General features: G+C 38.2%; 1 protein-coding gene across 1 annotated transcript; it reads right to left on the reverse strand.

Moving 5' to 3' along the window:
• Positions 1-54,348: 54,348 nt before the first annotated feature.
• LOC131417958 (ABC-type organic anion transporter ABCA8-like) lies at positions 54,349-121,467 on the reverse strand. Its single transcript, XM_058562056.1, is given in 39 exon segments — positions 54,349-54,447; positions 54,575-54,630; positions 55,949-56,028; positions 57,730-57,870; positions 58,084-58,203; positions 59,151-59,245; positions 59,319-59,394; positions 59,834-59,988; positions 61,918-62,011; positions 62,681-62,797; positions 63,449-63,568; positions 64,712-64,803; positions 66,527-66,598; positions 68,245-68,415; positions 68,617-68,790; positions 72,772-72,881; positions 75,003-75,138; positions 75,681-75,814; positions 79,696-79,862; positions 81,245-81,395; positions 81,398-81,442; positions 92,428-92,547; positions 95,915-96,054; positions 99,111-99,201; positions 101,715-101,853; positions 102,091-102,210; positions 102,670-102,845; positions 103,664-103,774; positions 104,536-104,570; positions 104,979-105,021; positions 108,186-108,333; positions 109,308-109,493; positions 109,805-109,946; positions 111,572-111,798; positions 112,455-112,561; positions 116,709-116,832; positions 116,835-116,871; positions 120,053-120,261; positions 121,372-121,467. Coding segments are annotated over 39 exon segments (4,656 nt in total).
• Positions 121,468-136,737: the final 15,270 nt, after the last annotated feature.

Raw genomic sequence — 136,737 nt, forward strand, 5'->3', positions numbered from 1 at the left:
CTGGAGTTGAGGGTTGTACATCAAGAAAGAATGAGACAGAATGAAAGCAGGGGGAGGGTGAGAAAAGACATAAAACTGTGAGAAGTGGAGGGTTTTCACAGTGAGAGTTGGGAATTCAAATCTCATAAGACCAAGCTACTACCACCATCTCCGTTTCAGGCAAAGTATGGTGCCATTCCATTCCTGGAGGAGCATTCTGTTGCCCTCTATTGGATGCCTGCCCCATACTCAATGCCAACAAAGGGTTAGATTTTAAGTCTGAAGGAGAATACCTTGCTGAAAGGGAACTCTGGTGGTCTCAGGGCCTAGAGCCCAGGAACTGAGATAGAGCCTTCTGGAACTCTTGGATAGTCAAAACTCTAGAGGAATGAAATGGCAAATTTACTTGGGGGAATCCTGTCCCAGAGCATCCTTTCAGCTTTCTCATGCTGGGGTTTTTTCAGGATCCTAAAGAGAAAAGCAAACAGTGCCTCCAAGTGCTGCAAACGACTCAGGTCTAACTCCTCTGAGACTTTTCTCTTCACTTTAATCATAGCTGGATGAAGAAAAGTGACAGTAAGACAGCAAGAGTGTCTTCAGTTAAATGAGCACATTCACCCCTTAGATATTTGTAGTTGCACAAGTCCCTGAACAGGTGGGACTGGATCAGATTGGCAGGAACTTCTTTGGAAAAGTCCAAAAGTATCTTAAAAATATGCAACAGTATAAGACTTACTGAGTTACAGACTCTTCTTTATAGAGTCCAAGATAAGGTCTTTAAATTTTTCATCTTGGCCTTTTTACTGTTCCCCCTCAAATTTCTTACTTTGTCATGCTTCATGGTAGTGGTATTTTGTGATAAAAAATTGCCCGATCCTTTGGTTAGCACGGGCAGAAGTGACCATGAACACCACCTTGATTGCATAAAGATTTTTCCATAGCAGAGTGGAAAAGGATTGGGAAAATCAGGTCCAACATCCTTGGATGAAAATAAAGACCCCGTTTATGAAATAAAAAATGCAACTCCTCTCCAACCTTTATTGAAATGAACACTTCCCATCAGGTAACTCTCCCTCTTGTAGATGACAGTTCAGATTGAGCTTCTTGATAGAAATGGGATGGGGTCTCTGCTCCCAACAGCCTATGACAAGACTCCACAGGGGTCATCAATGCTTTTAGTGCAATTGTGAGTGTGTAAGAAACTCAGAATGAGGAGAGTAGGTTTTCAGGGCACTGTGCTTAATCCGTTTTTGTTTAAAGTAGCAAAATAAAGGGAACCCAATCCTTGCAGAGGAATTCTTTGTGGTGATGAAGGTCAAGTGGAAGGGGAAGTGTGGCCAGTTTATGATTTACTGCTCTTGAGAGGCAAAGCAAATTGCATTTCTCCAGGGAGATTTGCTTAACCCTCAACAAGTTTCAGCCAGAGAAACCCATCCGCAAATCACCAGACAATGATTATGGTACACACTTCTCCGTCCCCCTCCCCCAAACCAGAAAACATGGTTTTCTGGTTTCATGACAGTTACAAAGAAATAAAAAGCAGTATATTTAGCATTGAAAACATACAAAGAGGTTCCTTATAAATTTAAAATTCTAGGAAAGGCAGCAAAAAGGAGAACATGATGAATTTGAGTGTTATGAACTCTTAAGGCTGGAAAAGCCTTGAGAAGCCACCCCAGTCCGTGCATTCTCATTTTACAGAGAAGAAATAGAGATCCACTCCTTTTTGGAGGAGTGATATATAGAGCAAGAATTCTACAAGGTTTATTGGAGACAGAATTTTACAATAGAAACCAGTTCTTCGGACACCACCTGGTTGATTCACGTCCTAAATGGTTTATGCAGAAGCTGATTGTTGTTGTTGTTGTTGTCGTCATAACTACAAGCCGTGCTGTCATTTCCTGGAACTCAGATAGTTATTATGGGCAGAGCTTAAGTGGAATGATATAGATGGGTCCTCAGCAACTCAAGGACTATTGGTTCAGTCTCTCCTCTCTGCTCTCAAGTCACTGAGTTGTTTTCACTGTCACCTAGCAACTGTGCACTGGTCCCTATTTTGAGACCCTCCTCTCCTGGTTCTGGAAAATCATCATCATCAACAACATAAACCTCACATACCTGCTTTTTTTATGAGCAAAGTGTCCTATGATGTGTTTCCTAGGGCACTGCTTTTGAGATCTTGTTAGATATTCCTCTACATAAGTATTCCTTGGCCGATGAAGTTTGAATATTTTGATATTAAGTGAATTTAAATCTGTTAAAAATTTTCCTTTATTTCCAAATTTCTCAGATCCTTCGTAAGTTCAGGTACATTGTGAATCTCCTGGAAGGCAGATAAAACACAGAGTATTTCACCAACTTTTTGAGTACAGACGTCCTTTTTGTCAAGCATCTTGAGGGACTGGTGTCCCAGGAACGTACTTTGAGAAATGCTGTATTACTTCAACCTGTAACTTAAGACCAAGTTCTTCTGGTAGCTGTCTATTCCAGAAGAAAACTACAAACTGAAGTTTTCATATAAAATTTTGTTAAACAGTAAATAGACATAGTCCAAGGATTCACCTTATGACAAATCAGGTACATATTTAAGCCTATGTATGAATATCTCTTCATATCGTGCTCCTTTTAAAAACATCTCTATTGATGTGTTTCACCGAGAATAATTCATTCATACTGCTATTTTCCTGCTATTTTTGGAAATATTTATGCTTTTCTAAAAAAATCTTAGTCATGTTTGGAAGTGTGTGTTTGTATCAGCGCTCTGTGCTTAGAGCACACCGCCAGACGTGATGTTTCAGCTCTCTGGGAGACACCACTTTTCAGCATCAGCTGTAAGTGTGAATTACAAGTCCAACCTATTCCAGAGTCCAAAAGGGCTGGTGATTTTGTTCTGGTGAAAGCTGCCGGTCCCACGAGAGAATGGAGAACGTTCAAACATCCTTCTCTCCTTCATTCACCCTTCTGTCAAGAGGGGCGCTGAGCAGAGGCATGCCAGGGTTCCAGAGCTGGACTCAAGCTGCTAATAAGACGAGTCCAGGGACTGGAGCCCTTCACTGGTGCCTTGGGACTCAGAGTCTGGGGCTTGCCTTCTTCAGACTTGGGGCATCCCTGAAGCTTAAGTACTCAGTGGACGTGGGGATGTCTTTCTCCTGGATAAACCTGCCTTCTTTTTTCTCTGTTCCATCCTGGGAAGGCTGGAATGGATGATTCAATCTAGGGTTTTGAAGCTCCAGGAAGAAACTCTGTTATTTTGGGGGCTCTTTAACCTGGGTTCATTTTTCCTTGCCTCCTTCCACCCAGATATTGGCTTAGATTAAGATGTGGGTCCAAGGAGGTCACTCAGCTTTCTGTCATATGGGCTCAGGGCAAGGCACAAATGGAGTCCTGGTAGCTTATAGGTAGAAAGGGTTCCAAATTGGGGTTGGGCCTGTGTCTCCCAAAGTGCATATGGATGGCCCCTTAGAGATCCTCGTGGTGGTAAATGAAGGGGTTTCTCTAGAACAGCTCCTTTGCAGGTGTCCTCTGTCAACCTTCGGTCATATAAATAGATTGGGGATTTCAGATCCTCGTTCTTCCCCCACCCCCAATCTCTCTTTATCAGAGTCACAAAAGTAGCTTTGAGTGTGTTCAGACAACTGAAAAATAAATGGCTTACACATCCCATGATGTTGGCAGCTCAGAGCATTTTAGAAGGGTCCAGATTTGATTTCCCTTTCCAGAGTGAACCTGCATCAGAGCATAATGAGTAACTGCTCTTTGGTAAGAACACGTGCTTCCAAATCAGTAAGCACTGAAATTGAAACTGTCCCATGGTTTAACTGGAATGCAGTTCAAGCTGTCACCTCCCAAGAGGCCGGGATTAAATTCTGGGGAGACAGACATTTCCTGTCTGGCTTCTCTGATGGCACAGACTCGGTGCCACGCTAAAAGCAAGCAAGGACTCTGCCATGTTGGTTTTCACATTTGGCCAGAAGATGGCACAATCTGAAAACCTATTTCTGCATCTCGGTAGAAACAAGGAGTTCCTGTTTTCCACACTGAGGTCAAAGATCCAAAACAGAACTGGAAGAAGACCAAATATTGTAAAAGACCATAATTCATATCCTAAAAAGTCTTGCAGTCCTTGGGTGTATTTGTTTGGGAGGGCTTGGGGAAATAAAAAGCAAAAGAAATCTCCTATGTGTCGTCTGGGAATTTTAGACACAATTTTCCATGTTCTTTTAGAGAAAGGTGCAAAAACAAAGCACTTTTATGTCGTTGTAAATAACAAATTGGGGTCCAGATTGGGAGAAGTACTTTTCATTCTTTTTCTAGAAAGAAACAGCTTCATGATTCCAGTTCCATGACCTTTCTCGCTGTCCTGAGGGAATAGAAACTTCCTGGTTTCTATAACTGGACCATTTGACAATTCTTATTCTCGTAGAATTTTAGAATTGGAAAGGATTTTTGAGAACATTTGGTCCATGCTTTAGCCAGCACAGGAATCGTTCTTATTAGTGGCTAGTAGAAATACCATCCATTTGCAAACCTCAGGAGGGTCAATAGTATATTCACACATCTTTCAGTTCATCCTCAGACCCCTAAGTGAGGTGGTTGTTTTAGTTGTGTTACTGCCATGACTGCTACTCCTAACACTGCTAATCTAGTACTTTATTCATTCACAAGCCACTCATTTAATGAATATTCATTTATTTAACAGGTATTTACCCTTGGCTTCACATGCCAGACACTGAGCAAAACAGGTTACATGCCTTACCTTACTGAACCCTACAACCAGCACCCGAGACAGGTACTGTTATCATCTCCCATTGCGTGAGGAAACTGACACTCAGAAAGATTCAGTAACTTGTCCGAAGAAACACAGCTAACAAGTGGTGGTGGTTGGGGCGGGGGGTTGCTTTGAATCAAGTGTGCCTAATCCAGCGTGCATACCCTGAACTACAGTGTTCTTGTGTCTCCCAAAGGGCTTATGGTGGCCCCTTAGGGATCCTGTCTTCTCACTCTGCCACCTGAGCATTTTCATTTGACCTTGATAGACACCTGTGCCTTACAGGGCACCTGGATCCCTCTTATGCTCTTCGGCTCCTCAGTCTAAGGTCTACTCCTTCTACATGATAACCCTTCAAATACTTGAATGCAATGAGCATCTCCTGGCAGTCATTCTGTTATTTTTTTTTAGGTTAAACAGACCCAGTTTTCTAACTGTTCCTTAAAAGACATGGCTGGTGACCTCTCATTATGCTCTGTGCTCTCTCTGTAAGCTACACATTTGTCATTGTTCCTCTTTAAAAATGGTGCCCAAAATGGTGTGACCAGGCTAGAAACAGTGGATGTGATTGTTTTGCTTGATCTGTAGGGTGTTCTGTCCAGAGTGAGAGGATATGGGGTCTGATTGTATTTCTACAACCAAACCAGCTCTCACTTGACCCTGTATAAACCACTTAACCCCGTTGAGATTCCGTTTCCTGATTTGTAGGCCTCTCCCTGTTGTAACCTTCTGAGACTGCTATACCTCATTCGTTGGACATCTGCCTTCCCCACTGGGCTATGTTCTGTGAGGACAGAGGCCAGGGCTGTTCTGTTCATCACTGAACCCTGAGAGCCTTGTGCAGTTCCTGGCAAATTGGTAAAATAATGAATCTACCACATGGGAATAATTATACCTCCTCTTCCTCCTTCACAAGATTGCCGTGCGAGGCAAATGAGGAAATCCGTGTGAAAGTACTCTGACATGCTAAAATAATGTTGCTACCGTTGCCAACAGACTTTGTTGCATATGTTTTTTTTCAAAGTCATACTGTTGATTTGCATGGAATACGAAACTCTCTAGGTATTTATTCATTAACTTATTCAGTTCTTCATTCGTTCTTTATTTTTTAAGAGTCTACTAGGTGCTCAGATAGCGTGCTTTAAAGTACTGTTTATAAGCTCAGCAAATTCTTCTTATCTACTCAAGTTGCACTATTTTCCTTGTTCCTAATCCTGGCACTTTTTCTATTGTTCCGTCTACTTATATCACTTACATGTGTACAGTCTAAACCTATTACTTTTACTACAGCATGCAGTGAATTAGTTGGGTTTCTACTTGCGTTGGTTAGACACATAAAATCCATGTGTTTGTTTTTTGTTTGTTTGCTGGAAAAATCATATGGGTAGAATAGGCTATAGGGCCTGTTTCAAATACAGAAAAATGCTGACATGTTTTAATCTGTTTCTACTGATGGAAGAAGAAAAAGAAAGTACAGCTTAAAGTGATTTAATTACACCAGGGAAAGTTTTATTGTGAGTGAAAATAATCAGTCCCTGGAGTAGTTTGCCCATTTAAGGCTGAAAGGAGCCTAAAAAGCAAGGGCCTTAAGAAAAATTGATACTGGTGATGATGGTGTATTTTTCTTTTCCATTAGAAGTCTTTTAAAGTAGCTGAAATTCCTTTTTACTTTCTAATGTTTCCTACAAATCTGTTCCATGGAACTTTATCTAATTAGATTCTTCACAAAAGACTTGTCTATTATATGCCTTTCTGGGAGATTTATAATGTTGACTCAAGGAGCCAATACAACTTTGTTTAACCCATTGTTTTCCAATCTTGACTTTAAAATTCTTTGATTATAGGACACCTGTTTATCATTTTGGGAAATGCAGGTGTGGAATGATTTTGGATAGTTCCAGCTCTAGAAGCCACTCAAACTCTACTGGGTCTCTTCTTTCCAGATGTTCTTCTTCATTCTTAGACACATGCCATTTGCAAAACTCTCCAGCAAATATGAAAGAAGCTAAAAAAAAGTCTTTATACTTCCTGTAATTTGAGATGCAAATATTAGATGAGGGCTCAGAATTCTCTATTACAACAATAATTCATAAAGGTCAGTGTAAGCCCTGACCACACTCCAAAGTTTTTTAGTGCCTCAGACATCCAAAGCACATTTCATGGAGTTGTCTCCCAGCCATGGGGGTTCTGCCTTTTAAGTTTGGCCAGCATAGTCAAGGAAGTTACCTCTTTGGGGAAAGCCAGCTGAGCTGAGGGAAGCGTTCCTTCCATCCCAGACATTCTGTTTCAGCCCCTCTGCAGAAAGTGGGGCTAGGTGCTGTGACCACCTAAGCCCAAACCCTGGAGATCCCATCCTACCCAACCCTCGTGACATTTTTAACTAATGCACAGAGTCATCCCAAAGGAAAAGTGGTTTCCGTTCCAGTCTGCACCATCTTTGCTATGGAGAACTCTATTGTCCTACCTGCTTCCCCCTTGAAAGATCCCACCAGGCAAGATCTTGTGTTCCTTTGATCTGTCTTACAGGAAGAAGAGACTGCGGGAACAGTATGCCTTTGAAGCCTAAGTCCATTTTGGGGAATCTCTTAGTTTCCCTGGTCTTAACATCTGCCCATGGTGTCATAGTCTCAGGGCCACAGACTCACTCCCTGACCCCTCCAAGACCAGAGCCCTGTTCTACCCATCAGCTGTTAGGAAAGGTTTCCTTCTTCTTGAGCATTCACACATTGTTGGACCCAGGTCTCCCTGCTCCTAAGCCGTGGTCGAGGGCTCTATGCCAGCACCCCTCCTGGGCTAAGTATGACCTCACACTTCATGTTCTGCCTAAAAGAGAGGTATTTACTGTTGCTCTTTAATACTGAGTCCTTCAATAGCGAGCAGCCTGGTCCCTGAGTCCTCCCTAATCAACATCAGTTGTTTGATCGTGGTCTTGCCTTATCTTTTACTGTGGAGGATAGGGACATGCAATTGGAACCATGGAATAGGCTCGGGATTTGATGAGATGGTAAAACATGGAGGGTGTTTTTTTCTTTTTGTTTTTGTTTTGTGAGGAAGATCAGCCCTGAGCTAACATCCGTGCTAATCCTCCTCTTTCTGCTGAGGAAGACCGGCTCTGAGCTAACATCTATTGCCAATCCTCCTCCTTTTTTTTCCCCCACATCATTCTAGTTGCTGTGTGTGGGACGTGGCCTCAGCATGGCCGGAGAAGCGGTGCGTCAGTGCGCGCCCGGGATCCGAACCCGGGCCGCCAGCAGCGGAGCGCGCGCACTTAACCGCTAAGCCACGGGGCCAGCCCAAACATGGAGGTTTTTACACAGACTCTGACATCAGACTGTTTGGTCCTGGTCCCACCTCTGAAGCTCAATGCTTAGTGACCTGTGGTAAGTTACCTAGGCTTTCCAAACTTTGGTGTCCTCATTATGAATAAAAAACAGCATTATGAGTAAAAAACCTATGCAATAGCGTGATATATAGAAAAGGGTAATTGTGAAGAATAAATTAAATTCTACACTTAAAGGGTTTCGCACAATGCCTGGCACAAAATATGTTCTCGATAAATAATAATAACAGAAAGGATGCATTGAAGAAAGATCATTTAGCACCTTAAACTCCAATGCCTTGGGTCTGAGCTCATGGCTCCCTGGAAACAAGTTTGTTATCAAGAGCATCAAGTGCCATCCTTCCATTAGGCCCGAGTTTCTCAACAGCGGCATATTGATATTTTGAGCTGGAGGATTCTTTGGCATGGGAGGCCAGTCTGTTTGTGGTGTCACTGGCCTCTGTACACTAGATGCTAGCAGCCCAGCTCTTACTCAAGTTGTGATAATCAAAAGTCTTTCCAGACATTACCAAATGTCCCCCAGGGGACAAAAATTCTTTCCAGTTGGGAACTACTTCGTTAGACCAGGAACAGATTGTTGCAACACAGGCAGCTTGAACACATTATGGCATATTCTGCCGGTCATTTGCTTCTAGAGCAACACTGGTTTTTCATCCACTTTTTGTTTGTCCCTTAACTTCCACAATACTGAAAAACACTCCATCACATATCCACACAGGAACTGCATTATTAAGAAAACTAAATGTTTATTTAATAATAACAATAAAAGTAAATATGGAACGAGAAGTTTAAAAATATATGATATTGTGCGTTGATCCTAGAATTATAAAATATATGCAGTCATTTATAGAATACTATATTTTTTAGAATTTTTGTTGTTTTGTTATTTATGTTGAAATCTTTTATATAATTTATTTTGGTGTAAGGTATAAGGTGTGAACTAGCCTTACTTTTTTTCCAGATGGCTAAACTTTGCCCCAACACCATTTATTGAATAATCTATATTTTCTTCACTGATCTGAAATGGGCTCATATCCCGTAAAAATTCGCCTGTTTTCCTGGTCTAGTTCTGGACTTTTTGGTCCATTCTGCTGATATCTATTTATAGACCATTTCAGTGGTAACCCCTGATTTGGAGATTTATTGAGCACTTACTGTTCTGTGTTTATTTTTTTGCAGTTAAAAAAATTAAGATATAATTCATATAACATAAAATTCACCATTTTAAAGTAAACAGTTCAGTGGCTTTTGGTAAATTCACAATGTTGTGTAATCATCATCACTATCTAATTCTGGAACATTTCCATCACCCCCAAAGGAAACCCAGTACCTGTTAGCAGTCACTCTCATTTCTCCCCTCACCTCTTCTCCTACCAGCCCTGGCAATTACTGATCTACTTTCTGCCTCTATGGATTTGTCTGTTCTGAACATTTCATGTAAATGGAATCATACAATATGTAGCTTATGTGTTTGGAGTCTTTCACTTAACGTAATGTGTTCAAGAATCATCCATGTTATAGCATTTATCATAACTTCATTCCTTTTTATGACTGAATAATATTCCATTGTAGGGATATGCTACACTTGTTTATCCATTCATGGTTGATGGACATTTGGTTTGTTTGTACTTTTGGGCTATTATGAATAATGTTGTTATGAACATTCGTATACAGTTTTTGTTTGAAAATACGTTTCCAATTTTCTAATCCTAGAAGTGGAATTGCTGGGTCATTTGGTAGCTCTATGCCTAACATTTTGAGGAAAGACCAAATTGTTTTCCACAGCACTGAACCATTTTACGTTCTGACTGGGAATGTATGAGGGTTCCAATGTCTCCACGTTGTCACCAACACTTGTTATTTTCTGTTTGTTTGTTTTTTCTGTTTTCTTTTTGATTGTAGACATTCTAGTAGGTGTAAGGTGATATCTCCTGTGGTTTTGATTTGCATTTCCCTAATGCCTAATAATGTTGAGCATCTGTTTATGTGCTTATTGGCCATTTGTATGTCTTGTTTAGAGAAATGTCTATTCAAATCTTTGCCTATTTTTAAATTGGGTTATTTATCTTTTTATTATTGAGTTGCAAGATTTTTTTAAATATATATTTTGGGTACTAGACCCTTGCCATGTTTGATTTGCAAAGATTTTCTCCCATTCTGTGAGTTATCCTTTTACTTTCTTGGTAGTGTCCTTGACACACAAAATTTTTGAATTTCGGAGTCCAACTTATTAATTTTTCCTTGTTTGCTGTGCTTTTGGTGTAATATCTAGGAAACCATTGCCTAATCCAAGGTCACTAAGATTTACACCTATGTTCCTTTTAAAGAGTTTATAGCTTTAGCTCTTACATTCAGGTTTTTGATCCATTTTGAGTTAATTTTTGTATATGGTGTGAAGAAGGGGTCCAATTTCATTCTTTTGCATGTGAATATCCTGGAATGTACACTTGCCTTGTACTTTTGTGTTGGGAAAAGGCCTAGTAAAATCTCTGCAATTACGCAATTTCCAAATCAGGAAACTGACTACTTAATTCCAGCTGCGAGTATGTGTAGCTAGAGCCATGATTTTGATGCCAACTGTGAGGGAACAGAGTCTCATTCTAATAAGCCCCGTGGGACTCTGAAATTATCATAATGGCTTTTCTATATAGAATTCTGAGGCTTCAGGTTATGTTCCAGTGAGGGGGCCATTGACCAAGATGGCGACATCTTTTAGACAGACAGAGATTTGGCTGTCATGGCATTTGGTTAATGGAATTTGGCGTGCAGGGATCTTGCAACATTGAGTCCTGGGACTGAAGATGGACAATGTGATGACGGGATCAGTTCATGGCCCAATTTCGGGGAGGACAGCAGGCCTTCTTCTAGACAGTGTCTCTCTCTTTTCCTGTTCTCCATAGGCTCTTAAAAGTATGAGACATACCAGACTCAGAAAAATGCTAAAAATTCCACCCTTTCCACAAAGGGGATTCAGAGATTAAAATGAGTGGCATTGAAAGTTTTTATTCCTACTTTGCAATGGATAAGCTGTTTTTTTCCACCCTTAATGAAAAGTCAGGCTTCGTAGAGCTTTCATGGGAATCCTTCATTTTTTGAACTATCTCGCCAATCTTAGATTCAATTAATATTAAGTATCCAAAGATTTAATTAGGATCAATATTTGTGACAACCTCCTCCCACTCTCCTGATAAAAAAATTGTGACTGGAGAACGGTTAAAATGGGAGGCTCTCTTGTCCCTGGGGTTCAGGCCAAAAGGTCCCACACAGATAGATCCTTTGAATAGGTTAGGGGGTTATTCTTGCTCTGAGTTGCTGCGTTTTGTATAAAATAAGCGTGAATTGTCCTGGCCCATGTGAGAGCCTGGAACAGAATTTTGGGTGACCCCTCAGGGTGATAGGAGTTGGGTTTCCATGTAATGAAGACTGTGCATCTGTGACCAAATGCCAGTCCTAAGGATGTAGCCTTCCTAGAGAAGGGACTGGTTGTTCCCTTGGCATGAATAAAGCACACGCTATGTCTGTGTGGCCTCATGTGCCAGTTTCCAGAGCACTGAGGGGACTTGAGCATACCACCGGAGGACAGTCTCCAAGACGCCAATGGCCAGCGTTGTGTGACCATTCTGTGAGCACAATGGCTTTAAACACTGGGTGGAAAGGGTACAGCAGAATAAGGAGCCAGGGATTTTTTTCACGTAAAGCAAAGGAAGCTTTGCTAAGACTTGTCCCTTTGGCACAGAAACTTTTTTGCACTCTATGTACCCTGATCACTTATTTGCTCATTGCAAGTAGCTTAAGGACAATAAACATCTGAGTGGAATTTATTCTGGTTACAGTTTTGAATTCGTGGTAGAAAACACAGAATTATAGCTTCAATAAACTCCTGCTGTGGAATAAGTATTCATTATCTTTATTCAAGGTACCATAAGACACCAGGTCCTGGTGTGCACACACAAATGCAGGAGGTCGCCCCTGCCATTTGACACCGAAAGCAGCAGGAATAACAGTTCTGTTCTTCTCCAACTGAGTATAAACATAATAGCAATTTGCGCTAAAATGTACATTTACATTTGTACATTTGTACCCCCCACCCCTCCCACAGCAGATGAAGTTAGTAAAGAAACAAACGTGCTCTGAACGTGTAGCACGTTATTTTAGAAATAGGACATTCATAGATGAAAATGCAAACACAGACCGATACTGTAGCTGAGATGAAGCGAATCTTCATTGTACCCATCAGCATCTTTCCCTTGGGGATACATGCAGTACCAAATCTCCTTTCCAACCTCTGTGAAAAACACAGCCCAAGATCTGTTCTTTGCTGATCAAATTAAATCTTGAATCCTGACTACCATTAATTTTTAATGCACAACTCAGAGGTAGTCGGGTTATCCTCATATAAGTTTTTTTTCTATGCTTTAGAATTTTATATTCTATGCTAGAATTCACTGCTCTAAAGCCACATGGAGCTAGGTTTACAATCTGTCTGCCTTATTACATACAGCTTGAAATGCTTTCCCCCTTGTTTTGTTCTATTTTTCTCCATCTAACTCAAATAGGTGTATTAAATTAAAGCAAAGCAAATTAAAAGCACCTGACAATTAAAAAAATGTATTTGAGGAAGTTGGCAAGCAGTAATGTCTGTGATGGTATGAACAATGATGTTTCCATAGTAAAAACTTTGTGTCCACGGATTGCCATGAATTGTTCTTCAAATTTTGGGCGATAATGATTATGGTGATGTTTTCGCTGACATTTATTGAGCACCAGCCAGGAGGCAAATACATGCTAATAGTAAGCTTTCTGGTTGTTGTCTCACTTAACCATTGTGACTCAATTATATGGGAAGTACTCTTATAGCCATATATTACACATGAGGAGACCAAGGCTGGACAGCTACAGGAACTTGACCCAAATTGTCCAGGGAGTAAATGACTGGGTTGGGTAGCCTGACATCAGGGCCTGACCTCTTAACCACTAATTCCTTAGGTGTTTCTCTTACTCTGTAGTTTATAAAATGCTCTCTTCTCTTATTATGCACTTCACGAAGGATGATGTTTGGCATTTTGTAAGCAAATATTGCTTACAGATATTCTAAGATTTATTGCAGAAACCACTTAAGTATTTACCATTCAAACAATTACAGAAAAGGAATCATTCCAATAAGCATTAACTGCCTTCTAGATGAGCTTCTGAAGGACTGTGGATAATGACACAAGCCCATGCCAGCGTCCTCTGCGGCACATGGGTAAAGTATGTAGGTCCATGCCAACATTCAGTAGCTGCCTTTGCCCAGATGGCGGGATATCAAAGCTGGAGAATGTGAAAGCAGCGTTGGCTTGTTAATGTTTTCTGGAACTTAAAAGTCATCCAGTGGTGATCACCTTTGAGGGCATGTGTGGGCAGATGACACTAGAATAAGCTTCGGCTCCATGTTCGGAAGTCTGTCTAGTATGTCTTCCTTCCTTCCCTCTATTTTTTTTTAAAGCCATAGTGGAAAGATCCTAGACTTTGGAACCAGACAGCCCTCTATTCATCTCAAACTCAGACACTTGTGAGCTATCAACTTTCCTTCTTTGAGCCTTAGTTTTCTTATTTGCAAAACTTGGAATTACTCAACCACTTTACTAAGCCATCAAAGAATAGAACGGGACAGTTCCTGGTGCATTAATTGTATTTCTTACTTCTGCTTTTCCTAAAAAAGACTTTACTGATGAGAAATCTAAATATCAAACCCATTTAGTTCAAAAGAGGACCATTTAGTTAAACATTTACTGAATGTCCACTGAGTGTCAGACAGTGGAGTTACAGAGAACCCAAGAGTCAATGAGAGGGACACAGAGACACAGAGTAGCTCAGACCATGTCCTCAGCATGTGAAGTGCAGTGGGAGCCCAGAGGACGGGGCAGAACCTGCCTGAGGGGTCAGGGATGCCTCTTCCAGTGTGAATCACGGAGAATGAGCTGGTGTTGGCAGGAGAATGGGAAGAGGATGAGGATAAGAGAGAAGAGGCAGCCAGGTGAAGGGGAACAGCATGAACAAACCCCAGAGGTGTGAAGCAGCATGTTGTATGTGGAAACTGTGGTGGCTGGAGATGAACATCATCTTCACACTCCTACAGCACCGTGACAATGCTACCCCCCTAGCAAATACGCCAGAAGATGATCATACAATACAGACAAATGTGTAGGCAGCACCCAAAGGTGGATCTTCAGCCAGAAGGGAGGGTGTGGAGAATGAAGACAGGCTTCATCAGAGAGAAATAAGCAGAATATATATGAAGTTGAATATTAGGTTTGACACATACAAGTTGCCGGCAGTGGGAACTGACACCAGGCCAAAGAGCACCCTATTATGGTAGCCATGATGGTGCCCAGTAAATCAAGTTTCATCATCTCAAGTTGCATGTCTAGTCTTTAACGTAACGTTCCAACATGAGGATTAGCTCTTCTTGGAGCTAAAGTGTCAGCTGTTGAGGCCCGGAACTTGGCACAAGCAAATAGGTTTAAAGTGGACCCATAAAGATCCTAACTCCTGCCCCAAGGAGTCCAAAGACCTAGCAGAGCCAGCCCTACTACCTAGCCTCGTACTCCTAACGAGAGGGGGAAGGATCCTGTCATTGACTTCTCCTTTTTCCCTCCCCTCATTAAAGCCAAGAATGGGAGAGGGTCGCCAAGAGAATCTTTAGTAAAGATGAGGGGTGGAGGGATGTCTGCGAGAAGGGAGTACTCGCATTCCATTCCCTAATTGGATTTCTGCTTAGACACTGTATTTGCTAATGTGTTCCTAGGGGAGACAAGAAATGGAGAGAGCTGGCAGGGTGAGGACATGGTTGAGAGAGGAGCAGCTGCACTCCCATCCGTTTTGTGTCAAATATGCACAGAGTTTCTGTGGGTCATGTGGTAGGCCACCAAGGAATTAAGTGGATTTGCACCATCTTGACTCCTCAATGGGTTGTCCTCACGGTGAAGGGTCACCAGCAGCATGAGGCTGTGGGATGCACTGCTCAAGGCAGAAATTGGGTTAGAAGTTATATCTCCTATGTTAGGGAACTGGCAATGGGGAAAGTCCTTCATGGAACTCACATAGATTTCGAAAGAGATTCAGCTTTTGAAAACTTGCCTCTCAGACAGCAGTGAGGGCCAGTGTGGGCAAGAGATGGGTCCACAGTCAACCGAATGAGGTCTACAGCAGCAGTTGGTTAAGTAGAAACACTTAACCCCATCTATCTCAGTCCTTCCCTTCCCAAGGAGTTAGGCTTGTAGGGGAGGATAAAGGAAGCATTTTAGAGCAGACCCCCACTTTGAGTAGTCAAAATCCTAGTTCAGTTCTGCTTTTGGGTTTAAGGATTTTCAAAACTTATGAAAAAAAGGATATATGACTGAAGGAGTTCATATTCAAAGATGGGAATAAGTTTCACAAGGATGACAGGCTGGAAATGGGACTGTCGTGTCAGACCCGGTGCAGCACCATGTGGTACAGACTGGGACACGCACTGTGGAGTGAGTCAGGACAGGTTCGTCCTGGTGTGCCTGGAACTTTCCCATTTTTAAATCTTAAAGTCCTGTGTCCTGGGAGCACCCCCAGTCTTGGGCAATCCTGGACGTTTGATCACCCAATCTGTCAGCAATCCCAGAGTGACCCCTGGGAAAGATAGCTTTACCACTCCGAGTCTGACATCTTCTACGGCTCGAAATGGGCCAGAGACATCAGTTTACATAAGAATAGCATGTGGGCCACTGGACTCTACACTGCAAAATGGGTAATTAAGAAATAAGAGGAAGCACCTTTTGGCTATTTATCTCTAAAGTTTAAAAATGTATCAACAGCTGCAGGAAATCAGTAACTAATACCAAACACCCACATCTACGTAAAATGTCCAGGCTAGAAGAAGTGTCTAAAGTACTAAATTCTAAGCTCATCATAGAGATCCTAGTGACCAGATACAAAGAAAATGGGCTCATTTGTAGTTGCTGGGCAGTTTTTTGAACTAGTCCTCACATGATAAGTAAGGCATTTCATTTGTTATCTGTGATTAATATTTTGAGACTCTAATGAGGCATTGAACAATACTAGATGTTCTATGAAGCAAGAGGAAGTCCAACAGCTTCTGACTTTTTTCCCTCTCCTTTCTCTCTCATTTCAAAACAAGTATGTTAATTTCTCTCCAAGATTCATAGCAGATGACAGAGTAATGTGAGAGTGGAGAAAAATAAAATGACATGAGGAAAAAAGGAATGAGCAATTGTCACGCAATGAGGGGCAAAGGAGGTGAGAGAACAAACAATGAAGACTAGCTCTGCAGGGTGTTTGGTAATTTACAAACGTTGTTTGTATTTTTCGCACACCGAGTTAGAAGGAGAAAGGGTGGGAAAGTGGGTGAAGAAAAGGTAAAAGCAGAGAGAAAGAGGCTCAATAAAATATCTAGTGCCTCATCTCTCTGGAATTTAAATATATGACAATTGCAACAATCAGAATCCAGATAAGAATAAGAAGCAAGCAAAAATGCTTTTCCCACATGCCCCCGTATTGTTATCAATAATAGTAAGTGGCTAATTTTGTATTGTTATTTCCATAAACACTGTAAACAGAAGGCTTTCGTTTGTAAATAGAAGATTTTAAGAATTGTGTATTTCCCTCTTGTTTTGTGGTTGAAAGGTCACTGGACAAATTTATCGGCCTGATAAATCTTGAAGGAAAACAAAAATTTTAGCTATACTCTTTGCCATCTTCTTTCCTCTCATAAACCAGACTTGAAAAAAAAATGACAATATACATGTTGTTATTTTTTTGCAGACTGATTCTTGGGCTGGGAGCATATTCTGTAGTGACACCTTGGGTTGTCCATTCTATTTCACCTTTCTGCCTCCCCAGACTTTACTTAAGCCAGTCACACCAAGAAAAACATAATAAAGCCAAGTTACAAAGGGCAGCTGTTCCATAGATCTAGTCCCATTGCTGGTCAGATCATGCTTGCTGGGAAAACCGTGTGTCGGCATCTTTACCACTATTCCCCAAAACCATAAACATCAGGTAACACCCTTAGGTCCCAAGGGCTGTGACCTTGTTATGGGTTCTATTGCAGGTAGTGTTAGCCACATTCTGCCTTCCTACAACTGAGTATTCTATTGTTCTATGCTACATTAACTGATTAATGCTAGATTCCAAGATGAATTCAAAGTCAACCTTCAAATTCCGTGCCAAAGGAAGAAATACTTAATTCTGGTTGTTTCTGGAAATAAAGCTTCCTTTTGGTAATCTTCATGTATCTCCGGGTTTCTGACAGTGATGATTGGAGTAAAAAGGACATCAAAATAGTATTACTAAATTTAAGAATAAGTGATTGGATTAAAAGTTTATTTTTTATCTAAAATTTTTTTAAAAAGGAAGGTAAATGAGTAATTTCCACAACGGCCTTTCCACAGTAAGATATGTTATAATATTGAGTGCTTTTAAAAAAATAAAACCTCTTTGCCCCTTTGAACGTAAAATTTAAGCACATGCACTATTGATTTATTTTTAGAAGACAGCATATGTCCATGCCCCAGAGCTTCTTTCTTCCTCGGATGGAAATTCCTTCTTCTGAGTAGTTCTTGAGTGCAGTGTGGGTCATTATGGATTCTGGCTGCAAAATAGAACGAGCATCCCAGTAAGAATATGTTAAAAAATGTACCAACCAGGGGCCGGCCTGATGGGGTAGCAGTTAAGTTCTTGTGCTTGGCTATGGCAGCCTGGGGTTCACCGGTTTGGATCCTGGGCACAGACCTACACACTGCTCTTCAAGCCATGCTGAGGCGGCATCCCACATACAGCAACTAGAAGGATGTACAACTATGACATACAACTATCTACTGGGGCTTTGGGGAGAAAAAAGAAAAAAGCAGGAAGATGGGCAACAGATGTTAGCTCAGGGCCAATCTTCCTCAAAAAAAGAAAACTTGCTTGCAAAAAAAAAAAGTACCAACCAACATAATGGTTCTCTGTCCTTTGTTTCCAAGTCACTTAGATTGACCAGAAGGCTGGAGCCTGGTCCTCCACCTGACAAGTTATCTGATTCATAGATGAGATCCTAATGTTCAAAGTTCGCAGTGCTTAGCTCAAAAATGCAGACTCCAATGACGTGCTTGGAAAAATCTTAGAAGTAAAAACCCTCCTTGGCATTTTATAAAAAAGATTCAGGTGAAAAATGCAACAAAACGCAGAAATGTGAATAATCCCATTCTAAGCCATGTGTCTTTGGGTGGATTTGGGTCAGGGTCAGGAGCCTGTGAGCTGGCCCTGGGTTGTTTGAATGAGAAGTTTCAGGGCATTGTGAACAAGTCAGCATTGAGCTATGACTCAATGCACAGTGAATTATTTGAAATTTTTAGAATCAGAGACTAACTACCAGGAAACTGGCCCATATTTGCACCAAAGTGGCCAGACCATCCAAACGGCACAGAACCACGGCTTCCACCACCAATGTGGGACATTCCATTTAATATAGGGGGATCACTACCCTGAGAATGTCCCTGTATCTTTTCCTAGGGCTTGCATAATTCAAACTTCCATGGGGGAAGAACTTTATTCTGCATCATTATTTTATGTAAGTCAAGGACTTTTTTCTTGGATGTGCAGAGTGGCCAAAGAGAGCACAAATGCTTAAGGTTGACAGAAGAGGGAGCACTTGAAACTTTGTCATAACAAAAACCATGGTTTTCCCTTTATATAATAAGGCTTTGTCTGCTTTTAAAAACCAGCTCTTTCTACAGCTGCATGTAGCACCAGATGTTCTTGTTGTGAGGTTTGGGCATAGAAAGCCCTTTGAGGCCCCAAGTTCACGTTGTTTCCAGAATGCCCACCTACTCTCTCCCTTTCCATATTATTTACACAGAACAATCCATCATTCTTACCACCATGCAACGTGGAAGTCTGTGTAGTTCCTTCAGGGTAGAAAAATAAACATGAGCAAGCTAGAAAGAAGATGATGGAAGTAGGTAAAGAGCTGGTAAACCCAAAAGCAAGAAAAGAAGTAACCTGGGGAGAAGCTGGAAAACAAGGTGGAGGAAGTATTTATGCTTTGTGAAGATAATTGGCTGAAAAGTTAAAAAACAATATACAACCCCCAAACCCTAACTATTATGTATTTTATTTCCATTATGCACAACATTAGATGTGGTGGGCTTTATTTGTCCATCAAGGCAACTTATTTTCATCTTATAGCTGCAAACAGAAAGGGAAAATAAGACAATGAGGGATTCAGGTCTCAGGTTGTGTGTCTTTACTATTAAGTTGAGCCACACAAAATTGCCAATGTTCAAGTAATTTTGATCTAAAGAAACGGCAATTTCATATGGATCAACTAAATATACTCGTGAGGGAGACAAGATTGGGTATAGTGTGCACGGAGTGGTCACATATGTCACAAACTGATGTTAACCAGTTTGGCTATTACAATGATTAACTTCTTTCTGGTAAATATCATAATGAAGGTGGTGTTTTGGCCTCTGGGCCAAATCTGGCCTATTTTGTATGGCCCATGAGCTGAGTGATTTTTATATTTTTAAAGGGTTGCAGAAAAAAAAGAGCATGCAACTGGGGCCACATGTGGCTTGAAAAGCCTAAAATATTTATGATCTGACCCTTTACAGAAAGTTTGTGACCAGTAGAGTCCCCAGGAGCACCCAGCACCCACACAACTTTATCTTGTTTTGTCATGTCTTATTTTTTGCTCTTATTATGGTAATCACAACCTGGTATCTATTGAGAACTAACCATGTTTCAGGCACCATTATAAAAACTTAGATACTAATCTATTCAATCCTAATAAAACACTGTAAGTAGGGGTCTGACTGCTAGCCCAGCTGTGCGAGCTGCAATGGGAAGGTGCCGGAGAGACCGAAGAAAAGACCTGGAGATGATGTGCGAGACATAAGCATTTATTGGGAACTTACATACAGGGAGTCCAGGAGTGGCCAGCTGGATGGAGTTGTGTACCGTTACCAAGAACTGGGAGGGAGTTGCTTAAGAAGGCCCAGGAACAAAGGCTATGTGCTTGCCAAAGGGTCCCTGCATGACCAGCATTCCAAAGACCAGTAGCTCACATGGAAGGGCTCCGTGTTCCTTCAAATCGTGATGTTCTTTGAGATAAGCAGATCTGGGTTGGCCAGGTCCTGGATCGTTACAATCCCAGATGGTTGGTCTTCTGCCTTGAAGAGGGGCCTGAAGGACACCTGGTTCTTATAGGGCATGTAGACCAGTGCTGGGAAAGCGAGGCCCTACAGCCCTACAGTAGGTACTATTATTATCCCCATTTTACACAACTGGGAAGAGCTGGAATGGGGATTTGAACCCAAGGACCCAACTCTGCCAATGTAAAATGTAATACAATTTCCTCCTCCTGGTGTAATTTCAGACTTTCGTCACCTATCATTCTGGCAAACTACATACTGGTGGTTTGTAATGTGGGAGCTACAGAAGGGAGAGAAATTAGTTTTCTTAGCAAATTCAGTATTTTTATTCATTTGAATTTCAGTTGCTATGCCAAAATATTTTATTTAATGTTTAATTCACCAGTTGAACAAATATTTATTAGGTGATTATTTTGTCTCAGGTATTTGGGAGCTTTAAGTTGTTCCAATCCTTAAAAAAAAAAATTAAAAACAAAAAATGAAAAATCAAGAGCCCTGCAAAGCAGTTATCTTAGATAAGTCCTTACTCCCAGAGTATGGTTAGGTGTCCTCTCATAAGGTATTCTGGTAATTAATGGTCCATTTAATGCATTTAGGTAGCATTAACCTACATCTAGTCTACTTCTGTGCACGGTTTCCAAAAAGGATGAAAGAGTAGGCACATGACCCATCCAAAGAGCTACTGGATGAAATCAGAATGAATTGAGCAATTGATAATTAGGAGGCCTCTTACACACCTTTTGCTGGAGCCATAGTCAACCTGGACTTGGCCAGTGGGAGATTTTGGGTGGAAGGAGTGGCTGAACTATGTTTGGAACATGATCAAAATGTTATATTTTCCTCTAATATTTTTATAATTTGTGTTTTTTTGTGTGTATAGCTTTGTAAGAAATCTTGGGTTTTTACTTCTGAAAAAATGGGAGGTAGAGGTCTATATTTACTTTCCCAACAATTTTTGAAGTGCAACTCTTCCAGACAATTTTTCCAGCACCATTTATTAACCATTCTGTCTTTTCCCCACAAACAAAATACTCATATTTGTGTAGAAATATGTAAGAGAATGTTCATAACAGTTGCATTTATAATAATAAAATATAGAACTTAATTTAAATGTCTATCACTACTTAGATGTGTTTTCATTGTATTTATGCTGCTTTGGCTTCACTGAGGGTCTTGAATCTGTAGCTTGATACTTAAATCAGTCTGGGAGAATTCTCTGCTTTTCTTTCTTCAAATACTGCTACTGCCCCATTCTGTCACTCTTTGCCTCCTGGGATGCCAGTTATATGTACGTTAGACTATCTGACTACATCACATGTATTTCTTGTGCTCTGTTCCATCTTTCCTTTCTTTTTTCTTTCTGTGCTTAGTTTGGATATTTTCTGATGAATTGTCTGTGAGTTCACTAATTCTGTGTTCTGCTGTTTCTAATCTGTTGTTAAGTTCATGCAATAAGTTATTAATTTCAGATATTATATTTTTTACTTATAAAATACTTATTTGATTTTAAAAACAAATCCCAATTCTTTGTATAATTGTCTATTTTGCTTATCTATTCTTTATTTTCTTTTTCAATTCAGGATGGATATTAAGGTGCTTGTCTGCTAACTTCAGTATCTGAATCTCCTGAAGTTCCAGTGTTTCTTGTCTGCTATTTCTCTTAGTTTATAGTCGACTGATTCTCTTTTTATCATTGACTCGATGATAAATTATAGGGGTTCTGGAAGATGTTTTCCTTCCAAGAGGGTTAGATTTTCTTTAGTCAGTAGATAGAGAACCAGCAGTTCGCCTTGATCATGAGCTTTGTAAGGGCTTATCTACTTAAGTTTTGCCTTTCTGGGTTTCAACAGAAAGTCCAAGGTGTTTACAAACCCCTCTAACGTGGCAGACCTTGCAAGTATAGGGTAGCTGCTGAAACCTCTGTCAGCAATTTAGTCCCCCTCTCTTAGGGGGACTTTCCATTAGATTTATTGGAGTTTCAGTCTACACATAGGCAGTGAGGTATACATCAACTATTTCAGGGGTATTTGTGTGCAGCATTTGGGGCTCCCACTTGGTGGTTCCCTCCTCTCCAGGATTAATTTCCAGCCACTATTGAAGCCACGAACTCTAGCTCTGTCTTCTAAATTCAGTACAACAGCTACTTTCTGCTTAGGCTCTATTCCCAGAATTGGAAAGTATTGGAAATTTCCCTTAGGAGAGAAGCTGCATAAATATTGAGCTTGCCTAGTGTGTGTCCCTTCTTTCAAGGGTCATATCCTATTCCATTTTTATATACTTTGGTTGTTCTCCACTGTCTTTGAATATTTTCCCCCAAGTTTTGTAATTGTTATCATCAGGAGGGTTACTCTAACACAAAGCTATTTTGTTATGATTGGAACTGGCACATGCTTACATGGATTTAAGTTGTACATTGCACTCAGAAGAGTAAGACAGGATTTTAAAATTTGACATGATAAATTATGAAATGATTAAAATAAATAAGGAAAATTACAGTATTTTGTGTTGGAATAAGCTCTGGATTCCAGGGTTGATGCCATTCTGCATATGTATGAAAGGCTGAAAAGCACATGGCATGTGGACCTTCACTTCCTTTGGCAGGAAAGAGCATTACGTGGTAGCAACCTGTCCCTAGTGCAGAGACTATGTGTATTTGTAAGACATAATGTTGATACTTAAAAGCTGCCTTCAAAACTGCAGGCATAACACATTTGCAATCCTCATCCTGTTGGAATGCATTTCCAGCCAGCGCTTGCCAAGAAGCTTGAGTCAGATTCTCAGAAGACTGAGACATTTGATGCCACCCAGGTGGCTGGCAGTAGAAAGCAAGTATTTCTCTGTTAGTGCAGGGCCACTGAACAGTAAACTTCCAGAAGGATTCTGGAATTGGAAGTCCACGGATATTTTTAAAATCAGACCAAAAGATGGCACACTTTGAAAATTTAGCTTGGCAAATGAAAGGAAAATATATACAAAGATGTTCTTTATGTCAATTCCAGAAATGTAATGCAGAGCTGGGAAAAGAACAGCATTTTATTAATGACCTTAAATGACATCTTCATGGTTTGAGGGATTTTTGTTGTTGTTGTTGAATTGTTTTCAGATTTGAAAACAAAGAAATCTTGAAAACAAAGAAGTTGGCAAAGAAATCTTAGGTACTTTCTGGGAAAGTTGGAGACATTTTACAATGTTCTAAAGAAAGTTGCAAACAAAGCTTTTTGTGTTCATGTAAATAACAGGACGGAGTCAGAGGCTCTTTTTTTCATTCTTTCTTTACTAGGTAAGAATAGCTACTTGCTAAAGAGGCAGGAAGTAAAATAAGGCTCTCAGCCCTGAGACTTCCTGCACGGATGTTATATGTAGGTGTAACTGACCTTCTAATGCCAGCTTTAAGGCTAATTAGTTCTTCCCATCATGAACCAAGAGTGCTTAGTATAAGAATTTAATTAAAATCCTGCTATGTTTAGAAGTTGTAACGTGGGAATATCTTTTACTCTAACCCAGATGGTATTCATATTCTGGATCCATATCTTGAAAGTATGATAGGTCTAAAACACAGGAACACAAAGTTTAACATTTACTTGGGTTGCTGTTATAGAAAATTGGAAAATTCCTTTCTGTCTTCCACATTTCGATATTCCTAGCCTTAAGGATGCTCTTAGTTGACTTGAGATGATTTCTGATGAAGGAGTCTCATCTATTAGGGCACTCCTGCCTCACCAATCATTTTTCTGGGGCCCAAGATAAAGTAAAAAATTTAACATGCTGCTCCCAAATTTTGGGAACCCACCATCTCAGCTTATAGTCTTCAGAACTCCTTCTCTGCTCTAGGAATCCCTCTGACTTTGCTTAGAATATTATCAGCATATTAGGAAAGAGAATCTTAGTTTCACTATTATTCCTTCTCCAAATTAATTCCTGTCCCTTCCACACAGGCAGGAAGTTCTCAAGGGCTCCTGTCTGGCTCCAGATGGGAAGGTTAGAGTGTGGTGACAAGGTCAGTTCATGACCATATTTTACCTCAGGATTATTATAAAGACAGGATTTGCTGGGTAGTGGAGTGAGGAATACATTTTTTTCTTTCCCATGAGTATCAGGCGATTTTCTGAGTCTCTGGTTACTGCCTAACCATTTCAAACTATTTTTGCTCAGATATCAAAAGAATTCAGTTGTCCATCCTTGAGACTTACAGTTTCTCGTTCACTCCCCAGTGAGAATACCCCTTTCAAGATATATGCCAGCATGACCCTTCAGAGACTCTCCTCCCCACTCCGAGTACAAGTCAAAGTGCTTACAAGGGCATGCTCCTTCTGTGATTTCCCTGACCTTATCTCCTACGTCTTTCTCCATGGCTTCCTCCATTTCAATCCCACTGGCTGTCTTTTTGTTCCTTGCACATGCCAGGCATGCGCCCATGACAGCAGCCTTGCCTTGCCCTTGTTTCTTCTGCCTGGAAGATTTTTCCATATGGTTAATTTCCGCACCTTCTTCAAGTCTCAGCCCAGAGGCACTTGATGAGGTCTACTCTAAGCACTCGATTTAAAGGAGCCATTTACCCTCTCTTTGCCCTTCATTCTCAATCCCCCTTACTCTGCTTCACGTTTTCCCTTCATACATTATCACCATGAAAGATGACATGAGTGGAGCCATAATAAAGTAGAGCTGGAGCAGCCATTTCAGAGGAATTGCCTTGCATGTCCTGTTTTCTTTAGCTTCCAAATTGGACCAAACCACCAAAATTCCAAGAAATCAGTAAGGAGAAGAATATCCTGTTTGTAAGGACTGATAAAACTGGACTTTACTGATGACTGAATCTCAAGCCCATCAATGAAGTACAAACCTAGCCTTACTTCATCTAGCACCAATGAACTCTTCGTTAATACTGCTCACATCATCCTCCTTTTTATCCCAAAAAACTCTGAACCCCTCTCTTGTAATCAGAACATATTTTGGGTTTCTACACAAATATGTCTCCCAAATTGCAATTATAATTGCCCAAATAAATATCTGCTGTTTAAGTTGTAGTGATTGTTTCCTCAGTCAACATCACCATCTAAGTTATCCTTTACCTATTATACTTATTATTAATTGACTGAAATAATTCAAAAATGGTAGCAATGATTATTGTTTGTTCCATTGGAAGGAATCGTTTTAGGTGATGAGATAACTTACTCTGAAGTTTGTCTTTTTGACTATTTACAATAGGGTACGGGGTCTGAATTGTTTTATGCAACAGGTAAACAGGAAAGACGGTTTCTGAATGGCCACAGTCTGCTTATAGTGAAAAACAGAACATTACTGTGGGAGCTGGAGAGAACAGTGGCTCTCAAACTTAAGCAAGTGAGTGTATTTTGGCCCAAGATACAAAATCATCATCTAGTTTTGAACTGAAATTGAGCTTAGAGATAATACTGTGATATCTTAATTTTAAAAATCAAGAGATCAGCATGTTCTGTCCTCTGCAGTCACATGAAGCAATATGTGTGTTTGTTCAAACAGCAGGTGCCTCTGGGACCAATCTCCTGGGCTGGAATCCTGGCTCTGCTTTTACAAACTGTGTGTAATGGATGCTGTTGGTACCCACCTTAATCTCTCCTTCTCTGAGCTAGTCCACTCATCACCCAGCGACTGTGAGTTTTGTTTGCTTCTGGCTCACAGCCTCACAGCCACTCTATTCTCCCAAGAATTGTCTTTGGCCAAGTGGGAGCCACTTTTCCACCCCTCGTGACAGCCAGCAACCACTGACTGCCTGACATGGGGTATAAAAGACCAGCACACTTGTCTTGAATGGCACCAAGTCCGTGTGCAATTCGTCCTCTCTGAAGAAGATAAATCTATTCTCCAGCCTAGACCACTCTCTGCTTAGTTTTCTCCCTTTCTGTATCCTTGCTCCCTGTAGAGAGTTTAGCTAAGCTGCTCCATGCTGTGACTGCCTTGGCATCCATTTTGTTTTGTTTGGCCAAGAAGCTGACAGTAGCCCCCACATGCAAATGTATGCCCTAGACAGAGTCAACAACCCACAGAGTCACAAGCAAATGTGACTTTCTGAAATTACTTCCTCACCTGCTCTTTTTTTTGCTTTTTGTTTTTGCTGGGAAAGATTCACCCTGAGCTGACATCTGTTGCCAATCTTCCTCTTTTTTTTCCCCTCCTCGAAGCCCCAGTACATAGTTGTATATTCTAGTTGTAAGTCCTTCTAGTTCTTTTATGTGAGCAGCTGCCACAGCATGGCTACTGACAGATGAGTGGTGTGGTTCTGCACTGGGGATCGCTGGAGCAGAGTGTGCTGAACTTTGACCGCTAACTTTAACCCACCAGCTCTTATGGTCAACAGTCTCCCCTGCCTCCCAGGGCCTTCCCCATGTGGCCCCTTAGATAAGACCCTTGTGGAACTTAGTGAAACCTCTCTTACTTTGTTTGAATTCACCAATCTGGCCTTAGCCTGGGAACCCCAAAGACTCTACCCATGGACCCTAATAAAAGCATGTGCCCCAGGTCCTGTCACTCTCTGTCTGCTCTCTGCCTTGACTTCCCTGTGTGGCCCCTCCAGGCATGCAGTATACTTCTTCTAGGACCTGTGAGTCATAAACTTCTCTATTTCAGTTTCTCTTGTAGCCTGTTATTTAATTGCAGTTCACTATCTGGCATCCTGAGCTCCACTTAACAAATGTTAATTTAACAAAGTCATAAGAATCGGTGTCACAAACAGGATCGTAGAGTTGTGCTTGCAACTGACGGTGGAGAATGCCTTTTAGCTGTGAATGGCTGACTAGCTGGCTCTCCCAGGTGGGTAGTTCTATCTGTGAGGGATCCACTACTTGCTGGCGTGGATTTACACTGCTGTGCACTGCAGGGTACTGCCTATTATGCAGAATGCTGCTGCAGCTTCCCATCCCAAAGTGCAAGCTCTGAATGCAACAACCTGAATCCTCCCAAACCTCGGAGCATTGCTCATCAGAGCTGGTTTGAGGTGCCGCGTGTATGTGTCTTCCGCCTGTTAACGCTGCACGGAGGGTGAACCCCCGCAGCGGCTTAGACTTCACGTGTATTTCCAGACTCTAAGCACTGACCCTGCTGCTAAGATTTTCTCCAGGTCCCATTGCATTAGTTAATGGCAGGGACATGTGAGTGACAACCCCTGCCCAAGCGTGGGCTACTGGATAAAGGTGCCGTGGCAATGCCCTTGTAAGAAAGAGAGGGAGACTTCCCTTTCCTGACCGCTGTGTTTGCGGGGACACCGGGACTCCAAGTCCTAACCAGCATGCTAGGGGCACCCTCGCTCCCTGTGCTAGCGGAGCCCTGTACGCCCTCTGTTGCTGCATAGCTTGCTGCTGTCGCCCGTCCTCCCTTGACCCTATGAGAGATTGTAGGTCCCATCCCTGGCGCATGGTGGCCCGATGTATACAGCCTGAGTACCTGGTGCCAGTGCCACCTAAAACACCCGAGGAAGTTAGCAAGCTCCTCACTAAATGAAAAATGCCCCTGGAAGCGGCCTGGGCGCTGCTCAGAGCTGCGGAGTACCAGCAGGCCAGAGTGCTGTTTGCACACTCTGGGGTCCGGCGGCCAGCCTCAACCCTCCTGCCGCCGTTGCGCTGGGGGAGGCCGGCCCCAGTGCTAGTGAGGTCCACTGGGACACCTGCAGAGGGAAGTGACTACTTAGGATCCGGCCACCGGGGACACCCACAGCAGATCTTTCTGGTAACAATTCCTAAGGTCAGATCAGTGGGAAAAAGAGAATTAGGAACCGACCCTCGAAACTTTATGCTTTCGAGATTCAACATATTTTAAAAGACTTTTTATGGCAGGAAGGAGACAAAGAGGCCAACTGGCTGTTGAGAGTGTTTAATATTGGCTCCGAGCTACCACTCACCACCACAGAAATGAGGCAACTACCGGCTGTATTTCCAAAAACCCCCAAATGCATAACCTTTTAAAAGACCCCCCAGAACCTGAAGGCCAAATTCTTGAGAAACACAGGTGACCCAACCCTCCACCCACGAGGAGCCGCCCCAGGACCCAGACCACCAAATCAACCAGAATCAAAGCAAAAGCGGCTGCTGAGGATGTTCCCAACGCCATAGTGCAGGCGTCCAATGACGAGGGACAGTCCAAACCCAAAGGTGCGCCTGCACACAAACACACACACACATACACACATGCACACATCACCCATGGAGGGCAGGGTGTCTTAGTTATACATTCAGACCAAGACCATCTGGGTCTTCTAAACTTTCTACTCTATCTTTGAGGCAGACATTTTGTATCACATCAAAAAGGCTCCCTTTTCACCAAACCACTGGCTCTGGTCCATTCTTCAAGCTGTTTATCCTCCTCTCCTCCAGTCTTCCAGCTTCTGACTTTTCTGCTCTTTCTTCTATTTGCTTCTTTGGACTCTGAAGCCCATCTCTCTTTTCCTAGCGACAAACCATAATTTAGACATATATATATGTATATATAAAATTATACTTATATAATTATATTATTTATAATATATTGTATATATAATTGTATATAAATATATAATATAATTATATATAATTGCAGTTATATTATATTATTATATTATATATAATTGCAGTTATATATAATATAATAAATATATAAATATAATATAAAATATTTATATAGTTATATATTTGTAATTTATTATATAACGTTGTGTATAATTATATATAATATATAAAATATATAAATTATAAATATATAATTATTAATAAATATATAATTATATCTAACTTATCAATTATATAGAATATATGTTACCTTTATGTATTATTATATATTATATTATACATATAATTCTAAATTATAGTTTGTCACTAGGAAAAGAGAGATAGGTATCTCAGTCCAAAGAATGAAATATCACTTATATATATTATATATAAATATATATTTATAAAATCTTAACACGATGTGGATAAAACAAGGATAACCTTTACCTACTTCTCATAAATTTGATAGAATTTATCCCTAAAACTATGTGAACCTGGGGCTTTTTGGATATAAAGGATTCAGTTATTATTTGAACAGCATTAATATTACTGTTCTATCCAATTGTATTATTTGTTGTGTGTGTAAAGTTTGGTATTTTAGAAATTTTAAAAAACATTTATTTATTTAATTTAGGGTTTCATTCTGTTGTTTGTTTTGTTGATTAGGGTTAACTCAATATGACTCATACATATATTATTTTTTTACTTGATTAAGCTTATCATTTGTATGTTGTCTCCTAAAAGAGATAAGCATCTTGATCTACTCCTACCTGTATCTGGTCTCTCCTCCTCCCCCTTGTGGGCACCCTGAATTTAGTTCTGCAATATTATGAATAAACTTGTTGGGGTGAAGAGTCTTAACTGCTTATTTAAACCAAAATAGATTGCACTAATTACTGGCTTATTCTTACTTCTGGTGTCTTTTTGCTTCCTCCAGCATTATTTTTCTCTTCTAATCTAATACTTCCTCCAAGAATGTTTCAAGAAAGTGTTTATTTGGTAGACTTGGAAAGGTCTTGGATGCCTGAGAATATCTTTATTTCAGTGTCACATTTAAATGACAGGTTAGCTGGTATAAAATTCTAGCTTCAGAGTTCTTTTTGTTTAACACAACGAAAATATCACCCATTCTTATTTCATGTCCAGTATTCCTATTGCAAAGATCCTTAATAATGTGATCTTTATACTCTTGTGATCTGCTTTTCCTCTTTCCATGCTTTAAAATTTTCTTTTTGTATTTGATGTTCTGAAATTTCATGACACTTTTGTGTTTAACTATGTGTTCATTTTTCATATCTGTCCCATTTACTGCTTTATGCACTTTAATTTTGAATCTTACATCTTTCCTTAATTCTAGAAAATGTCAGTTAATATTTCTTCAAATATTTTCTTCCCTTCATTTATTTTTTCCTTCTTATGAGGACCCAATTACATTATTTTGACACTTTTCATCTTACAAGTGTCTGAAGTTTCATTTTATTTATTTTTATCTGTTATTCTTTTCTGGGGCTTTGGGAGAGAGTTCACTGACTTGACTCACCATTTTTCAGCTGAATCCACTCTGGAGTTCTGGAAGCTGGAAGTCTGAGGTCAGGGTACCAGCATTGTTGGACTCTGGTGAGGGCCCTCTTCCTGGCTTTCAGAAAGCTGCCTTCTCTCTGTGTGGTCACATCGCCTCTCCTTGGTGCCTGTTTGGGGGGGGCGGGGACGAGAAAGAAAGAAAGATCTTTTTCTCTTCTTATCAGGCCACCAGTTCTATCTCATTAGGACACCACCCTTATGACTTCATTTAACCTTAATTACCTCCTAAAAGCCCCATCTCCAAACACAGTCACATTAGGGGTTAGAGCTTCCTCATATGAATTTGGGGGGACACAATTCAGCCTATAGCACTGTCTTTTATAACACATGCAACTGGAGATAATATAGACAGTAAATATCTTTAAAAATCACACTATATTAACTCTAACTACTTTTAACAGTGCTATAAATCTGCCAAGGGTCATTATTTTGAAATTCGACGTATTTTGTATTGGGCTGGTTTTTTTTCTTAAAAGATTACAATTTCAGTTGTTTTGCAGTTACTTCTGATTTGTAACAGTAAAACTAGGTCATTGGCAGAGAGAATAATGCTTATCTTTGTATTTGCTAGGGCAGAGTTCATGCTTTGCAAATTGCAACATCCGTGCAACATCTGTGAATCTCAGGAAACGTGAAGGGATTTGAATTTCAACTATATACAAGTGTGGCTCTGTCACTTAGCGTTTGATCAGAGGAAAAACTTTAGTAAAACTTATTGAGCTGAGCCTTAGTTTACTCATCTTTAAAGGAGAAATACTACTCTTGCTTATTGGGTGATGTTGGTAATCAAGTAATATATGGACACTCTTAATAAAACAAAAAATATTTTACATATCAATTGATAAAAATCATATTCCCTGTATCAAGAAAAACTAAAGAAAGTGTTCTAATTCTGTTTGATTCCTTCACCCTTTATAAGATTTTTGTCCCTCTCCAAATTCAAACACAGAGACTACACTACTTTTTGCTAAAGTTTTGCCATTTAGAAGGTTTAATGAGCTAGATTCTGGGAATCAAGCTAATAGCCTGTTACAGCCTGTTGCATTGTTTTAGCTTTTTCAGTGTTCTCTCAAAGTTTTAAAAGTGAAGAAAAATATCTTTTTAGGTAGAGAATTTAAGTCTGATTTTTAATAAAATGAACTGATGCTTCACTCAAGTTGGGTCTCACAGAATCTCAGCTCTACAGTAACTTCAGAAGAATGAGTATCAAAATGAGGGAAAACGGGTAGCAAATAGCTATCATAGATTGAGCACATACTATGTGTATTCCGTGCACATTTAAAAATTTTTTAAATTGTGGTAAAATACACATAACGTAAAATTTGCCATCTCAACCATTTTTAAGTGTACAGTTCAGTGATATTAGGTTCATTCATGTTATTGTGCAACCATCACCACCATGCATCTCCAAAACTCTTTTCATCTTGAGAAACTGAAACTCTATACCTGTTAAATGCTAACTCCCCATTCCCTGTCCGCCATTTTGAAGTCGAAGAGATTTGGGATCTCAGGCAGTCTGAGACTAGCTGCTTTCTAGCTTTGTGATCCTGAGTAAATCCCATAACCTTGCCAAATCTTGGTTTCCTCTTAAATCCTGTTCACCTACTGGGTTACTGTGGGTCTCAAATAAAAAGCTGCAGCAGGAGCTCTTGTGAATCCTAATATTCTTTTTTTTAAAATTTTTTGTTTATTGCAGTAACATTGGTTTATAACATTGTATAAATTTCAGGTGTACATCATTATACTTCTATTTCTGCATAGATTACATCATGTTCACCACCCAAATACTAATTACAACCCATCACCACACACCTGTGCTGAATTGTCCCTTTCGCCCTCCTCCCTCCCCCCTTCCCCTCTGGTAACCACCAATCCAATCTCTGTCTCCATGTGTTTGTTTATTGTTGTTATTATCTACTACTTAATTTGACTTTCTCCTTCTGACTTATTTCACTTTGCATAATACCCTCAATGTCCATCCATGTTGTCACAAATGGCTGGATTTCATCGTTTCTTATGGCTGAGTAGTATTCCATTGTGTATATATACCACATCTTCTTTATCCATTCGTCCCTTGATGGGCACTTAGGTTGCTTCCAAGTCTTGGCTATTGTGAATAACGCTACAATGAACACAGGGGTGCATGTACCTTTACGCACTGGTGTTTTCAAGTTCTTTGGATAAATACCCAGCAGTGGAATAGCTGGATCATATGGTAGTTCTATCCTTGATTTTTTGAGGAATCTCCATACTGTTTTCCATAGTGGCTGCACCAGTTTGCACTCCCACCAGCAGTGTATGCGAGTTCCCTTCTCTCCACATCCTCTCCAACACATGTTGTTTCCTGTCTTGTTAATTATAGCCATTCTGACAGGCATGAGGTGATATCTCATTGTAGTTTTGATTTGCATTTCCCTGATAGTTAATGGTTAATCCTAATATTCTTTACACACAGTGTCTGTAGAAGCAGACAGCCACATGTAGCTGTGTGCAATGCTTGCAATGGACTAAACACGGGGCTTGTCAAGTAGAATCTAAACTTCACTGTCCAACAGGTCACAGCTCTCTAAGTGTCTGTTCTATTCCTACTGGTGCAGAGATTTAAGATACTGAGTGATTGGTCGATTGATTAATTTTTCCAGAATAGTAAATGAGCGTTCAGAGAAGATGAGTAACTTAATCAATATCAAACCTGTCAACAAATAAGAGACATAAACTGCAAGAGAAGCCAAAATTTTATTTGGGGGGTCTCAGGAATTGCAATTCAGGGAGCACAGATTCAAGTAGAAACCCAAATAGTGTTCTGCTAGGGAATAAAAGTTACAGGTTTTTAAAGGCAAAAAAGGGAGGTTGTGTTACAAAGAATTGTAATTGGAGTTGGAGGCAGAGAGCTGGCTTTGGCTAAATATTGATTGACTATTGATTCTATCTTCAGAAAGTTCACAATCCTTGGTCTTTGTGATCAGGATGTCCATTCTCTTGCTGACTTCTCAAACAAGTGCTTGTTAAACAGTTGCCATTTTGGCTCAGTCCAAAGGTTTGGCCCGGTCGAAGGTTCAAGACAGCAAAGCAGTTTCTCTAGAAAGGCAGCTCTGACTTCATTTAAAATGACTCCATTATTGTCAGTTTTGACATACAACTAGTAGTTAGCCCAGCTGGGATCAAAACCCAGGTTGGCCTAACATCAAGCCCATGGCAAACCCACTATCCCCAGCTGTGTGAGCACTCACCAAACACTGGTAAGGGGACAGTGGACCTAGAAAACCCAGTCCTTCTCTTTAATTTCCTCACGATTTTATCAAGAAGAAAACTTATAGATATTTAGTGCAAACCATGGAAGAGAATAGAACAACATACTCTCAAATGTTTCACTGCCTAGTAACAACAAGTGTGCTGTCGATGAGAACTTAAGGAAGAAAAATCCATCGTGAGCCAGGCAGAGCTGACAAAAGGGTTTTATAGGTAGTTAGATATTTGAAGAAAATGTACAACTTGGGTGGGCAAAAGAAAAAGATAATCTAGTTAAGGAGAAGCCAAAGAGTGTAAGAGCTGATAACAACTCTGCAGTAATATTAAGGAGTGCTTTCTTTTTTTTTTTTTTTGTGAGGAAGATCAGCCCTGAGCTAACATCCATGCTAATCCTCCTCTTTTTGCTGAGGAAGACCGGCTCTGAGCTAACATCTATCGCCAATCCTCCTCCTTTTTTCCCCCAAAGCCCCAGGAGATAGTTGTGTGTCATAGCTGCACATCCTTCTAGTTGCTGTATGTGGGACGCAGCCTCAGCATGGCCGGAGAAGCAGTGGGTCGGTGCGCGCCCGGGATCCGAACCCAGGCCGCCAGTAGCAGAGCGCGCACGCTTAACCGCTAAGCCACGGGGCCGGCGCCTAAGGAGTGCTTTCTTTGAGTCTACCACAAAGCTAAAGCAGAAAATATGATTCTTATGCTAATGAGGTTTTAATCCAGGTAAGGAAAGAAAAAACGGTCTTTAAGAAACAATTCAGGATCCCATTACATCACTGAATATATTTCTTGGATGAGTGAAGTCCATTTCTTTGTTGCATCTCTATGAAAAAAGATGGTTCTGGTCCTAGAACAACCTTCTAAAAATAGCTACTATAATAACTACAGTGACAATATGGTCTCAAAATCCTCCTTCAGATAGGTGCCACATAGCCCCTTCTTTCCTACCTCCATTCTTCAACCACAGCCACTTGGGAGACACTTTTTGAGCCTTTAATAAAGAAGGACTTTGAAAATGTCTGTTTGGTTTGCTGAACTAAGTAGCCCAAGGAGGCTTGTTCTGGATAAGAAAAGGGCAGTCAGAGCTTAAGTGTGATTTGGGGTGAGAACTTGAGGGCTGAGAGTGGGAGCGAGAGAGCTGGGATGGCCGTGGCAACAATATGGTTGAATGAGAATTGTTCCTGTGTAAGACCATTTTCAGTGCCCCTATTAATCAGTTTTTTGCATTTCTTCTTTTACTTGCATGTTTTTTCAGTGTCCATCCTTCAAGAGAGTTATGACTCTGTTGTCTGCTCAATCAAGTGTCTTCTCCACCAGTATTTAATATTCGTGAATATTTGCTTGAGACACAAAGACAAGCCACATCCGGGACCTCAGTTGGGTTAAATTTGAGTTGCACAAGTTAAAAGGAGTCAGTGAATGAGGATTATTGCTGGAACAATTCATGAGTGCCACATTTAGGAAAACATTCAACTGTCAGGGATAGGTAGGTGGCAGTAAATGCAGAGGATGCTGATACCAGAAATGTTGCTTATGTAGGAGAGGAAGAAATTTTCCTCTACCCTTCTAGGTTCTTCTGGCTGCTCTAAAAGTTAAATTGACATGAGACAGAATAACAGGAGAAAATCAAAGTTTAATAACATTTATACATGGGAGAAACCCAGGAAAACTGAGTAACTTGCCAAAATGGCTGAAACCAACACGTTAAATACCATCTTCAGCTAAGACAAAGGAGGATGTTGGGGATAGTGGTTTGGGACTTCAAAGGGGAGGAAGGCAATTCACATATGGAAAAGCAAATGTTTAGTAAACAAATGTTTGCCATGCCTTACAGAGGCAATGAGACATGGAGAGGACTATGATCAAATGGGCCTTGCTAGGTTCCTCCCTGTCTACCACACCTAATTCATATTCTACTATAGTTCTCTATGGTGATAGCTCCTTCCTGGAACAGGCCTTCTATCTTAAATTCTTTTAGGCAGTTAGGGGGAAGGTCAAAGTTTCTTCCTGAGTCATTTGTTCTTAAAAATAATCAAGCCAAAGAGACACATTTTGGGGTATCAAATTCTGCTCCCCTACAGTCCCCTACAGAGTAACAGCAAATGATAAACGCTTTTCCTTATGGGATGCTCCAACAAAATGGGACAATCGTTTTGTTCAACTGCTCTGTTTAATCAGAGTGACATAAATTTGGATTTGGAAACTTAGGAATGACCAAAGCTGCTGTAGATGTAGGTTTGCTTCTCACTTCTGTAGAGCGCTGAGAAGCAAAATAGTAACAGGAGGACCAGACCTCTGATGTTTCTAGCAAACGTTATTTAGAGATTTTCAACAGCTGCAGGAAGTCAACAACTTGAGAAGAAACATCATAAATATTTAATCTGTCCAGTGTGACCACAACTAAGTTCTCACATCAACAGAGAGATGAACAAAATGTTTTCTGATTTAAGTAACAGGAATCAAAGCAGATGCTAGCCTTTTCCTTTCAAAGCGATTCAGAAATGTAGGGCTCAGTGCCAAGATGAGGCTACTCTTGGTTGCATATCAGTTTAGTCAGATGTCAGAGGCCAAGTAGTTCATTTATTTCTTGCAAGATGGAGGAAATTTTAACCATAATTGATTTCCAAATCCAATAAGACAGTCACAGAATCTTATGCTCTCCATGTTCCTCCTTCTCCTAAGCAAGTACTTAATCATATTTCAAATCTCAAATGTAACTGGATTTAAATCTTAACAGAGAATATTAATTGTGGACAGAGTGAGTGGTAAGTGTTTTCTGTGCAACAAAGTATCAGGTGGTATTAGCTTAGAGACGCAAAGGAAAAAGAATAAGTTAATGAAAAAAATTAATAAAATTGCCATGATTATCTTATAATAATTGAAATAACTATGTTTTATGGGAGCTGGTAGGTAACTTAGGCAAAAACTAGAGAAAAAACTTAAGAATGATCATATCTGTTAGTAAAATTATTTTACTTATTTTCCCTGAATGCTTTGATGATTTTTTTTTTAATCCTAGGCTATTAGTCCTCGAAACTATTTGCATAAGTATAACTTTTAAATTCATTTTTTCTTTTAAGTTAGGTTGAGAATTATACAGTTTTACTTAGTAAGATAGCGTATAATAAGATCCATACTCTCCTTTGATATTATGGCCAGTTAGGGGAGGGAGGTGGTGGCGGGTGTAGGGAGGAAAGGCTCCCAAGAAGAATTATTAGCCTCTTCTTTTTTGCTTCCACAACACACTAGACACACAGTAATTATAGTATCTATTATATTTTATTTGAGTCACCTAATTTGTTTCCATCTCTCCCATTCAGCTGAGTTTCTTGAGGGTAGAGAGCGTGTCTTATTCATTTTTGTATCCCCAGAATTTAGCGTATGCTAGTGGCCCAACAAAAATTAATTGAATAAATGAAGTAAGTGGTTGAAACATTGAAGAAGTAGAAATAATGGTATATGTACATATAAGCATAAATAGAAAAGCCAAGATTTCATGGAATAAGAAACTCGTAAAAATTCCTTGATATGTTATAGATAAAGGCTTTTAAAATTGTGTTGTAATTTTTTCAAAAATAGGAATAGTTCATATTTATATATCGTATAAAGACTAAGATTACTTTATATGATGTAGTTTCCCACTCCAGGTTTAAAAATCTCCTGAAATTTAAGGCTTTTTGTGAGACCTCAGCGTTTATCCCAGTGCATGGCAAAGGCTACCCAATGATTGTTAATTCTTTGGCTTTCTGGGCCTCCATTTTTTATTTGGGTACTAAAATAAAATCATTAAATATACAACTGGACTATTAAAATTCATAAATATTTTCATATGACTATAATTATTTGGTAAAGTAAAAATTAAATGAATATTTTAAATAGCTAAGCACCAACTTTTTAAAGAGGTTTATCTTCTTCTGATGATGTTTGCACTTATTTATCTGCATTTAAATACTACTTAACTTTAAACTTACTACTAATGATCATATAAATCTCTACCAGGTAAATTTTAGTATTTAAGGAAATTTGAAAAAATAAAGGACCTCAACAAAAAATGCTACTGAGAACAAAAGAGTGTGTGAATTTCTCGATTGGTTAAAATTTATTTTTTGGAATTCTGTCTAATTGTAAACAATAGATTCCTTTCATAAAAAATATTCAAAAGAAAGGAAATAGTCAATCATTTTCACTTTATTTTATAGTTATTCAAGAATTGCTAGAAAGCAATTCTTGCTGTCTATGTTCATCACAAATGATGAAAGAAAAATATTCAACTTACAATTTTCCTATTTTCATTTCATAAACTCACAACAGAATTGACACATGGCTGAAGACTATTATATGTGTGTGTGTGTGTGTGTGTGTGTGTGTGTGTGTATAATTTTTTGTGTGTGTGAGGAAGATCAGCCCTGAGCTTACATCCGATGCCAATCCTCCTCTTTTTTGCTGAGGAAGCTTGGCCCTGGGCTAACATCTGTGCCCATCTTCCCCTACTTTATATGGGGCACCACCACAGCATGGCTTGATAAGCGGTGTGTCGGTGCACCCCCGGGATCCGAACCTGCAAACCCGCGAACCCCGGGCCACGGAAGCGGAACATGCACATTTAACTGCTGTGCCACCGGACTGGCCCCTGTGTGTGTGTAATTTTTGTCTCCTCTATATTAATTACCTGGTTGGGTCACATTCTTTATTGAAACATTAGGCTGTTTCTTTTTCTTGTCATATGTCTGAGTTCCTCACACTTTACTTAGATCCAGCCAGAGAAAAATAAGTGCAGATAAACACTATTAGGAGGATATTGCTTTATTCCACACATGCTGGGTATGCCTGCAAGTTACATCATGCCATCTCTAGAGATCTTTCTCATGATTATATTAAAAACCTAAAATATCTGTTATCCTAATTGTCCAGGCAATGTGTATAAATGGAACACATATAGTCTTAATTAATTACACGTTATGTTTTAAGTACTTCTCATTTTGGAGGACATTTGATTAGTTTAATTGGTCTTTGTTAGCGGTGCCTTTTAATATTCTTTGGAGGGATGTGTTGTTGGAGGGAGGTGTTAAAATTAATAAAGGAAACCTTGACTAGAATTGGAATTGGGAGGTCCTGTAGAGGGATCTCTCACATCCTATCACTCCTCATCAATTACCCCAAACGCGAAGACGTTAATTACAGACTCCAACAGGAAGATGTCAATTATTGACCCCAACAGGAAGAGACCTACCTTGCACTCCCAAGCAGGAAGTACAACTACTTTAGTACTCCAGCAGGAGGAAGGAAGACTTCGTTCTTGCCCAGCAAGAAGCCCAGTCAATGGAAAATGTCACAGCTCAGCCAATGAGAAGCCATTGTCAGCCATTGTCACCTGAACTTTTACTTTCCTCCAATGAACTTTCGCTTTTTCCTGGCTGATGACTTCCTTTCCTTGTCCTGCCCTCCTTAGTATAAAAGACTTCCATATTATGTAATCCCTCCAAGTCTCTCTCTGCCTGCCAGAGGAGATGCTGCCCAATACATGAATAGATTAATAAATCCAACTAGACATTCAAATTTACTCAATTGAATTTTGTTTTTTAACAGAGGGAGTAAACTCGTTGACAAAGTATGAAATTGCTCTTTAACTTTTCTTCTCTTTTCCTTTCCTCTGTTCACATGTTGTTCTCACTACAAAAATTCGTGAAGATTTTATACATATAAACACACATTTATATGTGTACACATTTGTATATATACATACACACACATGTAATACATAGATGTAACTTATATGAACCAAGTGTCAACTTTCACTCAATGCTCTTTGCTTTTATGGGTCATATTTTTCTAGATTATTTTGGAAAGAAGGATTTATCAGGAAAGAGACATTTTGCTACAGTCTACCCCTTGGTTGCCCCTTCTCACATGCTTTCTCCTTCCCTTAATGCAACTCTTAAAATGTTCTCATCTAATGTAATGCAGTATCTCACGTACGACTGAAGATGCAGCAAGTAGCCCTTGATCTCTGATCTCTGCATGTCTCAGACTGCATTTCTCTCTGAGTTGGGAACCATGTCTGTGGGCAGCTCCAAGCTTTCATCTCCTTAGCTTAACCATCAGAAGGCAAATAGAATCCTAAGTTTCAAAAAAAAAAAAAAAAAAAGAATCCTAAGTTTCAATTCTAGACACCAGAGTGATGAATTTAAGTGATCTCTCTTGGGTCGTAAGCTCACTGCTTTGGACTAACTGCTGTGGAGAGAGGGGTGAAGTGCATGTTTGGCCTGGCTTGCCGGAGTACAATACAACTCCTCAGTTGCCATGGGGGAGATGGAATTCCTTTGAGAAAAAGGGTGTGGGTAAAGAATAATAAGGAAAAAGATGCTGAGAAAATAAAACTAACAGCTGTCTGCTGTCATTTGTATTTGTCTCACTTAAGTTTCAAATATTATGATGATAAAACTCTTTTTGCCATGGTAAAGAAAAAAACTTTTAAATATTCATAATCTAAAAGACAAAATGATAATTCTCTTTTGGGGGGGCACCCAGAAACTTTTGATGGATTTTAAATACTTAAAAAAAAATAGCATTTGAAATTTTAAAATATTATTTGTATTTTACTAAAAATAAAGTCCCTCTAGGGGCCGGCCCAGTGGCGCAAGCGGTTGAGTGCGCGCGCTCCGCTGCGGCGGCCCGGGGTTCGCTGGTTCGGATCCCGGGCGCGCACCGAAGTACTGCTTGGTGGGCCATGCTGTGGCGGCGTCCCATATAAAGTGGAGGAAGATGGGCACCGATGTTAGCCCAGGGCCGTCTTCCTCAGCAAAAAAAGAGGAGGATTGGCGGATGTTAGCTCAGGGCTGACCTCCTCACAAAAAAAAAAAAAAAAAAAAAAAATAAAGTTCCTCTATAAACCAGCACTAACACAGCCTAGAACAAATCATTAAAACCTAAAGAACTAGTCTAGCATTTGGTCATGCTAATGTGGTCACTTAATATTCCAGAACCCAAATTATTTCAAAATAAATGAAGAGCCCGTATTCTCTCTCTCTCTTTTTTTTTTTTTTTTTTGTGAGGAAGATCAGCCCTAAGCTAACATCTGCCAATCCTCCTCTTTTTGCTGAGGAAGACTGGCCCTGGGCTAACACCCGTGCCCATCTTTCTCCACTTTATATGGGACGCCGCCACAGCATGGTTTGACAAGCGGTGCACACCCGGGATCCGAACCCGGGCTGCCGCAGCGGAGCGTGCACTTAACTGCTACGCCACTGGGCCAGCCCCGAGCCCGAATTCTTGATAAAGCTAATACAATGCTTAGATCATATCTGTGTGGACACAGATTAATTTAAAAAAGTACTCACAATTTACCTGTAGCAGCTCTAATCTCAGAAATCAGTTCCCCTTTGATCAGGAACCATGCTCATGTCCTCAGGAAAACTAGCTATTGAAATTATTCTTTGTCTAGTTACATAGTAGTAAAGATTCTGTTTATTATGAACTCTAGACTGCTTTAATTTTAATCTATTTTTAAAATTTCATTATTGACATACTAACCAAATAGGCTGTATTTGATCAAAATACTATAAGGGATCTGATATAAGGGATTTTTTTTTTTTAGTACAGACAGCATTCAAATCATATCCATTGCCACAACTGAAAGGAAATACCACACTACGAGGTCTTCCTAGCTCATTTCTTTCCTATCTGTATATCCCAATAGACACCATGCTTAAATCTCTGCCCTTACTTGAGTCCTTTAGGCATGAAGAATTCCAATGAAAGGGAATTCCCTGAGAGTTTGCACTTGGGGAGTAGAAGACGGGGGCAGACACATGGCAGAGAGTGTGAGCCACTGGGGATGTCAGAGCCAGAGATGCTAGCAGGCAAGGATTGGTAACATGCCAGGTCAACATGCCCAGGTCAGAACGTGATTATCATGAGCTGCTTCTTCAGAGAAAGCGAGGCTGGAACATCCCTGATGAACCAAACAACCCTCGATAAATCAGACCCAACTTGGCTAAAATGAAAGAGAATTAGGCTGGGAAGAGAAGCATTAAGGACAAAGCTTAATGACTTCAATGGTGAAGAATTTATCACTAATGTAGTGTAAACAACCCACTAATGTGGAGAACAGATGTGGCTTCATTTAAGTACCAGATGAGGTGGAAAGCTTGCAGGAAGATGTATTCAGGACTAGTCTATTGGAAATGCGGTTTTAGTCCCAGTGCATCCCTCCACCTCAGTCTTATTTTATCACCCATTGCCCTCTTTTCTCTAATATTCCCCAGCCATGTTTCAGGAATACTGCTGGCCTAAATGGAGGGTGTTATGCAGGGTCAACCTTTCTAAAAAATCCCCTGTTATTTGGCCCTGCGCCCCTGTTACTCCTGGTACCCCCGCTGCTAAGTGTGGAGCTCCCTATCACTCCTACTCTTTCTACAGTCCTTTCTGATCTGCATTTTGGGGTGAGTTTCCTTTTCCAATGTGCTCTTGGTAGCTTTCATTTTTTTCAGGAATTCTTCACAGTTTCTGGTCCACCAAGTGTCTCTCTCTTTTTTTTCATACTCATTATACATTTATTTTCTCATCTTTCTCATAGTTTCTGAGGATTTGGAGCAAGAGGGAAGGATGTATTTATCTTGAAACAGAAATCTTCTGGGCCGGCCTCGTGGCTTAGCGGTTAAGTGCGCACGCTCCGCTACTGGCGGCCCGGGTTCGGATCCCGGGCGCACACGGAGGCACCGTTACTCCGGCCATGCTGAGGCCGCGTCCCACACACAGCAACTAGAAGGATGTGCAACTATGATGTACAACTATCTACTGGGGCTTTGGGGGAAAAAATAAATAAACAAAAAATTAAAAAAACAATCTTCTATTTAAGTGTGAGATAGCAAATAACAAGGAAAGTATCACTCTCCTTGCATTCTCCCCTCCCCACTTACACAAGACTCACCGCTTTCTAGTATATTTGAGAAAGAACGGGCATGTTTCTCTACATGAAGACTTCACTGAACAGTTCGGTTAACCAAGAAAAGTAGCGTGAGGCTCCATTATCCTTTTGTTTCAGCAAAACATTGAGTGTGTGGGGAGGAGCTCTTCAAGTGATCACAGGACGGGGTGGTAAAAACTGGATTTACCCTGCACCAAAGTCTCAAGAGCAAGCAAAAGGATAAAATGCACTTTATTTTAATTGGTTTTTAAAAAGATAGTTATGTAAGAAGCCAAGTGACTTTTCTTCCAGCATTTATCAAAGATAAATAGGTTCAGATCTGAGCCTATTTTTCTGACTTGTAAAAGACACAAAATGAATCATATCAGTTCTTAATGACATGGCTACTGAGTTTCCCAGTTGGTTAGTTTAAAGTAAACAGTATTGTGAAGACTTTCTTTTATTGGTCTCTAATATTTAATCTGAAGTTTGTGAAATTTCAGATTCCCCTCTTGACCTTTAATAGCTTCACTTGGCCAACTACCCAAATTGCAGAATATCCCTTGTTGAAGAAAGTGCTCAATGTTTGGCTCAAAAATGTGGAGACACTGCAAGTTTGGACTTGGGGAAAAAAGAAGGAAAAGCCCCAGAGTACAGCTTAAATAGAAAGTTGGAATCGAATAAAATTTTTGGTGATTCTGGAGAGTCTCAACTATGTTATCACTGTGTCATTTAAGAGTGGCTCAGGACTAGAACAAAGTGGTCATCAACCTTGTTAACATACAGGAAGTTATTTGAAATCTTTGTGATGCTTCAAAAGCAACCAGCAAAGTGGTTTACAACTAGAAAAAAAGTAGATACAGTCAACTACTCAGTGAGGTCCTTTGGTCATCATGTTGAGAACTATCAGTTAGCCTAAGGAATCAACCACCAATATGATTTTGTTATTCTTTTCTCCATCATAAAAAATAAATAAAGATATCAAACCAGTAAAGTTTCTGAGATTAAGAGCCCGTGTTTAGTGAATTTGTTTTGGTCCAGGATATTTTTATTTGGATATAGAAGAAAATCTCATATGGAATTGGATTATTTAAAGTATTTAAATTTAAGATAGATGATAATTGATGAGAATCAAGAAGAGTATTGAGATCCTGGAGTAGTGACAAAAACAAAAACAAAACAAAACACATCCCACAACAAATAATAGAACAAGAAAATCTTGTAATAAATCTGATTTTTTCTGTGTGTCATTGAGTGATCTTTCTCCTCTCATATTTTCACAGCTGCTGATCTTCCAGATGTTGTCTCCTGTGAAGATTCGTCTTTTGAAGAGTACATCTTCCTTCCATGATGAGTCAGTCTTTTCCATTCCCTGAAGCATTACTTGCTCAAGCAAGCCATTTTTCTAATCCTCATGCAACCTTTCTTAAATTTAGTACAATTCTTTCAAATGCTAAGTTGAGCAATTGATAAAGTTTAAGTCTTAGTGGAAGACAGAATTTGGCTGCCTGCTATGGAAGCCAAATGGATCACTCTTCCCTCTCATCCCATCCAAGAGGATGCTCCAGCTGGAGTCTTTGAACCCAGGGAAGGAGAGGTAAAGATGAAGGGATAGTAGAGGAGGTCTTCATGGTGGCAGTGCTGGGAGTCCAGCAGCAGTGTCAGCATCGAGAATCAGTGGCTGTGACCATTGCTGTTGGTGTCAACAGTCTTGCAGTAGTGGTGCTGGTACTGTAACCCTGAACTAGATTGTCCCTGAGGTGTGATGTTAGTTGTATTTTCCTACTGCCTAGCTTCTTCGGGCTCCTGACCACTTTCTGAGACGAGGTCTTTAGCTTTTCCAAAGTTTCTGTGAGTTCCCCAATATCTTTACAATAAAGCCTTTTACAGCTGCCAGGTTTGACTTCCATTATTTAAACCAAGACTGTTACGTTATCTACAAAACAGTTCTTTGAGGCTTTGGTTTGTGAGTGGGATCCTTCTTGAGCCTCTGGTGGTGGCACAAAGCTATGTATGTACTTATCCATGGGTCATTCTATAGATTGGTTGGCTTATCTCTGCAGAAAGATGATAGAGAGAAAAGGAGATCAAATATGTCAGTGTCATTCGGTATCTGGATCCGGGTCCTTTTTCTATGAACTACAATATTTTGGTTAAAGGGCATTCTGGAAGGCAGAGGGGTATGTGTCCGCTGATTCTTGCTGGCTCCAAAGGAACTCTTCAGATTTAAACACTCCTCTGCCTTTTTCCTCCCAATGAGCACGTTTCCACGTCATACACTGTTATAAATTCCTCTCAGAAGGGTCAGAACCATGTCTTGTCTTGTTCTGTGTGTCTCCATTGAATATGTTTTTTATGGTGCAGGCCCATCGTGACCCTACCTACAGCTTCTGCTGCTTAGGTAGCCATGATTTATAATAAATGATTCTGTCCCTCATCCCCAAGTGCCCCAAAGTTACCTGAAAACCAGTGTCGTGCTACAGCAGAGGGAGCAGTGGGTCACAGGACAGGGGAAAGCAGATATGTAGACTATTCCTAGCTTCTTAGTGTTCCTCCTAGCATCTTTGCACTTTGGAGGCCAGATAATGATTTGGGCAGAGATTATGCTCCAGGCATTTTGAGCCTGTAAGGTTTCTGCCTTCTGCTGCCTGAGCTGTGTGTGGGTTAAAGAAATCCTAACAAGCTGTCAAGTCTCCCTTAGCTTTCATGATTTTGCCAGGCTCTCATGGCATTCCTTGATTTGTAGACAGTCATGCACATGTGGTGAGTTTATTTTCTTGATTTTTCTATGGCTTGCTGACTTCTAGGATCATTCCATTACATTTCTAGCTGCCCTGAATTGAGTTTCCTGCTTCCAGCAGTAGACTTGTGGGTCTTGGCTGCCAGCTGTAAACTGAGTTCTGCACCTCCTTTCACAGGTGATGCTGCAGGTTCTGCTGCCCGCGTGTGAAAGGATGAGAGCACTTCCGGGCACAGACGCCACATGCTCACCACTGTTTTATCAGATACAGTGGCACTTTGTCAAGAGGGGAATCTTCACAAATTTGTTGCCTACTTTTGGTCATTTTTCAGTACCTTAAAAAGGTTGTTTTCAAAAATTTTGTCCAGTTTTATACTTTTTTTCTATGAAGGGGAGTTATCTGACCACTTCATGCTGCCTTCACTGGAAGTACATAGTCCTACAATTGCTCTTCAGAGTGTGACACAAGACAAATGAATTTTTACAGCAGTTCAAGTGCTCATATACCAGCGTTTATGTTTTTTGCAGAAAAAATAAAGGTTTTCTTAATAGAATGTCACCGTTATGGAGTTTATTTTCTTACCTACCTACAAGAATTATTTTTTATTTCTCCTTTGTTTTCTGGAATGTTCTAGACTGATACATCTCTCTCTCTCCCCCAGAGGTCCTTTGCAGCTGCAGTATTTTTAAGTTTCATTTATTGTGAAATCTGGCTGGCCAGATTAGATTAATTCCTTTGAGATGCAGCTGCAGCCATTTTTAATGATGAAAAATTATTCAGTTCTCTTTTAAAACCGTTTACAGAAATGGTTATTATTTTATATGTGCCTACATTTTTATCCATCCTTTTCCTCTTCTCACTGTGTGTTTTCTTGGTATTGTTGTTTTAGTTTTTCTGTTTTTTTAACTCTTTTCCTAGTAGCCTCGTTGTGTTTTGTTTTTATTGTAAGCTATCTCAACTCCTTTTATCACTGTGAGATGGTATGAATAATAAATGAGAACATTATGTTCAAATAATTCAATCATTTTCTTTTAAAATGCTTGCACACTAAGCTAAGACACACATTCATTGTAACGGCAACTAAAATCCGTTGAATAACCCACATTATGCTTTCTGCATCTGATACTTAGAAAAATCTCAAGAGAACAAGTAACTGAGAAGGAACAAATAAACCTTTCAACTCTTGTCTCTCCGTCTTTTAAAATCCAAGTTCCCTTTAAATGAGCAAAACACTCTCACTGTGTTATTGATGTTCAGTGAAGTGTTAAACAAAATATAATAATCTTGTTTAATTTGAGGATATCTCAAACTATCAGTTAAATATCTTTGAACCCCAATGGAGGAGGAAGCCAGAGTTCTAATATCCTCCCTTAGAACACTCCTCAACTTCTATTTTAATTCACAAATGTAATTAGATGCTCCGAGAAAAAAATTTAGCTAAGTTGACTTTGTAGCGTCAAAGTCCTAAATGCAACATGGGTACATTGGTAAGGACAGAGACCCAGATCCCTACCTGCTCAAGTGTCCTGTGATGCTGCTACTAACTCTATAGTCACCTGTTATTGCAACCAAAAGATAAGGAAACATTATCAGACTAAGTCCTTATAAATTCCTTGCTGAGGAGCTTTTGGAGCTACAATTAAACAGTATGGTTTAACAAAACTAAAAACAAAAGCAGAATTATTTTTGGAGCCCTGGTAATCAGAAGTCACTTGCGTGGTGATTTTGAGTGAGAGAGAAATACTGCTATCGTGGTTTTACCTTAAATTGGGCTATTTGTGGTAATTGCTCTTTATTAGTCTTAAAGGTTCCAGTGGCTTAACAGACCTTCCTGGCTTCCTTTTATTCAAACTTCTCAAACATTTGTCCTTCTGGAGCTCCAGCACGTTTTTATTTCTGCGCAAAATGGCAGCAGATCAGCTCCCTCTTCTCCAGCCCAGGGTCCCTTGGCACCGTCCCTCTCATCCCCGAACTCATTTCCTTCTTTTCTGTGTTCTTTGCCCACATCTTCTTTCTGCCCTGCTGGGATTTCTTAAAGGAGCCAAGCTCTTCAAGTTTAAGAACACAGAACATGGTTTCTTCATAACTTCCCATTTTTTGAATAGTGGGTATACAGCATGCAGTTTCAGAAATCGCACAGAAATAGCAATCTCCCTGTATTTGTTTTTAAGCATCTCTGCTATTCGAAACCCCTCTTCAGAGAGAACAAAGGAAATGGCCATTCATAAAGGAACCCACAGAGATTACAACAAGCACAGACTGGATGTGACATTCTTTAGACAGCTGCAACTAAATGCCCAGCAGCTGTGGTTTGCATTTTGCAACAAATCCAATAAAATATTGAATGGCCACAAACCATGGCCATGGTCATTATATAAAAAATGGCCAAATGTCCTTGGTTTCAGGGCACAGATCTGAAAATTAGTGGCTCTGGGAACTTTTTTGGTCTCCCCTTTCCAGTCCTCCCCCTCCAATTCTCTAGGCAGTTAAAATACTCTTATTGTTTGTTGGTCTTGGCCTTCTCCAAATTGGAATGGAACTGGATTAGGTGGTTTCATGACTCTCCACAACTCCACCTGCTTTTCATTCTTCCCCTCATGACTTGACATATTCTTACTTATCCTGTGGGATCTAAGTTCAAGGAAACCTACCCTTGAAGTTTTCTCTGCTTCCAAATTTATACTCACCACCAGGAAGAGACAAGAGTCGATTACTCTGCTACCAATTTGGTTTTATGTAATTATGTTTGCATTGCATTTATCATATTCTGTTTTCATTCTAGATACACTGGAATGATCATGAGGCTTTGAAACCACACAGACTTAGGTTCAAATACAGCTCTGTATGATCACAGGTGAGTTATTCAAACTCTGCAACTCAGTTTCCTCACCTGTAAACTGGTAATAATCATCCTTTTAAGATTGTAATCTGAATGCCTGGTATACAGAAGATTCTTAATTAATAACATTAATTAGATGCTTAATTAATGGCATTGATATAGATGCTTAATTAAGAGGGGTCCTCTTCTCTCCCCTTCCTGTTAGCGTCTTATTTATTTTGATATTCCTGTAACTGTGTCAGTGTTTGGAACCTAAGGGGTTCAGGAGTATATAGTTAGTGAGAAAATGAATAAGACTTCTCTATGAGGGTAAATTATACATCATGTGTTTTTCATCTTGAAAATAACAAACCACCCATCTCAAGTTTAATCTATTTTCCTAGTCATTGATTTTGTATTTTCCATCTGTAGTTCAATTTACCAGATTTCTTTGGATCTCAGAAACTCACAGATTATAACTAGAAAAATTAGTCACTATTGCTCAAATATCCATAGCTCTTTGGTCAAACAATGTGCAGGTTATTTTCAGCCACGTCTTATTTTGAAGTAAGAGCAATTTGTCTCAAATAATCTTTCCCTTACTCTTTCAGTTATTCTCCATTACTTGGAGTATTTATTTGACATTTTTTGAGCATCTACTATGTATTGGGAACTGGGAACACAAAGACACATTGTTATTGAACCAAAGTGGATGGTGGTGAGTTGAAATCAGAGCCTACACCAGAAGTAGTTGTCACACAAAGTAAAATTTATTTGCAGCAAATAGGAGACCACACGGAATCATTTTGAAAGTCATAGCACAGGACAGCAGGAGCCTTTTATTTCAGATGAGGAATGAATATTCAAAAGGGAGAGGCAGGTATTTGCTTGTGCAGGCTCAGCTGGAAAACATGCTTCCACAAACACTACAGGTTATGGTAATGAGGCCTAAGCTCCTCCTGGGGGCGGAGATCTTAGCATTAAAATGAAGTCTAGGGCGATTTTAGATCATCTCTTGGCTCATCTTTGCAGGTGCTGCTCTTGCAGTGGGGCTCGGTCTGGTTCAGGGTGGTTGGTGATTATATGTCTTAACAATAACAAAAAAACACAATTCGGAGAAACAGTTAAAGGCTTCTGAAATCTCCTTTGAGTTCCTTGAGGCAATTAGTTGGTGACAAAATGAGACATGAGCCTTCCGCTCTGAAGGGGAGCAAAATATACCACTCCAAAACATGTCTTTTTGGCATAAGGATTATTCTGAGCTGGTTATTTATTTATTTTTTTGTGAGGAGATCAGCCCTGTGCTAACATCTGCCAATCCTCCTCTTTTTTTGCTGAGGAAGAGTGGCCCTGGGCTAACATCCGAGCCCATCTTCCTCTACTTTATATGGGACGCTGCCACAGCATGGCTTGCCAGGTGGTGCGCCAGTGCATGCCCAAGATCTGAACCAGCAAACCCCGGGCTGGCGCAGTGGAGCACGCACACCTAACTGCTTGCGCCACCTGGCCAGCCCCCTGAGCTGGTTATTTTTAAGAAACAGTAGACAGGAGAAGTTCTGAAAACCAAGTAGAAGTTCCGCTTTTGTAAGGGAAATTTACATTTATAAGGGAAATCTCCATTTGTAAGGGTGTCTCCCTCTCTGTACCAGGAAGAGGAGGATGACTAAATCTCTAGAAACTCTTATCAGTGGAGAAGGCATGGACTTAAATCTGTATAACAACCATACCCTTATTTACTGTGCTTTTCCTGAAAACCTCCCATAACTGGTTCTCCCCACCCCCACCCCCCAACTCCCCAACATCTTCTTTTGTCTTTAGCTGGATATAATATTTAAGGTGATGACTTGGGCCATTTGGGGGGGGGGCATGGTGGTGGTGGTTATTCAGAGTTACTCAGTTTTCCTGGGTGTCTCCCATATATACAGGAGGCATACATGTTATCAAACTTTTGTTTGTTTTTCTCCTGTTAATCTGTCTTTTTATTACAGGGGGATCTCAGCCAGGAAGCTAGAAAGATAGAGGGAAATTTTTTTCCCCTACACCGCAAAAAGTGATAATCTAATGGAGAAAAATTTTAGTGATAGATATTACATTCCACAATAATAAGTGCTAGAACAGAGAGAAGCAGAGGTTGTATTTAGTTAATTAATTCAATAATTGTTTAGTGGTTGCCTATTATGGGACAAGCACTGTTCTAGTCCATGGGAAAACAATGGTTAACAAGACAGATGAGACCCCTCACTCATGATGGTTGCCTTTAATTGGGGAGAGGCAGGTCATCCACCTGTCTCTTATGTATTTATGTAAATAAATACATAAACAAGATAATTTCAGAAGAATAAAGCAGATCAAATAGTGAGAGTAACTGGGAGCTACTTTAGATTGGGTGGGCAGGGTGACATTTTTGAAGAGGACACATCTGAGCTGAGACCTGAAGGACAATCAGGAGTCAAGCATGTGAAGGTCTGGGGGAAAGAGGTTTTAGGCAGAGGGAAAAGCAGATGCAAAGGTCCTGTGTGGAAGTACTCTTGGTGCGTTTAAGGAATAGAAAGAAGGTCCATGTGGCTGGAGGCTCAGAGAGGTGGGCAGAGGCCACATCATATAAGGACTTGTATGCCTGAGTAGAGAGTTTGAATTTTATTTCAGTGCTGTGGTGGATTTTAAAAGATGGGTGACGATGTGATTTGTGGCCCCTGTGTGGAAAATGAAATCCAGGGTGCAAACTGGATGCAGGAAGAACAGTGTGGAGGCTAACGTAGAAATCTGGGTAAGAGACAATGGCAGCTTGGACTATGGTGGTAGCAGTACATGCAAAGAAGTGGAGGGATTTGGGGTTCGATTTGGAGTAAAGTCAATAGTACCATTGGATCAGCTGAAGAAGAGGGAAGAGAGAAATCAAGGATGGCCCCTAGGTTGGCACCCAGGGTGTTGCTATTTATTGAGATGGAGCAGGTCAAGGGAAATATTAAGAGTTCTATTTTGGACACATTTTGTTTGCAATGCTAACTAGACATTCAACTGGAAAAATTAAGCAAGTGGTTGGATATATGAGTGGAGCTTAAGGGAAAAGCCAGGGCTGGAGATATTTGAAAGTTTTGTTGCATTTGAAAGATTGGATTCCAACATTTATTCCACGCTCCTTCGTGCGTGCTTTCCAGTATTACAGAGGCTGGAAATCTAAACTGCTACAGTCTCCTCTCCTTCATTTCAGGACCACCCCAACCAGTCCAGGGAGTCAGATTCCAAATAACCAAGATAATAACAATTCCTAGCACGTTTTATGCTTTGCCCTCATCAGTTCTCTGACTAGTGGCAGCAGAGCAGCGTCAGCCTACTTAGAACCTGGATACAAGCTACCTCTCAGTCTCCAAATCAAGACTTAAATCTCTTTGGCTCCCAAAGGTTAAGATCTCAATTCTAGAGTCTCTATTTAGTTTAAGTTTCATGTATTTTTTTCTTGGATGTGAAGAGAAGGATGAAGACACAATTTTAAATTACCAGAAAAAAATAGGGAAATTCTGGAGTTATAAAAAGAATATGAAACCTTCCCTTCTTTCAAAATGTTATTTCCACCGTATTATGTGATGGTAATTGTCTAGTCTCTCCCCTCCATCCTGTCACAGCTGTGGATGTCTTCCTTGTGTGACATAGACAAAGGATGTCTCTTGAGACATTCGACTCACACCATCTTCAAGACATTGCATATTTGCCCTCTTCCCTTCAGCATCTCTTGCTCAACATATTATTTGGCCTCTCTGGGATCTTGGAAGACTGTATATTTTCTATTATTGTGGGAAAAATCGTCCCCCATAGTTTTAACTCAACAAAGTCTTGGAAAAGTTTTGAAAGTAGCATTGGCTTGGCTAGAAGGAGAGGAAATAAATGTGTGAGCAAAAAAGGAATCAAAAGCATACAAACTGGAACAAGAGAGAGCCTGGGACAGGGGGACAGAAGCCAAGGTTCCTTGACGTTGTATACCTGGTTGAAAATAAAGATGTTGGTCCATTAGCAAGGCGTATTATTTCTACCATGCCAATCAATTTACTTTAATTGAACGTTTCCCTTGAATACAATTTTATATGGTCTCTACACAACCAGAGAAAAGGCAAAACAAAGGAGGTTAAAAGAATATTATAGAGTATAAGTGAGATGAGGAGAAAAAGAAGAACGGATAGAATAAGACTGAACATAGGGAGCAAAAAGAATTATCTTTTGCACAGCAATATGTTTTCTATCTTCTGTGGCCTATAAATATAACTGGCTGTGACATGATGGGGGTAAAATCTCAGAGCCAATCTGTGCTTTTAGTTCCAGGTTTTCTCATTGGCCTCAGAAATGTCAACATCTGCCACCTGGTCATCAAATATTTCATAGTTCACCGTGCTCTGTGTAGTAGCAGACAACGAATTTCCTTTGCTGATAATATCAGGTGAAGCTAACACCAGACTTTGGTCCCACGTGAAACCACATGAAGAGCTGGGCAGGCTTTTCCTAGCAAAAGAGCAGGTACAAAACTTCCGCTCAAGTTTGATGCAGTTGTCAGTTTCATTTTTTCCAAAAACCTGGTTGTCTGTGATATGGAGACTGGCTCAATCCATAGGCTGAGTGAAAAGCTACTTGGGTGCTAAAATTATGCTTTGCCCAGGATATTTCTCCTGCTGACCTGCCGAATTGCTTCAAATAAAGAAATGGAGCTAGTTTGTATTATTTCTTTGGGTTACAATGTGAAGTCCTTCAATAAAATAAGTCTGTTCGGTGAATTATTTATAGATGCCTCAGCTGGCCCTTGAGAAATGAGGTGAAAACAGGTACGTTTTGATGTGTCCTTGAGAAGCGAGGGGATGTGAATAAGAAGGGAGCTCTCCAGGGTACGGGAGAGCTTTTGGTTGTCATGATAACCCTCCGAAGTGGGTTCTGATAACTCCATTTTATGGATGAGGAAACAAGGTCTGCACAGATAGTAAATGGTAGATCCAAGGCTGAATTTAGGCCAAGCTCTAAATCACTGTGCTATAGAGCAACATTTGCAGAAGGTAGGAACTGAGTTTTATTCATCTTTTTGTTCCCATCACAAGATGAATAAATAGACCTCACAAGATCCTGGGCTTGGGAAGGGAGTTGGAGGAGGCATGCTCTCCAGAACAGAATTTTCTAGAATGCTAAGAATTTTCTGAGGCTGGAAGGGTCAGAGATTCTGAAAGGGAAGAAAGGATATGTGAAGAACTGGCAGGAAAGCCCAGAGAATCATCTCCATAACTCAGAAAATCTTATTTAACTACATTTTATGCACGGTAATCAGAACTGGTATTTTTAGAAGACTGTTCTAGGAAATATCTCTGCTTGCCACCACTTTTTACTTCCTAAATCATGGTGTGATGCTTTCTTTCTTTACGTTTTGGTAGCACATTGATTAAAGCAGCAAACTAGCTCTTACATTAGAAATTATTCTGAATTAGATTCAATGAATTTGTAAATAGGACGACACTGAGTCAAGAAAAAGACACATAAAATGGAAAAGATATTTCAAAACTACACATATGATCTTTATTTTGTATGTTTCACCAACTTGGCCATTTGACCTTTTACCACATTTATCAACTTTCTGAAACCAAATATCCACAAAAGATCAGTTACAATACAGGCATCTCTAAAGCCTAGATTTAAAAATACAATGAAAATGGGACTCTGTTGGTTTACAAAAATTAAAAAAGTACAATAAATTTCTAATAGCAAGTTTTTAGTTTTCCAGACTATGTCTATATTATTGATAGTGTTACCAGTGGATATGTTATCAAGTACATTGATATCAGATAGCATGGCCAATGATGTTTTAATGTTTTTAGCCGTAAGAAAATACTATTTCAAAGAGTATGATATTTTTTGACGTGGTCACTTAAATTCTTGCTAAAATACTAGCTTTGCAAAGGATCAAATTTGCGGAAGAGTAAATATATGGACTTCTCAGTCTGGCTTAGAAAAACCATTTTAAGGTTTTGTTAAAAAAAATTAAACAAAATTTGTTTATCATACTCAGAAACTGAAACAATCTTATAGATTTATCTATTCCCCATTTTACGGAAAAATGGAATCAGGGTGACGTGCAGAGATACAGAAGCTGTGACCGGGAGGTGGCTCAGTCGAGTGTCTCTGAACATGCTGTCACTGCATTTGCCCAGGATCAGCTCCTCCTCTCCACCACACGAAGGACCATGTCAGTGTTTACTGACAGTTTCTAAAAATATGGCAGTGATGCTATAAAAATAAATGTCTTAAAAAACAACCACAGGCTTGATTGGAAACACAGGGTATTTGGGGCTTCAAGGTTCTTCCTGCAGGAGGAGCTTCCACTTCACTGAGGCGGGAAGTTCCTCGTCACAGTGCTCCAGCTCCTGCTCCTTGGAGAGCTTCAGGAAAACCTGAAAGAGGGGCAAGAAATGGAGAGGAGGTCACACTGCCTCCTGGAGCTCCAAGTGCGTGCAAAGCGTATGCACATTTATACATTTGTATCCCGTGGATGATATAAAATCACTAAAACTGACCCACCTGCTCCAGGGTGGACTGTGAGAGGCTGTACTCCTCCAGGTTGAAGCTCTGTTTAACTACATAAAGATGGACATGCATTAGGAGTTCATATATTTTTATATCCAGATGGTCTTAGAAGTCAGCATATAGTACAAATAACAGTTTTTAAAAAATCTTAAATGAATAGGTTAAGAGAATAATCGTTCATGGTTTGAGTACAGCATTCAGTTAAAACACACCGATGCATTCACTTAGGTTTGGGGAGAAAGGTGTTTGTGTTTTGCTCAGATGTTGTGCAGGTTTTGAGATCTCTATTTAAGGGAGGAAACGGTGCTGAGAAGACTTCCTTCCCTGCAGGTGAGCCAGTGTTTTTGCACACTCAGCACAGGAAGAGGTGGCAGGAAGACACATTTTGGAAAGGGTTGCATCAGAATCAGAAGATTATAGGGAAAGATGTCTGTGGTTTTCTAGGGAGCAGATAGCCTCATGGGGCTCTTTCCAGAAACCATTGCAGCTTGCCTCAAATCGGGTTGAAAACCCTTCTCCTTGACCAAAATAGACTGTGAAGGGTAGTTAGAGCCCTGATAGGAGCCAAGTGGACTGGAAATATGCACCAACAGTTCCAGGCCAGGAATGGCCGCAGTGCCAAATCCGGGTGCTTGAGTGACCACACGGCCCAGAATGCTGGGGTGCTCAGCTCAGAGAATGGAAAGAAAAGGCGTCACTGTCACCAGGGATGCTATCAACAGGAGTAACAAGAGTCTTCTGGAAACTACGGGACTCGAATCTCTTCCTCAGCAAAGGTGGCAAATCAAGTGAAGATAACCCTGAGCAGTGACAATAAGAGAGTACAGAGAGGGAGTCCTGGCTGGCACAGTTCAGAGTAGCAGAGTTAATGGCCTCTGACGACAGGGAAAACATGAGCCCGGTGATAACAGAGGCAGGGTGGTAGGTTTTAAAGTGCAGCAGACACAAGAAGACTGTTTTAATGACCAGACAAGAGGTCAATTTCTTAATCGAAAGCCTAAGGCAATAAAACGATATGCAAGTCCACGTGAAATCTAATTTTAAATATGTATGTATCAAAGTTCCAAAAGAAAGTATTCTCCTTAAATGCATATATAACTGAGTTTTGACTTAGGTTGTACCTATATATATATACACACAAAAATACATGGAACAACCCCACAAAGAAAGAGTGAAAAATCACTCCCATCGCCCCCCCCCCAGAATCCCTCCACCTCGTTGATTTTGTGCTTCTAAAATCCAATTTGAGATTTAACGTTTCAATTTAACACACTGTGTCACATTCCATTTTCATCATGCTGATGGATTATTTGATGATTTGGAGTTATCTGCTTCCCAGGATGTTATTTCAAAGCTTATGGCACTTACCCCTCTCTAATTTGAGGAAAGCTTGGGCCAAAGGTCGTACATCTTTCACTGGCAATTTATAGACCATCAGAGATGAGTACCTGGGAGGAGAGCAGGGGAGAGTGAGGCAGATGCCACCTGTGGCCGATGTAAACTGACTGCAAACATCTCTCTGGTCCTTATTTCTGTAAATAAGAGTCGGCTTGGTGTAAGTGAACCACGTAGGCTGAATCCATAGTAATGAAAAAGAGGCTGTTGACGAGGAGACTGGGGGACGGGAGAGTAAGACTCAGACAGTTTAGCGTCTTCGGCTCCTTGGATGGAGATGAGCAGGTGCAGTGCAAAGGAAATTTCGAGATTTGCCAAAATCACCTCCCACCTTATTCTCTAAGCTGAACAGCTGCTCCTCGACTTCATCCTCCAGCCAGGCAGGGACACCATATAGTTTCTTAAAGCTTCCCAACTCAGGTGGAAATCTACATCTATTCTCCAGGGAATCTTACCTCTCCCACCTTTCCCCGTTCTACTCAAACTGCTTTCTAATATAGGGTGATATAATTAAGTCTCTCATTAGGAGACTAGAAACCTCCAGGAATTCAGCACCAGATAACGTTCAGGAACAATGTTTTTTTGTTTACTTAAAAAAAATTTTTTTATTGATGTTTTAATAGTGTATAACATTGTGAAATTTTTGGTTGTAACAATAATTTTTAAAAATAATTTGTTTCTCAAATGGTTGTCTTTTCATCATTTGAAAATCAGGGAGATTTATATTTCATTTCATAAAATATTATGTCATATATTTATGGGGCAATCATTCTCATCCATTTTGCTCATTTCCTCTGCTTTTATGACATATTTCTATTCAGTCATGGGCTACACACTGAGTTACAGGGTTGCTTGGAAGTTTATACTCCACTGTAGAAATATATTTCCCACCTTATCATTATGACTTATTTCTCTTTGCTATCTGTTTCTCCCCTGACTCATAAATCATCTGTCTTCTGCAGTAAATTCTAGGTATTAAAATGACCCTAAAGTGAATCTTTGATATTTACTGTGTTACTTTCATGAGAACTCTACTATTACCAGACTCTATGTAAAATTGGAAATATTAATAGATTTGAAGTAAAATAATAATATTTACAGCCTAGTTCTGCCACATGTTAGCTCCATCATGTGATCTAATCTATCAATTTCCTATTCTTTTTTTTTTTTTAATTTTTATTTTTCCCCCAAAGCCCCAGTAGATAGTTGTATGTCATAGTTGCACATCCTTCTAGCTGCTGTATGCGGGACACGGCCTCAGCATGGCCTGAGAAGCGGTGCATCAGTACACACCTGGGATCCGAACCTGGGATCCGAACGCCGGCCGCCAGCATCAGAGTGCACACACTTAACCACTAAGCCACGGGGCCGGCCCTATCAATTTCCTATTCTTAAAGATAAAAATCAATTCCATTTATTAAGGTCCTCGTAAAAGCCAGACTCTCAAATGCTTTTCAGAAATCACCTCATTTTCCTGGAATAACAGCATCCATTTTGGAGATCTTTGTGAGGATAAAATAGGGTAACACAAGACCAAGACAGTACCTGGCACACAGTAGGACCACAACACGTGCCACATCAGCTTTTACATCAGCTCTCTCCTCTCTAGTTTACTTCCCGCAGTATCCAATAGTCATTTCTTTCTTTTAGGTTTCCTTTTGTGCTACATGCAGACTCAAATGACTACAAATCAATGGAACCGACAGGGAAAAGCCGACATTTGTTATCAGATCAAAACCAGCAACCCTCTTTACCCTTCCTGCCGAGCAGCCTGGGGGAAAAGCTGTAGAATTTCTCTATGGAGGGCCTCCCCTTGTTCCAGGGTCTTCACCTTCATCTCCAGCAGGTACTCCTTCCCAAATTTGCTTTTCAAGTGTTGGATGGAACCGATACATCTGGAGGTAGGAGGCGGATGAGGTCATAACACAAGAGAGGAAAAGACGTAGAATGCAGTTTGAGACTGGATTTGCAACTGGCCTCGTCTCAAGCGTCTCGCTGTGAGACCCAGCGGCAGTGGTTCCAACTGGTCACAGTAATCTCTCCGTCCACAGACCAACTCTTCCAGCCGTGCCCCTGGGGGTCAAGTGTGAGCTTGGACAGGCACCCACCTCAGCCTTCCGGACACCGTGATGGCCACCCGGTCACACACGGCCTCAGCCTCTGCCATGTAATGAGTGGTCAGGAGGGCGCCCCTCTCCGTGTTTCTAAAGGTGGCCAGGATCGCCTGCCTAAATTGTCAAGAGAATATTTTCAATTTAGGAAGTCTTCTAATTCGTCAGAAATGGATAGAGAAAAGAATTTTTAACTAGCATAAATGTGAATATTAGCCAAAAGAGATTAAGCAAGGGAAGACTCAAGAGGGCAGATGGATAAGGAAGGGCAAGCCAGGTGAGAGCTGTTAAACACAAGTCAGGCATTGGAAGAGGGGAGTTTACAGAGTACAATACAGTCATGCATCACTTAATGCTGGGGATATGTTCTGAGAAGCAATTTCATTGTTGTGCAAACATCATAGAGTGTACTTACACAAACCTAGGTGGTATAGCCTAGTACACACCTAGGCTATATGGTACTAATCTTATTGGATCACCATTGTATACGTGGTCCATAACTGACCAAAACGTCATTGTGTGGTGCATGACTGTGTTTATTACAAGGATGTATTGAAAGAGAAATGCTGAGCAAGAGACTGCTTATAAAAGACTGTGTAAAGGGCAAAAGAATGACACAGAATTCAACAACAGAGTTGTCATAACCTAGTAGGAAGAAAATAAACAATAAACATACATGACAATATCCAGAACCCTCCCTCTTCCCCCACTTTTACAACCAGATGAGAATTACCATTCTCGCCCGAAGTATTGGACGCTAGGTAATTGTGGTCCAGAGTTGCACCCTAGCTACCTAAAGGATCAGTCAAGCAATTACAATACTCAGAGTGAGTACATTTTGGGCCCTGACAATGATTATTTTTCCTTTAATGAGAAATGGTTAGGAAGTATTACCAGGGAAATACTTTTTCTTTTTTTCCAAAGTATTCGTTTTACTAATGATACTGAGATTTTTTTTCCCCACATGAAGAAATAGTGTACGGGACAATTTTTACAAGAGTAAAACAATTCACAGATTTCCCTCAAGGTGTCCATGCTGGCCCTGACCGGGTAGCGCCCCTCACCACACTTGCTTCTGCCCCTCGGGGTTCATCCCCGTGGACGGCTAGTCCAGAAGCACCACCCACGCGTTTCCCAGGATGCTCAGCGCGAAGCGCAGCTGGAAGAGGAGGAACAGCGCGTCTGGCTCGGATCTGCGGGGTGCGCAGAGTGACACTGAGCCCCGCCCCTACCTTCCTCTTCATTCCCTCCTATGAGGCCTTCACCCGGAGCGTCAGCTGGTCCTGCAGCGCGAGCGCATCCACCAACCTGACAAAGCCACGCTGCGTTACAGGCTTCTTGACAACGAGGAAAGTTGACGGGAGAAGGGGCCCCGCAGGACAAGCGTGGGGATTAGAGCTCAGAAGTGGGTTCAGAACACAGACGCCGGGCCGCCTAAAAACTGGCTGCTCCGACCCCACCCCACCTACCCACCCCGCCCCCATGATATCCAAATAGCTGTCCCATGATACTTTATACTGAAATTTCAGTATTTTTGACAAATTTTACCAATGAATATTTTTTGTTTCCATATTTAATATGAGGAAAAAACCCCAACACTTTGAAACCGGGGAAATCGGTTTCTAGTTGCAAATCTACCCAGTGTGGTCTGGGTCTTAGACTCTCCAGTCCTGAGTTTCCCGTGAAGGTCGTCACCCCATTGGTCCCCCGGCCACTCAGGTAGAGAACAGGGTGGCTCCCCGCGCACCTGTGATCCGCGGCGTCCCCCTTGCTCAGCCCTTTCACGGCGGCGAACACCTCCAGGTGCTCCTTCACCGTTGGGTTGGGCCACAGCGCGTTCCCCTGAGGACAGTACCCCAGGAACCCCAGGGCGTCCCCTCCGCTGCTCCCTTTGAGTCGCACCTGTAGGGAAGGGTCACTCTCAGGGGCTATGCTCTCCCTGCCCCCCTGCATATTTGGATGACATCTTTCTCCTTATAAACCTAGAAAAACTAGAGAATCTCTAGGCCCTAATTGAGTTTAATAATCTGTAATCATTTTGCAGAAAGGTTGTCAGAGAGGAAATACTTGAAAACAAGCGTGTGCACAACCTAATCTAAGCTGAAAAATCAATTCTCTCACAAATGCGGCGTCTTGCCATCATGGCCAACAGTTTATACCCAATTTTGTCGTCGCTGTCAGAAAGAAGTATATCAATTTAATTACTCACTATTTAACTTCACTCACTGGTCAAACGTTTTTTGAGAACCGCCTATGTGACAAATGCTGTGCTGCCTGCTGAGGATACAACGAGGAACCGGAGAGCCAGCGCCCCTATTACTTCGAGTTTTCATTCTACTAAGAGAATCAGGGAATAAACACAGAGAGAAATGAGTAAATAGAACGCAGACCGATCATAAATTGTGCTGTAATGGAAGTATTCAGGAGGCTGGGGTGCAGAGTAACAGGGGAAGTGACTTTAGGTGGGGTGAAAGCCTGTCTGGGAGGGGCGACTTCTGCAGGAGAGCCAGTGAGAAGGCGCCTGCCATGGAAAAGCCCAGAGGAAAGGAATTTGGGGCAGACTAAAGAACAAAGAGCCAGAGCAAAGCCCTGCGGAGGGATGAAGCTTGATGTATTCTTAGACCTGAGGCCAAGGTAGGGGGCCTGGAGGAGAGCAAGGGAGAAGGACAGACATGCGACAGAAGGGACATGGAAATCAGTCAGGTTTCCTTCCAGCCATAGTGCAGTGAGAGGTCGTTGAAGATGTTTAAGCCAGACGATGACATTGTTTATAAAGATCACACTGGCTCATCTGAGTAAAGCTGATTTCATGACACCCAACTAGTTGGCTTTATAGTTCAGATCTTACTTACCTTTTGAAATATTTCTCTCTAATATCTCAATAAACAGTTACCTCCTTTTTGCCCAGGCTCAATGAGAAATAAAATATTGATTAAGGGTTCAGATGGTGACTGAGTTGGAGAGTGGTCTCAGCTGAACCGAGGGGTCCAGTTAGGGTCAGCTGAGCCACCAACGTCACCTGAGAGGCCCCCTTTAGGACCACCTGCTCTCACTGTGAATATCTGTTTTCTCCTCTCTCATTGAGTCTTTTCCCTTCTAGGCTTGACCACCAACCCCTTTCCCATGGTGTAGTTCCACAGACCTCTGCCTTGTACTCTGTTCTCCGCTTCCCCTGGACATACTTTCCAAAGGAATTCTTAAGGTTTTCTATTTTCTGCCATAGAATTTGGGAAAATAATGTTTTCTCTCTACCTCATGTGGTCTCTCTCTTTGATAAATCTGAGCTCTTTTACTCTTTGCGTGACTTCCTTATACAGTTGAATTGCATGGACAATTCAAATTGATTTCATATCCCTGGTGCTCGATTTCGAGCGATCCCTTGAAAATATTCCCAAGAAATAGTATATTTGTACAAAAATATATGTTCCAGTAACTAAGCACTTTGTAAAGGACAATGAATATAATTGCTTAATAAAGTTTTTCTTCAACATTTTTATTCAAGATTAAAGCATTACATACCGGGAAGACAATGCTCATTGAAAGTGCAAATCCATGTATTTTATGGTACTTTAAACAGGATTTGTATGATTGAGTTCTGATCTGATATCGGACATTTCTTCTAAATGCCTTTGAAGGCGTGAATAATTATCCCTTCCAGTGATTAATTTTTGTGTGTATTAATGTGATAATTTGTGAATGGATTATTCTATTGTATTAATCACATCAATCATCTAATGATTAAATGGCATTTTGCTGTTTACAAAGTTTTAACGTCTTATAAATTTATTTTGAGTGCTACTAGACAACATATTTTCCTCATAATTTACCTACCTGTCCAGCAGTTGGTTTTGTGTCTCCAGTTATCACTTTAATGGATGTACTTTTACCAGCTCCATTGTGTCCTAATAATCCTAAAACCTCACCTGAAAAAGAAATGGTTACACTTAATATTAATTGATTTTAATAGTAAAATTAAGAATAAAACGTAGTCTGAAGTGTCCCTATGTGACAAGTGTTATGCTATGTGCTATATATATACTATCTCATTTAATTGTCACTGCCCCCATGAGAGGTTGTTATCATAAGTCCTTCCTGCATATCTGGGGACAGAAGCTCTCAGGGATGAGGTTAGTCACCAAAGGTCACACATGGGAAGTGGCAAATCCACTCTTGGAAGCCAAGTGTGTCTGTGATCCTAAGCACTATGCGATAATGACACAAAGTGAGGTCATCTAACATCTACCGGTCAAGCCTCAAGAATGTGCTGGCACATCCCCAGTTCATTCTTTTGTGAAAAATAATGCACATTAGGAAATCAATCGTGTTCATTAAGTAGAAATGTCATGGTTTCAATGGTTCATTTAATAGAGAGCTTATGATTTCCATGTAGATGTGACTATGCTGCTAATCATGGGGTGATTTAATTAATTTCATTTAGAAATGAGACATGTAAAAGGAGCTGTCAAGGTCACCCCGCTGATGGGTCTGTGTGTGAACCAAGAAGTGGTGTACAGAACCATATGGTTCTCGTCAAGACCCATAAAGCTGTAAGGAGGCCCTGCGCCAACAGTGGAAAAGCCACGGCGTCCAAACTTTTCTAACACAGAAAGAGACATTTCTTGTGGCTATTTTCTTCTTCCTCTTGGAAAAGCAGCGTTTCCTTTTCCCTGCGTACTCCTTACGTAGACAGCTGGCAATAATGACTGGTTTCAGTAAATGACAAGTCAATCATGTCAGACCTTAATTCTCTCCCTTAATTTTGAAAAAACTGTATCCTTCCAATGGGTTGGCCCCTCACTGCAGAAGTCATGCATCAAAGAAGACCTTCTACCAGGTAACACACTCATTGGCCATTTTCCCATCCTAGCACTTATTTTGGGACAGAAGAGACTGTCATTTTCCTCCCCTACAAAGGCAGTGACACAGGAGCACATTATTTTATGCAGCTGCCTGTCTCTCAGAACAGGAGCAAAAAGACTCAGAGAAGCACTGAATCATCCTCAAAGGACACACACACACAAAAAGACCGTGGCCTGGATTTTGCCCTGAATTTTATACAGTGCACTTTCTCCAAGAAGCAGTGATATGCATCGCTTTGCTCAGTTTCTAAAACTCACAAATTCTTTCCTGGATTTCAACTGCACTTTTTTTTTTTGCTGAGAAAGACAAAGTGAGTTAACATGACTTTTCATCTGCTCATTTAGATGCAAAAAATGATGGCTACCTTCTGAAATAAAGTAGTAATCCTCATTTGTAGGGATTAGAGAAGCTCAAAATCATTTGAGAATTAGACTTGTAGACTGGCCACTTTAACTGACAAACATTTGTGTTATTTGATGAAATAACTGCTTTGTGTTTTACCTGGTCCAAGTTTGTGGAATTCAAGGCATTTGCTGTTCTCACTCTTTCCATCTGAACATCTTCATTCTCCCCGTCTGGCTCTTCTGGATTTTGACACACATCGCTACTTCTTGGAGAAATTCTAGAGTCAATACCATCCATTAGTAATTAGTTTTGTGTTTTCGTCCTTGTATCAAGAATTTTGCATTCTTTAAATTTTATACTTGAGTAGATTGGGTAATTAATGAACTACCGTCATTTCCCTTCAGTGCAGTGAACTCTCCTCCCTTCCCGACCTTCTTGCTCCTGTCAAGGCTACTACTATATTTAATGATCATTGCTTCTTAGATATCTTTCATTCTACTTATCTATAGAAACATTATTTTTGTCAATATCAAAGGGTAACTTAGTACCTATTATCTGACAAAGAATTTTTATATTATAGCTTAGCAAAGTAATTTTCTGGGAACCCTAGCTTTGACACCAACAAGTTGGCATTATTATATTTTCATGGAGAGAATAGGCCAGAATATTTGAAATCAGGATGGTTTCAGAAAATACAAGTTAGAAGCTTGATCTATTATTAAGCCTGGTCATTTCTTTGGAGTATGTGTCAGATTCACTCTTTCTTCTCCATTCTAAGCCTGGTCCTTCATACCCAGAATATATCTCATTCTATTCTCTCTTCTCTCAACCTAATCCCCAATACTGATCTTAAAAGATTTTTTAAAGGTCTGCTTTCATCTTGGAAGTCTCCCATCCAACTATTTGTAATAGGTAAAGATGAAACTGATGTAGTGTGAGAGACACAGAGGGAATAAGATGCTTATGGCTGTGTCCTTGCATGGTGCAAAAAAAGTCTCAGCTTTTAAGTCCCATTAATAACTGAACAGTCTATGATCCATCAGTTGGGCTTCTCACTACCACAGGGAAAGAGCACAGTTACTGCTGTCTTTGGCCCATTGATCATTCTATTCTCCCTTCCTGGGTCAGCAGCATTCCTTCAACTGCCAGTCTATTCAAATTGCTATTTAAACTGAACCAGCCATTTCTCCACTGCATGGTGACAGATAGAGCCCTTAATATTCGATATTTCATATCTGTTTCCTCCACTAGAATACAATCTTCTTTGATTTAGGTATCTAGATTTCTATTATTTCTATTGGCACATTGTTCCTACCCCTAGCATGTGTCACCTCTTCATCAATGGATTAGTTTATGCATGAAAAAATATTTTAAAATATTGTTCACTGAAATAAAAGAATCCAATTTGACTTCTCCTAACCTAAAGAAGGGATCCTTTCTCATTGATTTCTTTCCAAACTTCCATTCCAGCCCTCGAAGAATAAAAAGAAAGATGATAAAATGAAGGAAAGGCTAGGAATAAAGAAAGAGATGCACAATTAGAAACAGTAAAAGAAAACTGTTTTAACATCAGAAGTAAATGAGGAATAATTGGACTTCTACAAAAGATACATTTGGCAAAATCATTACAAATTTCTAATAATCTATTTGTGAAATTATGAAACTATCAAATTCATTTTAAATCTTATTTACAGCAACATTGGAAACAAATATGATTATGTGATACCATTACTTTTTGGCATTTCCTCTAATATTTGACAATGTTCTTAAAGTTTAGGAAGTATGGTTAGTAGATGGTCAGTAGATCTTTATATAAAGATTTGTTCCATATTTTACAAATATTTTATCTCCATGGGCTACAGGTATCTCTATATCCACCTTAATAAAAAGTTTCACCATGTGTAGGAATTAAAATGGTTTAGTATAGTAAAAGACATAATTTTTAAAGAGGATATTCTTACAATTAGGAATACCAGAAAGAGCTCTACGCCTCTTGGTTCTTCATTAAAGAAATAAAGCATAAAATACTGCAAAAGGAAAGACAATGGTTAAATAGGAAGTTATTTTGTTTTGTGAATTTCATCCATATAAATGCGAATTGGGCCATCCAACAGCCCTACTAACATGTCCCCGATTTCACCGGTTTCATGAGTATCAGTTAAGTAGCCAGCCCTGGTGGTCCAGTGGTTAAGATTCAGTGCTCTCCTCCCTGTGGCCTGGGTTTGATTCCCGGGAGGGGAACCACACCACCTGTTTCTCTGTTGGCAGCTGCGTGTTGCTGTGCTGCTGAAAGCTATGCCACCAGTATTTCAAATACCAGCAGGGTCACCCATGGTGGACAGGTTTCAGCAGAGCTTTCAGACTAAGATAGACTAGGAAGAAGGACCTGGCCACCCATTTCTGAAAAAAGTGGCCATGAAAACCCCATGAAGAGCAGTGGAGCATTGTCTGATATAGTGCCAGAAGGTGAGAGGATGGCACAAAAAGACCAAGCAGAGCTCAGCTCTGCTGTACACAGGGAACTCAAGGGCACTAACGAATCAGGTAAGTATCTGTACCAAAATGTATAGTGAGGAGCTGCCTTCCTCCCAAAGTCTATGAATTACTGTGCTTTTATTTGAAGCAATAGAATTTAGCAATTATTCCTCACCTGGTGAGAGAATCTGGGGGATCTGTGCTAGTCTCCCCAAATAATGAAAGAGGGACAGGGTTTATCCTTATCACACAGAGCTTCACACACCTTCCTGTGCCCATTGGTCCTTTCATAAGGCCCCTTCCCATTTTTCCCTTCCCATGGATACCTCTTCACTCATGTTCTGTACCTTCCTTCCTTTTGTGGAAGTATAGGTATCAGTCAGCAAGAAAAAAAGGGATTTTATTCATATTGAGTACTTCTCTAGAATCTTGAAATCCCATAGATTAGGGACATTTCATTTGCCTCCTCCTAAAGTTGAGCATGCCCAGGACTGTCTAAGGCTTAGAATGAGTATAAAGGCTGCTCTATTTCCCACAACCCGTGACCTTTCCTCCCCACACATTAACCAGGGCCAAGTTCTCTGTTACAGTTCAGCCAGAACACACTGTCCTATCTGGGAGAAATTCAACTGGAATCTATGAAGTAGAAATCGTCAAATGTCATGCATATTCAACATGTCGTAGAGCCCCAAACCTAGGCAAAACTTTCACAATTGGTCACGAGGTCCAGGACACTGGGACGGATGGCGGCATCACTTACGTGAAAAGATAAGAACACACAGCCAATTAATGTGGCTTGTGATATTAAAAAGGTAATGCCATACAATGCCATGTCCATAGCTATCCAACAGAAATCCAACCACAGAGAAGATGGTGATCTGAAGAAAATACAAATATGTATGTTAGCCACTCTTCATTTCAATATATGCTCCAAATTGAGAAGGCTCATCTTGGAGATATTCCTAATTTCAATTCCAATCTCAAAACTAAGTTGAAATCAGCATATCTCCGTTGACGTATTCTTTTAGTGACTTAGCCAAATTCCTTTGACCTGGAGTATCATGAATGAGACATCACTGGATAAATATAGGATCTGATATATAGAATATTTTAATTATAGGAAAGGAAAAAAGGTGGTGTGTATTGTTTTTGGAGGTAAAATTCAGAATAATAGATAAGCAATAATCATAGGGAAAAGTGGAAACTGATATCTAGTAGGAATAAAATAACAACAACAATGAAAGTATATTTTTGTTAACTGTATCAATGGAGAAATATAAGCATTTAACAATCTGGAGTGGCTTACGGAGAAGGACTAAAACACAAAATTCCGGGATAAGAGAAAGCTATCAGTACACCTGAAACTCTCAGACTTTTCTTCTAAACCATTGCAATGACTTCCTAAAAGTTTTTGTACTTCTGGTTTCTCTGTATTACAAACCATCACTTTGATAGCTTTCAGAATATTTTTCCTAAAGGTATATCTCGGATCATGTCTCTTTTCTGACCTATGAGCGCCCATGGCTTCCCACAGGCTGGAGAATAAATTCTTGAGCACATCACTGAAGGCTAGCCATGATTCCAACCATTATTTTCACCATAACTAGGACCAAGTCCAGGCTGTACCTTGTTTTTGATCAATATCCACACCAGATTATTACCAGTTCCTAAGATAAGTCTGGACTTTCTTCCCTCTGGGTTTCTGTTTACTCATTATTTTCTGTTTGCATCATTATTCTTTAGCTGTTGAAATCTTACTCTTCTTCAGGTGTCAATTCCTAAAGGAAATCTCTGCTCTCATTTTCATGAACTAATCTCTCCCCTCTCTGGTTTTCATAGATCTCTTTATTACTCAGTTGTACAACAGACTTTTAAAGATGGATGATACGTCCATAATCTTTTCCTTATCACTCTGTTTTAATAAGCATCTGCTTACTCATTCGTTTACCCTCTGAGAGCTCTTTCAAGGTTGGAACTGTCTATTTTTAATCCATTATCAGTCTTAGTTGGTGACACATTGTTGGAAGCCAACAAATGTTTGATGAATTAATTATTTTTTGGCATCCTGAAATGACAGGAAATTAGAATAGATACTCATAAATCATATGTATTTACCCTCCTAATTTAGATAAAATAAGTGTTGCTTTATGGAATTAATTCTCAGGAGAGAGTTTGAGGAAGTAGTTTCTAGTTTTAACTATGCTAGTGACAGTATTTATAACCTTGTATAACTTTGTGGAATTCTTTGGGCTTATTTCTTTTTCAGTAAAAAGAAGATACAGATGGTTTCCAGGTTTTCTTCTACTAAATATTTTATACTTTTAGAAACAATTTGGCTACGTTTAAAGAAAGACAAGGGTAGAAATAGGAAGAGAAAAAGATGCAGATTTTGAAAAGGATCTGTACATAAGGAAAACTTAAAATATTTTAGACCGTAATATTAATTTATCAGTCTACCAAGTGCAAATTTTAAAGTATTAGGTCAGAATTGTATATCAAATATACAAAATAAATAGTCACAAGAAACACACTTACAATACAGAAGCAAAAAGACCAAATGCCACTATTTTTTCTCCCCTTGCGGAAAATGAACGAAATCATGTATGTCAAGAAGACAAGTGATGTGGCATAACCAACAGCACATGGGACCTGAAATCAACAGGAATGCTAAGTTTAATTAAAGACAGATGCAATCTAGGATAACATTTAGGATCCAAAACATAGTCATAGCACAGGGTTTTATAGTTATTTAATTTATGGCAATGTGAATATCAATGAAAACAATTTGCATCTTCAAATTTTCTAATTAAATCATACAATGATGTTTGTTCTATGAATATTGTCACTTACTTGTATAATCTGATTTACAATTTTAAATACAGTGTCTTGGAGGTTTAAAGCGTAGTCCATTAGATACATAAAAAGGAAGATCAAGGAGTACATTGGAACATCCACCAGCGCCTGTCCAAACCAGTAAGCAGAAGAGAAGAGCCCCGAAATCCATAGCTGGGACCAAGCTTTGCTCTGATTAGGAGACAGCAAAGATACAAAGTGGTATTTCAATTTGAGGTTTAAGAAAATGAGAATTATATAAGAAAATATTCAAACAATCTTCATTTCTGATAATTTTGCATCATGGCTACAAATGTTAATCTAGACCAAGGGATATGGAGAGTTACAATTGTAAATGATCACTTTGCTGATTTAATTAATTACATTGCTGTTCATCACACACCTGGTAGAAATATGTGAAAGAAGACTTCAGAATAATCAAGGTAACAATATTGCAGTGACAAAACAGTGATTAATGAGTTATGGGGCGTGTGGTGGGAGAAGTTATCTATTGTGGAAATTAATAAACAGAAACCTTATTAAAATGGAGTTGGGAGGCCAGAAAGGGGCTCTTTCATCCCTACCTTGCTGGCAGAGCCCAACAGGAAGGAAAAAGACTTCCTCTTCTTGACCAGCTAGAAGCTCAGCCAATGAGAGGCTGTCACAACTCAACCAATGAAAAGCCACTACACATTGAACTTCCAGTCTTCTCCAATGGACTCTTTGTTTACAATAACCCTCCCAACTTCCTCTTCCCCTCTATAAAAGAGTGTGTCCTCCCCCTGCTGCTAGAGACTTGCCATGGTTGCAGAGCCTGAATTGCAATTCTTTGCTGATCCCAAATAAACCCATTTTTGCTGGAGAAATAACTGGCCGTCTATTTGTTAATGGTCAACACTTATCTAAGCAGCTAACTTCCCATCAGAGTGATTGTACTTCGACTCAACATGAAGGTCTCTCTCTCCCTCTCTCTTTCCCTCTCTCTGTGTATGTATCAAATAGCTTTATCCTTTTAATCTAAACAAATGATGTGTTAGGGTAGTTTTGCCATAGTATGTATTCAAATATTTATTACCCATCCAAATATTTATGTATATGTACATATAGATAAATACATCCATAAATATAAATATATTTTGTATTGCTTGCCATTCTCTGTATAAACATACTAAATTATATATTTTAAAACGACTTATCAAATGATGCAATTTTTGGCACAAATTACACATTAAACCATCCTAATAATTCTGAATGTATTTTTTCTTTTAAAACAGGCTTAAATTCATTTGTTGATGGTCTCTGATTAGCTAAATGATGCTCATGTCTGAGACATAATTTGACCTAGGGATTCATATCAAAATATTCGAACACAGGTCCATTCAGATCAACTGACAAGGATTTGGTAATTGACTCGATATGTGAGTGAAGCTATGAGAGGATTACAGGATGGTTTTAGGTGACTGACGGGATAATTGAGTACACAGTACTGCCACTTATGGAGACAGAAAATATGAAAGGGGGAACACATTTAAGAATATTATACACGCTTCAGTTTTGGAAGCATGCACTTTGAGAATCTGTGATGCCACCAGTAGAAATACTGAGAAGGGAGTTTGGATCAGCATGGGAGGTGAAACTGGAAATTAGAGACCTGGGGTACAGTCAAATCCATGAGTGACCAGTAGGTAGAGGGGATTATGAAGTCCTAGGGTTAGATGAGCTTGCGTAGGAGAGAATGACATCTCACATGAAAAGATAGCCAAGGGTTGAGACCTGAGAATTTCTCAAAATTTAGAGATGATATCGAGGAGTAAGAAACTCCAAAGGAGATAGACAGAGAGACAGTGTTAGGCCAAAGTGTTAGGAGAGATGTGATGAAATTGTGGCATCCCACAGGCCAAAGAAAGGACGTGTTCATGTCTCCTAGGGGAGAAGTTTTCAAGTTTGGACTATGCTACTGCCAGAGTGACTGACAGTTACATCAGGCCAGTAAACAGCATTTCCCAAGATTCCTGGAGGTTCTACACTAGAAAGGGAAGGTTACATGGATGGGACTCTCTTCCCTTGGGCAACAGAATTACTTTAGAAAGGAAAGAAGTGACACAGATGAAGATGGTACTGAGTAAACAGAAATGCCTAAGCAAGGTTTCATGGATTTTGTGTAATAAAGTTACAAAAATGGAGCCGTTGACGGATATTCTATTGAAATTTGTAAGTAAAGCTAATGCAAGTTGGCCTGCATTGATTAGTCATATAAATTCAGCACCCTATGATTACCACTCAAAATTTCTCTACTCCAGAACTACTGAATCAGAATCTTCATTTTAACAAGATGCTCCAATAATTTGTAGACACATTAAAGATTCATTTAGATTAATGAAAGAATGTCTGTGAATGAAAATTTATAAACAGATTGTCAGTTAAACACTGAAATTTTCTTTTTATCTCTCCAAGTTTTCACATTTTCAAAATTTCCTTTTATTTCAACAACCTCTTTTTAAGTAACTTTTTTGAAATATAATTTTCAAACCATAAAAAGTGACCATATTAAGTATACAGTTGCATGAAGTTCAACAAATGTGTATATTCCTGTATCACAATCATAATCAAGATATAGAACATTTCCATCACCCCCCAAAATTTCCCATGCTTCTTTGCAGTCAACAGCCTTTATTGCTGGTTACAAGAAACTACAGGTCTGTTTTCTGTCACTATGGATTAGTTTTACCTTTCTCAGAATTTCACATAAATGAAAACATTCAGTATTTACTCTTTTGTGTCTGTCTTCATTCTCACAGTGTAACGGTTGTGAGTCTCATCCATGTGGATGCATTTATTAGTTGTTCCTTCTTTTGTATTGCTGAGTAGTATTCTACTGTATGGCTATAGTAGAATTTGTTTATCAATTCACAGCTTGTTGGACATTTGACTTGTTTCAGGTTTGGCTATTATGAATAGAGCTGCTAAGAACATTAATGTACAAGTCGGTATGTGAAAAGATGTTTTCTCTTGGATAAATACTTAGGAGTATCTATTGCTGAGGAATTGCTGAGTTATACAATAAATGTAATTTTAACTTGATAAGAAAGAGCCAAATTGTTTCACAAAGTGATTGTACAATTTACATTCCCACCAGCAATGCATGAGAATTCCAGTTATTCCACATCCTCACAAACTCTTGATATTGTCAGTCATTTTAACATTATTCATTTTATTTGGTGGTATCTCATTGGGGTTACTTTCTGGATTACTCATGATATTAGCCATCTTTCCATCTGTATAATTTCTTTGGCGAAGTATCTGTTCAAATATTTTGCCCATCTTTAAAATTAGACTATCTTATATTACTGAGGTGTAGGAATTATTTATACTCTTGATACAAATCTTTTGTTAAATATATATGTATTGTGAATGTTTTTCTCCCAGCTTGTAGCTCTTTATTTTCTTGTTGGTGTGTTTTCTTATTGGTGTTTTACAAAGAGCAAAAGGTTTTAACTTCGATGAACTTTGGTATCATTTTCTTTTATAATATATGCTTCTTCTGTCCCATCTAAGAAATATTTGCCTACCACAAGATCTATGATTCATTTCAAAGTAATTTTGTGTATGGTGTGAAGTGAGTGTTGAGAACATTTTTTTTCATAGCAATATCAAGTTGTTTTAGTACAATTTGCTGAAAAGACTAACCTTACCCCTTGAATTCCCTGGTAGTTTACTTGAAAATCAATTGATGATGTATGTGTGGATTTATATCTGAAATGTCTATTCCATTTCATATATCTATATATGAATATTTATATATTTCATACATCTATATGATTATCATTAATTAATATAACACATTCTTAGTTACTATAACTTTGTAGTAAGCTTTGAAGTCAGAAGCATGTCTTCTAATTTTGTTTTTCTTTTTCAAAGTTATTTTGTTTATTCTAGGTTCTTTACATATCCATATAAATTTTGGAATCATTCTCTATCAGTAATCTATTTATTTACCTATACATTTAGATCTCCACTTATAAAACTTCCTTTTATTCTTATAACTTAGGATGTATGTCTGAATTGGCTGCTCGATTAAACATGTATAAATAGCCTCATGAAAAATCCTGTAACTATATTATCTTCAGCTTCTAATTATCCAAGGTAACAAAAGTTTCAGCTGCTCATTATTACCTTATAATCGTCAATGCTGCTCATGGCAATACAAGGAGCACAACAGGATGACAAAACCAACCGGAACATAGAATGTCATAGGAATTCAAATGGGTTGCCCTGGTCCTCCTGAAAATGCAAAGAGCAGAATGAGCTGAATGAACAAATTCAAAATTCATTTTCTGGAACACATTTTTTAAAATATACAAGCGATTATTTATAATCCTGCCTTTGGTCCCTTTTGAGGTTCCCAAACTCTTTCATTATCCAACCAGTTTTGAAGCTTGGCTCTTGGGTTTATATTCAAATTTATGGATAAGAAAAATGATTCAAGAAGGTGAATGAATTGCTAATATTACACAGTTGGAAAGTAATAAGAATAATATTTTCCATTTTCTGACCTTATGATTCTAAAATTTATTCTGATGCTAAATAATAAATAATGACAATTCACAGTTGAAACATTCAATTTCCTAACTGATCTTTAATTATTTCATATGTGATATCTTGACTCAAAAATCATATCAGATGTTTTTTTGGGCACAGTGATAATAAATTTTTTCTTAGGTACACCATGAAACCAGATAAATATTAGATGAGGAGTCAAAAGTAAAGAAGAAGTGCTAGAAGGAGAAGTGAAATCTCCAAGGAAAACCTGTGCCCTTAGTTATACTTGTTGCTCCTGTTTGTAACAATCTTTAAGGATAGAAGATTTACAAACTGTCTTGAAAGCAGTCCCCATGTTGCTTTCATGATACACATAGTTGTTATTTCATCAAGCACATTACTGGAAAAAAGTCATAACCAGAGCCAGACTGGCCATCAGAGAGACACTTGCTAACCACAGAAAGGTGAGATTTAAGCTTATTATCAGAATCTTTCCAGAACATCCTGTGTGCTAGGTAGGTTCAGTACTCAGAGGCAAATTCATTGACTTGGGGCAGATCAGAAGCAAGGTCTGAAACTACAGAAATCTCTTACTTGAGCAATGAGTAGGTAAATTAGAATAGAGTATAAAATGAGTTGCCGGAGATTAGTTAAAGTTAGATGCTGGGCACATAAATACCAGGTCAACTGAGCTGGTTGGTGTCAGACTCAGCCTAGCTGAAACAGGAAGTTTTCATAGATGGAAGCCCAAGGCAATTTGCTCAATGATTGTATCCTGCCCTCAGAAACCAGCAAATTGAAAAGACATTCACAGTTATACAGGAGGTTAATTAAATGAACCAGAGCACATATTCTGAAATTAATTAATACTTGATGGATGACTAAAACTTTTTGCTTTAATGATTAAGTTTCTTACACACCCTGACTGAAAGGAATTTTTATTTCCTGAGCACACAAAGAGGTATGTAACAAGAAGGTAAGGCAAGCTCCTGCTGGAGCATATGAAAATAATGATGGGTACCTGGTCCATTTTATGTGCCCTGGGGTAAACAGTTATTAGCAATATATATTATCACAAAACCCTAGAGTTGAGTGGGATATAGATAATTTATTGACCTCTGACATTCATTTATGGATTTAACAAATAAGTCATTTAGTGCTTATTATGTGTCAGGCCCTATTCTAGGTACAGGGCACTACGTGGCATTAAAAATACATGGTCTCTGTGCTCAAAGAACTCTCTAAGATGGAGAAATATGTTTAGGAAATAATCAAAAAGGAATAATTACAAACTCTGATAGGTATCCTGGTTTCTAAACTTAAAGTGCTGTACACATTCCAATAACCTGGGCCATTTTTAAGAAATAAGATTTTTTTGCTCCATGTATGGAAAAGCCAGTTTGGTAGGCCTGGGGTAGGCCCAAGGAATTAATATTTTTGACAAGGAACTAGAGTAATTCTAATGTAACCAATCTGCAGTTCCAGCCTGAACTTTGTCCTAAATTTTTTTCTTTTGTAGCATTTCTAAAAGTAATAATAATATGGCTTCTATTTCTTTCTCTCTTTCTTTCTTTTTTTGGTTCTTCCCCTCTTTCTTTCATTATTTTGACACTAGTGATAGCACTGTAGGATTTCACTTTCACTACCTCACATTGTCTTTGAAAAATATTTTGTCAGTTTTATTTTACATTAAAGAAATTGAAACTCTGAAAAGTGGATTGATTTTACAAAACCACAGAGCTAGCATGAATCCAAATGCTAATTTATTATACAGTGGTTTACTAATTAGAATAAGATTTCAACACTTAAAAGAGCGCCTGGGAGATTCCTGATGGAAGAGAGTCTACAAGATCCTGTACTTAGCCCCAAAAATGTACTTCTGTCAGTTTGGATATGTGCTGATGCATTAACCATTCCAAGTAGCGCATTACTAACAATATCCATAAGAACTGGAAAGGAATTCAGTCTTTTGGTATTGCATGCTAATGAAAAGCTGTAATTCTAAAATACAAAAAGTAAGGTTATAAATTCTCAATGATCTTCAATTTTTTTCTATAGAGGTCAAAATTCAATATTTTAATTAAAAAATCATGTTTTTAAAATGGTGTCAAATAATCAAAACAAAAACCAAACACTGTGTAAGTAAAACAAAATACGTATATAGCTTGTATCTAATTTTCAGGATACCAGATGCCTGGCTTTAGGCTAGAATCAAGTATTATTATTGTTTAAGAATAAAATAGAAGTTTTAGAATATATGTATTATAAAATCCTTGAGAGGAAATATGAATTCTTTGGACTTAAATATGCACTTGACAGTGGGTATTGTATAGTACTTATTTTGCTAATACACAGCATTTGTTTTGGTAGACAGTGGTTGATATATGAATTATTTATCGTAGTAATGTCTACAATTCACTAAGTAATAAATGAAAGCAGTATTTGTTTTTCATTTTGTTTCCTAAATTGGAGACCTGAATATATTGATATTATATTAGCTTTCCACACCTTTGGGAAAAATTATTAAATAGAGACCAGCATACCTTTCCATTACCAGACTCTGTGATAGCTCCATTGTAAGATGGGTCATCAGTGCCATTTCTAGTTCCAAATGCATCCACTTCCAAAGCTATGTTCTGATGCTCCACAGGATGTATAAAGTTATCAATGCTTGCTCCTAATTTGCAGTTAAATATATCAGGTATCACAAAACTAAGAAAATCGATGATGTCAAGTTGGGCAGTGAAATTATAATTAATGTCATTATGTGATACTGTAATATGGACTGTCAGGATATTTTTCCACCTGATAACCTGTTTGCCACTCTGAATTAAAAATCTCTTCACTTCTCATGGAGTTTACTTTGTAATATGTTTATTTGCTTATGATTACTGCTAATGTGAAAGTCGTTTTTAGCACCATATGGCATTTGGAATCGATTTTTTTCCCTTGGATCTTGCAATGAATGGCCATAACCAATAAAGTTTTAATGACACAGATAATTTCTACTAATTAACCATCAAATTTGCTAAATCTCATTTCACCACTGCTAGATTATTAATTGATTTTCAAAATGCTTCTTGATACAGAAAGACAACTTGTTGAACGGCTTTGTGAAGTGCTCTGTGGACCTTCTTCCCAGAAAAACAATCACAACTTGTGAAAATTACTAAAAAAACCAACAAGTTAAAATCTCTTGATTTTCTTAAGGGCATAAAGAACATGAAAAAACCCCCCATTTATTTAAGAAAATCTATTAAATCTGGGTAAGAAGACTTAGAAACTGTGGCATTTGAGCCAAAAACCTATACTTTCACTCACCCTCCTCAATTAGCATGACAGAAGCTCCACTCTGAATGAGTGTAGCCAGGAGCTCAGGCATCCTTCCCCCTCAAGCCCAGTCTAGGACTAGAATATCTTCTTGGGAGGAACTGGGGCAAGGATGATTGGCCCACACTATTTTTGGCCTCTTGTTCCTAGGATACAGCTTCCACCTTATGAGTAGGGGATAGATGGAAGAAGAGAATGCCAGACCTCTCAGCCACTCTTGTCTGGTATTGAGTTTCTGCAACATGGAGCTGGGGATAATAAGAAAGGTTGGTGGCCTGCCCCTCCCAGGAAGATAACTGAATTTCCATTGAAGTTGGATCCCTTCCTCACACCATACACAAAAATTAACTCAAAATGGATCACAGACCTAAATGTGAGAACTAAAAGTATAAAACCCTTAGAAGAAAATACAGGAGTAAATCTTTGTGATCTTGGGTTAGGCAAAGCCTAACCTAATTACGACACCAAAAGCACAAGCAAGGAAAAAAAATATGTCAGACTTCATAAAAATTAAAACATTATGTTTCAAAGGACGCCAATGAGAAAGTAAAAAGACAATCTACAGGATGAGATGAAATATATGCAAAACATTTACAGTTGATTCTTATTATTCATGGTAGTGATGTTCTATAAAGTCACCACAAACACTGAATTACTGAATGTTGTGCCATTGCTCTTTGGGGAAACCCAGGGTTACGTTCCTCTGAGCCTCTGGTTACAACGGTTTCTTTGACCAATCAATACATTGCCTTATTTTACGTATGTTTATATACATATATAGTTGACTCATTAACATTGATCTCACAGCCAACAGCACTATAACTCATGCCTGAACGAAGCTTATCTAACACACATATTTTCTCTATAAGGTACATCACAGCCTTCTTGACTCAGAAACACTGGATAGCACTTCAGAACTATAGTTGGGGGCCATTTTTTTTTTATTGATGCTTTAATAGTTTTTAACATTGTGAAATTTTGGGTTGTACATTTTTGTTTGTCCATCACCACATATATGTCTCCCTTCACTCCTTGTGCCCAACCCCCACCCCCAATGCCCCTGGTAACCACAATACAGTTTTCTCTGTCCATGTGTTTGTTCATATTCCACATATGAGTGAGATCATACAGTGTCTGTCTTTCTCTTTCTGGCTTACTTCACTTAACATAATACCCTCCAGGCCCATCCATGTTGTTGCAAATGGGACGATTTTGTCTTTTTTTATGGCTGAGTAGTATTCCATTGTATATATATAGCACATTTTCTTGATCCAATCATCAGTCGAGGGACACTTAGGTTGCTTCCACTTCTTGGCTATAGTGAATAATGCTGCAATGAACATAGGGGTGCATAAGCCTCTTTGGATTGTTGATTTCAGGTTCGTTGGATAGATTCCCAGTAGTGGGATGGCTGGATCACAGGGCATCTCTATTTTTAATTCTTTGAGGAATCTCCATACCGTTTTCCATAGAGGCTGCACCAGTTTGCATTCCTACTAGCTGTGTATGAGGGTTCCTGTTTCTCCACATCCTCTCCAACATTTGTTGTTTTTTGTCTTGGTGATTATAGCCATTCTAACGGGCGTGAGGTGATATCTTAATGTTGTTTTGATTTGCATTTCCCTGATGATTAGTGATGTTGAACATCTTTTCTTGTGCCTATTGGCCATCTGTATATCTTCTTTGGAGAAGTGTCTGTTCATTTCCTCTGCCCATTTTTTGATCGGGTTGTTTGTTTTTTTGTTGTTCAGTTGTGTGAGTTCTTTATATATTATGGAGATCAACCTAGTTGGGGGCCATTTTAGACAGCAAAATCACCAATAAAAAGCAGAAAAATGTGGCACCAAATAGACTACAGAAAGGATATTTGTTTACAGTGTGAGCAATGAAACAAGAAGGCAGAGTATCGCCTTGTTCTACCTCAGCTGGAAATGTGTGCATCAGGTGGCAAAATTTTCACTTTTCTGAACATGTCTATGAATGAGCATGAAAATGCCATGAGTATTGGTTTTGGGGTTACAAATATATTTTACTGAGTAGACAAGTTTGCAGATATATAATCTGTGAATAATGAGAATCTATTGTATCTGATAAGAGACATGTATCCAGAATGTATGAAGAACACTTAGAACTCAATAAAAAACACATACAACACACTTTTTAAATGGGGGAAAAAAAGGACCCTTCTCCAAAGAAGATAGATATACAACTGGTCAGCAAGCATATGCAAAGATGCTCAACATCATTAGCCATTAGCAAAATGCAAATTAAACCACAAGATACTACCTGACACACACTAGGATGGGTATGATAAAAGAGACAGAAAAATAACAAGTGTTGGTAAAGATGTGTAGGAATTAGAACCCTCACAAATTGCTAGTGTAAAAGTAAATTGGTGCAGTCACTTTAAAAAAGAGTTTGTCAGTTCCTCACATGGTTAGTCACCATATGACCCAACAATTCTACTCCTAGGTTTATAACCCAAAGAAATGAAAAACATATGTTCACACAAAAACTTGCACATGGACATTTATAGCAGCATTATTCATAATAGCCAATTATTGGGAAAAAACAAAATATCTATCTTCTGATGAATAATAAACAAAATGTGGTATATCCATACAGTAGAATATTCGACAATTAAAAAAATGAAATATTGATACATGCTACACCATAGATGAACCTTAAAAACATCATGCTAAGTGAAAGAAGTCAGTCACAAAGATCAAATATTGTATGATTCTACTTATGCGAATGTCCAGAGTAGCAAATCCATAGACAGACAGTAAATTTATGTTTGCCCAGAGCTGGGGGCAGATTGAGTGGAAGTGACTACTAATGAGTATGGGGTTTCTTGTTGAGATAAAAATATTATAAATTGAATTGTGGTGAGGGTTACACAATTCTGTGAATATACTAAAAACCATTGAATTATACACTTTAAATGAATAAATTGTGTGACAAGTGAATTATGTCTCAAGCTGTAAAAATGTTTTTTGATACAAACTCATTTTGCAAACTGCCGCCAGATCATTTCTTTCTCCTTGGCAAATTCTTTCCTAGCTCCTGCTCTGTTTGGGGCTTATATTCATTGTCTCCAAACCTCATAAATTGTTTTTAACACACACTGAAGTCAAAAGCTCATTTTTCTCTCTCATGATTATGTTTTTTAAGTAATGCTCCGAATAGGGAATGTATTTGGAAATGGAGTATTCACCACATTATTACCTGTTTTATTGATGATTAATAATTGAGAGAGAGGATCACGTCGTTGTTGTCCAGGAGCAAGGAAGTATAAATGAGGAGAAAGTTCCCACATGTAACTGTTTTGATTTATTTTCACCATGGTATACTCCAAAAGAAGAGGGCAAAATCCAACTCCTAGAATCAATAGCCTACACAGAAGAAAATTGCTAATATGAATGCAAGCCAACGTAAATGTACAGTCATTTCCTAACCTTCTAAAACTGTCTGAGCAGATTATCATTTAACGAGATCAAGAAATGATGAAAATTAAACATATAGCTCTCTGGCTCATTTCTTGAGTATTTTGTCCTCTTCCACAGAGATGACACAATGTAGATTTATCCTTTGTTCATTTCTCTTGCTGCTCTCTGGCCGTTGGATATCCCACACAATTTCATGGGATACGTGTCCTTTAACTCTCTGTTCAGATTCTGCCTCTCTCCTGGGATTCCGGTGGGATGCTCTCCCTTTCTGCTGGTTAATTCATCAACACTTTATACTCAGTTTTCTTCACGTCCAGTCATCTTCACACAGTCCCTATTTCTGTTAGTGATTGCATGATTTCTTTAGTCTCCAGGCTCAAATTTTCAATTATTTTTTACTGTTGATCTTCCTGTATTCTTAATTTCAAAGTTGGAAATTTTTGTTATACTTGCATTATATCTTACTTCAAAACCTTTCTGCATTCCTAATTTCTAATTTTACAAGATTATATCTTGTCTGAATTCTTGCTCAATGACTGGCATCTCTACAGATGCTGTTATACAGAGTTGTTATACAAATAATTGTTATACAGAGTTGCCAGATTAATATTAAAGATTTTTCTTAAATCATGGTTATCTCCTTATCGATGATTCTCCATGAATTCTCATTACTTATTTATTTAGCAAGTATTTATTGAGATTCTATTATGTGCCAAGCCTCCTATCTCCTTGATGCTTAATCAAAGTATTCATAGACAAAGCATTGATTGATAGCCAATGTACCATGGACATTAGGGTGCTAATGAGAGGAGATATGGTTTTTAGGAGCAAGGATAGTGCCCACCATGCACACAGTAGGTGTGAAGAGTGAGCTACCATCACTTAAGAGACATGGAGGGAGTCATGACATCTAGATAAGAGCAAGTAGGATACATGAGACAGTCAGGACATCCAGGGAAGAGTCAGTAGCATAACTATATAGCATCTAAAACAGGGCATTGGCACATGGATACTGGGCAAAAAGATCCACATCCCAATGTTTCTGTCACCTACCAGAGTGGAAGATTTGAAAGAGAGTGAATATTACAGGAGAACTTACTTTACTTCAACTTTTCCCCTAACATTGGCTCGAAATGTTATAAATTCCACCTGCTAGTCTGCTAATAGATAACCTCTAGGACGATTGACTAGACTGGGTATTATACTTTATTCAGTTTTGTAGATGCAGAAATTTATTTTTATTTTCTGTTTGTTTTCTCTTTTTTTACACCTTGGGTTTGTTTTTTAATGCATTGACTGAAAAATATCTATGGCACTCTGATACTCACAGTGATAAAAGAGCTTTTCTTTCATGCTTTAACTTTAATAAGTGAACCCTTGCAATTGTGCAGATTTTCTGTCTCCAGAGAGCCATGCCCCCTATTGTCTTTCTCATCTCATTAAGTGAAGAGAGAACTTGTTCAATCTCAACAAGCCTGTGGTGTCTCCAGCCCTTTTTACTTGTGCTTCTCCCAAAATAGCAATATCTGCAAAATGCAAAATAAGCAATTCATAAAATCCCTCTTCAGAGATACTTTATTGAGCTTACTATAGGAGTTTGTTTTACCAACGATATCACAGTCAGAGGCTTCTGCATAAATGTAGGCATTATGTGGTATTATCGGCTGCTGCCATGAACTAGAAAAATAGATGAAAGATTCATTTCTTGAAGAAAAAGAGTGGAAAGGTGATCTTAGACAGTTTGGATACAGATAATACATTAAAGAGGTTAAGATAAATATGCAAGATCATTATAGCATCTAGGTATGACTTGGAAACCTGGTAAAGGAAACAATTATCTTATGCGTTCACCTAGAGACACAAGCTGCAAATTGACATGCTACAATCTGGGTGTTAACTGTACATTGTTGTTACTGGAGGGATTTCAAATCTATTCACACCGTTTGATGCTGCCAGTTTTTGTATATTCTCTGCAGTCTCTGGACACCAGGATGGTGTCCATTGTATGATGCTAAAATAAGCCTGATATCAAATCTCAAAAATCACACACTCATAAATGCACATGCTTCACCACAGTTACAAAACACTCCATTCCAATTATGAATAAAGATGTAAAGATCTTACACAAGACAGTGGTCAACAGTATATTTAAAAAATAATTCAAGGATCTTCTGCTTCCAGTTAGTTGCAAGAGACTGTCATCCCTCTTATCAAAAGAATAAATACCAGCAATTTTTAATCCATCAGATAGATGAGGGCATAAAGAAAGCTAAAAAGAATAATAACATTCATAAGGGAGGAGCTATTCTTAGAGGAGATGATACCTGTGGCTGCTGTCATCTTTAGGAGCATTGCAGAAGGAGGAGAGAACAATTTTAGACATGAATAAGGAGAACACCCCAGATTAAACATAATTTTATGGTCACATGTGGGCTGGTATGACAGAGTAGAGTTACATGGTGCCCAACTCACAAAATGAGTTTACACCATCTATCAATTCTTTACCTTGAGAACTTCACCAAGTGCATGGGGACAGTATGCCAAAGGCTGGAGACAGGAAGGAAAAGCTGAGAGATAGCCACACTAAGGTGCATATGCTCTTTACCTGTATAAGACATCATTAAGGTGCATGGAGCCTTACTGTGTGAAGGAAGCCCACCAAGGGCTGGTTATTGGACAAGTGAGCAGAGAGAGATATGCTGAGGTAGAATGGACCTTGGCTGGGTACAATGCCTTGACATGCTAAAGTCTGGATGTGGGGTGGTAAGATGAAGAGATCTCTCAAGGCATGGTCAGCCATAGTCAAGAGTAGAGAGGTAGGTTAATTCCCTAGTAGTAAAAAACACAAAAATCCCCCCAAAACAAAAAAAACAGAAATAGTAGTAGGCTGAAAATCAGGGAGATATCTCCTGTTGTCGATAAATTTGGCAATGGGGCTGTATAACATAGAGAGTTCTCTAGAATTTTACCTGTACTAGAATATGAAGTTATGCTGAAGGGAAAGATCTGATTCTTCCTTTAAAATGTTTGAAGCTAGGGGTGAACTAAATCTAATACAAGCTGTACAAAATCCCAGATACTTGCCAGTTACAAATTAGATCAATTTATCCATCCATATCAACAGCCCGACAGAGTAAGAGTCATGTCATTTTCTGGGCATTGCTTATTTCAGTGTTTACTGATTTTTTACAACAATTCCCAGCATACAATAAAAACTACAAGACATATGAGGAAGCAGAAAAATGTAACCCATAGGGAAGAGGAAAATATCAGTCACTGATATGAGTCATCAGTCACATGGTCCAAATGTTGGAATTAACACACACAGGTTTTAAAATAACTATGATAAATACGTTATAAGATCTTGTGGGAAATATGGACAATATGAGTGAGCAGATGGAGAAAATATTGAAAATAGAGAAACTGAAACTATAAAAAAGAACAAATGGTAACGTTAGAATGGAAATGTACAATATCAGAAATGAGGGGTTTATTTTGTTGGGCTTAAAAACAGTCTGAATACAAGAAAAGAAGGTATCTGAGACCTTGAAGACAGGTAAATAGACATTGTCCAATTTATAACACAAAGAGAAATGAAGAATAAAAAGCCTAAACAGAGTATCTGAGATCTGTGGGTCAATACCAAATGTCTAACAAAAGTATAAATGGAGTCCCAGAAAGAGAAGTGAAAGGAAATGAGACAGAGGGAGAAATATTGAGGAAAAAATTTCCAAAATTGATATAAAATATTAACCCACAGATCCAAAAATTTAAAGAACCCTAAGCAATATTAAAAACAGCCTCATGAAACTACAAATTCCTATAAACCAATGATAAAGAAAAATATTTGAGTATAGCCAGAAAAAAAGAGACACATTACATAAAGGAGAACAATGCTATGGATAATGGCTAACTGCACATCAGAGTAAATGGAGTCAGAAAAAAATGGAATGATATACCATACTGAAAGGTCAACAAACACACACTTATGAACTTAGAATCCTACATTCTTTATAGGATTTTATATCAAACAAAAGTATCCTTCAATTATTAAAGAAAAATACAAAATAAAGACATTTTCACACAGTTAGAACCTGAGATAATTTGTCTCTACCAATCATGGATTACAAGAAATGCTAAAGATGTCCTTTAGGATAAAGGTAAATTATACCATATAAAATGTGAGATCCAAAAGAAAGAGTTAAAAGTCCCAGAAAGGGATATGAATGGGTAAATATAATAGAACCTTAAAATCTCTCTCTCCATTTCTCTCTCTGTTTTATATATATTTGAAGCATACATAATTATAAAGTATAAAAAGATATATAATATATGTAGAAATATAATATGTGAAAACAAACTCATAAAAAAGAAAAGGGGAAAATAGAAGTGTATTTATTTGAAGGCATTTACATTTTGTGTGAAGTAGTATAATAAGGTTGGAGTATAGACTATTATAAGTAAATATTCCCATTGTAGTTTATATATAAAAAATAATAGAAAAAAGTACAGCTAAAAAGGTAGTATGGAAATAAAATGGTACTACTAATAAACAAGAGGTGGCAAGAAGGAAGAGAGGAGCAAAGCACAGATGGAACCACAATGGCAGATTTAAACATAACTATAGCAATAACCACATTAAAAATAAGTGAACTAAACACACCACTTATAAGAAACACATTGTAAAACGTATTAAAAAGTAAAATTCGATTCCTAGGAGTGACGTCAGCATCATGGCGGAGTGAGCTTTCCCGTGAACTCTTCCCCGACAAGATACAACAAAAGGAACAGTCACAGACCAACAACGGAATCCCAGACAGTGAAAAGGTAGAGCGGAAAGATCCACACTGCTGCACATCTGAGAGCAGAACGTGCTGGGCCCCTGGAGGAAGTGGAGAGAGGTAAGGAGAACTCCTTTCCCTCCCCATCAGATCAGCCATCAGGATCCGAGAGGTTCCCAGAGAGGGGGGAGGGGCGGCCCTCCACGGGGAAACGTGGCTCTTCGGACTCTCTCAGCCAGTGGGAAACTCCCACACAGAGGACTCAGAAGAGCCACAGGGCTACCATCAACATCTGAGCACCCCAGAGAGCAGATAAAAAGGGGCAAACGAGAAGCCTCCCACATCAGGGACCCAGAGGGCAAAAGAGAGAGCTCCCCCCTCCCCGCAACCCGGACTCTGCAGCTCAACCGACCAGACCAGACCAAGCGATCCGCGGCAGACCTGATCAAACGACCGGACCTGTGGATCGCAGGGGGAAAAAAACACAAAAACAAAAAACAAAAAACAAAACTGCGGATCGCAGCAGAAAAACCGGGGCAGAGCGCAGGGGGCTTAGACTACACAGCCCTTTACCACCAGACAGTGGCGGAAGGTGGAAATTGCAACCAGAGATTTCCAGGATGGGAAAAACAAAACCAACACAGGAACCACAATGCAAAAATATATGAAATCACCAGACCAGAAACAAAATGACAAGCACCCAGAAATCAACCCCGAAGACACAGAAATCCATAATCTAAATGACCGAGATTTCAAAATAGCTATCATAAAAACACTCAACGAAATACGAGACAACACAAACAATTCAATGAGATTAGGAGTTTCTTCACAAAAGAGATTGCAATCATAAAGAAAAACCAATCAGTGCTGATGGAGATGAAGAACACAATGGAGGAGATAAAGGAGAATCTGGAATCTTTAAAGAACAGAGCTGACAATATGGAGGAAAGAATTAGCACTTTAGAGGATAGGAATACAGATATACTCCAGATGGAAGAGGAGAGAGAACTAAGACTAAAAAGAAATGAAGAAAGACTCTGAGAAATATCTGACTCTATTAGAAAATGTAACATAAGAATTATAGGTATTCCTGAGGGAGAAGAGAGGGAAAGAGGAACAGAGAGCCTATTCAAGGAAATAATAGCTGAGAATTTCCCAAATCTGGGGAAGGAGCAGGAAATACCAGTAAGTGAAGCCAACAGGTCACCTATATATATTAACAGACAAAGGCCTTCACCACGACACCTAGTGGTAAGGCTAGCCAGGGTCAATGACAAAGAAACAATATTAAGGGCAGCTAGACAAAAACAAAAAATAACGTACAAAGGAACTCCCATCAGGCTCTCGGCGGATTTCTCAACAGAAACTTTACAGGCTAGAAGAGACTGGAATGATATATTCAAAATACTGAAAGACAAAAACTTTCAGCCAAGAATACTCTATCCAGCAAAAATATCCTTCAAGTATGATGGAGAAATAGTAACTCTCCCAGATAAACAAAAGCTAAGGGAGTTCATGGCCACGAGACCCCCACTACAAGAAATACTCAAGAAGGCCCTCAGGCCTGAAAAAAAGAAGAGAAAGGGAACACAAAGCTTGGAGCAAGGAGAAAAGTAGGTAGACAAACTCAGAAAAATTGTAGATCTTTACCGGAATAGGTTAGCAAACACTTAAATACTAAATTCAAAGATCAAAGGAAGAAACTCACCAAAAATAAATTTAACCTCATCACTGTAAACACACAGCCACAACACAAGATAGAATAAGGTATAACAAGAACAACTTAGAAGGAGAAGAGGAAAGTGATTGAATTGACTTAGTATAAGGAAATAGGAGGCCATCAGATAATGGACTATCTCATACACAAGATTTTTTGCCCAAACCTCAAGGTAACCACTAAACAAATAATTAAAACAAAACCACATATGATAAACAAAGAGAAAACTAGAAGAGTCATAAGACAGAACGACCAAACTTAATTGGCAGTCTGAAACAAATGGGACAAGAAACAAAGGAAATGCAAAAGAACCAGAAAATAAGTGACAAAATAGCAACATTAAGCCCTCATATATCAATAATTACCCTAAATGTAAATGGATTGAACTCTCCAATCAAAAGATACAGAGTGGCAGGATGGATTAAAAAGCAAGACCCAACAATATGCTGCCTTCAGGAAACACATCTTAGCACTAAAGACAAGCACAGGCTCAGAGTGAAAGGATGGAAGACAATACTCCAAGCTAATGGCAAACAAAAGAAAGCAGGTGTTGCCATACTCATATCAGACAAAGTAGACTTCAAGATAAAACAGGTTAAGAAAGACAAAGAAGGGAAATATATAATGATAAAAGGGACACTCCATTAAGAAGACATATCACTTATAAATATATATGCACCCAACATAGGAGCACCAATGTACGTAAAGCAACTATTAACAAACCTAAAAGGAGACATCAACAACAACACAATAATAGTAGGGGATCTTAACACCCCACTTACATCAATGGATAGATCATCCAGACAAAAAGTCAATAAAGAAATAGTACACTTAAATGAAAAACTGGACGAGATGGACCTAGTAGACATATACAGAGCACTCCATCCAAAAACAGCTGACCACACATTCTTCTCAAGCGCGCATGGAACATTCTCTAGGATAAACCATATGTTGGGAAACAAAGCAAGCCTCAATAAATTTAAGAAGATTGAAATCATAACAAGCATCTTTTCAGACCATAAGGCTATGAAACTGGAAATGAACTATGAAAAAAAAACTGGGAAAGTGACAAAAATGTGGAGATTAAACAACATGCTACTGAACAACCAATGGATCATTGATGAAATTAAAGGAGAAATCAAAAACTATCTGGAAACAAACGAAAATGATAATATGGCATATCAAACCATATGGGATGCAGCAAAAGCGGTCCTGAGAGGGAAACTCATAGCGATACAAGCCCACCTTAACAAACAAGAAAAAGCCCAAATAGGCAACCTTAAATTACACCTAACAGAACTAGAGAAAGAACAAACAAAGCCCAAAGCCAGCAGAAGGAGAGAAATAATAAAAATCAGAGCAGAAATAAATGAAATTGAGACCAAAAAAACAGTAGAAAGGATTAATGAAACAAAGAGTTGGTTCTTTGAGAAGATAAACAAAATTGACAAACCCTTAGCCAGGCTTACTAAGAAAAAAAGAGAAAAGCCTCAAGTAAATAAAATTAGAAATGAAAGAGGAGAAATTACAACAGATACCATGGAAATACAGAGAATTATAAGAGAATACTATGAGAAATTATATGCCAACAAATTGGACAATCTAGAAGAAATGGATAAATTCTTAGACTTATACAACCTCCCAAAATTGAACCAAGAAGAAATGGAGAATCTGACTAGACCAATAACAAGTAAAGAAATTGAAATAGTAATCAAAAACCTCCCAAAAAATAAAAGTCCAGGACCAGATGGCTTCTCCAGTGAATTTTACCAAACATTCAAAGAAGATTTAATACCCATCCTTCTCAAACTGTTCCAAAAAATAGAGGAAGATGGAACACTTCCGAAATCATTCTACGAGGCCAACATCACCCTGATACCAAAACCAGACAAAGACAATACAAGGAAAGAAAATTACAGGCCAATATCGCTGATGAACATTGATTCAAAAATCCTCAACAAAATATTGGCAAACTGAATACAACAATACATTAAAAAGATCATACACCATGATCAAGTGGGATTTATACCAGGGACGCAGGGATGGTTCAACATCCGCAAATCAATCAACGTGATACATCACATCAACAAAACAAAGAATAAAAACCACATGATCATCTCAATAGACGCAGAGAAGGCATTTGACAAGATACAACATCCATTTATGATAAAAACTCTCAATAAAATGGGAATAGAAGGAAAGTACCTCAACATAATAAAGGCCATATATGACAAACCCACAGCCAACATCATACTCAATGGGGAAAGACTGAAAGCCATTCCTCTGAGAACAGGAACGAGGCAGGGCTGCCCACTCTCACCACTCCTGTTCAACATAGTACTGGAGGTTTTGGCCAGAGCAATTAGGCAAGAAAAAGGAATAAAAGGAATCCAAATAGGTAACGAAGAAGTGAAACTCTCACTATTTGCAGATGACATGATGGTATATATAGAAAACCCTAAATAATCTGTTGGAAAACTATTAGAAACAATCAACAACTACGGCAAAGTTGCAGGGTACAAAATCAATCTACAAAAATCAGTTGCATTTCTGTATGCTAATAATGAACTAACAGAAAGAGAGCTCAAAAAGATAATACCATTTACAATTGCATCAAGAAGAATAAAATACCCAGGAATAAATCTTACCAAGGAGGTGAAGGACCTATACAATGAGAACTACAAGACATTATTGAAAGAAATCCATGATGACATAAAGAAATGGAAAGATATTCCATGCACGTGGATTGGAAGAATAAACATAGTTAAAATGTCTATATTACCTAAAGCAATCTACAGATTCAATGCAATCTCAATCAGAATCCCAATGACATTCTTCACAGAAATAGAAAAAAGAATACTAAAATTTATATGGGGCAACAAAAGACCCCGAATAGCTAAAGAAATCCTAAGAAAAAAGAACAAAACAGGAGGCATCACAATCCCTGACTTCAAAACATACTACAAAGCAATAGTAATCAAAACAGCATGGTACTTGTACAAAAACAGACACACAGATCAATGGAACAGAATTGAAAGCCCAGAAATAAAACCACACGTATACGGACAGCTAATTTTTGACAAAGGTGCTAAGAACATGCAATGGAGAAAGGAAAGTCTCTTCAATAAATGGTGTTGGGAAAACTGGACAGCCACATGCAAAAGAATGAAAGTGGACCACGTGCTATCACCATTCACAAAAATTAACTCAAAATGGGTTAAAGACCTGAAGGTGAGACCTGAAACTATAAAACTCATAGAAGAAAATATAGGCAACACACTATTTGACATTGGTTTTAAAGGAATCTTTTCGGATGACACGCCTACTCAGACTAGGGAAACTAAAGAAAAAATAAACAAGTGGGACTTTAACAGATTAAAGAGCTTTTATAAGACAAATGAAACCAGAATCAAGACGAACAGACAACCAACCAGCTGGGAGAGAAAATTTGCAAAACATACATCTGACAAGGGGTTGATCTCCATAATATATAAAGAACTCACACAACTGAACAACAAAAAAAACAAACAACCCGATCAAAAAATGGGCAGAGGAAATGAACAGACACTTCTCTAAGGAAGATATACAGATGGCCAATAGGCACCAGAAAAGATGTTCAACATCACTAATCATCAGGGAAATGCAAATCAAAACAACACTAAGATACCACCTCACGCCTGTTAGAATGGCTATAATCACCAAGACAAAAAACAACAATTGTTGGAGAGGATGTGGAGAAACAGGAACCCTCATACATAGCTGGTGGGAATGCAAATTGGTGCAGCCTCTATGGAAAACGGTATGGAGATTCCTCAAAGAATTAAAAATAGAGATGCCCTATGATCCAGCCATCCCACTACTGGGAATCTATCCAACGAACCTGAAATCAACAATCCAAAGAGGCTTATGTACCCCTATGTTCATTGCAGCATTATTCACCATAGCCAAGAAGTGGAAGCAACCTAAGTGTCCCTCGACTGACAATTGGATTAAGAAAATGTGGTGTATATATACAATGGAATACTACTCAGCCATAAAAAAAGACAAAATCGTCCCATTTGCAACAACATGGATGGGCCTGGAGGGTATTATGTTAAGTGAAATAAGCCAGAAAGAGAAAGACAGACACTGTATGATCTCACTCATATGTGGAATATAAACCAACACATGGACAGAGAAAACTGGACTGTGGTTACCAGGGGCAGTGGGGGTGGGGGGTGGGCACAAGGGGTGAAGGGAGTTCATATATATGGTGATGGACAAACAAAAACGTACAACCCAAAATTTCACAATGTTAGAAATCATTAAAACATCAAAAAAAAAAAAAGTAAAATTCAACTATATGCTGTTTATAAGAAATGCATTTTAATTTAAAGGCACAAGCAGAATTGAAAAAAAGTTTAAAAGTGGCAAACACAAATCACATTAAAATTGACGCAGCTGTATTAATTACTAGACAAATTGGGCTTCAGGGTAACTGTCACTACCAGAGTTTAAAAGTGATCTTTCATAAGGCCAGTAAAGGCAATTCATCAAGAAGACATGCTAATCCTACATGAGTATGTGCTTAATGACAGAGACTTAAAGTATATGGAGTAAAAACTTACCTAACTGAAGAGAGAAAGAAACAAAGCTACACACATCTAGAATTATAGTTGGAAAACTTAATATCCCTCACTTGCAATTGACAGAAAATGTAGGCCAAAAAAAAAAAAAATCAGTTAGGCCACAGAATATTTGAACAACACTATTGTCTAGCTTGTCCAAATTGACAACCAAATATACAAGTTTCCATATAACAACTGAAGTTCTATAAATATATATTCTGTGTGTATATAGTTCTATAAACACATACAAATATGCCTTTATATGTATGTATGTGTATATATATATATATATATATAAATGTTTTTAAATGGATAAGAAATATTCACCGAAATAGACCAAATGCTGGTTCAACAAGTCTCAATAAATTTAAAATATTTTAAGTCATAGGTTATGTTTTATGACCACATTAAGAATTTTAATGTCAATAACAATTATATCTTGGCAATTTACAAATATTTTTACATTGAACAACACATTCGTAAATCACCAAGTATGACAATAATATCTCATCAAATAAGGCATATCATTAAAGATGTAAAAATTATTTAAAATAACCAAATGGAAATTTTGGAGTTGAAAAGTACAATAATTGAAAAAATATTCACCGAAAAATAAAAGAACAACAGATTTCCACTTGGGGGAAGAAAGAATCAGTGAACATGACAAAAGATAAATTCTGTTCTAAGCAACAGAAAGAAAAAAAAAAGAAGAAAAATGAAGTCTCAGAGAAATGTGAGACATTATCAAGCATACTAACATACACTAGCACATACAATAATGTGAGCTCCAGAAGGAGAGCATAGAGAGAAAGGGTTAAAAAGTACAGTTGAAGAAATAATGGCTAAAAACTTCCCAAATTTGATGAAAAACACTAAATTACACATATAAGAAGCTCAACAAATTCAAGTAGGATAAATGCAAGGAGCTCAACACCTAAAGACATCATAATCAAACTGTCAAAAGCCAAAGACAAAAAGAGAATCTTGAAAGCAGCAAAAGAAAAACAGCTCATACACAGGAGCTCCTTAGTGTGATCTAAAGCTGACTTCTCATTAAAAACCAGAGAGGCCCACAGCCAGTGAGATGACATATTCAAAGTACTTAAAGATAGATTTAAAATAAATGTTTTGTCTGAAATTGCTCTTGGAACACGGGATAAGATGAGGGCAGTGAGTCTTGAATAGAAGAAAATGGGCCATCTTTAATAACAAGGCAATATTGGCAGTAGAGGTAACAAATTTGACAGGGATGTATTTCATCTTTATATATGCTTGTCTAAGAATGGCCTTAATCATGGAACCCCATATTTTGTAATCACATCTTTGGAACAGTATCTTACTGAAATACATTCCACACTGGGTGTTGTAAATACCTTTACATGATATTTTTCATGCATTTTATTTACCTGATTCATCAATAGCTGATTTTCCTTCTAGTTTCAGGAACACCTCATTCATTGTTGTCATTGAAACACCATAACTCTCCATTCCCAGGCCAGGGCAGCTATCAAGATCCTGATAAAGTTCTAAAGAACACATACACAGTAGCAAGTCAACACAAGAAAAATCACAAGTGAACTGAGGATAACTTTTCAAACTAAAAAGCACAAATATATGAGATCATACTTGTGATATGTCAGACATTTTAAAAACTAACATTTCATAGTAAGTAAATTTATTCTTCAAAATTTTATATACTATTTATTTTATATTGTGTTACAGCCTAGATATTAACTTCTTTTGATCAAATATTCATTTATATTTCTATTAAAATTTCATTTTAGTTTTTTTCTGGCTTGTTTTTAAAATTTAATTAATGTGGAACTTCAGAGTTTTTCAACTCTAAGCCTAATTAATTAAAGACTCTTTTCCAGAGAACAGATACAAATGGGAGCTATTTATGCTTTAACCAACAAAAGAGAAAGAACCAATTTTTTGAGAATTAATTGGATTGTGCAGAACCTTCTTCAGTTCAGAAAATATTTGTCAAAGGAAGGACATAGGCTATAAATCATTTTTTTATTTCTGCTTTTGACTATGGAAGAAAAAAATCACAAGATCTCACAGACAGAGAATGAAGAATCTCGGAATTTTCTGGGAATTGTGGTAGTCAATACTCCCTCTAGCCATTCTGTATCTATTCATTCTTTAGTTCATTCATCAAAAATACTTTTGCATCAGTCATTGTTCTTAAAACAATGAACAATGTCCTTGCCTGCATGGATTTGAGTGATAACGGTTAATCAAATGAAACAAATAAAAATTTAATTTTAAATCCTATTATGATTAGAGAAGTCCTGAGGCTTCAACCTGGAGCTTCTCCCTAGGCAAAAGAATAAATTAAAGGCTTTTTGTTTTGATTAGAGTACCGTACACAGAAAAGTAGAAGAGTAAGATTTAAACTACCAGTGAGTATTATGTGTCATTCTTCATTTTACCTAAATTTTACAAACCTCCTCTAAATTATAACTACTATTAAAATGCATTAACTAGGGTTCAATTAACACTTTGCCTGATGACTTTAAGGAATACTTGTGTTGTCACCATAAAGTGTATATCTGAATGACTCTGTGGGGTAATTTGTGTGTCTTTGTTAATCACACATGGTAAGGTTAATTGTTTCAACCGCTCAATGCAGACTCTCACCCTGCCCTATACCCAGGGAGCAGCTTTTCCGAATGAAAAATGTAATTAGCAAACTTCTTTTTTAATTAAACTTTTTATTTTGATATAATTTTAGATTCATATGCAGTTGTAAAAAATAACACAGAAAATAACACAGAGATGTCTGTACACTTTACCCAGTTTTCTACAATGGTAATATCTAAAAAAGCCACAGTACAATATCACAACCAGGGTATTGACATTAACACAATCAAGATATAGAACATTTCCATGCTGTCTATTTATAGTCACATCCACGTCTCTCCTGACCCCATCTTCTCCTAACCCATGGCAACTATTAATCTGTTCTTCATTTCTATAATTTTGTTATTTCAAGAAGGTTATATAAATTGAGTCATACGGTATGTAATCTTTTGGTATTGGCTTTCTCCACTGAACGTAGTTCTCTGAATAGTCATCCAGGTTGTTACAGATACCAGTCAGTAGCCTGTTCCTTTTCGTTGTTGAGTGGTATTGCATGTGATGGATGTACCACAATTTATTTAACCATCCACTTGTTAAAGGGCATCTGGGTGGTTTCAGTTTTTGTCTATTCTAAATAAAGCTGCTATAAACATTCATGTACAGATTTTTGTGTGAACATATTTTCATATCTCTAGTATAAATTCCCAGGAGTGCAATTACTCAGTTGTATGGTAGTTAAGAAACTGCAAACTCTTTTCCAGAGTGGCTGTGCCGTTTTACACTCCCACCAGCAATGTATGAGTGATTCATTTTCTCTACATCCTAGCCAGGATTTCACATTATCACTATTTAAAGATTTTTTTTCAGCCATTCTAATAAGTATGCAGTGATATCTCATAGTGGTTTTAATTTGCATTTCCTTAGTGACGTATGACATTGAACATCTTTTCATGTACTTGTTTGTCATCTGTATATCTTTTTCAGTAAAATGTCTCCTCATATCTTGCACCCATTTTCTAATCAATTGTTTGTTTTTCACAGTTGAGTTTTCAAAGTTCTTTATATATTCTTGATACTAGTCTTTTGTGAGATACATAGTTTGCAAATACTTCCTGCCAGTCTGTCGCTTGTTTTTTCATCCTCTTAACAAGATCTTTCACAAAGTAAAAGTTTTTAATTTTGAGAAAATACAATTTATAATTTTTTTCCTTTCGTGGACTGTGATTTTGGTGTCAAATCCAACAACTTTTTGCCTAGTCGTAGACCCTAAAGATTTTCTCCTATTTATTTTCGAAAATTTTTATAGTTTTACTTTATATTTAAGTCCATGATTTATATTGAGTTAATTTCTGCATAAGGTATGAGACTTAGGTGAAGGTTCATTTTTATGTCTGTGGATCTATTTGCTTCTTAACCATTTGTTGAAAAAGCTATCTGTCCTCCATTGAATTATTTTTCTGCCTTTGTCAAAAATCAGGCATATTTGTGTGGATCTACTTCTGGATTCCTTATTGTGTTTTCTCTATCTATGTGTCTATCACTCTGCCAAATTACATATTCTTCATTATTATAGGTTACGTAATGCCATAGCTCATCCTCCTGGCTCACCACAGATGACCTGACAAAAACCACAGCTGCCTGCTTCTCTCTGGGTAGCAAAAGAGTTGATAGAGGCCCCCAGAATCTCTGACCAGGCTGACTGGGAGAGTCTTCTCCCCAGCAAAGCCAGTCTGTGAAGACTGGGAGAGGTGCCTGCTTTGCCTAATGCACAGACATCAACACAGAAAGTCAAGGAAAATGAAAAAAATCATCAAAGATGTTTCAAAAAAAGGAACAAGATAAATCTCCAGAAACTGACGCTAATGAAATGGAGCTATATGATTTACCTGACAGAGAATTCAAAATAGCTATCATAAAGTAAACTTTGATAACCCAAAGTTATCACAAATGTCTTGTCAAGGGAAGAAACAGCTATATCATGAGACTTTTTAACACAATGGTTAAGCCAGAGGTTTTCAACTATTTGTGTTTATGCACGGTTATGAATACTAGAATATTCTGCTATATACTACAAAGGAAATGAAGGACCAAAAAAGCTCCCTAAAATGCCCAGGCATCATAATGCAACTGTTAGAATATAATATTTCCCACTAAAGATAAAATAATCAGTTATTATACTACTCTTTGCATCACGTTTCAAACACCTGAACACATTGTAAGCTCTCAATAAATATTACTTATATTAATTATAATTATTATGAGTATTATTTATGTATTTCATTTCATGGTGTTCATGTACTTTACCTAGAAACTTATTTGTTCTTTCTAGGGGCAATGTATAGACAAGTTTTCCTTCACTTTCTGCCGATAATTTGGCATCAGCAATGCGTTGTTTATCAAGTGATGTTATGTTTTCCTGAACACAGATTTCATTCAACTGCAAACTGATGTTAAAAAAAAAAAGATATATGTTATTTGACATAGTCTCCAATAGCATGAGGAATATTACTAGTCTCTATGTGACAAAGGAAAATTAATTCAAATCTACTGCAAGAAATAGGCCATCCAAACATAAAATAAGAGGGGAAAAAAAATCAGATCACGTAAATGTGATGAGGGAAAGGAAAGAATGAACTTATCAGAACTACTGCTCAGGTTACTCAGGGATGACGCCCAGAGAGGGTCAATATTGACTCAGGTTCTTAAGGAGAAAATAGCTACAAAATAGAGATACCAGGGCCACAACACGGCAAAGATCAGGACTATACAAGACAGAAAGCACTGAAGATTTTTCAAAGGGGGTTTAAGTTCGCTAAATAGGATTGTTGTATTGGGCATGAACAAGGGACTTTTGATAGGCATAGGCACAAAACAGGTTCAGTTATTCAATTTAGGCATCCAATGCAAATTTATTAAGTTCTTAGTATGTGACAAAAATTACCCTAAGTGCTGAGGGTACAATGATGAATAAAACATTGTCCTGCGCTTATGGAGTTGACTGTCTAGTGGGGGAGACAGGAAGAAAACGAGTAAATAAACAGAAAAATAAAATAATTACCAATAGTAGTAAGTGCTATGAAGGAAATGGAGTTATAGAGAGAAATTAATTATGGATGAATGTGGGTTTGGGTTGATGAGATCACTAACTCTTGCTTTCCTTTTAGTGCTAACCCCAGAAATTTGACTAAGAACAAAGTATCATTGAGAAAATCATCCATGTAGAAAATCATCAATGTAGAAAAACAAAAAAATATATTAATCAAGGTTATAAAGTATATAGTAGATAAAATAGCAGTAGTGACTTGGCTTTGAAATTTGGTTTTGCCATTTTAAATGTGTTATTTAACCTCTCTGAACAATTTCCTCATTAGTAAAATGGAATAATGATTCCAAACATTTCGGGTTGTTCTAAGAACTGAATAATAGTGATTCCTGCACTTAGCAAGTCCTTAAAAATGGCTATTTTATTTGATCAAATGTTTACATCAAAATTATTCTATTTACTCATAAGCTATTATGAACCTACAAGAATACATGCCAATTTTAGAAGCAGTGAAACCCAATGAGCAAATGAAGCAAAAAAGTATCATAATTGTTCTCCATGATGATGCTGTCCCCTGAAATAAAAATAATTGAAGAAATATTTCTTGGCCACTTACAAGAACTTGTTCTGGGTGCTAGAGAGGTCTGCATGAGCAGTACATGTATTCTTCCTTGAGGAGTTTATAGCTTGGTAGTGGAGGTCAGCTAACTTTTTCTGTAAATGGTTAGATAGTAAATATTTTAGGCTTTGCTGGCCAGTAGATGTCTGTGGCAACTATTCAGCACTGCCATTGCAACATGGAGGCAGCCATAGCCAATACATAAACAAATGCGAATGGCTGCATTCCAATCAAACTTTATTTACAAAAACAGAAAGTGGGCTGGCTTTGGCTCACGAGCCATAGCTTGCTGATCCTGATTTAGAAGAAGAAATAAGGCAATTACACATATTACTATCCAGAAGCCCATGAAGAGACTCATGAATTGGGCAGTGATTCTGACTAGCATTTTTTATTTTGAGAGCCTCTTACGTTGCCAGGCAATGTGCTAGGTGCCATGTCATTTTTTTTTTTTTATAACCTTTACTTTCAAGTAGGAAATATTATTCCCACTTTATAAGTGTGAAAACTGAGTTTTAGAGAGTTTAATTAATTTCCAAGAAGAAATTCAAGGTGCCTTAGGAAATCAAAATATTGGGACAATACACAGAGCTGGAAGGTTAATAAAGGCTAGATGAGGTAGGCTTCAAATAACTTTTAGGACTTGAACAAGTAGAAATGGGTTCAAGAAAACTGCCAGCCTCAGGAAATAAACTCAAACAATGGGGAATGTAGGCCATGACAGGGCATGTGCAAAGAACAATGGATATTTCATTTCAACTAGAGAGTATTAAATTGGGTATGGGCAAATGATATGGGGGTCATGATAGTGTGGGCCACATCAGCATTACTTGGCTATGTAGTTTGGACTCTGGTAGGTAAAATGGAACCATTGAAGTATTTTTGTTTGCTGTATCTCATTATCATCATATGTTTTTTTTCTTTTTACAGTGTAGATAGTATAAATCAGAGATTTACTTTAGACAAAATGACTGATTCACATATAAACTAAAAATTTTAAATATGGATTTGGAAACCAGAGCTTGAGGTTAAAAATATCCAGGTTCAATTCCTGGGTCTACCACTTATGAACTTAGGGAGCCTATAATTTCATCTATAGAGTAAAAATAACAACAGTTGCTGTCTCAAAAAAATAGAATATTTAAATAAAATAATGTTAAGTATCTGAATCACTCAGTAAATAACAGTTTGAATATGCTACTATTCAAAATAATGATAAAGATAAAGCAAAGAGGGTAGAAAGGAGAGGAGGAACAAGAAAGAGGAGGAACCAGGAGAAGAAGTAGAAGCCAGGAAACTACTTAAGAAATTACATGAACACCCTGGATGAGAGGTGATGAGGGAGTGAAATACAAGGTGTCAGTTGAGAAAGTTCCCTTAATACATACTTCCCTTAACAAACAGTGTGTTGTGGATATATTTTCTATCATATTTTTTAAAACTTTTTTGTTATCTTATATTTTCAATCTCTAATAACTACCAATCAGTATCTTTCCTATACACCTACTAACTCCATATATATATATACGTGCACACACACGTATATATACACATATATGTGTATTACATATATTACATTACATATATATTACATATATGTATAAATATATATACATTACATATATATACACACACATATATACACATATATATATGGATGTAAATGAATATATATATCTCTATATACACGTATACATATACACAATATGTGTATACATACATACAAACATCAATCATATCAATAAAGGTTTTTCTTGTGTGCTGTAATGTGTTGCTTCAAGCGTCATGTCTTACTCAAGCCCAGTTCCCATTCTCCCAGCCTCCTTGAGTGGCCCTACCTTAAGTGGTATCCAATCCCCCATTTCTTCTTTAGAAACAGAGAAGAGCCTGCACACTTCACTTTCCCCTTGGAGAGAAACACTTTCCTATCTGAAAAGGAAGAAGTGGGAGTGATGTCAGCATCATGGCAGAGTGAGCTCTTACCTTAGACTCTCCCCTCTAAGACACATTGAAAAGGACATTCAGAAACCAATAGAGGGCATTCACACAACACAAAAGATGCTTGAGAGACCCAGGTAGCCATATGTCTGAAGGTGAAGGTGCTAGACCCCCTCAGAGGAAGTGGAAGGAAGTAAGGGGATCTCCTCTCCGTCCCCGACAGTGACCCAGGAAATGGGACCACGCCTAGCTCTGAGAAAAGAGGGAGGAGGGGCGGCTCTCCGGGGGAACACTTTGCTCTCCAAGTTCCCTCACAGCCTGCAGGAAAGCCCCATGCAGAGGAGTTTAATCTATTGCAGGGGTGTCTTCATCAAGCCAGCACCCCAGAAGAGCAGATAGTGAGGGCAGAGCAAGAACACCGCCGAGATTGCAGACGTGAAAGAAAGTGCCCCTCCTCCCATCTGGCGCTCCAGCTCAGCCAGTCGGCCAGAGCACCAATGCATACATTAGAAAAGCAGCAGCTGTGAGTGAGTGAGCTGGCAATCGCAGATGGGTCCTGTCAGCATAGATTCCAAAGGATAGGCACAGACACCAGAGGTCATGGTGGGCTCAGAATACACAGCTCTTGACTTGCCCCCTCCAGCAGTGGCAGGTAGAAGCTGCAACCACATACTCTCGCTATGCGAAGGCACAAATCCACACCATCAAATAGTATGAAGAAATATATTAATACTCTAGACCAGAAGGAAAATGACAAGCACCCGGAAATCAATCCTGAAGGCACAGTAATTTATAATCTAAATGACAGAGAATTCAAAATAGCTATCATAAAAAAACTCAACAAGTTACAAGAAAATACAGATAGACGGTTCAATGAAACGAGGAACAAAATTAATGAACAGATGGAATTCTTCACAAAAGAGATTGAAACTATAAAGAAAAATCAATCAGAAATGATGGAGATGAAAAACACAATGGATAAAATAAAGAAAAACTAGAGTCCCTGAATAACAGAGCTGACATTATGGAGGACAGAATTAGCAATCTAGAGGACAGAAATATAGAAACGCTTCAGGTGGAGGAGAGAGAGAACTAAGACTAAAAAGAAATGAAGAAATTCTCCAAGAAATATCTGACTCAATTAGGAAATGTGACATAAGGATTATAGGTATTCTAGAGGGAGAAGAGAGGGAGAAAGGAGCAGAGAGCTTGTTCAAGGAAATAATAGCTGAGAACTTCCCAAACCTGGGGAAGGAGCCAGATTTATGAGTAAAAGAACCTAATAGAACTCCTAATTATATCACTGTAAAAAGACCTTCTCCAGGGCATATAGTAGTAAAACTGGCAAAGGTCAATGAGAAAGAAAAAATATTAAGGGCAGCAAGGCAGAAGAAAATAACTTACAAAGGAACCCCTATCAGGCTTTTAGCAGATTTCTCAGCAGAAACCTTACAGGCTAAGAGAGAGTGGAATGATATATTCAAAATTCTGAAAGACAGAAACTTTCAGCCAAGAACATTCTATCCAGTGAAAATATCCTTCAGATATGATAGAGAAATAAAAACTTTCCCATATAAACAAAAGCTAAGGGAGTTCATCACCACAAGACCCACCCCCCCGCGAGAAATGATCAAGAAGGCTTTCATACCTGAAAAAAAAAGAAAGGGTTTACAAAGCCCTGAGCAAGGAGATAAATAGGCAGACAAAATCAGAAAATTGCTGCTGTCTATCAGAACAGGTTAGCAAACACTTAATTAGAACATTAAAGATAAAGGGAAGGAAAACATCAAAAGTAACGATGATCTCGTCATTTTAACCACAATCTCACAAGACAAGATGGAATAAGTTGTGACAACAACATCTTAGAAGGGGAGGAGTAAGGGGATGGAATCAGCTTAGACTAATGAAAAGGAAGAAGCAAAGAAGAAAGTTTATTAAGAAGTTGCCCATTCTTTCCCAAGAAAAGACAAATAATGATCTATATGATCCAACTCTAATTCAGGAGCTTCTACATTTTCAAATACAGGGCTTAATAAAGACTCATTTAAACAGACACATTTTAATCTTATTTATATACTTTAAGCAATTGTTTTGCCATCCAACCACACAGTGAGGTTATGTTCGTATATCTTCTAATACAGAGAATCATCACATTATAAATGTTAAAGGATCAAACATCAACATTATTTTAATATTTCAAGTGGATTGACCTCAATTTTGAGTAAAAGGATTAGTGTTTTAGAATATAGACTCTTGCTTTGCAATAAGTGAGTTTCCGGGCAGGTTATGCTCCTATGTAATCAAGAGATACAAAATTCTAGGAGATAGACGGAAACGGTTGGGAGTAAGACTCTCTGGGCCCAGTTCCTATCATTACCAGCAGTTCAGATTGCCACATACAACTAGATGACCAGATTACAAAATACAGGTGCTTAGAAAACCAATCCATATTTCTCAAATTTCATAAAGTCCTCAACATGATACTTTAAAAAGCCAGCAATTACCAGCCAAGATGTCAACCTCATCCATGAACTGGATACTGAAGAGGATCACACAGTCTATTTTCTGCTCCTTCAGGAGGCTCCAAACTTGGTGTCTTGAAAAAGGATCCAATCCAGCAGTTGGTTCATCCAATAGGAAAATCTACAGAGCGATGTATATAAAGGGGTTTTCCAGTAAGGTGCAGTTCTTCCAGAAAACACATAGAAACAATATTATTTATAGTTAAAAGGATATTGTGGTTAGGATTTTGTTCTTATATTTAATGTTCTATCATAAATATTTTATCACAGATATCCTTTGCAAATGAAAGGTTTGAACTACTACCAAAAGCTTCATTTTTAAAAATTTTAATTCATCTATACATTTAGTCTGACTTACGTGAGGATCTCCTAAAATGGCAATTCCAAAGGTTAGTTTTCCTTTCTGTCCACCACTTAAGTTTTGAACAAGGATGTCCTGAATATTTTGCATTTCCAATTCCAGAAAAACTCTTTGGATCTAATCAAATGACATTTATTTCACAAATCAAGATTTATTTCTTCTCTTATTTTTAAATTTGTAAATACAAAGTTATAAAGTGTAGTGGTTAAAAGCCTGGATACTGAGCCAGACTGCCTGGATTTGAATACTACTCCATGTTAACTAGCTGCATAATCTTGGTCAAGTTACTTGCTCTCTTGAACCTTGGTTTCCATATGTGTGAAGGGGGCATAATAACAGTGCCAACCTCATAGGGTTGTTGTGAGGAAGTGAATTATTACATTTAAAGTTAAGGATAATGCTCGGCACACTGTAAGTTATACATAAATGCTAGATATTATCTAAATTAGATTTTTTTGTCCAACATTTATACAATGATTTGCACAAAAATAATGTAATGAAAGCAAAAAAACTCAGTGCAAATAGAATTAACAATCTCATTTTGACCAATATGGTAGTTCTAAAATATTTATTTACCTCTTTATCCATTTCACGTGGCTGAATCCCTTTTATTTTAGCAAACAGCCTGAGATTTCCTCTCATGGTGAGGAAGTCAAAATGCACATTGGATTGTGGACAAACTCCAGTGAGCTTGCTGATATTTTCTAGGTCAGCCGTTTCTGAAAGTTTATTATTATAGATGGTGACTGAACCTATAACAAAGAATAAGAGTTAATATCAGGATAATGCTTAAATTAAGATCTTTCTAAAAGAAAAATCACTATATATTTATTAATTACATTTTAGATATATGATTTTGTCTTCAAGGTTTATACAATTCAGGCATTATGAGCTTCCATTTTAGTTGTGTGGTATATTAAAAAAGAAATAAAATCCTATCTACAGCTTTCGCATTGAGATGTAGTCTATTTATTTATCCACCCCTCACATTTTGGCTTGGCTATTTAAGATATGAAATCTTAGCAAATGTGATACAAGCAGAGGCCATGAAGTGTCTCCACACTGGAATTTGCCTTCTCTTTGCTTCTGGGATCATGGAGACCACTGGCTGATGAATCACAGACTAGCCTCATGGAATACGAAAGTCAATGCAGAAAGAGAGGGGCAGCAGTTCTAACTGAAGCCCCATATATGGGAGTGAAGCTATGCTAAAACATCCAGCCCCAGTCCCTGCAGTCCAGACAGAAAAACTGCCAGTCAACCCACAGACTCATGAGAAATAATAAAACATTTTAATTTTAAGCCATTAATTTTAGGGATGCTTGTCATGCAGCCAAAGCTAACAGATACAAGTTGCAATGCCAAATGGTAACTAATGACCATGAAGATAATGATCATGAAATACTCAGATTCCATATATACGAATTAAATATTACATACATCTATAGAATAAAACTATAAATTAACTTCCATTTTTCCCTAGTTATCTGTATTTGTTATTAATGATCAGGAGGACTTTATATTAACAGCTGATTTATTTGTCAACTTGACTTTGGAAAAAATCTCTTACTTTTGGTGGGAACAGATAACCCACTGAGAATGTTTAACTGTGTTGATTTTCCAGCTCCACTGTGACCAAGTATTGCAGTGATTTGGCCTTCATATACATCAAATACCAGATCTAGGAAGAAAAAAGGAAAAAAAGAAAAAAAGAAGAAGAGTGGGAGGAAGGAAAAACGGAAAAGAGGTAGGGAGGTAGGAAGGAAAACAATTAAAACTACAAATAAAATTTTATTACGGAGCTGATGAATTGTCTTTTTTGTTTCCTTGAATGGCCATATTTTCTAAATATGAATATACTGGGTTGTTAAAGTCAAAATAAAAATAATAAAACACCCTTTTATAAATTCATATGTCTATCCTGTTTTGAAATTTTGAAATTACTTGGTTTAAAGGCAAGAAACATGTCTTATTCTCCTAGGTTCATTGACATGCCTGGCATATGGTAGGTGGATGTTAATATTCATTGCTTGGAAGGATAGATTAATAGTCTAGTAAATTATTATGTGGCTAAAAATCCTTTGAGGTAAAAGACTTTTTTGCACAAAAGAAAAATATACAATATCTACAATAGCTTTGGAATTACAGCAGAAATACTTGAGTTTGTAGGAAAAAAATCCAGAATATCCTTAAGTTACCTCAGTATTACAGAGTATATTTTTCAAATACATATAATTCTAAAATATACTTATTTTTTTCTAATTTTTATGCAGTATAAGTAATGTGTTGGAAGGGAAATTTTATCATGTGGCTCAAATGACTCATTTCAAATTTGAAATACCATCAGTAATTTCTCATCAAGAGCAAAAAAGTGGAATTAAAATCAGGAAATCAATATCAATATAATGACTAAATGTTCTCTCTCTCTTTTTTTCTTTTTACCTTTCAAAGCTTCTATTTTGGGGCCGGCCCCATGGCTTAGCAGTTGAGTGCGCATGCTCCACTACTGGCGGCCCGGGTTCCGATCCCGGGCGCGCACCAACGCACCGCTTCTCCAGCCATGCTGAGGCGGCATCCCACATACAGCAACTAGAAGGATATGCAACTATGACGTACAACTATCTACTGGGGCTTTGGGGGAAAAAAAGGAGGAGGATTGGCAATAGATGTTAGCTTAGAGCTGGTCTTCCTCAGCAAAAAGAGGAGGATTAGCATGGATGTTAGCTCAGGGCTGATCTTCCTCACACACACACACACACAAAAAAAACCCTAATCATCTATCATCACAGGCATTTTCTCCGTCCTCCCTCAGCCCAACTCTTCAACCCCTCAAACTCCCCGCTGTGGGCTCCTTGCCGGTCTGGTTCTCAGGCAGGCCTCCACACCTCTGCTCATGCTGCTCCCCTCCTGGGATGCCCAGGAGGTCATCTATATGACCAGGAGACAATTAAATATTGAGTCAATCACCACTTTAAGGGAGTCACTCTAATGCAGCATAGCAATGCAACCCCTTTGCCGATAAACTCGAACACATGGTTGACACAAGGTAATGCACAAGTTTTGTTTGATATGTGTAGCTTCATAAGGAAAAAAATCACTAAGCTGTCTCTGTTATAATAATTGTTCCTATAGGAAAAATGAAACTGTGATTTAAAAAAGTTCAGGAGGAACTTAAAAAAATGTTAAAACTTTTCTTAACCTTCAGAAAGCCAGATAGTGGAATACAAATGCAAGATGTGCCAGGCATGTTGAATTCTGTCTAGGAGTCCAGGTGCCATTACACTGGCATAGGAAGAAGAAATTGAGAAGTGACTATGGGATATATAAAACAAACATTCCAAGAGAAGATAGAATAGGATTTAACAAAAATAAGTGACACACTATAAGGAAAAGAGAGAATGGGGCAAAAGAATTTATTGAAACTTAACATAGAGTGGAATTTTTAAAAATGCTACTTTGTATTTATGCTTTATCTTATCCCCAAATAATAACTTTCCTCTGAAGCAAATTTCTGATCTGCTTTAAGAACATATTATCCATGAACTTCTTTCTGGAAACTAATCCACAGTGTATTTGCCCTTAATTTTCACTTTCTGTTTTTCTATGTATTAGGAGACATTATGAAATGGAAGAATTATATTCCTCTAATATTCTGCAACTGACCTGCAGAGTAAGATTGATGGGTTTTCAAACCTAGGTGTATTTTTCACATCTTCAGTCAATCATTTATGCAGTAAAGATTTACTGAATAGCCTCTATACACCTGGCATATGGCTTATTGTTAGCTAGTACTCATGTCTTCCCTTTGATTAGGAAATCTGACAAACAAAAGTCTGCACTATATTGGATACATTTTACCATTAGATTTACTATTACATGATTCTGTCATTTTATCCAGTTAATTTTCCTTTCTGTCATTCATATTTCTTATCTTTAAAAGAATTTTGAACAAAGTCACCTTGTTCAAATTCAGGCATAAATTCTGGCTTAATGAATGGATGATACAAATAATTCCAATTACATAATAAATATATTAGCCCAAAATTGTAGATCCTGGCATCTATTATTCTGGACTCTTCTAAAAGTCAGAGACAGTTATTGTTCTTAAGGGATTATCCAAAAACAACATGATCAATTACTGCTTCCAGACATTGCTCTGCTTCTTTGCTCTCATTCTTTCCCCTTCTTCCCTTTCTACAAGTGTTTAGTCGTTGACTTTTTATTTTTACCTACTCGATGTGTTTATTTCATTAGTGATTTTCACAATTTTTCCAGCTTTATTGAAGTATGATTGACAAACAAAAATTGTATACATGTAAGGTGTACAATGTGACATTTTGATATATGTATACATTGTGAAATGTTACCACCATCAAGCTAATTAACACATCTGTTACCTTACATAGTTACTGTTTTTCTGTGTGTGTGTATGGTGAGAACACTTGAGATGTACTGCCTTAGCAAATTTCAAGCATATAATACATTAACTATAGTCCCTCTGCTACATTAGGTCTCCAGAACTTATTCATCTTATAACTGAAAGTTTGGGCCCCTTGACTAACATCTCCCATTTCTCCCACCCCACCCCCAGCCCCTGGTAACCAACATTCTACTCTCTGTTACTATGAGTTTGGCTTTTTTAGATTCCACATATAAGTGATGTCAAGCAGTATTTGTCTTTCTGTGTCTAGCTTATTTTACTTAGCACAAGGGCCTCTAGTTTCATCCATGTTGTTGCAAATGGCAAGATTTCCTTCTTCTTTACGGCTGAATAATATTCCATTGTCTCTCTCTCTCTCTCTCTCTCTCTCTCTCTATATATATATATATATACACACACCACATTTTCTTTACCCATTCATCCATCAACAAACACTTAGATTGTTTCCATATCTTGGCTACTATGAATAATGCTGCAATGAACGTGGGAGTGCAGATACCTGTTCAAGATAGTGACTTTATATGCTTTGGATATATACCCAGAAGTGGGATTGCTGGATTATATGGTATAATGAAGGGCTCTTGGCATACTGTTTTGAACAGGAAATATAGAGGTGAAAGACACAGACCCTGCCTTTGATTAAAAGGAGGGAGGAAAAAAATGAACTGGTGTTTTGGCCACAGGCATTTACTGAGTCCCTAGTGTGCCTCAGACACTGAGGTGGGTGCCTGGGGTGCATTTGTGAACAGAACAGATCGTTGCTTTTGTGGGACTCATATTCTTTTAAGTTGCAAGGTGATAAAAATGAAAATTTATGATCTATTGACTTTCCTATTGTGAAACTCTGGGGAGATTTTTAAAATTATAGGTGCCCTGGCCCCATGATTGATTAATTGAATCAGCATCTCTAGGGGCTGAGCTGGGCTTGGTATTTCTTTAAAGCTCCCCAGGTTCTGAGGTATTAGCCGGGGCTCGGAATCGCTGAGCTAAACAGCTAGGCTATAAATTTCCATGATTAAGTACCAGGCCAGACCCACTTAGGAAGTAGACTTCTAAGCATTTCTTTAAAAAGAAACAAGCCATACACTTAGAGCAGAGCGAAGTTCAAACAAAGGTCAGTGATTCTATAAACAAAATTCAGGCTTTAGTTCTGACCAGTCAAGTAGCAAGAGACAAACAAAGAACTAATTTGGGGGGCTGGCCCCGTGGCTTGGCGTTTGAGTGGGCATGATCCACTGCTGGCGGCCCGGGTTCGGATCCCGGCACGCACCCATGCACCACTTCTCTGGCCTGTGTGAGGCGGCGTCCCACATACAGCAACTAGAAGGATGTGCAACTATGACATACACCTATCTACTGGGGCTTTGGGGAGAAAAAGGGAAAAAAAGGAGGAGGATTGGCAATAGACATTAGCTCAGGGCCGGTCTTCCTCAGCAAAAAGAGGAGGATTAGCGTGGATGTTAGCTCAGGGCTGATCTCCCTCACAAAAAAAAAGAACTAATTTGGCCAGTGGCAACTACCTGGCCTCATTTCCTTCCCGTGGATGCGCAAAGTAGTTCTTAAAACATAAATAGCACGTGCGCTAGGAGATTCATTTTTAGGAAATAAAATTATTAAAATGATATTCGATTTTAATCATATTATTACTCACTTGGCAAAATTTTGTCAAAATAGATCGGCAGTACCAGATACAGGAAAATATCAAAAGCCAACATGAAATTTGTTGCTATTATTAGATTTGAGCAGTCTGATGGATCAGGAAATGCATTAGATTTCAAATCATAGTCCAAGTGTAAAAGCTGAAAATTAAAAAGTAATTAATTAAAGGAAGTTAGGTTTTTAAACAGATTTAGCATAAAAGTAAAATAGCTACTTTTCGCCTCATACTGAGAATACAAAGTTAAACGAGACTGCCTACTTTACAATTGGAAGGCACAGGCGTGTAACCAAATATAATGCAATTTAGTAACTGCTATGTTTAAAATATGTTCCAAATGAAATTGGAGCATTAGGAGGAGGTAGGGAAGTATGGTAAAAGATGACATTTGAGCTTGACTTTCAATAAATTTTTACAAATGAGGACACAGGAAAAAGGTGTGATGCTCCTTGAAAATGGCTGCATGAGAGAGAATTTATGCTCTTGGAAAAAACACTTGTGTGTTTAAGGAGAACCAGTGGGAAAAAGTGATCTATAATGTTTGAGTTAATGAATACTTTATAATTAATAATCTTTTTGCTAGTACTACATAATGGATATGTAGTGATTAACATTACCATTTGATCAGAGGGATGGCAAAGTGAGTTCAATGTGAGAATCAGATAAAGAGAAATGACGTTTTATGGACAGAAATGTAATTTACTAATCAATTAATGTATTTTCAAGGTGTTTTTAACTTTTAATTTTCTTGTCTTTTACTTCGTGTTTTTTACAATCATGTGCTGTCCAGTTACTAAGTCAAAATACAAATTGGAATAGTTATTTAGAATTAGACTTGTGACATCAAGTCCATATTTGATTAATAGCCAAATAGAACACTTTATATTGTCTCTAAAGAATTATATATTGACCTTCCATTTTTAAACTGACCAAGTGGCTTATTTTGCAGGGCTAAATACTTCCAAAGCTTTTAAAAGTTCATCTTTGCAGCTTCATGATGGTCTTCACTAGGGTTTTAAACCTTACAAGTCTGAGCACAGAAATGACTAGACAACTGAATTCGAGAGGAAAGATATTTCAAAAATGTCATTAATAAACAATTGGATTGCTTCTCACCTGGGCCATTCCAAGCGTGAAGGTAAAGGGGCTAAGAAGACTTAAAATCCACTCCAAGGATGCGGGAAGGTGCCTGTACAATGCTGTGAATCCCAGACTCCCCCAAAAGACAGTGAGAAGGAACACCACCAGACCAGTGAGGAAACATTTCTTTACCAAGACGTTCATTAGAAAAGCCAAAGCCATCTAAAATGACAGAAGATCCAGTTTGTCTATGTTTCTCTAAGAATTATTATCAACATAATAAAATAAGAAATTTAATATACAAAATTAGAGCCATATTATTATTCTGTATTTAAAATACAAAGCTATGTTCTGCAAATTGCACTACAAATTGATATTACAAAACACTACAAATCAAATTGTACCAGTCTACAGACTTTACCATGCAAACAGCACAGACAGAGAAGCAAAGGGAAATGTAGAAATATAACCTAATTGGAAAGCAACACTTAGGATAAGAGTTGGGTGCAAAGAAATTTAATTCACCAACTTACCAAAGACAATCCATAAAGGAGAAAGAGGGTGAAGACCACCATGAAGCCAGTCAGGATGACAAATTGGACATATTTTACAGTAAGTGCCAAGAAAAGGGCCATAAAGAAGATGAAACCAGCATAGAGCAAACCCCAGGAAAGCCTAACGTGAAACAAAATGTTAATTTAGTATTTCATGTTCCGTTGAAAAGGAGGACCTAGAATGGATTCTAACGTCATTCATTCAGTAGATATTTATTGAGTGTTTAGGATATGTAAATATGAAGTAAATGTTTTGGGAAGAATTCTTTAGGAATTAGGAATATTCTTTTTCCCAGAAATACACACACACACACACACACACACACACACACACATCACTGTGAAAAAAGGAAAAAAATAGACTTCCAGTCTGATATATTTTGTTTCAAACATTTTCTCTGCTGTATTCTTACTCTGTGACCTCAGGCAAACTCCGTATCCTCTCTAAGTTCTTTCATTGCTCTTTTATTGGACAATAGGAATAATACTACAGAGAGGTCATGTCTGTGTGGGACCCTGTCCTTGAACATGGTAACCCCTCAGTGAATCTCAAATCCTTTTCTCCTCTCTGGGAGCTCTCTGGGGGCTCAGAGCTTCACAAATTTCCCTGGAGATAAAAAAATTCTTCCTTATGTGTAATTCTGTCACCTCTCTCTTTTTCCAAAAGCTGTTTTCATCTTTCTCTGAATGTGTACACCAAATAGTCTACATACTTGCCTTAACTCCACTCATTTTCTGCTAAGAAAGCATAATTCACTTTCCTTTCTTCAATTCCTTTATCTTGTTTATTAATATTCTTTGAAGGGGATAATGAAACAATGATTTAAAAGAACAGCAGAAAAATCAACAAAATAATAGCTGACACATATAGCAATTACTCTGACGGAGAATGTTTTAAGAATTTAGCAAATATTAAATCATTTTATTCTCACAGTAGCCCTATGCAGAAATACCACTATTTTCCTCATTGTGTAGACAAAGAACCTACTGAACAAGGATGTTAAGTAACTATATTTCAAGTCTAGACATTTTTGCTCTAGAGTTTTTAGATTTTACTGCTCCGCTATACTTTCCTCCAATATTAATTCAATAAAAATTCGGTATTGATTTACAGGATTTTCTTCCAGACTCCTAATCAGCTGCCATATGCATATCCCAACTGGCTCCCCAGCCTCTCTGTTATTGTACTTTCTCCTAGCTATAAACATTACCTCCAGGCTCTTTCAGTCGGTTATTCACCAGTTCTCACCCAGGACCTTGGCCATACTTAGAATTATTCAACCTCTGACATTTTAAATTCAAACTATCCAGCCCCTATTTACAATCCTGTTCTGCAACCTTATTCCCTCAAATATATCCTTCATGCTTGTTCTTCAGTCTCAAAAAAGCTCCTGATCCTTGACCTCTGTTTTTTTCCGTTCAGTCCCATCCTGGCTTGAATTCCACTTCTATTTGTCTTAGACACCAAAGATTACCATTTCTATCACATTCTTACCAGTAGACTCAGTGACCATTCTCCATTATCCCTGCTTTACAATCAACCAGCAAACTCAAACCTGATGTTTTTAATTCAGTCCCAGAAGCATAATAACACTCAACCTTAGCCTGGCAAGCATTTCACCAAAGACAATGTATTCCGTTCATAGGAAAAAGTTAGGAAATCATTAGGTTTGAATAACGATGCTTTGAAGAAGCCCACTTTTCCTGAATTCCTACATTTATTTATTTGTGCTACACTTTACTCACCAGAATGCTGAATCTTGAAGACCTATCATTGTCATCATGCCCTTCATCCTTTTTCTCTCTCTTGTAACGTTAACAGATGCATAGTAAGTGAATGGGGAAAAGGAAATAATGCAGAAGAAAATGAAGAAATCAGTCCTGACTCCTCCTTGACGAATGAAGGGATATATCTTCATATTTTTTCCAGTAACTGACATCAGTTTCTCCATCACTGAGTGATTTGTTGTGATCTGAAGGAAGATAATATAAACAAAATTTGTATATTAATAGATGGCATGCTCTGTTTTCTTTCAGTCATCTCTTTCCCTGTGAAGGCATAATGGGCCTGCCTGGATCTGATGCTAGCCTAACTTTTCACTTCTGTACTCTGCCACTGGTCTACTTGGAGCCTCGACTCCAGGCATTCTGAGATACTCACAGTTCTCAAAATTTACTATGTGTTTTATTACCCCCGTCTAACATTACCTTATAATTTGCTTGAAATGCCTTTATGACCTTATGTACTTGACAAATCCCTTATCTCAAGCTTCAATTTTAAATGTTATTACAATTCTTCCGTGGCCTTCTAGGCTGAGAAGCTTTTGCTTATTTATTTATAAGGACTTTATTTATACCTCCGTGGTAGCCTACTTCTCCTATTCTAATAATTTTCTTATTATATGCCTCGCTTCTTGCAAAGGCTGAGTTCTTGGAGGAGAAAATTTCTCTTCTATTTATGTCTATATCCCCCAAGGCATATAGCAACTTAAGTAAACTTTGTTGTAAAGAAACCAGTGAGTAAATGAAAGAACAATGCTATCTGTTTATCTTTTCTTCCACGAAACTTTGGATGCCTCTAATACCATTCATCTGCATTGAACATCAGTTTGCATTGAACACTTTGTACTCACTCTATAATAGCAGCATTAATGGCAACTTGAAGAGCCACAAAACCTTTCTTCCAGAATTCTGAGATTCCACAGTCAATGTCTTCATTCATTTCATAACAATGAGCTTTAAGAAAAGAAGAAAATGGTGACTATCACTATGGATTATTTCAGTCCTGATTAGAGGAAACAGTGGACTTTACAATGGCCCCAAATTCCAAACATTCTTATTTTGACTCAAAGCCTATGAAAACATAAATTATAGTAATGATTCTCAAAGTAGGGTGGGCAGAGCGTTCCTAGGGAACATTCTGCGTTAATTTATAACACACACTCTAAGCTTTCTCACATTGTCTTCTGTGCTCCCTCGCCAATTAAGAATTCTGTTAAGCTCTTCTCTTTTCGGATTTTGTACTGTGAGAACAATATCTTTTTATGTTTTTCGAAAGTTAGCAGAATCTAATATGGATTGAGAAACACTAAACTAAAGTTTTGTCTAACGTTAGATATAACACAGGCATAGGGGCAAATGTAAGTTTGGATGAAATAACTCACTATGTTTAAATCACGTCAATCAGGACATCTTTTGAAGAAAAAAGTTTACTTATAAAACAAGACCTACCAGTCCACTGAGTATTAAACTACATTAAAGAGATATCATTTAATATGCAAATTAAAATTGAGGAATTAAATGTTTCACTAAAATTTTAAATATTTTAAAAATCATTTTGAAATATTTTAGATAGACAAAGGATATGACAATATAATAAACACACATGTACTTACAATCAAATTATAAAAATAAGTAAATCATTACAAAGACAGTTGGAATCTCCTGTGTCTGTCTCTGATCTTATGTTTTCTGTAGCCCCAATCCCTAACAGCTAACTGCTTTCCTGGATGTTGTGTTTAAACTTTTACTATGTATCCTTAAACTACATACATAACTTAAAAATTTTTCAAGCTTTATTTAAATCTGATAACTCATGGGGCCGGCCTGGTGGCGCAGGCCGATAAGTGCGCGTGCTCCGCTGCAGCCGCCTAGGGTTCACCGGTTCGGATCCCGGGAGCACACCAACACACCGCTTGGCAGGCCATTCTGTGGTGGCGTCCCATATAAAGTGGAGGAAGATGGGCACAGATGTTAGCCCAGGGCCAATCTTCCTCAGCAAAAAAAGAGGAGGATTGGCAGATGTTAGCATAGGGCTGATCTTCCTCACAATAGATAAATAAATAAATAAATAAATAAATAAATAAATAAATAAATAAATCTGATAACTCATTATATTTGTCATTCTGTACTTTACTTCTTTTGTTCTATATTATGATTTTGAAAATTATATAAATGACCCTTTTTTCTTCTTATGATTGTGTAGAATCCCATTGCAGGAATGTGATTCAATGTGCTTATCCATTCTCCTGTTGATAATTTGATTAGATCCTTTTTTCTTTTTACTATTACAAAAAACAAAGTTGCTGCTATGAAAATCTTTATATACGTCTTCTCATGAATATGTGTGCATCAGTCAGGATAGTCTAGGATATGCTACAGTAACAAACAACCCTCAAATCTCAATGGCTTATCGCAGAAAAAGTCCATTTCTCACTCAGGCTACAAATTCAGCTTAGGTCTTTAGAAGGAGGGGTTGGGGGGAGTCGTCTATTGCACACCAAACTAAGAGTCCCGAGATGATGGAGTTTCCTCCCATAGGTAGCTGCACTATCTGTCAGGCATAACTACCTAGCTTGAAGAAGCAAGTGAGGAAAGGTGGTAGAGAACTCACATCTGCTTTTCAATGCCTTGAGTCTAGGTATCTGATTAGAGCTACAAAACTTAACTCGCTATGCCCTTAGGAAGGAGAAGAGTATAGGCTGCATGCAGGTCTTTACCACAGGCATGATAACTTTCCCCAATAAGATTCCTATGATGCTGGGTTGTAGGTTACACCTATCTTCAATGTAAAAACAAAATTTCTCAATTTTTGTGGAATTGAAAGCATTTTGTAATGTTGGATTCTCTTTGCTACATATCCTCCTCAATACTTTGTCTTGTTCTGTTTACTATCTTTTGCCAATTTGGTAAACGTGGTATCACATGTGGTTTCAAAATATATTATATATTAAAGGTCTATAAGATCTATGTCTATAAGATATATGTCTTCATTAGTCTATCTTTCTATCAGTATGGCAATAACATACTTTCTTCATTACTTATAACTGTATTCTTTTTAAAGAGCATCTTGAGTATTCTGTGCCCCTTATAAAGGTCAATTTTAGAATGAATATGTCAATTTATATGAAAAGATCTATTATGATTTTGATTGAAAGTACAATAGATCCCTGAAGAAATCTGGGCAGAATTCACACCTGCAGTAGGCAGAATTCTAATAGAATTCTTGACTCTTGCCCTTGTGTAATACCTAGTCTCCTGTGCGTGTCGGTGGAACCTGTGAATATGGTGATATATCACTCCCACGATTCTGCTATGTTATAAGGCACAATTGGCTTTAGATAGGGGGATTATCTAAGTGGGCTAATCTAAGCACACAAGCTCTTTAAAAGCAGTTTTCCCAGCTGGGAGCAGAAGGGGAAGTCAGAGACATTTAGAGGAAGAAAGAGATCCACTTAGCTATTTCTGACTTTGAAGATGGAGCCGTTCACATGCAAAAACCGGACAGTGGTTTCTAATTACTGAGAGTGACTCCCACTGACAGTCAGGAAAGAAATGAAGATCTCAGTCCTACAGCTGCAAGGAACTGAATTCTGTCAACAACATGAATGAGCTTGGAAGTGGATTCTTCCAAAGAGCCTCAAGGTATAGCTCAGCCTGGTCAATCCTTTATTTCAGCCTGTGAGACCCTAAGCAGAGACACAGTCAAGCCTGTCCACACTTCTCATCTACAGGCTAACCACTGAGTATTGTTTTAAGGCACTAAGTTTGTGATAATTTGTTACACAGCCATAGAAAACTAATAAAAAGTCTATAAGATATATGTCTCTAGGTATGTGGTCTATCTTACCATTTATTTGGGTCTTTTTAAATTGTTTTATACTTTTTTTATAATAGTGATCTTATCTTTCTTAGAAGCTTTTTCCTCCCAGATAAATGTTTAGTTGCTATTATCTATTTATCATTTAGTCAGTTAGTGGATTGCATCTTTTAACAATTATATTTTCCAACTAATTATTACTAGCACTTCCTGTTTTTTTATGGTATCTTTTCCCTTTCTTGTATTTTGGATTCTTTTATTCTTTAACATTTTAGACATGCTTATTTTATATTCTCAGTTTTATAATTCCGCTGGGAAAGATGTATCCTGCTTTGTTGGTTCGCCTGACTCTGATTTATGGTGCCTTGTCTTCTCACATTGGACTGTAAATTTATATTCAGAGATGTTTTTATCTTTGTGGGCTGAGTTGAGGTTGCATTTTTCTGTAGAAGATTTATAATGTCTTCCGTTAGGCACCACAGTGCCTGACCGACCTCTGATCACTTTATTTATACTTATGGGGTTTCCCAGATAAATCACTGGGGTTTCTCATGGGGCAGGGGAGGTGAATAAGAATCCCAAACTCAAGGGAAGTGGGGCCAAGAGCTACAGATTCTCAAAGGGGAATTCTCTTTCTGTCATCCAGAGCTCACGGTAAGACAAACAATCTTCCTTTTGTTTTTCCTCTGCCAACAGGTGATTTTTTCCCTCTACTTTCACTAAGTACACAGCCTCTCTGGGTTCCAAATTGATACAGGAACCGTCACTGTAAACCCAAGATCTTCTGACCTGTCCTCATGTAGCTACTAAAACCCAAACTTCTGGTTACTGAGATTGGCAAAATCAAATAGCATTAATGATAATTCATCACTCTGGATTTGGTGCCCTTTTCATTTTGGGCCGTTGGGGATTTTCCTTACTTTCATGTAAGCTTACTCAAACATTAAAGGAAAGTTTGTTCTATTTTATCCATCAACAATTTTATTTTCCTTTAACAATAATATATGACATATAATATATATGTATATGTATACATGCATGCGTATATATATAAATGTATATATAACCATATATAACAACAATATAATACAGTATGTTAATATACCCAAAAATCAACGTACATTTTTTAAATGTGTCGATGGGCCTGTTGACATCACCATAGCAGAGAGGGGTTTTAAAATTTGCTGTACTAACCTCTGTTCTCACGTAAGGCTGAAATAGAGAGTAGTGGAATAGAGAGTGACAGAAATAGAGAGTAGTGGAATTGTATAGCTGGAAAGTTACCTGTATGGTCCCTGTGTTCCTTCCTTGTTGGGATTCTGTGTCCCAGCAAGAATTTCAAATGATATGAGAATGTGTTAGTAAAGATGACTCTTACTATCTCCTTAGGATAATCTACTGTGGCTTTTAATTAATAGTTTCTTCATCGGACAGTCCCAAGACTTCTCTGTCTGCCATTACAGGAAGGGAATATTATTGTTAGTAAATTACTAGGAGACTAACGTCAGGTTTCATGTTCAATTGTTTGTACTAGAGTTCTTTATGGAAGTAAAACAAAATCAAGTATTAACTACAAGTAAGTCATGGAGTAAAGGTTGGAGAGAGACATTTCTAAAGTTCCATCTAGATACAATCAGACAGAATACGTGAAAATTAGTTATTTTATTTTCATATGTTATAATTATTGAACTGATTTAAATCACATATAATATCATACCATACCAATTAAATTATTCACAGAAGAATTAGCATTACAATAAATCTAAAATGGTAGTAAAAAATATATATATATATTTAAATCACAATTAGTCACTGGTTTGTATCAGGTGGAAATAACTATATAACTTCATTTTCCTTTAACAACCCTGACAGTATGGTTAATATGCTGGGGAAAAAATGAAAATTTTAAAAATATGTCGAGTAATTATGTTGATATCACTAAAATAATCCTTTTTCGCAGATATTGAGTTTGATATTAAAACGCCATATAAATGTTTTATTAAGACTGAAAAAATGAGAAGGAATAGAAGAAAAGTTCTGGATTGGGGTGGGAATATTGAAGATAAAAGTGAAGGCAGCAAGCAGCATGTATTTTGATAGAATCAAATTTTTTTCTGGAATCTAATCCTTAAATCTGTGTGATCATGAGTAAGTCACTTAACCTTCATGACTCGGTTTTCATATTTGTAAAATAAACTTAATAATATCTATTATTAGTAGTACCAAATATTAATACAGAGTACAGAAAAATATAATACAAAATAATATTATTATTACAGAATAATATTCAATTACTATAGAATAAAGTCTGTAGAGATTTAGCACATGGTAGCATTTAATGAATATTTATTGTTATAATTGCAATTACCTTATTTTTAAAATAAAGATAATAACAGGTTCATTGTGAAGATAAACTCTATGTAAAGATCTTGCACACAGTAGACATTTAATGAATATTTATTATCACAATTTCATGTGGCTTTTAATGAGGATGTTGTTGAGAAGGACAAGTTCGTGACATGCGGACCTTCAGGAGGACATCTGTGAAACAGAGGGTGACAGCAAACATGTCTCAGGATAGCCTGGGATCCTGGACCTTAGGTGGACAGTTCAGATCAGATTACCATCTTGAATCAGAAATGGATTCAGTGTTTGCAGGCAAGACGCATAGAGCAGACATTCAGATTCAGGTGGAGGTAATGGTGTGATGGTTGGGGAGGTCCCAGGGAGCGCAAGTTTGAAATGGTTTACATCCACCTGGCCTAGCAGTGTGCAGTGAAGCATGGAGAGGAAGGAGAAGTCTAACATAGTGTGGGAACTGCTACCATAGAGACTCCTAAAAGCAAATGCCTGAATATAGACTACAGAGAAGGGCGGACTTCTGGATACTGAATCCAGTTAAGGGGTCAGAATCCAAGCACAAAATTAGTGGCTACCTAGGCTGGAGTGGAATTACGAACAGGGGTTGACAAAAAAGAAGAGACATTCTGTGGACTTCCAGTGACTGGGTGGAGCAAGATCCACAGGTTCCTTTATAATAATATTCTTGGTCGGGAACTATGGTGCTTAAAATTAATACTGAGTACCTTCTAAGTGGTATTTTTATATTCTTTTTTTAAATTGAGATATAATTTACATACCATAAAATTCATCCTTTTTAACTGTACAACTTCATGGTTTTCAGTATATTCACAAAGTTGTTCAAGCTCTAATCTTCTTTTATAAGCTTTTTTATTAATTATAACTCAACTCACATTTATGGGGCAATCACCATAGATTCCATTTTGAGGTATGCATTTATATTCGTAAAGAATGATTGTTGTTTTTACTTGCCTGATGTCCAGTCCTTCTTCTAGTAGACACCCTAAAATTAATGCAGAATGCAGAATGCAAACCACGTGGTTTGAATGTGGTTCACAGAGTGACCTAGGAACCCAACTAATGGGCAATAACAACACTGCATACCTCTACCCAGTGAGATTAGTTCTTGGTGGACCCAAGACCAAGACTAATCCAAAGTAGACCATTTGTTCCAATGGATGTAATCTCTGAAATTATTTTGAACTCTTAGAAAGGATCTGTACTCCTTTTGCTGGTGTTGCTTATGTGGTAAAGCTTAAATCTGGAGATTCTGCAGACCAACTCTGCCTCTGTTTGGGGAGAGTCCATGTGTGAACAAAGCCAGTATACAATACTATAGACCTGAGAAGTGGAGACATTTCTTCCTCCATTGTCAACACACCTCCATCCAGTCGTGCATTAATACTTTTTTCCATTAAGCTGGACAAAAGATGCTCTTTTTCCTCAAAACAAGTTGCATTGGGATTCTCTCACTCTCAATTGATATATTCATGAAAAATATAGTATTGTTAATCTTATTTTGAATATGATGATAATGAGGCTCAGAGAAGTTGATGATTTGCAAAATGTACACCACCAACACAGTTGCAGAACTACTTCTAGTCAAATGTTCTCTGACTCTAAGTTCAGTGCTCTTGCCTCTTGCCTTCTTCTCCTCTAATTTCAGAAAATTGTCACAGAAGTGATCTTGACAATAATAATGCTCTGCTTATTTTTCATTGATAAGTAACTTCACACTGAAGGGTGAAAATTTGAAGCACAGAACACTCGTCAATACAATCTTCAAATATAGTAAGACAACCATTTGGTAGTAAAGGTGGGGATAAAATGCCTCTAATCAAATTCAAGAAAAGACTAGCTGTTTTTGTCTATAAAAACAAGCAAATACCACAGCAACAATCTCATTGTAGTAACAATGCCTCCATAGCTACAAGTCAACAAATCACTAAACACTTCTGCTTTTCCAAGTCTGTCAATCTGTGTATTCCATGCTTTCCCAAACCCTTTGCAAGATCAGCAGATTTCTTTGTTGAGAGACTGTGCACTGCAAGTGATAATCCCTTGCATGGCACGAAATGTGTTCAGTTTGACTAGATATTAAGTGATAGCCTCTTACTTTCAACAAAGGGAAAGTATATTCACATTTCACATAATCTACAAATTTTGACAGTTGACATGGCTTATCAACTGAAATGCAAATTAAATGCATCTGCAGTCAAATGAGCCAAATATTGACATCAGAAATTCCTCTTAGGTTGCTAGAAAACTCACCTTTCATGAAGGAGGCTGAAGCTACTTTATTCATTATCTGTTGGGTTGTATTGGTGACAGGTGTGTATACAACAGCAAATTTAGGTTCACTAAATGAATCTACCTGTCCCAGGTCCATGGTAGGCAGTGAAGAAAAGTCATTAACTTGATGATTATTAGGGTACAGGTACAAACAGAGTAGTAGGAACAATGAGTTTAACCATTCCTACAGAAGCCAAGAGAAAGAATAAATAAAATTATGATTTAGAATTAGTCATCCATAATCATTTGGTCATACAGTTTGTCTCGTTGTTCACTTTTCTAATTTCAATATATCCCACATTATGAACTATTTAAAATATGTACAGCACAAAATTCAGCAGTCTAATTCCAATGAGCGATTAAAATGAATTCAAATTTATTGATCCACAGAACCAGTATAAAGCATGCACTGATCATAAAAATATGAGAGGCAACAGTGGCAAGCTGTTATAAATTATTATCCTCTGGTATCACCATGGTGAACTACTTATGCTGTATTTAATTCTGCTGAAAGCCTGTGTGTCACAAAAGGCAGTTCCGAGGAATTGCTCGCTTAGTAATAATGTATTGGTTACATGCCAAGATTCTGTTATCGGAAACTCAACAGAATGCAGGCAACCTGAAAAACATTGTCTTGGTTAGTTATCAACACTGGTCACTTGAAAAATTCCAATAAGAAATCACTCTATTTCCTAAATGTGTAATTATAGAAAACAGCTCACAATATATATACAGGAAAATTCCAATTTGGTTAAAAACACTACTTCGCTATATTTATCTGATTTTAAAAAGATACCAAAGTTTAACCAGGATTTTTGTTATATGGTCAGATTATGAGAGCTAGTGCTCATTTTCTTCTTGGCACTAATTACATTTCCAAATTTTCTACTATCTTTGAAGAGAATGATTGATTTTAAAAAAGAGAAAGAGATCTAGAAAAGAAAATGCCAGTTACCTATTTCTGTGGGTTGATATGTTTACTATATCTTCAGAATGCCAATATCTTAACCTGAGCATCTGTAAGTGGGAACACTGGTAAAAAGTGTGACCATTGACTTTTAAAACATTTATTGGATTCTCTGTTGCTGACCAGTTCATTGCTTTTAGATCTCAATTTATGAACCAGTGTCGGTGCAAATGTCTTCAGAGAGATTTCTGGTTCGAGGAACAGCTTCTTTTGTTGCATAAAAGTGTTTTATTTTTTTGGAAGGGAGATAAACAAAGTGTAGATACTTTCCAAGGAATATACGTTTTCCCTTCATAAATACAAAGTGACATAGATATTGACTCATACCAGTAGGGGGTCCCTTTTCATTCTCCATTTTTAAATACAGTTCTTGCATAATAAGGCCCACGTTTGTTGACACACACTTCTCTCTCTCTTACTCATTTTTTCTCTGTTTAATAAGAAAGAAAGAGAGAAGATGCAGTAAATATGAAGATCTTAATGAGAAGAAATATCTTGTAAACAAAAAAGAGTAGCCTGATAACTCCAGTATTCCAAATGAATGCTTAGAATCTGAATGTTCCAAAGTTAGCATTTTATTACTCCCCTGCCTCCCTTTTCCCCCCACTTCCAAACTCTTTACTCTATCACTTTTTTGTTATGCACTGTGCCAGTTATTAATTTATTGTTTCTCAGCTCCAAATTCACCCTTCGCGGCCTGCTCTATGAAAATGGATCTGAGCCCTTTAAATATTTTTCTTTGCCAGCTGGCATGATGTAAAAGTTTGTCGGTAGAGAAGACTGGAGAGACATTGCAGGAAGAAGAGGCTCTTCTTCCTGGTGTCAGAGAGGTTCATTTGCCTGGTTCCCAGAGAATGTATGTTTTTCCGACTGCTCAGACTAAATAGTTTTCTCCAGTGCAAAGTGCCTGGATAGTGCAGGTTTCATTGTGTGTTTTCTGTAGCTCTTGGCTCAGGGAGCAGTAGTGTATTCGGGAGCCCCAGAGAGCTAGAGCTTTTTTCCCAGAGCTTTGTTTCCTTCAGCTCTCCTATTGCAAAGACAGTACACTCTAGTCCTTGTGACCATCGATTACCATTCAGGATTCTCTTCATTCAGTGGCCTGCAACCACATCTTATGCAACCACACATTATTCAGCACCTGATATCCTCATCTGAGTTTGTTCTTCCTTCAGCCTAGGATACCCTTTTGAGTTCTCAGTTTATCTTTATACTTATTCTCCTATCATTGTTTAATAATTCTCCATATTAAATTCCCTTTGTTTAAATTACTCTGTGGTTTCTGTCTCCTGATTGCACCCAGACCAATACACACACATACCCCTCTTAGCTTCAACAAGTAAATACATCCTTGTACACCTAACTTAACATCTCTATTATATTTAGCTTATTAAAGAACCTGAATAAATGGTTAGTTTTAGGAATTAACCTATCTAAGACAATTCAATGGGATATTTGTTATTTCCAGAAGTCACTGCACTCTACACTGATTTGTGTGGGAAAACTATAAAATTTTTTTCCCAGTGACAAAAAAAACTTAATTTTTACTTTCTGTGAAAAATTAGAATGTAAAGATAGAAAACTCACCAGAGTTTAGAATCTGGCAGATTGTAAAGAGGATTATATTTTTAAATGATATTTATTTCTTGGTCCTATCTTGGAGAATGTACTTATGTTTACCAAAAAGAGGCATGGGAGAGTCACCAGGAACATGTATGTATATGCTCCAAAATCATTGCAGCAATTTGTATTACTATAAAAAGTATAGGAAAATTCATCTTCCCTATATCTTCACCAATGTTTGATATTGCCATTTTCTATAAGATTTCCTATATTCCCCTTTCACTTATGATGCATAAAGTCTCAAGACAACGTTACTACTCTCCTAACAATGAGAGAAAGCCAGACAACCTATAACTTTTCTTGAGCCCACGAAAGAGCTGAGATCATAAGGCACTCAGGTGAACTGAATTTCAAATGGTAAAAGTCTCCTTCAAGGATAGATGGGATCCAATAACACTTTCACTTTTGGTAAGTATGGGAGGAAGACAAAGCCACTAAAAAAGCAAGTCAGAAGAAAACAGATGAAATGTGAATGAATCTTTGAAGGCTCAGTGTGGACTAGCTGTGTGGACTAGCATGGTTGTTTACAATTCCTGGGAGTCCTGGCACAAGCGGAGTCCACACTTATTTGCCAACTCTCTCCCATAAGCAACACTTGGTACTCATAAAAAAGATGGGGGCAAAACAAGAGACCTGAGAGACTCCTCAGTGGCTCGTAGGTCACAAAACCTGCTCACTTCTCAGAATATTTTCTCCTAAGAGCAAAATCTGCAGACCTCTTGAGGAGGGAAAGGAGTCCCTGTCAGCTCCACACAAAGACCTGCTGTTGCATCTTGGGGAGCGGTTGAAGCAACAGGCAATGACTGCTGGTGGGGGAAACCTGTAAATCCTCCCACCCCCACCTCTACTCCTGCTCCAGACACACTTTTACTGGTGCTAAGGGATGGGTAGAAGTAAACAGCCATCTTCCCCTGGGGGAGTGGAAAGAAACCACCTTGCCCTGGACACAATCCTTGCACCATGTAAAAAGCAACAGCCATCTACCACTGAGGATGGGATGGGAAAGCTTCCTGCCCCCATTCCTAAGCAAAGATAAGTTGCTGCTGAGGTTTACTGAAGGGACCCAGCATGGACACAAAGCAGATAAACTATCACTGAAGGAGGAGAGAGGAAAATCTCACATATTCAAGACCTCCCAACATGTACAAGGATAGATCATATAATAGGCCATAAAACAAGTCTTAGCAAATTTAAGATGATTGCAATCATACCAAGTATCTTTTCTCATCACGATAGTATGAAACTAGAAATCAACAACAAGAGAAAAGCTGGAAAATTTACAAATTTTTTTACATAAAATTTAGAACACACTCCTGAACAACCAATGGGTCAAAGAAGAACTCAAAAGGAAAATCAAAAAATATCTCAAGACAAATGAAAATGGAAACACAACACATCGAAATCTATAGGATGCTGCAAAAGCAGTTCTAAAAGGGAATTGTATAGTGATAAATGAATATTTTAAGAAAAAAATAGAAAAGAAAAAAGAAAGGTTTCAAATAAATAACATAACTTTACACCTCAAGAAGCTAGAAAAATAAGAACAAACTAAGCCCAAGGTTAGCAGAAGAAAGAAAATAACAAAGATAAGAGCTAAAATAAAAGAAATAGAGACCAGAAAACCAAAAGAAAAGATCAACAAAACTAAGAGCTGGTTTTTTGAAAAGATAAATCAAATTGACAAAACTTTAGCTAGACTAAGAAAAAAAGAGAGAAGACTCAAATAAATAAAATAAGAAATGAAAGGGAAGACATTACAACTGATACCACAAAAATACAAAGTATCATAAGAAACTACTGTGAACAATTATATGCCAAAAATTGGATAACCTAGAAGAAATGGATATATTCCTAGAAACATACAATCTACCAAGGCTGAATCATGAAGGAATAGAAAATCTGAACAGACCAATAACAACTAAGGATATTCAAACAGTAATCAAAAATATCCCAACAAGAGGCCGGCCCCACGGCATAGTGGTTAAGTTCAGAGTGCTCCACATCAGTGGCCCAGGTTTGATGGTTTGGATTCTGGGCGCGGACCTATACCACTCATCAGCCATGTTGAGGTGGCAATCCACATACAAGATAGAGGAAGATTGGCACAGATGTTAGCTCAGGGCTAATTTTCCTCACCGAAAAAAAAAGGCGGGGGGGCCCCCCAGTAGTGTAGCAGTTAAGTTTGTGCACTCTGCTTCAGCGGCCCAGAGTTTACAGATTTGGATCCTGGGTGTGGACCAACGCACCGCTTGTCAAGCCACGCTGTGGCAGCATCCCATATAAAGTAGAGGAAGATGGGCACGGATGTTAGCCCAGGGCCAATCTTCCTTACCAAAAGAGGTAGATTGGCCACAGATGTTAGCTCAGAGCTAATCTTCCTCACACACACACACAAAAAATCTCCCAACAAAAAAAGCCCAGGACCATATTATTTCACTGGTGAATTCTACCAAATATTTAAAGAAGAATTAACACAAGGTCTTCTCAAACTCTTCCAAAAAATTAAAGAGGAGAGAACACTTCCAATCTCTTCTATGAGGCCAGCATTACCCTGATGCCAAAGCCAGACAAGGACACTACAAGAAAACTACAGACCAATATCTTTGATGAACATAGATGCAAAAATCCTCAACAAAATATTAGCGAACTGAGTTCAACCACACATTAAAAGTATCATACATCATGATCAAGTGGGATTTATCCCTGAGATGCAAGGATGGTTCAACATACACAAATCAATAAATGTGCCACACCACGTGAATAGAATGAAAGATAAAAATCACATGATCATCTCAACAGATGCAGAAAAAGCATTTGACAAAATATGATATCTTTTCATAATAAAAACCCTCAACAGATTAGATATAGAAGGAACACACTTCAACACAATAAAGACCATATATGACAAGCCCACAGCTAACATCGTACTCAAAGGCACTTTTCCTCTAAGATCAGGAGCAAGACAAGGGTGCCCACTCTCACCAGTCTTATTCAACACAGCGGCCCCAATTCTTCACCTCAACTTGTGTCCATGCCCTTTGTCTGGTAACTTTGGAGTTCCTTCCATAAAGGCAGACTATAACTTTGACCAGTAGAAGGAGGTGCGAGTAATGATGTGCCTCATCTGAACCTAGACCTTATGAGGCCTTGAGTGTATCTGCTTGCTCCTGTGGCTCTGCCATTGTTGTAAGAGCATACCGGGGCTAGCCTCTGGAGGATGAAAGGTACATGAAACAGAACTGAGTCATCCTAGGCATCCCAGTTTAGAGTATCCTACATCAGACAATAGCCAGCCAGGCCCCAGAGATGTGAGCAAGCCTGTCTAGGATCAGCAGAGCCTCTTAAGAACCACTCCAGGCATCCCAGCTATAAATTATTATGTGGTATGTTATTTGTTGCCTTTTTTTTTTCTGCTATGCAATGTAAATTCAGCAATAGACCACAGATATGTTACTTAGGATTGCCTGTTTATCCTCTACGATATCGTTTCTTTGGTTTCAGTGACTTCTTATTTTTGATTTCTAACTTAATCATGTTATGGTCAGAGGAACTACTAGTCTGTAAGATAGTGCTTCTTTAAAATTCCCTGAGACTTCCTTGGTGGTGCAGCATACTTTAATATTTGGAAATATTCCATGTATACTTGCAATAAACTTATATCATGTTTTAGGTTGTTTTGTACATATATTTTTAATTTTTTAAATTGTGTTCTTTGAATCTTCAGAATCCTTTCTAATGTTATATTTACAAGATCAATAATTTCATATAGAATTCTATTGAAATTTTACATGAAATTTTATTATAAGTTTGCCAATTTCTTATATTTCTGTTAGTTTTTAGTATGGGAATTTAAAGGGTAAGTGGTTAGGTGCATAAAACACTGCACTATTGATTATGATTTAATGGTAGGTTGCTTCTATTTCTGATAATAGCATAGAGACATGAGGTTTCTTTAGCTTAATATTTGCCTAATGTAGCATTATCCATCCCTTTATTTTTAACTTTTTACTAAATTTTTAAATGTTTGATTAATGTATGGAAAATTCATAGTTGCTTTATTTTTAGAAAACCAAACTGATGGATACTATATTTTTAAGAGATGAATTTAACCATGTATAAATTTTTGTTTGGAATGATCTTTCATTGTGTTTTACTCTCATGTTAAACCTGCTTTTTCTTTGCTTCTAGTTATACATATTCTTATATTCTATTGAACTTTATCATTTTCTTTTTTCCCCCATGGTTTCTTTCCTATCCCAAAGACACCGAATATATTTAGGTTCCTTTAATGGTTACTCTTAAATTTTGGATTTTCCTGGGGAACTTTTTTTAATGAAAACTTAACACCATTTATTTTCCCTATCGTCTTCATACAACCAAAAACTTTCTAGATGCTTTACTTCTCTGCTGAATTCCAACCCTGATCATCCTGGTTATTATTATATAGAAATTTGGCTCAATCTTTAATTTAAATCATACATAAAGTAGATTTATTTTTACCACTTATGGTTAAACTTGCCGATGGATTGTATAGGTTACTGTGATATATTTGAGCTTGTGCTTGAGATGGAGGGTAGAAACTCCACCTGAACCAGGTTTGGAGAGGCTTTAGCTAGATTAAGATCTCAAGACCATTTGACTTGTGTGTAGGCTAGTTCACTGTGAAAACATTCCACAAACTTTACCTAAAATTGCCCGCAGAGAGCAGCATTATTCTTCCATAGATATGGCACCAGCACACAGAGAGCAGGAGTAGAGCAGTAGACCACACCCTTCCCCTGGTAGAAGCTGCAAATCCCAGTTTTAGCGTATTCAACCTTGAGCAAGGAGCATATATATGAGTGTGTATGCGTGTGTGTGGTGGTGGTGGTGACGATTTAGTAAGGGAATTTATACGTAGATTTTATTGTCACGGAGACCCTTCTGAAATACCTCCCAGAAGGAGATGCCTCAGTGCATAATAATAACAACACATCCTTCCATAGCCCTAATCAACCGGTACTACACAAATATGATGTGCTGAGCTTCTCCTGAGAATTGTGAGACTTGAGTTCTCTCAAAAGGTCTTCACTGCAGGAGGAAATAGTGTATCTAAGCTGAATTATGGAAAGTAAAGGGATTCTGGAGCAATCATCAGTTTTCTGGGAAGCATGCCAGGGATGTGACTTGGAAGAATGGGTCAAGACTTTTGAGCACAGAGCCAGCAGCTCTGCCCTGAATTTGGCTCTTAAGTCCTGAATTTGGAGCAACTGGTCCCCTCCCTCTGTGTGTATGTCATGTTGGCCAGGGATAAAAACCACATGGTTGCATGAGCTCCTCCTCCGTAGTGATAAGCAGTGGTGTGTTCCTACCTGAAGCTCTCATTCCATTCACAGAACAGGATGATGCTCAGGGCTGGGCTATTTCCTGGAGACAAAGCTCAAGTAAGATGTCCAGAAGCCAGTTCCAATGGGAGGCATATTAGCCAAGACAGCCTCAGAGGGCATTGCCAGAGGAAGAGCCTACACATGGCTGCTCAGTGAGGCTGAGAGGCAAGTCTACGCAGAAGCAGACTGAGTAAAGAGGTCAGAAAGTCTATGGAGTGCCAATTGGAGGGAAGAAGACAGTTCCAAGAAAAAAAGCATTAGGTCAGGGTGTCCAGTGAGAGGGGCTGAGGATCCCCAAAGGTTGTTCCCAGTGCAGAGAATTCAGCATAGGCACTTTTAGAGGGACTGTTCGGGGCTGCACAGGAGGGTAAGCTGGCCAAGAAGGTGATCTCCTCACTGTGGAATCAGCCACACACCAATGTAAGCATGGATATTCAGTCTGGCTCCAACCCCTTAGATTTTCCATCATAAATTAGTATTGCCTACTTTATTTTTCCTTAATTCATGTAGGTTCTATAGTTTATCAAAAGACTAATGACCACATGAATTCCTTTTTATACATATAGTAAATAGTTTCAAACTGCAACGACTCTGATTTTTCTCCTCTCATATGGCTGTTAAATTCAGAACAAATGCTAAAACTATAGGAACATGCAAGTTCTGTTTACTGAGAGGAATATGCATTTGAAATAATATTGTGATAAAGAAAAGCTACATATTTCACGTTCTGATTCAATACGTGGTGTGCACATAGTAAAAGATCCTGGAAAGCATCTTACATTTCCAAAATTCCTATAGCCTGAGAGTGAGAGATAGGGGGAGTAAAAATATTTCTGTAAATGCTTTTGGTCAACAGTCTCAAAGCCAGAAAAGAAAGGCCCCAAATTATTGTGCAATAAAAGTAAATAACTATAACTTCAAAAACAACCCAGATTTACAAAGCAATTCTTAAGACTCTTAGTTCTTCACAACCAATTTATTAGCAAATTTCAGCTATTCCCACACTCAGTTTCTGGCTTAAAACTAGTTGCATAATTTTTTAAAACTTGTGTTTTAACTCAATGCTTTCATCTTTATAATATTAGACACTAGATATCCGAAACATCATAACAGCCCCTCAATTTTCAAAATAATTTCTCCACAGATGGTTGGCATTCAATTCCTATTCTTCTCTATAATTTTGTGATTGAAAAAAGAAAACCCTCAAAACAAAACACACAAAACAGAAAACATACAGTGAACTTACTTTTGAGAAATTTGAAGCAAGGAGTCTAGAAGCACAGTTTGTCCACTGGTCTGCTCATTTAGCAGAAAATAATTCACATTATTTCCTGGTCCATATCTCTAGAATTCGCTTTAACTCTTTGACTTCTGTGAAAAGTTCCTGTGAAGACTGCTTTCAGAAGAGAAGTTATGATCTCAATTCTGGTGGCCCTGCCAAACATCACATTCACATGATCACCCTTGGACTGCCTGTCTGCTCATTGACATTCAGCCAGCTCTTGCCGAGCAGTGGCATTTACACTTGGTTACCTGGCCACATCATCTTATAGAAAGCAACCTTAGAGAGAAAATCTAGTATTCGTAAGCTTTTCTCTATTATGCCCAAGATGAGTGTGGCTAATATCAAACTTTAAAGCACTGTCTTTAAACCATGAGAAAGTAAACGGTTTAAAAAGAGAAAAGATCTTCTCTCTACAGAGCTCTAGTCTGCCTGATTGACACCATCACTTGGATAATCGGGATTTTCATTCCTCTGTTTCTCACTTTCATTAAGTTCGGAATATTTTCTAATCTCCCTTGAAACTTACTCTTTGGCCCATGAATTATTTGGAAGTGTGATGCTTAATTTCCAAGTGTCTGGAGATTTTCCTGTTACCTTTTGGTTAGTGATTTCTAGTTTAATTCTATTGTGGTCAGAAAATTTATTTTATATATCAAATTTATTTTATGACCCAGGATATGATCTATCTTGGTGAATATTCCATATGCACTTGAAAAGAGGTATATTCTGCCATTGAGTGAATGGAATGTTGTATAAATATCTATTACATCTAGTTGGTTAATGGTGTTGTCCCATTGTTCTATATTTTTGCTGATTTTCTGTCTGCTAGTTCTGTTGATTACTGAGAGAGGAGTATTGAAGATTTTAACAAAAATTAGAGATTTTCCTATTTTTCCTTTCAGATCTAACAGGTTTTGCCTCACGTAATTTGAAGCTGTGGCATTAGGTGCATACACATATAGGATTGTCATGTCTTCCTGGTGAATTAGCCCTTTTATCGTTAAGTAATGTCTATCTTTATCCCTGGTAGATTTCTGTGCTTTGAAGACTGCTTTTTCTGATATTAACACAGTCATTCCGACTTTCTTTTGATTAGTGTCTTCATGGTATATTTTTTCCAACCTTATATTTTCAACTACCTATATCATTATATTTGAATTGAACTTCTCTTAGAACACCTATTGTGGAGTAATTTTTTTGTTGTTATTGTTTTGTTTAAATCCAATCTGACAATATATGTCTTTTAATTGATGTGTTTAGACCAGTTACATTTAATGTAACTGTTGATATTTTTGGACTCAGGTCTGTCATTTTGTTATTTGTTTTCTGTTTTTTCTCTCTGGTTTTCATTATTCTGCTTCTCATTTCCTGCCTTCTTTTGGGTTATTTGAACATTTTTTAATATTCTACTTTAATTTACCCGTTGTGTTTTTAAACTATACGTGTTTGTATAGTTACTTTAGTGATTGCTCCAGGGATTACAAAAACACACTTAACTTTACATAGTCTACTTGGAAGCAATATTTTACCACTTTAAGGGGAATGTAGAAAACTTACCACCATATAGGGGCAAAATAGGTAGGCAGCCAACTGGATGCTGCTTAGTAGCTACAACCAGAAAAAGTCAGGAATGTAGAGTAAGAGGCTAAGGTCAGTCACCATCACCCCAATAAAAAGTTATTATCCCTTGTTTAGTTCTCAGTCCAGAGCTAATGTTTAGCACCAGAATCTACTGTCTGAAGAAGTAGCCAGAAGGAAGGATCCTGAAACATCTTGACAAGTATATACTATGACGGTTCCCCCAGTCCTTACTCAAAGGGACCTACAGCCATTTACTTGGATAACTGTGTACCGGAGAAAGAGAAATTTTCAGACAAAGGCTATTTGGCATAGGGTCTAAGTGGACATTGATACCTGGAAAACCAATATGTTACTATGGCCCCACTGTGTTAGAATGGGAGTATGGTGCCAAGGTAGTAAGTGGAGTTCTAGTTAAAGTCTAGCTTCATGCGGTCCCACTGGGTCTATGAACATACCCAGTGGTCATTTCTCTATCACCAAGTATATCATTAGGATTGATTGGGAGCTGGAATAACCCCCACATTGGGTCCTTGACCTGTGGGGTAAAAACTCTCATAATGGGGAAGGGAAAGTGGACATCTCTGGCACTTCCCTCAACCCAAGCCTCAGCCAAGACATTTAATCAAGAACAATACTGTATCTTGAGGAGGGGGAAAGTAGAGACCATTAAGGCCATAAAGAATACAAAAGGAGTGGTACTTATCACATCTTCATTTAATTTGCCAATCTCATTCCTCCAGAAACCAGATGGATTCTGGAGAATGAGCAGACTATTGTAAGCTCAGCCAGGTAGTGATCCCAATCACAGCTGCTTTGTTAGACACGCTATCTCTTCCTAGAGCAGATCCGTGATATTCAGCCAGTGACTAGCCAGATGCCTTCTTTTCTATTCTGATTAGAAAAGAATATCAAAAAGAGTTCACATTCAGGTAAGTGACACAATAATATTCTTTTACAGTTTTGCCTCAGGGCTATGTTAACACTCCTGCCTCTGTCATAGTTTTAAGAGATCTGGACTACCTGGACATCCCACAGAACATCCTATTGATACATCAATAACATCATGCTGATCAATCAGGACTAGCAAGAGATGACTAGAATACTGGTGACCTTGGGAGGCACACATGCTCCTGAGAGTAGGAGATAAATCCTGCAAAGATTCTGGAACCCATCACTTCAGTGAAGATTTTATGGGTCTAGTGGTCAGGAGTGCTCTGCATTTCTCCTCCAAAGCAAAAGACAAATTGCCACATCCTGCATCCCCTACCAATAAGAAGAAAGAACAGTACCTGGTATGTCTCTTTGGGTTCCGGAGGCAACACATTCAACATGTAGTAACATTGCTCCAGCCCACATATTGCCTGACAGCAAAGGATACCATCACTGAGTGTGGCCTGGAGCAAGAAGGGACTTCACAGCAGGTCCAGAGTGTGCTGTGGTCTTGCCACTTTAGCCATATGACCTACAGACCTTATGGCATTGGAGGTGTCAAGGGTGGGTAAATTCTGTTAAAATGAGAATAGTTTACTGTGTGGGATTCTCATCCTTGAGGAATAGATCAGAGACTTACTGGGCTGTGACCTCTTTACCAGCGAAGATTTTAGGAATTATTAGAAAGTCACTTTGTTTAGTCAACTTTCACACATTCTGCAGTGTTACTCATGGCATTCTGCTTCAATAGATAATTTGTGTAAACTTTACAGTTACAAAAGCTGCCACCTGCAGTTTCTCATTTGAGTCCCGTATAACCCAAAGAGTAAGTAGGATTAAGAGGACACTAGACTCAGTACAGTTATGGAATTTACTCTCAACGACGTAGCTAGAAAGAAGCCAGTCCAGTCTCAGATGACCTGGGCTTCCAAATTCCAACCTCTTTCCCGAAAAACACAAAGATTTAACCTTCTGCGCTACCAAATAGATAGTTGAGGATTATACTCTAAATTGATCACCTGTTTTATGTTTTTTGGTTTCGGTTTTATTTTTATCATAAACCTGAAAGGGGTCCGGGAAATAATTGGAATTAATATTTAACTTTTACATTTGGCAGATAGCATAATAATCAGGCCAACATCCAACATTGACCTAAATGAGAGTTGTGATGCTTTTAGAGTCCAGTACCTGTACACTCACCAGTTTGATCTGTTATCAAAGATAACTATTTATCTATCAGCTATCTTTTTATCTATCATCTATCTATGTATTATCTATCTAGCTATCTATTCATTATTTATTATCTATATATTATTTATCTATTATCTATCAGCTTTCTATCCATTATTTATCTATTATCTATCTAGCTATGATTTATCTATTATCTACTTGTGTATCTACCTATCATCTATCTATCTATCTATCTATCTATCTATCTATCTATCATCTATCTATCTGTCTATCTATCTATCTACCTATCCATCCATCCACTTATATGTATCTCTCCATCCATCTGCCTCTCTGTCTTGGCTATGGCCGGGTGATCTTCTCAGTCAATGCCGTCCCTGACTCTACCCCAGCACTTGCTCTTCTTTTGGCATGAAGACTCATTTCAGCATTTCTGTGTGAAATTATAGCATGAGTTCCATGATAACTTATACCAAATAATTGGTATTATTATTAAATATTAAGGCATAATATTAAAGCTACAAGACAGCAGAGGCTTAAACAGAATCATAGGGTATTTGGACTTTAAGGCTCTTCTTGTAGGAGCTTCCACTTCACAGAAGGATCAAGTTCCCCATCAAGATCATTAAGTTCCTGCCCCTTGAAGAACTCCAGGAAAACCTGAAAGGAGGGAAAGAAATAAGGAGAGAAGGATGTCATACCGCCTACTATAGTTCCAAGTGAGTGGGAAGAAGATGCTTTATTAATCTGTTCCTTTTACATGCTGATGTCTTATCTAAAACATGACCTGCCTGCTCCAGGGTGGACTATGAGAGGCTATCCTCCCCCAGGTCAAAGCTCTAACTGTACAAGGATAAAATTATTTTAAGGGTTCATATATTTTCATATCCAGATGGTCTGAAAAATTGACATAAAGTACTAGTAACAAATTCAAAAGTATCTTAAATGAACAAGATAAGGTAATAAACATTCATGGACTGAGTTTGCCATAGAGTTAAAATATACAAGTGCATTTGCTTATGTTTGAGAAAATAAAAAATGCTTCCACATTGCATAGCTCATGACATCCGAACTCAAAGGGAAGGAAACAATGCTTAAAAGCCCCCTTCTGTGTCCATGAGCCAGTGTTTTTGCACATTCAACAGTAGCGGGAAACTGTGGGAGGAAGAGACATTTGAAAAGGAAGCATCAGAAGATTATAGAGATAGACATCTGTAGTTTTCTGGGGAGCAGATATCCTCGTGGGTATCTTTCCAGAAACCATTGCTGTTTTCCCCTAATTGGGTTGAATACCCCTCTTGTTGACCAAAATAGACTGGGAAGGGCAGGTAGAGCCCAAAGAGGAGACCAGCAGACTGAAAATACACCATCAACAGTATCAGGTCAGTACTGGCCACGGTGTCAATCTGGGGAGAGTGACAAATGACCACGTGACACAGATAGTTGGGGTGCTCAGCTCAATCAAAGAATGGAAAGAAGATGTGTCACTGTGACCACGGATGCTATCAACAGGAGTTAGAAGAGTCTTCTAGAAGTAGGAGACCTGAATCTTTTCCTTACGGCAGATGACAAGCAAGGAAAGACATCACTGAGCACTGAGGAGGAAAATAGCACAAGGAGAGAGTTCCGACTAGCAAAGTTCATGGGCTAGAGCAAAAAGAAAAACAAACACAAGATTGCACTGGAAGGAGTGATGCAGGATGCTTAGTTGTAAAGTGCAACCGACCAAAGGAGAATGTGTTCTTCATGTTTAGATGAGTAGCCTGTTTCTTGATCTAAAGTATAAACCAATAAACTAATATCAAGTACCAAAGGACGTATCTTACATTTTGTGCTTGATGTGGACGTCTCTAAGCTCTAAAAGAATATAATCTCCTTTGATGGATATGTATAACTGTGTATGTAACTGAGTTTTGTCGTATCTTGTACCAACATATATGCAAAACAAATGAAAAAAAGTACTACAAAGCAAGAAACAAAACCACCCCAGCAACAACATACACATATATAGACAGACTACCTCACCACCTTGGTTTCATGCTCTTGAATTTCGTTTTGAGGTTTTAACACTTATCATATGATGTCCCAATTCAATGGATCATATGCATGGATTACTTTAATGCTTGAAATTATCTGTTTCCCAGAGTGTCATTTCAAAATTATATTTCTTACCTATCTTTAATTTGAAAAAATCTTGGGCTAAATGTTGCATATTCCCCACCAGCAATTTATGGACCATGGGAAGAACACCTGAGAGGTGAAAGTGAGGCTGGTCTCTGGGTTGTCAGGCTACAACCTATGACTGATGCAAATCTGCAGAAAATATCTCCATAATCATTATTTGGTAAATACAAATCTGTTTGGTATAGTCAAAAAGTTTAGAGGGAATTCACAGTAAGTAAAGGGATCTGGATCACCAGAAGGATTGGGGGACAGAGGGTAAAACCAGTCAGTTTAGTATCTTAGGGTCCTTGGAAGGAAGTGGATAGGGCTGTCCAAATGGCATTTTGAGTCTTAATTTTGGCAGCTCTTAACTTATTCTCTAAGCTGTATACTTGGCCCCGGGCATCACTACCCCAACCAAGACTCAGTGTCCTGATGACACCCTATAGTTTCCTAAAAGTTCCCAAATATGGTGGAAATCTAGGTCCATTCTCCCTTCACTCCATTTATGAAGTCAAACTATATTCCCAAACAGAGGATAATATGAATGATTCTCTGATTAGGAGACTGGAAATATTTAGGAATTTGGCACCAAATTCTCTCCAGGAATGTTCAATATTCGTGTTTGTTACTTAGATAAATATTTGTCCAGGCCTCGTTTGAAAATCAGAAAGCATTAGATTGAATTTCATGTGTTTATGAGGCAGTAATGCTCATTCACAGTGCTTGTCTGTTGTGTCTTTGTAATGTTCTTATAGTAAGTAATGAGCTGTACACTGATTGCTATGATGTTGCTCTCATATTATTGTGGTAGACATGGAGCTGTTTCATCTGATTCTCCTTTCAAGGAAGGAGTTGCTGCCTAGCTCTGGGAAATGTGATCTGTAGACAGGCTCCAGCTGTCAATTCCTTCTGGATCCGCCCTAGCTGCAGAAACCCATCTGGCACAAGGTCACATGCTTCCTTGGGGCTGCTTGCATCCAGTGACTGAATGAGGCAGGAGTATGAAGCCCAGCTGTTTCCACCCGATGTGGAGCAACTCTGATAGGCATGACTTGCTCCAGAGCTCCCAGCCAGGTTGCCTGAGGCTTTCTTGCTCCTGCATCACAATTCCATTTCTCTTTCCTTCTCATCCTCTTTCCTCCTCTTTCTTTTAACAGATGTTATCCCTATTGATTATCTTGCACTCAAAATTCCAATTTAGTGTCTTATGCTAGAGAATCAAACATTTAGTACCAGAAATGGTCCAAGAAAGCAGGTGATGAGATTGGATTTTGAAACTGGATCACTCATTTCCTGGCTGGAAATGAGAACTTACCTTGTTTGGGTAGTATGGTGGTAGTGGAACATGAACCTATGCACAAGGTGGTGGTGGTCCAGGTGTTAAAACTTTGGAGAATTAGTAAATGTACCAATGGAAGGAATGCACCAGCAGGCACAAACCTATAAGTCCTTTGAGACTTATGGTCTCATTAAGTAAAAAGTAAATGTAAGAATGAAGAGATTTGATGGCTATTACTAAACACCATTAATGTACTATAGCTGAGGTCCAGTAATAGA

This window comes from Diceros bicornis, chromosome 18 (assembly GCF_020826845.1).
Source record: "Diceros bicornis minor isolate mBicDic1 chromosome 18, mDicBic1.mat.cur, whole genome shotgun sequence".
Lineage (NCBI taxonomy): Eukaryota > Metazoa > Chordata > Mammalia > Perissodactyla > Rhinocerotidae > Diceros > Diceros bicornis.